This window comes from Pimephales promelas, chromosome 24, assembly GCF_988280905.1.
Source record: "Pimephales promelas chromosome 24, fPimPro1.hap1.1, whole genome shotgun sequence".
NCBI lineage: Eukaryota > Metazoa > Chordata > Actinopteri > Cypriniformes > Leuciscidae > Pimephales > Pimephales promelas.
In genome coordinates, this window is record NC_142792.1 from 29,335,847 (window position 1) to 29,449,567 (window position 113,721).

General features: G+C 42.6%; 4 protein-coding genes across 4 annotated transcripts; 2 read left to right on the forward strand and 2 right to left on the reverse strand.

Moving 5' to 3' along the window:
- Window positions 1–42: 42 nt before the first annotated feature.
- On the reverse strand, window positions 43–14,368 carry LOC120481481 (E3 ubiquitin-protein ligase TRIM16). Its single transcript, XM_039675167.2, has 5 exons — window positions 14,103–14,368; window positions 2,804–3,079; window positions 2,041–2,088; window positions 1,431–1,478; window positions 43–1,250 (listed from the first exon to the last, which is right to left on the reverse strand). The coding sequence occupies exons 2-5, from the start codon at window positions 3,057–3,059 to the stop codon at window positions 706–708; spliced, it is 897 nt and encodes a 298-aa protein (XP_039531101.2). The 5' UTR covers window positions 3,060–3,079; window positions 14,103–14,368; the 3' UTR covers window positions 43–705.
- Window positions 14,369–20,467: 6,099 nt separating this feature from the next.
- Window positions 20,468–39,788, forward strand: LOC120477443 (uncharacterized). Its single transcript, XM_089127143.1, has 3 exons — window positions 20,468–20,506; window positions 21,016–21,133; window positions 36,476–39,788. Exons 2-3 carry the CDS (start codon window positions 21,049–21,051, stop codon window positions 38,917–38,919), a joined length of 2,529 nt encoding a protein of 842 aa, XP_088983269.1. The 5' UTR covers window positions 20,468–20,506; window positions 21,016–21,048; the 3' UTR covers window positions 38,920–39,788.
- Window positions 31,249–32,531, reverse strand: LOC148969352 (uncharacterized). Its single transcript, XM_089127305.1, is given in 2 exon segments — window positions 31,249–32,309; window positions 32,484–32,531. Coding segments are annotated over 2 exon segments (669 nt in total). The 3' UTR covers window positions 31,249–31,688.
- A 7,458-nt stretch (window positions 39,789–47,246) lies between the features above and the next one.
- Window positions 47,247–89,924, forward strand: kdm5a (lysine demethylase 5A). Its single transcript, XM_039669027.2, has 27 exons — window positions 47,247–47,834; window positions 54,574–54,651; window positions 54,721–54,843; window positions 56,895–57,065; window positions 57,136–57,276; window positions 66,292–66,355; window positions 66,440–66,534; window positions 66,964–67,122; window positions 67,208–67,327; window positions 67,401–67,559; window positions 74,836–75,017; window positions 77,516–77,678; window positions 77,762–77,881; window positions 77,974–78,168; window positions 78,935–79,116; window positions 79,194–79,318; window positions 81,795–81,948; window positions 82,064–82,187; window positions 82,266–82,621; window positions 83,603–83,741; window positions 83,826–84,005; window positions 84,550–85,254; window positions 85,340–85,468; window positions 85,687–85,831; window positions 85,914–86,134; window positions 86,584–86,985; window positions 89,289–89,924. Exons 1-27 carry the CDS (start codon window positions 47,685–47,687, stop codon window positions 89,475–89,477), a joined length of 4,971 nt encoding a protein of 1,656 aa, XP_039524961.2. The 5' UTR covers window positions 47,247–47,684; the 3' UTR covers window positions 89,478–89,924.
- The last annotated feature ends 23,797 nt before the right edge of the window (window positions 89,925–113,721 follow it).

The following is a 113,721-nucleotide window of genomic DNA, read 5'->3' on the forward strand; positions in this document are numbered from 1 at the left end:
ATATTTTTTATGACATCTTGACATAAACCAATACATCATAACCAAGACAACACAACCTGTCATAAATATGTCATAAACATGACATAGGTGATTAATTATCAATCTTAAGAGAGCACTTTGTGCAATTTTTCTTGACCTCAACTACAGTGGGCCAAATTGAATTTGTCACTAAAATGTTGTAATATATTTTCTTATCATTTAGATCTTTATCTAATTGTTCAGAAGAGAACACTCTATTTCTGTTGACAACACGTAGAATGTGAAAATTAACCACACTTAACATAGACATGAACTGACAAAATAAACAGAATATAAAATATAAAAACGGGATATAAGTACACAAGGGAAAAACAAGGGAACTAAACGAGACACAGGTACCAATAATCAGTAAAGGAAACTAAGAGGGAGTAATAAAGGTCAAACTCGAGGTACATACACATTTTTTAACAAAAACACACTGAAATTTAACATAATCTTCACAATGTTTAATGTTTAATGAAAAATTTCATTTGTATTTATTTGTTTACATGTTTTTTCTTGAAAGTGTTTGTACAATTTCTTGCATCTTGCAAGTTTAAATAGATACTTTTCTTATAATGAGAAGGATGTTTGTCAAAATGAAGATGTATTACACACATTAATTCTGACAGTAGTTCAGCTGTAGTAATAATGTAATTAAGAGACTCAATAATCTAATTCTGATTATCAACACAGTTTCACTGATCCTTTATAAACAGTAAACCCAGGATAGAGTGTGTGTGTGAATGTGGTCTGGACTGTGTGTATGAGGATCATCGTGTCTCTGTCGACGCTGTAGAAGGACAGAGTTCCTGCACTGTGATCCACACACACTCCTATTCTCCTGGGATCCACACACACTCCTATTCTCCTGCTGATGGACTTTACAGGGAGTTCAGTCTCTATGTTATTGTGTCTAAATGAGTAACTGAAGAGAGAGCAATACAAACTCCAGGACTGATCATTACATCCAAACACACACTCAACACCACGTCCCTTCCTGCTGATGCTCTTATATGACACTGATATATACACACGTCCACTCCACTCAATCTCCCAGTAACAGTGTCCACACACACTCTCTCTACACAACACCTGCTCATAATGATCAAATCTGTCTGGATGATCAGGATACGGCTGGAGTGTGTCAGTGTGTGTAATCACTCTGTTCCTCTCAGACAGACGGAGGCGTTTATTCACTGTGTTCGGATCCAGAGTGAACTGTTGGGAATCTGATGGAGATAAAACACATAATGAACATGAAGAAATTCATAATTCCTGAATGTGATATCAGCATATCTCAGTAGTGTTTAATCATCATGTACAACTCTAAAACTCTTCTGGCATGTTTTCTCTCAGCTTCTACAGGAAGAACATGAACTCAGAGTTTCTCTGCTTGTTTTCTGACTTACATTGAAGGAAGTCGCTCCTGGTCTTGGGAACAATGTTGGTGAAAGTGACTGTGGAAATCAACAGACATGAAGAGTGTGATTATCATCTTAAGAAAAAATGATCCCTGAATCAATGCCTAACACATTATTAATATGATATTAGATGGAGAAAATGAGAGGACGTACCCAGATAGCAAACTGACATTGAATCAATGTGGAAACATGACATCGAAACAACGTTGATCTGACATTGTTTTGCTCATCAAATTAACGTTGAACCAACGTCAGACGCGTCATTCTTTCAAAACTAACGGAAAATCAACTTGAAATCAACGTTGTTTCAACGTTATGAAAGCAAACCAATTTTCGATTTTCATTTAGCTTTGAAGAATGCTGCGTCTGACGTTGGTTCAACGTTAATTTGATGAGCAAAATCAACGTTGTTTCGATGTCATGAGAGACGTCGTTTCCACGTTGATTCAATGTCAGTTTGCTGTCTGGGTAATATTTTTATACCCTTTTTGCAAAAATCCTCACTTGAAAAGACAAGACTTAGTTAAAATGATTACTTGCATAACCAGTTTCAGACTGTATAAAAATAACCATAAAAGATAGCGATATTAATATTTACCCTCCACTGAACGGGCGGCAGGATCCTCCACACTGGCCTCGGCCGGAGCTGGGCGACAGAGAAAGAGATCGGAGCGACGTTAAACCACACAAACAGAAAAAATACAAATATATTTCAATTACATTTAGAAAACGTATTCTTTAGTTTTGCTTTTATTTTTTTAAATAGCACATTTCATTTTAATCTTAACCCAGTGGTTCTAAAACAAATTGTCCTCCAAAATATGCTTTTCTTACACAGTACTGTAGTCTTGTTTCCAGTACAAATATCTAAAAATAATTAAACAAAGAAGCATTTACTAGATAGGTAAAATTACATTAGAAATTACATCTTGTTTTCTGTCAATCAAAAAGTTTTTTTTTTTTGCTGAATTATCTGCCAATGGGGTAAGGAAAAAAACTTAATTCAAATGGAAAACAAGAAAAATTATCTTAATTAAAATGGAAAACATGATAATTTTTTTAGTGTAGTCACACCCTCCCTTTTAAGCAAAATCTGCCGTTTTCAAATGTAAATATTTTTTATCAACAGTATATAATCAGTGGATGCAGTGAGCTCTCACAAGCTCTGCATCTTGAAAAGGTGCTTTTCATTGGCTAAGAAACTTCTATATCTGGCTTGTTCAGACGGTGATAAGCCAATGGCCTGGAGAAGAAAGATTGAGTGGAATTGGCTTTCGGTGCCGCTTTACAAAGGAAGAGACCCAACAGCTATGCACCTGAATGCCACCCCTTTATGCTGAACCACTGCTTTACCCAGTTACCTTGCTTGTGTCTGTTCTCTAACTGGTCAGCCACATGGTTCTGGTTCATCTTCCTCAGGATCTCCACCATGATCTTCACAGCTTCTTCCGGTCCGAAACGCTTCATCATCAGATCCACTGTGTCAGGGGGGTCTGCCTTATCCAGAGTAGCTTTCGAAAAGCCCTTGCGATTTTTTAAGCGCCACTTAAACCTCTTGAATTCATCTGCGTCTAGATCATCCAGTGCATCCAGAAGCTGTTCTGAAACAGACGCCATCGTCCTTCACTGATTCACTTCTGCAGGACAAGAAGATGTTTTGTGTTGAACAGCTATAATTACTTTTAAATGATTAAATTATTGCTTTTTAGTTTTATTAAAGAACACAAAATGATTGTGATTCACAATGTCTTAACACTTTCCCCACCAGCATTAAAAAAAAAAAACTCTTTGTATTTGTATTCGAATTCAAAATAGGCATAATTTTTTTTTCTGCGTTCCACTTATGGTTACACTTCAAATTTACGTTATAGTGTAAGGATTCTTTAATTATATCCATTATAATAATTATGGATATGCAATATTTAGGGCCCGAGCACTAACAGTGCGAGGTCCCTATTGAAACTGTTAGGATTATTTTTTAGGGCCCGAGCACTAACAGTGCGAGGACCCTATTGAAACTGTTAGGGTTATTTTTAGGGCCCGAGCACTAACAGTGCGAGGACCCTATTGAAACTGTTAGGGTTATTTTTTTTTTTTTTTTTTTTTTTTTCTTTTTTCTGCAAAGTAAGTGCCATTTTCGGGGCCGCAACATGCTCAAAAACTCACCAAATTTGGCACGCATGTCAGGACTGGTGAAAAATTTCGTATTTTGTGGGTTTCGCGGATGGGCGGGGCAAAATGGCACGATAGCGCCACCTAGAAAATTGGAAAAAATTAGCCCCTCGTCCACGTTCAACCTACATGCACGAAATTTGGTGGGGACGTGTATCATATCAAGACGCACAAAAAAGCCTCAAGAACCCATACCCTAAACTCGACAGGAGGTCCGCCATTTTGAATTTGGCGGCCATTTTTGGACGATTTACAGACTCCGTACTTTAACGAACTCCTCCTAGGGATTTAGTCGGATCGACTTAAAATTTCTGCTGTGCCTTCTAAAGGCATTGACGATGTAAAGTTGTGCTATCTGCGCGTTTTCGTCGATGGGCGTGTCCGTGGCGTCGAAGTTTCGCCATGAAACAGGAAGTTGTACTAACTTGGCTGTAAATGCCCAGATCTGCACGAAATTTTACACATTTGACAAGAGTCACGCCCTGAACAAATCTACATGCCGACATTCACCCACAGTAAATGCACCACCTGCTGGCAACAGGAAGTGACCTTTAACGAAGCAGCCCCCGCCGCTTGTTTGAGCGACATGTACGAAATTTCTGTGGTACATCTACCATGACCAGACGTACAAAAAAGCCTCAAGAACCCATCCCCTAAACTTGACAGGAAGTCCGCCATTTTGAATTTGGCGACCGATTTGGGATGATTTACACACTCCATACTTTAACGAACTCCTCCTAGGGATTTAGTAGGATCAACTTCAAATTTCTGCTGTACCTTCTAAAGGCATTGACGATGTAAAGTTGTGCTATCTGCGCGTTTTCGTCGATGGGCGTGTCCGTGGCGTCGATGATTCGCCATGAAACAGGAAGTTGTAGTAACTTGGCTGTAAATGCCCAGATCTGCACGAAATTTTACACATTTGACAAGAGTCCTGCCCTGAACAAATCTACATGCCGACATTCACCCACAGTCATAGCGCCACCTAGTGGCAACAGGAAGTGTCCTTTAACAAAGCAGCGAAAAATTTCACAGCTGCACCGGCTGAGCCGCAGAATATGCAACGCGGCCGCCTCACACCCCAACGCGCTACAGGTGCGAGGGCCCGCCCATCGCTGCTTGCAGCTTTAATTTTAATTTTTTTTTATTTTTTCTGCAAAGTAAGTGCCATTTTCGGGGCCGCAACATGCTCAAAAACTCACCAAATTTGGCACGCATGTCAGGACTGGTGAAAAATTTAGCATTTTGTGGGTTTCGCGGATGGGCGGGACAAAATGGCTCGCTAGCGCCACCTAGAAAATTGGAAAAAATTAGCCCCTCGTCCACGTTCAACCTACATGCACGAAATTTGGTGGGGACGTGAATCATATCAAGACGCACAAAAAAGCCTCAAGAACCCATACCCTAAACTCGACAGGAGGTCCGCCATTTTGAATTTGGCGGCCATTTTTGGACGATTTACAGACTCCGTACTTTAACGAACTCCTCCTAGGGATTTAGTCGGATCGACTTAATATTTCTGCTGTGCCTTCTAAAGGCATTGACGATGTAAAGTTGTGCTATCTGCGCGTTTTCGTCGATGGGCGTGTCCGTGGTGTCGAAGATTCGCCATGAAACAGGAAGTTGTAGTAACTTGGCTGTAAATGCCCAGATCTGCACGAAATTTTACACATTTGACAAGAGTCCCGCCCTGAACAAATCTACATGCCGACATTCACCCACAGTCATAGCGCCACCTGCTGGCAACAGGAAGTGACCTTTAACGAAGCATCCCCCGCCGCTTGTTTGACCGACATGTACGAAATTTCTGTGGTACATCTACCATGACCAGACGCACAAAAAAGCCTCAAGAACCCATACCCTAAACTCGACAGGAAGTCCGCCATTTTGAATTTGGCGACCGATTTGGGACGATTTACACACTCCGTACTTTAACGAACTCCTACTAGGGATTTAGTCGGATCAACTTCAAATTTCTGCTGTACCTTCTAAAGGCATTGACGATGTAAAGTTGTGCTATCTGCGCGTTTTCGTCGATGGGCGTGTCCGTGGCGTCGAAGATTCGCCATGAAACAGGAAGTTGTAGTAACTTGGCTGTAAATGCCCAGATCTGCACGAAATTTTACACATTTGACAAGAGTCCCGTCCTGAACAAATCTACATGCCGACATTCACCCACAGTCATAGCGCCACCTGCTGGCAACAGGAAGTGAACTTTAACGAAGCAGCCCCCGCCGCTTGTTTGACCGATATGTACGAAATTTCTGTGGTACATCTACCATGACCAGACGCACAAAAAAGCCTCAAGAACCCATACCCTAAACTCGACAGGAAGTCCGCCATTTTGAATTTGGCGACCGATTTGGGACGATTTACACACTCCGTACTTTAACGAACTCCTCCTAGGGATTTAGTGGGATCAACTTCAAATTTCTGCTGTACCTTCTAAAGGCATTGACGATGTAAAGTTGTGCTATCTGCGCGTTTTCGTCGATGGGTGTGACCGTGGCGTCGATGATTCGCCATGAAACAGGAAGTTGTAGTAACTTGGCTGTAAATGCTCAGATCTGCACGAAATTTTACACATTTGACAAGAGTCCCGCCCTGAACAAATCTACATGCCGATATTCACCCACAGTCATAGCGCCATCTGCTGGCAACAGGAAGTGACCTTTAATGAAGCAGCCCCCGCCGCTTGTTTGACCGACATGTATGAAATTTCTGTGGTGCATCTACCATGACCAGACGCACAAAAAAGCCTCAAGAACCCATACCCTAAACTCGACAGGAAGTCCGCCATTTTGAATTTGGCCACCCATTTGGGAAGATTTACACACTCCGTACTTTAACGAACTCCTCCTAGGGATTTAGTCGGATCAACTTCAAATTTCTGCTGTACCTTCTAAAGGCATTGACGATGTAAAGTTGTGCTATCTGCGCGTTTTCGTCGATGGGTGTGTCCGTGGCGTCGATGATTCGCCATGAAACAGGAAGTTGTAGTAACTTGGCTGTAAATGCCCAGATCTGCACGAAATTTAACACGTTTGACAAGAGTCCCGCCCTGAACAAATCTACATGCCGACATTCACCCACAGTCATAGCGCCACCTCCTGGCAACAGGAAGTGACCTTTAACGAAGCAGCGTAGCAAATGCACATCCGCACTGGCTGAGCTGCAGAAAATGCAACACGGCTGCCTCAGACCCCGACGTGCTACAGGTGCGAGGGCCCGCCCATCGCTGCTTGCAGCTTTAATTAGGGCCCGAGCACTAACAGTGCGAGGACCCTATTGAAACTGTTAGGGTTATTTATTTTTAGGGCCCGAGCACTAACAGTGCGAGGTCCCTATTGAAACTGTTAGGATTATTAGGGCCCGAGCACTAACAGTGCGAGGTCCCTATTGAAACTGTTAGGATTATTTTTTTTTTTTTCTTTTTTCTGCAAAGTAAGTGCCATTTTCGGGGCCGCAACATGCTCAAAAACTCACCAAATTTGGCACGCATGTCAGGACTGGTGAAAAATTTCGTATTTTGTGGGTTTCACAGATGGGCGGGGCAAAATGGCACGCTAGCGCCACCTAGAAAATTGGAAAAAATTAGCCCCTCGTCCACGTTCAACCTACGTGCATGAAATTTGGTGGGGACGTGTATCATATCAAGACGCACAAAAAAGCCTCAAGAACCCATACCCTAAACTCGACAGGAGGTCCGCCATTTTGAATTTGGCGGCCATTTTTGGACGATTTACAGACTCCGTACTTTAACGAACTCCTCCTAGGGATTTAGTCGGATCGACTTAAAATTTCTGCTGTGCCTTCTAAAGGCATTGACGATGTAAAGTTGTGCTATCTGCGCGTTTTCGTCGATGGGCGTGTCCGTGGCGTCGAAGATTCGCCATGAAACAGGAAGTTGTAGTAACTTGGCTGTAAATGCCCAGATCTGCACGAAATTTTACACATTTGACAAGAGTCACGCCCTGAACAAATCTACATGCCGACATTCACCCACAGTCATAGCGCCACCTGCTGGCAACAGGAAGTGACCTTTAACGAAGCAGCCCCCGCCGCTTGTTTGACCGACATGTACGAAATTTCTGTGGTACATCTACCATGACCAGACGCACAAAAAAGCCTCAAGAACCCATACCCTAAACTCGACAGGAAGTCCACCATTTTGAATTTGGCGACCGATTTGGGACGATTTACACACTCTGTACTTTAACGAACTCCTCCTAGGGATTTAGTCGGATCAACTTAAAATTTCTGCTGTACCTTCTAAAGGCATTGACGATGTAAAGTTGTGCTATCTGCGCGTTTTCGTCGATGGGCGTGTCCGTGGCGTCGATGATTCGCAATGAAACAGGAAGTTGTAGTAACTTGGCTGTAAATGCCCAGATCTTCACTAAATTTTACACATTTGACAAGAGTCGCGCCCTGAACAAATCTACATGCCGACATTCACCCACATTCATAGCGCCACCTAGTGGCAAGAGGAAGTGACTTTTAACGAAGCAGCCCCCGTCGCATGTTTGACCGACATGTACGAAATTTTTGTGGTACAACTAACATATCCAGACGCACAGAAAAGTCTCTTGGAGCGATGCCCTAAACTCAACAGGAAATCGGCCATTTCTAATTTTACCGACATTTTTGGATGATTTACTCATTACGTACTTTAACTAACTCCTCCTAGGGACTTAGTCGGATCGACTTCACATTTCTGCTGTGCCTTCTAAAGGCATTGACGATGTAAAGTTGTGCTATCTGCGCGTTTTCGTCGACGGGTGTGTCCGTGGCGTCAATGATTCGCCATTAAACAGGAAGTTGTAGTAACTTGGCTGTAAATGCCCAGATCTGCATGAAATTTTACACATTTGACAAGAGTCCTGCCCTGAACAAATCTACATGCAGACATTCACCCACAGTCATAGCGCCACCTGCTGGCAACAGGAAGTGACCTTTAACGAAGCAGAGCAAATGCACAGCGGCACTGGCTGAGCTGCAGAATATGCAATGCGGCTGCCTCACACCCCGACGTGCTACAGGTGCGAGGGCCCGCCCATCGCTGCTTGCAGCTTTAATTTTTTTTTTTTTTTTTTTTTTCTTTTTTCTGCAAAGTAAGTGCCATTTTCGGGGCCGCAACATGCTCAAAAACTCACCAAATTTGGAACGCATGTCAGGACTGGTGAAAAATTTCGTATTTTGTGGGTTTCACAGATGGGCGGGGCAAAATGGCACGCTAGCGCCACCTAGAAAATTGGAAAAAATTAGCCCCTCGTCCACGTTCAACCTACGTGCATGAAATTTGGTGGGGACGTGTATCATATCAAGACGCACAAAAAAGCCTCAAGAACCCATACCCTAAACTCGACAGGAGGTCCGCCATTTTGAATTTGGCGGCCATTTTTGGACGATTTACAGACTCCGTACTTTAACGAACTCCTCCTAGGGATTTAGTCGGATCGACTTAAAATTTCTGCTGTGCCTTCTAAAGGCATTGACGATGTAAAGTTGTGCTATCTGCGCGTTTTCGTCGATGGGCGTGTCCGTGGCGTCGAAGATTCGCCATGAAACAGGAAGTTGTAGTAACTTGGCTGTAAATGCCCAGATCTGCACGAAATTTTACACATTTGACAAGAGTCACGCCCTGAACAAATCTACATGCCGACATTCACCCACAGTCATAGCGCCACCTGCTGGCAACAGGAAGTGACCTTTAACGAAGCAGCCCCCGCCGCTTGTTTGACCGACATGTACGAAATTTCTGTGGTACATCTACCATGACCAGACGCACAAAAAAGCCTCAAGAACCCATACCCTAAACTCGACAGGAAGTCCGCCATTTTGAATTCGGCGACCGATTTGGGACGATTTACACACTCCGTACTTTAACGAACTCCTCCTAGGGATTTAGTCGGATCAACTTCAAATTTCTGCTGTACCTTCTAAAGGCATTGACGATGTAAAGTTGTGCTATCTGCGCGTTTTCGTCGATGGGCGTGTCCGTGGCGTCGATGATTCGCCATGAAACAGGAAGTTGTAGTAACTTGGCTGTAAATGCCCAGATCTACACGAAATTTTACACATTTGACAAGAGTCCCGCCCTGATCAAATCTACATGCTGACATTCACCCACATTCATAGCGCCACCTAGTGGCAAGAGGAAGTGATATTTAACGAAGCAGCCCCCGTCGCATGTTTGACCGACATGTACAAAATTTCTGTGGTACATCTACCATGTCCAGACGCACAGAAAAGTCTCTTGGAGCAATGCCCTAAACTCAACAGGAAGTCAGCCATTTCTAATTTTACCGCCATTTTTGGATGATTTACTCATTACGTACTTTAACTAACTCCTCCTAGGGCTTTAGTCGGATCGCCTTCAAATTTCTGCTGTGCCTTCTAAAGGCATTGACGATGAAAAGTTGTGCTATCTGCGCGTTTTCGTCGATGGGCGTGTCCGTGGCGTCGATGATTCGCCATGAAACAGGAAGTTGTAGTAACTTGGCTGTAAATGCCCAGATCTGCACGAAATTTAACACATTTGACAAGAGTCCCGCCCTGATCAAATCTACATGCCGAAATTCACCCACAGTCATAGCGCCACCTGCTGGCAACAGGAAGTGGCCTTTAACGAAGCAGTGTGGCAAATGCACAGCCGCACTGGCTGAGCTGCAGAAAATGAAACGCGGCCGCCTCAGACCCCGACGTGCTACAGGTGCGAGGGCCCGCCCATCGCTGCTTGCAGCTTTAATTATTATTTTTTTTTTTTTTTTTTTTTTTTTTTCTGCAAAGTAAGTGCCATTTTCGGGGCCGCAACATGCTCAAAAACTCACCAAATTTGGCACGCATGTCAGGACTGGTGAAAAATTTTGTATTTTGTTGGTTTCGCGGATGGGCGGGGCAAAATGGCTCGCTAGCGCCACCTAGAAAATTGGAAAAAATTAGCCCCTCGTCCACGTTCAACCTACATGCACGAAATTTGGTGGGGACGTGTATCATATCAAGACGCACAAAAAAGCCTCAAGAACCCATACCCTAAACTCGACAGGAGGTCCGCCATTTTGAATTTGCCGGCCATTTTTGGACGATTTACAGACTCCGTACTTTAACGAACTCCTCCTAGGGATTTAGTCGGATCGACTTAAAATTTCTGCTGTGCCTTCTAAAGGCATTGACGATGTAAAGTTGTGCTATCTGCGCATTTTCGTCGATGGGCGTGTCCGTGGCGTCGAAGATTCGCCATGAAACAGGAAGTTGTAGTAACTTGTATGTACATGCCCAGATCTGCACGAAATTTTACACATTTGACAAGAGTCCCGCCCTGAACAAATCTACATGCCGACATTCACCCACAGTCATAGCGCCACCTGCTGGCAACAGGAAGTGTCCTTTAACGAAGCAGCCCCCGCCGCTTGTTTGACCGACATGTACGAAATTTCTGTGGTACTTCTACCATGACCAGACGCACAAAAAAGCCTCAAGAACCCATACCCTAAACTCGACAAGAAGTCCGCCATTTTGAATTTGGCGACCGATTTGGGACGATTTACACACTCCGTACTTTAACTAACTCCTCCTAGGGATTTAGTCGGATCAACTTCAAATTTCTGCTGTACCTTCTAAAGGCATTGACGATGTAAAGTTGTGCTATCTGCGCGTTTTCGTCGATGGGCGTGTCCGTGGCGTCGATGATTCGCCATGAAACAGGAAGTTGTAGTAACTTGGCTGTAAATGCCCAGATCTACACGAAATTTTACACATTTGACAAGAGTCCCGCCCTGAACAAATCTACATGCCGACATTCACCCACATTCATAGCGCCACCTAGTGGCAAGAGGAAGTGACTTTTAACGAAGCAGCCCCCGTCGCATGTTTGACCGACATGTACGAAATTTCTGTGGTACATCTACCATGTCCAGACGCACAGAAAAGTCTCTTGGAGCGATGCCCTAAACTCAACAGGAAGTCAGCCATTTCTAATTTTACCGCCATTTTTGGATGATTTACTCATTACGTACTTTAACTAACTCCTCCTAGGGCTTTAGTCGGATCGACATCGAATTTCTGCTGTGCCTTCTAAAGCCATTGACGATGTAAAGTTGTGCTATCTGTGCGTTTTCCTCCATGGGCGTGTCCGTGGCGTCGATGATTCGCCATGAAACAGGAAGTTGTTGTAACTTGGCTGTAAATGCCCAGATCTGCACGAAATTTTACATATTTGACAAGAGTCGCGTCCTGAACAAATCTACATGCCGACATTCACCCACAGTCATAGCGCCACCTAGTGGCAACAGGAAGTGACCTTTAACGAAGCAGCGTAGCAAATTCACAGCCGCACCGGATGAGCTGCAAAATATGCAACGCGGCCGCCTCACACCCCGACGCGCTACAGGTGCGAGGGCCCGCCCATCGCTGCTTGCAGCTTTAATGGTTGATGTTTTTCTTAAAATCCAGCAATGAACATGTAACAAGGAATGTCATTGAAATGAAAATAACATAACAGTCATTACCTTATCCATGATTAAACCAACAACTAATAAAATGCAATTGTGAACATTATGAACCCCACCACCACCTGTCCTTGTTGGAGGCCGCTGAACAGACAGAATAAGTAAGGGATAATGTATAGCGAGGCGGATGATTATGAGCCGAGTTGAAGCGGAGGGGTCTTGAATCAGCCTGAATCTGAAGGGTTTGTATTCGCTATAGCAACCGCCTATACATCATCCCGATTATTACATGGCTACCTACCAAATAAATCTATAATTTGACTCAAAATATTGATTTAAAAATTAGTTTATTGATTTAAAAACGATTGTATTGCTTCCGCTAAAAAAATAGTCCATTCCGTCTCTACGTTTAGAATCCATGTGTCTGGTCTGGTCCTGAGATGGTATCTCCGCACTGGCCGCCCGAGGGGTCTTCACCGCCCTGGCCGCCCGAGGGGTCTTCACCGTCCTGGCCGCCCGAGGGGTCTTCACCGTCCTGGCCGCCCGAGGGGTCTTCTCCGCCCTGGCCGCCCGAGGGGTCTTCACCGCCCTGGCCGCCCGAGGGGTCTTCACCGCCCTGGCCGCCCGAGGGGTCTTCACCGCCCTGGCCGCCCGAGGGGTCTTCACCGTCCTGGCCGCCCGAGGGGTCTTCACCGCCCTGGCCGCCCGAGGGGTCTTCACCGCCCTGGCCGCCCGAGGGGTCTTCTCCGCCCTGGCCGCCCGAGGGGTCTTCTCCGCCCTGACCGCCCGAGGGGTCTTCTCCGCCCTGGCCGCCCGAGGGGTCTTCACTGCTCTGGGCGCCCGAGGGGTCTTCACCGCCCTGGCCGCCCGAAGGGTCTTCACCGCCCTGGCCGTCTGAGGGGTCTTCACCGCCCTGGCCGCCCGAGGGGTCTTCAGCGCCCTGGCCGCCCGAGGGGTCTTCACCGCCCTGGCCGCCCGAGGGGTCTTCACCGCCCTGGCCGCCCGAGGGGTCTTCACCGTCCTGGCCGCCCGAGGGGTCTTCACCGCCCTGGCCGCCCGAGGGGTCTTCACCGGCCTGGCCGCCCGAGGGGTTTTCACCGCCCTAACCGTCCCAGGGGTCGTCACTGCCCCGGCCCACAGATCACCCGATGAACTGTATGCTTTGCCCTGGCCTCTTAGGAATAAGCGCTCTGTCCCTCCTGTCCCACCCTGCTTTTTCCCTCCCCTCCCGTCGCGCCCTGGTCTTATGGAGCGTCTGGTAGCCGCTCTGTAGGGAGGGGGTAATGTCACATGCCTGTCCTGTCTTGTGTTGCACATGGGTGTTTTGTTATTTTGGGCCATGTGCTCTCATCATTGTCTGATCCCTCCCCCTCGTTACCTGATTAGTGTTTGAGTTCTTCCTGTCCCCTCTTGATTTGTTCCCTTCTTAAGTCTCCTCTTGTTTGCAGTCTATGTCGGATCATTGTCCAATGTCTCCCGTTCCCTGTGATCCTCTACATGTTCAGGTTTAGTTGTTGTTTTATTTTTATTCATTGTGTTTTTTTCCCCTTGTGGGTTTTTGCTTTGTGTTTGTTTTGTTTTTGTAAGAAATTATCATTTTTCACCTGCACTTGAGTCCTCACGCCTTTTTTCCTCACCCGTTCCGTGACAAGATTACAAGACAAAAATTCAGATAGGCTTCTCAGAGGTTACTCAACATGTTTTATTATATTTATATCTTTAGTTTTCTTCCTCTTTATCCTGTTATTCTTCCTCATTCTCCTTGTTTGCCCATCTATATTTTGCTGTAGAGCTGATCTTTCCCAGCAGTTTTTTCAAAACAGTTTTTTCAAACAGGCAGGATGGCCAGGACAGGATGTGAAAACAGGACACGTGGCATGTTCAGATATTCAATACAACAAAATATTCTGTTCTGAGGACCATGAAAAATTTGGCTGGCTGACAACTTAAAAAAAAAAAATCAAAAACACTTGCCATTACACAAATCATTAGCACAATCACATAGATATATATGATGATCTCAGAGTTCAACACTCACCAAGATTTGATAAATGTTGATCTCTCGTTCCTGCAGTCAGCCAAAATAATTCTCCTGCACATCAGACTGATACATCTATGCTTCTTTTCAACTTCTTAACTCAGTTTTCCTCAGTTTATACAGCTTGAATCCTACAATGCTCTGAATCACCATCTTGCATCCTGTTCTGCTTGCATTCACAACCAACCTGAGCAAATAGCCTAAAACTTTTCCTTCATAAATAATTTTCTGTTCACATATGATCAACAGTTGCTAGGCAGATTTGTTAGATTTAAGTTTTACTCTGAGTTCAGATTGGACCATGTAAATAAACCACTAAATGGACAAAAATGTTTGAAGAACCATATTATTACAAGGATACGCTATGGTTACATTTAAATAGGTAAGAATTGAACCATATGAAGAGCCATTTACTTACTGTGAAAAACTAGGAGATTGGTAGGCTTCTTATACCACCTCTGAACTGGAAAAAGCTCTGAAACTTATCTCTGTGAAAACAAGGGAAACCAGTTTTTCTACAGAGAAACTGGGGAGAGAACTCTGTCAAGACATGCATCTGATCATATCTGATCATGTATACAGTAGATGGAATGAGATAGTTTGAGAGATTGCAGGTACAGTAAGAGACAGGTTTACTTATTTAGCAGACACTTTTATTTGAAGTGACTTACATATAAGAAACATTGCCATGAATATAATAGTGTTTATAGATGTGAATTAGTAAAGTGTTAGTAGAAGAAGTGTGTCTTCAGCTGTTTCTTAAATGCTTTGAGGGTCTCAGCAGATGGGCTGGATAATGACCGCTCATTCCAACCATTAGGACCAGTGTGTAGAAGAGGCACATTGACTCCATGCCACAAGAGGTTAGTGTAATCTTGGTTAAATCCCGACTGCAATGAAAACAATAGGCAGCAACACAACATGCTCACTCCACCCAAACGACACATTCCACATACTGGCGCCACCTCATTTTTCCTTAAGAACATAAACCCTTTTCTCCAGTGACTGCTGAACTGTGAATAAGCACTAATATGTTGATTAGCATATATGATAAGCAAGATATGTTGGATATTTGATTTTCATTTTATAGTTCATTGGGAATTGTAATGCAGCCTGAATCCCAGGCTAGAGGAGAACTGAGAGACAGCCTGGTTTCTGTCAAGTCAAGAAGTCACATTTATTTATATAGCGCTTTTCTGTCCCTGATGGAGTTTTGGTTCCTTGCCACTGTCGCCTTACACCGTGTCATAACTACACGCGACACGACGCGACGCCGCGACACGCAATAAAAGGTATCTTTTCCATGTTAATCAGAGTTTTTGTCCTAACCAGACGCGACAGCGACACGCGAAGTTTCTAATTTAGAAACGGTTCCTATTTCTGCGACGTCGCGGCTGACAGAATGAAAAAATTACACTGGTTATGAATACACATTATTTATTTTTAGTTAAAAATAGGTCACTGTGCCACAAGCGATTACGGATAATTTACCTCAGATTTTGAAAGCATGTAATATAGCGTTCAAAATGAATTCTATGCAAACATACGACTGTACTTCATAACAAAATTAGTCAATGAGTATATTTTGTTAATGTTTTGATTTTTAATAATGTTATTTCTTGATTTGATTATGTCCTTACCCATATTCAATGCGAGTGCGGGGCAACAGTGCGCTTTCACAGAGAGACTCCGCCCACACGCTGTGCTGAATGTGTGGCATCACATTCGCGTCGCGTCTAGTGTGGACAGACACACTTGCTGTCGCTGGAATTTTATTGCGTCGCGTGTAGTTAGGACACGGTGTTAAGGCCTGTTCACACCGGGACGAATTTCGCACGCGATATTCGTCGACGTTTAACGCCTCGTGACTAAACAATGGGCGCCAATGTGAGTGTTCACACCGACGCGAAAAACGCCACGCGTAAAAGCGTCATTTTTAAAAAAACGCCTCGGGTTCGTTTTCTTGGTTTGACGCGCCGCGTCTAAACCTATCCGACCAACGAGATTGGCGGGTTTGCTCACGTGTCTGGTACTTCTGAAGTTACAGTAAAACACAATTTGGGGGCGCTCAAACACAAAACGGTCTTGCCGAGCACACATACGGCGAAGAAGAGATAAGATACCTATGGGCAAGATGATGAGCTGCTGTTCTCGGAGCATAAAGAGCTACATATGATAATATTTATACTAGTATTTCTGTAATAATAGTATAGGGTGACCAACAGTCCTGTTTTCCCAGGACATGTGTAAAACGGTCACTTTGTGCTTTATAGAAATCTGAGTTGAGATGAGAACTGCGCATATAGTGTGCGTAATGTCAGTTAGATTTTGACAAGTGAGGAGAGGAGAACCGCTCTGCCGACTCTTTGTATTCTTTCTTTTATTTTATTTTTCTATTGTGACCAGATGTTTGTTTGTTTGTTTTCTCTCACTCGATCCCCATGTGTGAGGACGAGTGTAACGTTTGAGTGATTTTATTAAACGCGGGGAAATACGACAACTCTCGTCTCTCGTGCATCTGTTCATCCGACAGCTAGTGCTATGCAACATCTCAACTTTGCGTTACACACGTCCTGTTTCCACGTCCTGTCCTGACTGTTTTTAAGTGATGAAAATGTCCTGGTTTTGAAAAAAACTGCTGGGAAAGATCAGTTCTACAGCAAAATATAGATGGACAAACAAGGTGGACGAGGAAGAAAAACAAGATAAAGAGAATAAAAACTAAAGATATAAATAGATTTTGTTAGTTCGTTTTTGTAAGTTTGTGAGAGCTATTTTTTGTTACATTTGGAGGCATTTCTTTTAGTTATTTATTATTTATATATTTATTTTTCTAATACAGAAGACATTATTTCTATCATTATTTCATTCGTTTTTTTTCTATCTGTCATAATAAAACATTGAGACATGAATATGATCACCCTAGTATAGTATTCTATTATTATTTCTGTTTTACATTAAGCGCCATCTAATGTCAGGGAATGAATTTGCATGTTCACTCGGCTCATCGTCAGCGAGAAACGCTTGGGTGTGAACACAAAAAACGCGTTGAAAAACGCTGACGAATAACGCGCGCTGATATTCGTCCCGGTGTGTACGGGCCTTTAGGCTTTTGGCTTAGTTGAGGACACAATAATATTCAACAATATTATTGATCTGCCCTCTTTGACACCGTTATATGAGAACCGAACTGAGGTGCACGATGACATCACTGTTTTCTCTAGAGCGGCTATATAATGAACTCGATTAATAACTTTTTTACAACAAAAGTGGACCATTACTGAACTTATTTTAGCTGGACTATGACACTGTTTTCTTCTTGATCTGCTTTACAGCCAACATTATATCATGACTTTTGCGTAAACATACACGCCACTTTCGAGTCAAGTGGCGTGTTATCTCTACGCATTTTGAGCTATCTGCGTGTATCCGCGTATGTCTACGCCATTGATTATGCGATAAAAAAAATGGCATCTGATCGTTCGCCAGGTCCAGACGGTATTACATCTAACTTCTATAAACACTTTTGGGAAGATTTAAAACACCTACTATTTCAGGCTATAAATGAATGTATTAATCAAAAAGAACTAATGAAAACTATGAAACAAGGAATAATAAAATTGATTCCAAAACCTGGAAAAGATAAAAGAATATTAAGCAATCTAAGACCTATTACCCTGTTGAATACAGACTACAAGATTCTAACAACTGTTTTGGCAGCAAGATTAAAGACGGGTATATCTAAATTAATCAGCCCAACACAATCTGGTTTTCTTAAAGGAAGATCCATCCATAATAACATCCGCCTGGTCCTGGATCTTATTGATTATAATTATTTAATTAAGGAAGATGGTTTTATCTTTTTCTTGGATTTCCAGAAAGCATTCGATTCAGTGGAACATTTATTTATTGTTCACACACTGAGACACTTTGGCTTTGGAAATAAGTTTCTTGATATGATCATTATGTTACACACAGATATTAATAGCTGTGTTTCCCTCTCGGAAGGTACATGTCCTAGATTTAAGGTTGAACGAGGAATAAGACAGGGCTGTAGTATCTCTCCTCTTTTATTCATTGCCGTGACTGAACTGCTAGCAATTGCGGTTAAAAATTCAAATATTAAAGGTTTAGAGATAAACAACCATAAATGACTCATAAGTCAGCTCGCTGATGATACGACTCTGTTTTTACAAAATAAGGAACAAATACCAGTAGCTGTAAAAGTAATAGAGCGGTTTTCACTAGCATCGGGTTTATATCTAAATTTGAGTAAATGTGAATTGATGAGCATTCATAATTGTTCTGAACTCTCACTTTATAATATACCAGTCAAAAATGACATTAGATATCTAGGTATTTGGATTTCCAAAGCATCAGATACTAGTGAAAAAAAGAATATCCAAGATAATATTGATAAATGTCAAAAAACATTAAACAGTTGGTTACAAAGAGATTTAACATTATTTGGTAGAACGATGTTGACTAAGATTGAATCTATATATCCATCCTGCTCTCTTGCTATTTCTCCTAAGTTAATTAAAGAAATTAATAGAATCAATTTTAATTTAATTTGGAAAAATAAACATCACTACATTAGAAAAGGAGATCTGTTGAAAGATTATGAGGAAGGTGGCATAAAAGCAATTGACTTTGAAATTATGAATGGAATATTGAAAGTTAAATGGCTCCAATCTTTTTTGAGGAACGGTGAAGAGATATGGTTCTCCTTACCGGCATATATATTTGATAAAGTGGGAGGTATTGCATTTTTAATAACATGTGACTTTGAAATATCCAAATTGCCTATAAAACTTTCAATGTTTCATCAGCAGGTTTTGTTACAGTGGAAACTGATGTTCAAACATAACTTCAGTCCCCACAATGTTCCATTATGGAATAACAGAGTTATATTGTGTAGAAGGAAATCTATGTTTCTGAAAGACTGGTGGGGAAAGGAAATATGGTCAATTGTTCATAAATTGGATGAAAATGGTAATATTCTTGAACTGGAGGAATTTAACTCTAAATATAATATTAATTGCTCATTTGTGGATTACAACAAAGTAACACAAAACATACCAAAGGTCCTTATTCAAGCAATAAAGAATAATATTATGAACATTGCATCTCCAGAACTACACAAAATTAAAATCGATTATGTGGACCTGGTAGACAAAAAATGTAATAATAAATTCCTCATGAAAACTCTTGTTAACTGTTTGTATCCGGGTAGAACAAGGAGTACTCTATTCTTTTTTGGTTTTAACAAATATGAAATTACTTCAATTAGAACAAAATTCCTAAGATATCCAATTCCTCCCAAATTTAAGGAAGTACATTTTAAAACAATAAATAACATATATCCCTCTAATGAGTTTATAAAGAAAAGATTTAAATTGGAAGTAGAAAATTGTCATATCTGCAATATTTATGTTGAAACAACTGAACACCTGTTTTATGAATGTTAAATGGTTCAAAATTTATGGAAATCTCTTCACACCATGTTGTCCTCCAGTTCCATAAACATAGATTTCCTTTCATATCAAAATATTGAGATGGGTGTAATTCTACAAAATAAAAATGACGAATTTTTGGTCAATAATCTAATTATAGCTACAAAATATTATATTCATAAATGTCGATTTGCTAAGTCCTCCCCCTCATGGTCTGCATTTAAAAACGAACTTTTGCTGTTTCAAAACTGTCTCATTAAGGTTGAGAATGCCCAAGCTAAGAAATTGTATAACCGTTTAGTGACACTTCAAATGAGTTGAGTCCCACTATTTTCTTTTTATTTATTTATTTATTTATTTTAGTGTTTTGAGCTCCTTAAGTGTATTTGTTCTCCCTTGTCATGTGATCAGTGCAGAGGATGTCTTTTTGGATGATGTGCGGGAGGTGTGAATCTTGGTTTGTAATACATTAGTATTTGTATTGTACATTTTGAGATTGTCATACGCTCTTTCTTTGTTGGATTTCTTTATTGTTTGTTGTAATAAGTAAAAGTTCAATAAAAAAAAAAAAAAAAAAAAAAAAAAACAAGGACCCAAAAGCTAAACATATTGAAAAATAAAAAAATAACAACTTGACAGTATTTTGATTTAGAAAATCCCAAATATAAAAGTTAATAAATAAAATAAATACATTTAACCAAAAGGTACTAAAAATAAATAAATAAATGTATACATAAATCAAGAGCTTAGCTCGTTACAATGGCGACTGTAATAGCGCTTTTCATTTGAGAGAGTACAGAGAGATGATCAGGAGTTTTAAGTTCATGTATAACGCACGGAAAGTGGAGGGTTAAAAGTCCTACATTTATGGAAGAGAAGAAGAAGACTTTTATTTTGCTATGCTGTGTGTGACGTCATTAGGCTGCGCCTCATCTCAGAGTGCAGAAGGTTTGTGTTTTTTCCTTCTTGTTTGCCGTGTTTTAGTCGAGACGAAGCGTTCTCTGTGTGTAATAGTGTTCTGAAACGGTGTAATATGCATTACTGGATGTAACACTGCAGTGCTTTACCTAAGGTTAATGCTTGTGATTTTATGATTGTGTAAATAATAACTTGCACGTGTCGAGGCGGGAATCAGTTTACGGTAAACAATAACAGTTATGGAGAAACTGAAGCAGATTATTCACTGAAAACACACAAACACAAACGTGGAATGACTGACACTGGCTTTCACAAACACTTTCATTCGCTTTTAATCGATTTACTGAGCATTAAACACATGCTACACATAACGTTGCATGTTAATTGTTCAGTATAAATAAATATAACCTTATAAATAAATACTTGTAGTTTTTGACTAATCAGGCCATTATTGTTGTGACTACTGAACTATGGAGACGCACGGTTCTGAGATGTAGTTCTTTGATTGAGTTTATATTATATTTATTTTGTCCACACAGAGAGAAGCGACAGAGATCCACACTGTTAAACCGATGGCGTTTATTAAAGAGGAGAGGGAAGAAGTGAGGATCTCAGAAGTGTTCCAACTCCAGGTCAAGCTGGAAGACCCCGAGACCGGTCAGTTTCACTCTTTCTGTTCACATGTTCCTCACTGGGATCGGCCAGGGTTAGTGTGAGCAGAGTAACTTACACACACACACACAACAGGGGCACTGCTTCACATCAACCGGTTTCTCTCTTTATTTAAACATTCATTCAGTCACTAATTAGGTCACATGACATACACTCTGCAATATGATTGCTTGGTTCCAAAATAAAATAAACAAATCAAATATAAATGAGAGCACAATATTTATAAATCTCAACACCCCGACTTGCTCTCACATTTCATCATTTCCAGTTCATCACTTCAATTTAGACCCTTTTCAGTTGGTAAACATGGTGACGTTTTTTTGTGGGCGGAGCTTAGGTGGAGGCAGAAAGATCCGTCTGGCCGCTTCACTAACGCTAGTTAGCAAGGATTGTTAGCTTGTTTTTTTAACAATGGCTGGAGAAAATCAGATATTATCTTGATGTGTAATGTCACTCAGTGTCCAGGACCGCGATTGTTATTTCTAAAAGTTATTTTTAACGGACAGAACCAGATTGGCCGACCCGTAGCCGCCTACACGCTCACTCAATGCACGGATGATCTGACAGGATTAACGTACGTTACCTCGGGTGAGTGGCCTGACTTCTACACCTACCTTATAGAGAAACGGATCGTAAAGAGAAACTGAGGGCATAAATCTTTAGATGCCTATATGGTCCTGTACAAGACTTGTGTGTACGATCCGCAGTTCTGCCGAGTCAGCGCCGAGAACATAAAGAGTGACATTACAGTGCGATTTTAGTGATGTGAATATTTTCTAGAAATAAAAGTTCCAGATACAGCATATTCATTTTTCATCAATTCTTGCACCAAACAACACAACAAGATGACGTTTAATAATAGTAACAATTATTTAAGCTCCTTATTATGTAGCCGAATCTGTGCTGGTTTGTATTGGCTGCCTCCAGTTTTCACTTTGTTTTGCCTCCAGCTAGCGCCGTGACGTAACTGTGACGTCGGCGCAAAAGGGGTCTGTAAGTACTAAATTCACAGACCAAACATAAAGGAGTTAAATTTCATTTACTTGAACTTTGTTGCTGGTTTTGTAAACACATCCGCAACCATATCATCAGTCGGACAGTATTCCAGATTAATTCCTCCCTCCTTTATTACAGATCTCGCTAAATGAGATTGAACGTCCACACGTTTACATCGTTGTCTATACACAGGAGCTAAAGCAGTGGCTCCCTGATTGTCCTCATACACTATATTCCTGACCATCGATGTTTTCTGACCCGTGCTGTAGAGTAAACACTCCTTAAAGACATGTACTCTGCTTCACAAGGCGAACCTGTAACCTTTGTGTAAACACAATGATCGGCAACAAACTTCATTTCACACAGATACTCATTTCACACAGATACTCATTTCACACAGATACTCATGCAACATTTGGTTCCAGTTTCTGCCCGACTGTTTAAGTCCATTCAGTGACTTTTCCCAGTTATACAGCAGTTTCGTATTACCTTGAGATGTTGTCTCGTAACCCTCTGGCTGATTCATATAAATGTAAATATGCAGTGGCCATGACCAGTCCTGTACTTCTGTATCTGGTGACACTGGAGAAACAGTCTCATGATAGTCCACACCTCTCTCTCGACTGTAATCTACAGATCGTGCTGTGTACTGGTCCGTTCCATCACTACTTATCTTAATGGTGTAGACCCATTTACCCCCCACTAAATCTGCTGGTTAGGGTAAAGGTTGCACTTTCCTTTAGTGACTTCATCTCTTCACTCGTGGCCTTAACCCCTTCATCTGCAGTCACTGATTCCTCTTTGTATGTCTGGGGTACATTACATACAATAATCAATGTCAGCTTGCCTGTGAACATGAAGTAATCAGTCTGTTTAGTCTGAAAACACAGTGCAAAATCCCTTTAAGGGTGTTTTAAGGACATGTTTGTGCCGGTCTGAAGAGGTCAGAGGTTATTCTAAAAGAGTCGAGACCCATCGTCAAACTGTCTGTGTCACCAAAACAAACTACACAATAGACTTAAATCCCCTAATCCTCCTTTTAGGACACCCCCCCCCCATCTTAGGGGTATTATTGAAGGAATTAATACTTCCTAACACTTAACTGGGAACATTGATCCTCATGAACTCATAAAGCAGTGCTTTCCAGTGAGTGGGAGAGTTAGATTTCCAACAGGGTTCAGGGTTTATATAAGACTTAAAACAGAACTTATAGGTTTAAATGGGACAGATTGATTTTATATTTTATAGATTCATAAATCTGCGCTACATTGACAGACAGCACTATAGTCATGCTGTTTTGAAAATGCGCAATGCGGTTTATAAAATGTAAATAAGTTGTTTGTAATTTCGGTTTATCTGATGGAACGGCACCAAACAAGCGCTAGTTGCTTACTGTATATAAACAATATTACATCCAGCGGCTTCTCCTCCATCTGTTGGTGATGTTTAGTGCCAGTTCATTAGGAAGTGACCATTGTGAGCATTATCGTTGCTGCTTTATTCGCACATGTTTAATGTAATATCGCCATTTTGTGCGTAACGTAAATTCACATCTTTGAATGTGGCGTACAATGATATTCAAAAAGAGATAGCTTTGTCTTTTTTATTTTATTACAAGATCATCTGTAATGTTGTTTATTGCAACATTTGTACCAATGTTCAATATGCGATACATTACATATTGCCTGGAATATCTTTAATATTTTTAAATTTAAACTAAAAGTGATACTTTTATAATGTTTTTTATATATGCTTTTATAATGCTAATAGCTTGTGAACCGTAAGGCCCATCAACAAAATCATTTGACGGTTTGTCCGATTTTCACTATCTTCAGGCAGTGCCGAAAAAACGTATGGAATTCAAGTTGATTCGCTTAACCGGTTTTCGATAAACGTTGATGAACTGTCATCACAAGCATGACCCGATGCTACATCCTGCGTTTAGATGCAGCGCCACCTACTGGTCTGGAGTTATGAAAAATGCTTATTTTTGCTTATAACTTCTGAGCGGGTTGTCCAAAAATCATAAAACTGTTCTCGTTAGATTCAGGGCGATAATTGTTATCCAATTTTCCCAGCTCGGCCATTTTGAATTCGGTACTAAAATGTTGTATTTTTTGAACACATGAACGAATTATTACGAAACTCGGTATGGATCATCGGTACGGTGCCCTGAATGAGCCTGAGAAGTTTCGAAACAGCGCCACCTAGTGGTAAAATGTAACTTCCAAATGCTAATAATTCTGTGTGTGGTTGACTTATTTTCACGGGAGTCATCTCGTTGGGTTCCTGAATTTTTGCGGAGATACCTAACACAATAAGTTTCTTCTTACGGTTTGTGTACGGTTTGATATCTTCAAAACTAAGGGGTAGTAAAATTCAAAGTCATGTGTCAGTCATTTTTAACATGTTTTTTCATATTTATGTCTATAACTTGTAACGTTTTTCCACACTCTTTGTTTGGGCTTTTTTATATGCTGGGGTGCCAGACAGGATTTCTGTCATTAATTTAAGTTCAGTTTAGAAAACGTACAAATATCTTGTGCAGTCTGATTTCTCTTTCACAAAACCTGTCCCTTAACCTCTTAACCGTTGCCGGAGCGTAAAGAGTTGTGTGTTTGTGACTCTAATTTATTTGAGATTTATCCTATCTTTGTAACCGTTTTCATCAGTTATATTGGTGAAATGGATAGACCTTTTGTAAAACTAAATGTCTTTAAATGCAAAATCCATTTAGTCTACTGGTGTATGAGATGGATCTGAAGTAAAATAATCTAGGGTAAAACACCGGTATATATCATATATCCCAAGCTTTGGAGAATTGCTATTTTCTACAATTGTACCTTATATTTTGCACATTTAACTTAAATGCTTATTCATCTCAATCTTTCTCTCTTGTACTTTCTCCACAACATATTTTATGTGCAGTAAATCACTAAAACAATTTCCTTTACTTTATCTGTTTACTGTTTACTTACAGTTGACTAGCTGCATCTGACACCTGGGGCTCGTTCTTCGTACGTTGCTTAAAACATCCGAGATCAAATGAGACATCTAAGATAATATCATCGTGCTAATCATGATCCGGCTAATTGGGTTCTTCGAACACACCTGTTTATGATTAGTATCGCTGGATTGAGTTATCTGAGATAACTGCGCGTTCTCGCGTTGGTTTAAAAGGGGACATGTATCGATAGCAGAACCAGTGATCAGCAGCGCTGCTATTGGCTGTTCAGCTTGGCCAAAGAACACGCCCAGTTTTTCTCCCAAGCAGAGCAAGCGCTTTTAATGCAAGGTTATGCCGAATTTCAGTCTTTAATTAAAACGCCAGGGAACACCTCAAAGTGTGCAAAAGCCAGGAGAGAGTGCTGGCAAAACTAGAAGACAAATTAAATGCGTTTGTGGTGGCCATAGATGTTTTAATAACTTATTATTATTTTATTTTTATTTTCATAATTTCATAATTACTTGTTCATTGTAATGTCGAGTCACCACACTATAATAATGGACATGGTGAAAGTGAAGTACAAAAATATTCTACTTAGGCCTAATGGTAATTTTACTAGGCCTTATAGACCATTTTGCAAGATGTAAACAACACTGGTCCAGAAGCACTTCCTGTTTCAGTTTGTAACTGTTTTCTTTATTTCACATGTAAAGAAAACATCTTAAAGATGTTGTTTAACTTTTTGATTCAGTTTTAAATGTTCTGTTGGTTGTATTTTATCCCAGCTTTTATGTAGAGTTAAAAAACTGAAACAGGAAGTGCTTCTGGACCGGTGTTGTTTACATCTTGTGAAATGGTCTATAGGCCTACTAGTCTCTTTTAAAAGGCACTGTTAAAAATTTGGCAACTTTTTAAAAGTAAACTTTCCATTCAGAATGTTAGGGCATACATTTCGGCGTCTCGCGCTCGTCATCCACTCAAAACGTAATGTTACTATTTGGCCGGCTCGCAAGCCGAAACGAGTGTGTGTGCGGCACAAAACGTCCTCGTGCTGCGTTCTGAAACCCATTCATTTCAATGGCTTGCGCCGCGCGAGGACGTTTTGTTGCTTTTTCGACCAAAGCGCAAGCGGATCTAGAACGGAAACAAAACAACAGGCACGCCGCACACACACGTTTGGGCTTGCGAGCCGGCTTTGAGTGGATGACGAGCGCGAGATGCTGAAATGGATCGGACGCATGCCGCGTTCTGTTGCAAAAGCATGTGAAAAAACTACAAAGTTTGCTTGGACAAAAAGACCGTTAATCGCGCGATAAAAAAATTAACGCCGTTAAAATGGGTTTGCGTTAACGCCGTTAATAACGCGTTAAACTGACAGCCCTAATATATATATGTACATGTGTGTGTGTGTATTTGGATCACAGAATAATAATACAATTAATTTAAATATAAGAAAATCACATTGTGTCAGCATCAGTCAATCACAAAGTAAGAAGACAAAGTATGATTAAAATCCGATCTAATATCGGAAGGAAAATTATTCCAGTCTAAAGTGACTTTAAACATAAAAGCTCTTTTGCCAACTGTCTTCTTGGCTCAGGACAAAATAATAAAGCTGAACAGAGTGCCTCAAATGATAATTTGAAGTAATAAGCTCAAATAAGAAGGGTAATTGAAATTTGAATATTAGCTGAAGCCAGTGGATTTGTTTTCTTATATTTAAAGATGGCCAATTAAGGGCAGAATACATTGTGCAATGATGCGTGAGAAATGGGCATCCAAGGACAAATCTGCACAGTCTGTTATAGGCTGGTTTAAGACGGGAAAGGTCTGATTTTACAGTTTTGATAAACATCACAATAGTCAAAAATCGGAAGTATAAGTTGAGAGGCTTCAGATGTCTAGCAAAAAATGCCAAAAACTGGAGTTTATAAACCTATAATTTTTATTACAATACTTTTAATAAAGAAAGACATTTTGTACTGTTCTGGGCACAATCTTTAAATGTTTTTTTGCCCTCCACTTGGCGTCGACAGTCTGCAAAACACAAACACACACGTGTTCAGCAGGTCTACTGATAGATTGGCTAAAAACACCTCCCAAAACTTTATTTTTCTTTTTTCACGTAGACTTCGGCTCGAATGTTTCCGCAGTGAAAGTAACCTTGCGCATAACGGTTCTCATTTACCAAAAGCTGCCAGGTCCGCGCACACACTCACACACACACACACACAGTTTACCGTATTGAAACCCAACTGCAGCGAATGGGGAACGGGGTACAGAGAATAAGGCAGAGCGATTGAGTAGAGCGGTGCGGGGAATCAGCCCGATATTACCCGTTGAATGCAGCTGAAATCAGACATTCATGCGCAAAATGTTTAACCCGTTTGCGTTCATCCAGGATGGGAACCTTCTTTTCTCTTCTGCTGCTTCTGTTCTCTCTCTTCTTTGTATTCGTATTAAGCGTGTTCAGGGTTCGAAATGACTTAGGACTAGGCCTGCACGATTCTGGGAAAAATATGAATCACGATTTTTTAGCTTAGAATTGATATCACAATTTTTTTTTCTCAGAAGTGTAATCAGAGTTCGTACAGATTCTGTAAAATGAAATTCCAGGACTTTCCAGGACTTTTCAAGCTCTACTTTTTTGGATTTCAAGGACTTCAATAACCGATCCCTGAGTTGTCACTGCATTTGTAATTTTTAAATGTATTTAAAACAAAATAACAATAAATAATGGAATTACAAATAGGACAACTAAAATACAAAAATAGAACAAAGAAAAGCTGCAAATTTAATAAACAGTGTTTTTAGAGTAGATGCATTTGAATAAAGTAATCAAATGTGAAAAAATTGCATATTCATTACTGTATAAATTAAATATAGATGGATATTTTTTAAAAGGGTTAGTCTAGAGCAGAGTAATTTCGTTGTCCTTTGATTAATATGAAAACAGCAGCAGCAGTTTTATTAAGGGTTATTAAGGGTTCTGCAGAAGTCCTAAAGCCTGGAAGTCCTCGCTCATTGTACCAGTACCCAAGGTAGCAAGACTGATTTAAATGATTATCGTCCCGTTGCCCTTACATCAACAGTGATGAAGAGCCTAGAAAAAATTGTTCTGAGACATATTCTAAATGATGTGCAATGTAATATCGACCCTTTACAGTTTGCCTATAGGAATAAGTGTAGTACAGATGACGCACTTCTGTATATGCTCCATAATATCTATTGCCATCTGGATAAGCCCAAACGATATGAGTGGCTGGGGCAGTTAGGGGTAAATCCTAATATAATCAGGTGGGTTGAGTCCTTTCTGACGGAGAGAACACAGTGTGTCAGGGTAAATGAAGTTGTGTCCTCTCAGATTATGACCAACACAGGATCCCCACAAGGCAGTGTCCTCTCACCAGTATTGTTCACTCTTTACACCAACGAGTGTAGAAGTAATACATCTGAGCATCTCACAATTAAATTTGCAGACGATACTGCAATAGTGGGGTAAATATAGAATTGTGATGAGACCAATTATAGGGCCTGGGTGAATTGATTCGCAGACCGGTGCAGGTCCAGCTGTCTTCCTCTAAACATAAAGAAAACAAAGGACATTATAATAGATTATAGAACTGGGAGCCAGCCACACCAGTGCTTGGTTATAGATGGAGAGGATGTGGCTATTGTTGCAGAGCACAAGTACTTAGGCACAATAATAGATAATAAGTTGCAGTGGAATAGTAATAGCGACACCCTCTATAAAAAGGGGCTGCAGAGACTGTACTTTATGCGGAGACTGAGACAGTTTAGAGTGGACAGAGATATGATGTTGCTTTTTTTTCACTCATCTGTGGAGAGCATGCTACTTTTCTGTTGCGTTGCATGGTATTTCTCTTTGACCAACAAAAATAGATTGAGCAAGATAGTTAACCTGGCCAGTAAGGTTGCGGGGCATAAACAAGACAGTATGGCTATTACCTGTGAAAGAAGAGTGTTGAAGAAAGGTATAGCTATTAATAAAGATACGTCACATCCCTTACACCGGGCATACGAGCTGTTGCCATCAGGGAGAAGGTTTAGGTTACCTTATTTCCAGACAAATCGAGCCAGTAAATCATTTATTCCAACTAGCATCACTTTGATGAACAAGAAGTTACAGTAGGACTGCACTTTAATAGCACTAATAGCACTTTAATTAGGTCTCTTTGAGTCTTCTGCCCTGATGCTGTGTATGTGTAGGGGTGGTTGGGGTGAGGGAATGTTGTATTCTGTCATGTAAAGTTGTCTTTGTATATATGTATCAGACGTACTGTAGGTGCAGAACAATTTTCCGCAAGGATAATTAAACCTAATCTTAATCTTCACTTGTCTTGAGATATAACCGACTTTGTTTACTGGTAAACTATTTTTTACTATAAACGACTTTATTTTTTACATAATTTTGTGTAAATTCGTCCGTACAAGCGCAAGACGTGAAAGACAATTTAATTCAGTATTCTTGGATGTTTGCGTTCATTGAACGTCTTGACCTGCAAACGCCCAGTAATGATGTACGTAGACTCACGGTGTTCCGGACGGCTGTAAATTTCTACTCGCTGTGTTTCGGACGGGTAGAAAGAGTCATTTCTAATATACAACGCATACATCTCAACAACTATAAGCTGGGTCAGTCGGAAGCGAAAGAGGACGAGGCAAAGATGACACGGATATATATATATATAGATGCAATGACCGTTAAGCATTTATTTAAAGAATTTGCGGAAAACGGTCTAGTGTCCGAATACAGCGAGTCTACGTTAGAGAACCACTCGTTATACATAAATCAGGTAACAGGTCATGTTTTACTTTACTTACATATACAATTTAGTTTTTCATCCAAATAACACGTGACGTGAACGACCAGCAGCATTCAACAGAAGTGCACTCTCTCGTCAGTTAACGACGTTAAAGGGTTAGTTCACCCAAAAATGAAAATTCTGTCAGTATTTACTCACCCTCATGTTGTTCCAACCCCGTAAGACCTTCGTTTATCTTCGGAAAACGAATTAAGATATTTAAGATATTAAAATCGCTCCTGCATACTAGTCCATAGGCTTCTTGAGGGACTGGCTCTTGCCGTCCCCGAAAAGTCATAAAAGACATCGTTAAAATAGTCCAAGTGACTACAGGGGCTCAATCTTAAGTTTATCAAACGACGAGAACACTTTTGTGCGCAAAAAAACAACAAAAATAACGACTTTATTTCAACTATTCGTTTATTTCTCCCTCTGCGCGAGTCAGCTAACTAGTTTAATAGCGTAAGCTTCTGTTATTGTACGTCACACGCATCACACACACATGACCAGCGTCGACCAATAGTGAGCCTACGTGTGACGTAGCTCTACGCAATCACACTACGTTAACGGACTATAGGCTTATGGAGAAGGAAGTGAATAGTTGTAATAAAGTCGTTATTTTTGTTGTTTTTTTGCGCACAAAAGTGTTCTCGTCGTTTGATAAACTTAAGATTGAGCCCCTGTAGTCACTTGGACTATTTTAACGATGTCTTTAATGACTTTTCGGGGACAGCAAGAGCCAGTCCCTCAAGAAGCCTATGGACTGTATGCAGGAGCGATTTTAATATCCTAAATATCTTAATTTGTGTTCCGAAGATGAACGAAGGTCTTACGGGGTTGGAACAACATGAGGGTGAGTAAATACTGACAGAATTTTCATTTTTGGGTGAACTAACCCTTTAACAATAAGCTAGACTACTCGTTTTAATTTTCTTTGCCATTGACATCCGACTGAACTACAAACTTTCCACTGATGTCTGTTTAAAGGGATGTGCTCGACCAGCTCGCGCGTCAGTGCCGTTGCGTGTTTCTAGTGCTCGCGCACCACAGTTTCCACTAATAAGACACATTTACTACATAGACAGCCTTCTCTTTTATCCCCATTCTACTTTCTGTTATGAGTGTTTCTTTGTCTGGACACACACACTGTAGTAGGCTATACATGCTTTAAAATAAAGGCCGATTTTTTATTTTATTTTTAAATCGAAGTTATTTAAAAATTAAATCGTGAACAGGGTGAATCGAGATCGCGATTTTATAATGATTTATCTTGCTAAAATGTAAGTAAATAGTAAATAATTCCAACATGACATCATGACTGCATCCGCGTGTATGCGTATATGTCTACGCCATTAACGTCCACGTCATTCCGCGTGTCTAAACACGCAGTCAAATCTCCAGTCATAAATGCCATTGACCCCAGTGACGGTTAAGTTTAGGGACGGGGTTGAGGTAAGTCATATCTTTTTTTTACCTATGATGGTAAGGGAACAGTCATAAATGCCATTAACCCCAGTGACTGTTAGGTTTAGGGACGGGGTTGAGGTAAGTCATATATTTATATAACGTTAAGTCAACGGCGTTCATAAACACGCTGAAAGGCGATTATGCGTCTTGATAGGACGCCAAAAATGGAAATACGAATTGGCGTGTCATACACACGCTACTTCATGAGATCAGTCTGAAAAATTTTGAAGACTACCTTGCTACACAGGCACATATTTTGTTTATTTTGAAGCAGTATTTACCTTTAAAGCAGTATTGTCTTACATCAACACATAATGGACCACAGTGGTCTGTCTTCTCTCTTATTCTTTGCTGCCTTCTTTGCAGTAGGTGGACAGTGCCCCTCTTTAAGCCAGGACAGGTCGAACATCTCCAATGGGGCTGCATTAATGTTGATGAACAAGACAGCTGAGAGACTTCTGACTCTTAGGCGATTTCTTGTCTTACTGGCTGTATCATTCATGGCGGAAAACCCTCGTTTACGCTCTGCTGAAGTTGCTAGATATGTTTGGCTTGCAACTATCAACCTTCTTAAGGTCTTCCCACTTTGATCCTCTTGCAGTTTCCAGGAACAGAAATCTTCAACAGTCTCTCTGGTTGGTTCACCCAGATTCCTTGCAAGTTCATGTATCTCCTTCTCCCCATACAAGATCAGTTCATCCCTTGTTTTGGGCCAGTTGTGAGGGTCTAATGTGAGTTCAGAATCTGGAAGACGACTTGACAGGTTGTCGCTAATTGACCTTCTCTTTGCTTTCCTTCAGGGCAACTCCATCTAAGATTATTTTGCTTCTCTCATTGACATACCCCCATGTGTCTTCATGTCATCCAAAACCTCCATTGTCAGTCTAATGTCCCGCCTGGCATCTGTTAGGGAGGTGCTCCTCTTCTGAAATGTGTGTGTATATATATATATATATATATATATATATATATATATATATATATATACTGTATATAAGGAGATTGTTAGATTTGTGTGACATGAAATATCAGTCTAACCATAAATGCACACTACAATCTATTGCATGTTCTACAATATGAAATATGAATAGGTACTCACTTGCAGTTTCAGTGAAAGGCTTTTAAGTTCCTGAAGCACATCTCTCATGGTGGCTATGTCCGTAACAAAGCCTGTACTGGTCAGTCTGTTCAGCATCCCAGTGTACTACTTTCGTGCAGCGTCAGTATATGTGCTGCTCTCATCTGCTGTGCAAGAGCTGGGAAATCCTTCCAGACTGCCTGCACCGTGCTGTAACTGCAGGCAACCCAGTGGATGGTTAATATTTTCAGCAGGCTGATATGGACTGCAGATGCAGCTTCAGACAGGAGCCGTACATTCTTGGTAGATTGGTGATGCATTGTGTACAACTTTGATATAAAATGTTTAAAGTGGTTACATCCTGTCACACATTTTAGGGAATCGTGAACTGCCAGCTAGTTTATGTGCAAGGCAATGCACACTCTTAAGGGTTAGGGAAATCTTTCTTTAACCTTATAATGTCTTACACTGTCTTTTTCTTTTACTAACAACAGATGAGCCCCTTCCTGGAGAACTTTTTCCAGAACTCCCAGGGCATTGATATCGGGGGAAATGCATACATGCTCCTTAGAAATGCTCCTTAGTGGCACGGAGCGCTTGATCTGTCGCAAATTGCGTCAGCGCTCACTTCCTCGTGTTCATCTATTTCCCTTAGCAGGTCAGCCTGGTATGCTTGCAGTATGGTCATTGTGTGCAAGCATGACGCAGCCTGACCTGCTGCCGAGCATGCTTTACCTACTAGAGAGGATGTAGATTTTAATGGTCTGGTGGGTAACGTCGGGGCTTTTAATGATGACGATGACTCTGGAGAGAGAGGGCTCGCAAGCGTCTCTTCAGCACGAGGCATTGTCGCATAACCATGATCAGCAGCACCTAATACATTACTATAATTAGATGTCTGCGGGTTAAACACTCTAAATGAGACAGGTTTATTCCACGATCTCGCCACCTCAGTGTGAAGATCGGGACAGATTGGTAAACCCCGACGTGGAGGCAGTGTTTTAGACAAAAATCTTTCATCAAGTAAACTTCTTTTATTAGAAACACTTTCATCAGCTGGCCAGTCGATATTTAATCTAGCTACAGCCAGTGATAACACCTCCAAAAGCTCCTCATCACCGGGGGTATGAGCTGGCGAAACATCATGATCCCCCACATCAATGCTGATGTAACCCCTCACACCCGGGTCCAACTCGACCCGCTCCGAGCGGGCTTTGAACCCGGGTCTCCGGCATGAGAGTCAGGCCCGCTAACAAGGAGGCTAAAGACTGCAGCCTCTAGCGTCTGTCGCTAGAGCGCCTATTGAGATCGGGGAGTGAGGTTTACTCGCACAGCAACTACTAGCTGGCCTCCGTTACACTCACCCCCCTAAACCTCACTCTCATCCGGGTCACGGCACCAATGTAACCCCTCCACCCGGGTCCTACTCGCCCCGCTCCGAGCGGGCCTCGAACCCGGGTCTCCGGCGTGAGAGTCGGGCACTCTAACAAGGAGGCTAACGACTGCAGCCTCTAGCGTCTGTCGCTAGAGCGCCTATTGAGATCGGGGAGTGAGGTTTACTCGCACAGCAACTACTAGCTGGCCTCCGTTACACTCACAACATCCATTTCCTCAGAAATGGTGCCTCAGCCCGGGAAGGAGAATCTGCAGAGTGGGCTCCTCCCTGGGCAGAGGCACTGGATCCAGCAGGTAAGGGCTGAGATAGGGCGGTGCCCGTCTCGAGCCCCGCTACCAGATCCATTTGCAAACCCCAAGATGAAAGTCGATGCTGTGCCTCGGCGACAGTGTGACCCGCACCTCGGGGAACGCGGACTGAACCGTCCTTCTCAAAGAACGCCCGGCGGGAGCGGAGCGTTCTCATAGTAAGCTTCACATAATGCTCGCAGTCAGCTCCCTCGAGAACTGACTGGGCATGCTCCACTCCCAGACAAGCCGCACAAAGCTGATGTGTGTCCCCACCCGTGATGAAATGAGTTCAAGGAACAACACAATGCTTGAGTTCTTGATTCGCCATTGATGGTGTGCTTGACAGACAACAGTAAATAGACAGAGACAGAGATCGCTTGCTGAAGGCAACAGAAGCTGTCGCGGTCTGACTTCAGGGATGCTTTATAGTTTCCTGCTCAATGACGTCACCTGACGTCCTACTCTCTCATTGGACTGATTGTACAGACGCTTCATGATACAATCACGCAGAGCGTTCCCATCACGTTTGACAACGCAGCTCGAAGTTCCCTTGAAAGGGAACTTGAACTCCTGATATTGAACTCCTCCTACGCTCCGAGCGGGCCTCGAACCCGGGTCTCCGGCGTGAGAGTCGGGCACTCTAACAAGGAGGCTAACGACTGCAGCCTCTAGCGTCTGTCGCTAGAGCGCCTATTGAGATCGGGGAGTGAGGTTTACTCGCACAGCAACTACTAGCTGGCCTCCGTTACACTGACAACATCCATTTCCTCAGAAATGGTGCCTCAGCCCGGGAAGGAGAATCTGCAGAGTGGGCTCCTCCCTGGGCAGAGGCACTGGATCCAGCAGGTAAGGGCTGAGATAGGGCGGTGCCCGTCTCGAGCCCCGCTACCAGATCCATTTGCGAACCCCAAGATGAAAGTCGATGCTGTGCCTCGGCGACAGTGTGACCCGCACCTCGGGGAACGCGGACTGAACCGTCCTTCTCAAAGAACGCCCGGCGGGAGCGGAGCGTTCTCATAGAAAGCTTCACATAATGCTCGCAGTCAGCTCCCTCGAGAACTGACTGGGCATGCTCCACTCCCAGACAAGCCGCACAAAGCTGATGTGTGTCCCCACCCGTGATGAAATGAGTTCAAGGAACAACACAATGCTTGAGTTCTTGATTCGCCATTGATGGTGTGCTTGACAGACAACAGTAAATAGACAGAGACAGAGATCGCTTGCTGAAGGCAACAGAAGCTGTCGCGGTCTGACTTCAGGGATGCTTTATAGTTTCCTGCTCAATGACGTCACCTGACGTCCTACTCTCTCATTGGACTGATTGTACAGACGCTTCACGATACAATCACGCAGAGCGTTCCCATTGCGTTTGACAACGCAGCTCGAAGTTCCCTTGAAAGGGAACTTGAACTCCTGATATTTTACTATAAGCAGTTATTATGGAGATATAAACATATTCAAAGCACTTACAGGATTTTCATTCGGGAGGTTTCGTTTTGCCGCGTTCAGCTACAGTGTCACATGTGTCTGCGTGAGCACCTATGGTGAGCACCACATCAACTAAATTTGACTGATAATATTTGATGCGGTAGGAATCAAACAATATTTGATGTGGCAGGAATCACTCGGCTAATAGTTGCCCTGATTGCTGCCTCATGCTAGGGAATAAATTAGTTACTTTTATAAATATAAAACATCACTAAAATTTCTCATGTAAAAATATATTTGTTGGGGACCCCCCAAAATCCAAAAATAAATTCTAATAGGGGGTACCTAATGTCTTATGGGGGGTCCAGGACCCCCCCAGACCCCCTCATTTCGAACCTTGACCGTGTTCCTCTGAATCGCTGGCTTGTTAACATTCTTTTCACTGACTGATAATATTTCTACACATTTAGATATTTTGAGAAATTATTGCAATGCCATGTGTGTGCTAGTCCAGTATAGAGATCAGCCAAAAAAAACCCCATCTGGTTCTGATTTTTTAGCCAGTCAACCAGTGCATCTTCATTTCAAAGCATAGTAGGTATAGAACAGGGTTGTCCAATCCTGTCCTGCAGAGTTTATCTCTAACCCCAGTTAAACGCACCTGAACCAGCTGATCAATGTCTTCTGGCAACTTTAGAAACTTCCAGGCAGGTGTATTGGGCCAAGTTGGAGCTAAACATTGTAGGACATCGGGCCTCCAGAGACGGTTTGGACACCCCTGGTATATAGGATCTAGAATAGACATTTTTATTTTGATGCATTACATATATGTTTTGATGTCTATTGCCATTAATTAAACTGGGGTTAACATTTTGTTTTTCTTTCTTTTTTCACCTTAGACCTAATGGCACTGAAGGAGGAGAGGGAAGTATGCAATGAAATTGAAGAGAAAGATCAGAATGAGAATCTTCTTGATTTCCTAACTGGAGAAAAATCTTTCAGTTGTTCACAGCCTGAAAAGACTTTATTGCGAAAAAACACTCAAAATACAAGAACAAGAAATGATTTAACTTGTTTTAAGTTAGGTACGAAATTTAATCGACATGGAGAACCTAAAGTCATTATAACTGGAAAGAAGCAATTCACCTGCCACCAATGTGGAATGAGTTTTGCTCTACATAGAAACCTTAACATTCACATGAGAATTCACACTGGAGAGAAGCCCTATTCATGCTTTCAGTGTGGAAAGAGTTTCAATAAGAATAACCACCTTAAAGTCCACATGAGAATTCACACTGGAGAGAAACCTTACTCCTGCCTTCAGTGTGGAAAGAGTTTCAGTAATCGGGGAAGACTTAAAGTCCACATGAGAATTCACACTGGAGAGAAACCTTACACATGCTCTCAGTGTGGAAAGAGTTTCGCTCAAAAAGTACGCTTTGAAGCCCACATAAGAATTCACACTGGAGAGAAGCCGTTTACCTGCCAACATTGTGGAAAGGGTTTTAATTATCGTCGGACCTGGACAGACCACATGAGAGTTCACACCGGAGAGAAGCCTTTCACCTGCCAACAGTGTGGAAGAAGTTTCACACAAAAAGGAACGTTTAACAGGCATCTGAGAGTCCACACCGGAGAGAAGCCTTACACCTGCCAACAGTGTGGAAAGAGTTTCTGTCAACTTAGATCCATAAAGAACCACATGAGAGTTCACACCGGAGATAAGCCTTTCACCTGCCAACAATGTGGAAGAAGTTTCACACAAAAAGGAATCTTTAACAGGCATCTGAGAGTCCACACCGGAGAGAAGCCTTACACCTGCCAACAGTGTGGAAAGAGTTTCTGTCAACTTAGATCCATAAAGAACCACATGAGACTTCACACCGGGGAAAAGCCTTTCACCTGCCAAACGTGTGGAAAGAGTTTCAATCAACATCGAACCTTAAAAAACCACATGAGATTTCACACTGGAGAGAAGCCTTACACCTGCCAACAGTGTGGAAAGAGTTTCAGCAGAAAAGTAAACCTTAATGTCCACATGAGAAATCACACTGGAGAGAAACCATACACATGCCCTCAGTGTGGACAGAGTTTCACTCAAAAAACACGCTTTGAAGCCCACATAAGAATTCACACAGGAGAGAAGCCGTTCACCTGCCAACAGTGTGGAAAGAGTTACAGTCAACATCAAACTTTGAAAGAACACATGAGGGTTCACACTGGAGAGAGGCCTTTCACCTGCCAACAGTGTGGAAAGAGTTTCATTCAACATCAAACTTTGAAAGAACACATGAGAATTCACAACGGAGAGAAGCCTTACACCTGCCAACAGTGTGGAAGAAGTTTCACACAAAAAGGAACCTTAAACAGGCATATGAGAGTCCACACCGGAGAGAAGCCTTACACCTGCCAACAGTGTGGAAAGAGTTTCAGTCAACTTAGATCCATAAAGAACCACATAAGAATTCACACCGGAGAAAAGCCTTTCACCTGCCAAACGTGTGGAAAGAGTTTCTATCAACATCGAACCTTAAAAAACCACCACGTGAGAGTTCACAGTGGAGAAAAGCCTTTCATCTGCCAGCTGTGTGGAAAGAGTTTTGCTCAAAAAGTACAATTTGAAGAACACGTAAGATTTCACACTAGGGAGAAGCTGTTCACGTGCAAACAGTGTGGAAAGAGTTTCAGTCAACGTCAAACCTTAGCAGACCATGCAAGAATTCACACTGGTGAGAAGCCATTCACCTGCCAACAATGTGGAAAAAGTTTTATTCAAAAAGGATCCTTTAACAGGCATATGAGAGTTCACACCGAAGAAAGGCCTGACACCTGCCAACAGTGTGGAAAGAGTTTCTGTGAACATCAAACCACAAAAGACCACATGAGAATTCACACCGGAGAGAAGCCTTACACCTGCCTTGTGTGTGGAAGGAGTTTCACTCAAAAAGGAATCTTTAACAGGCATCTGAGAGTCCACACCAGAAAGAAGCCTTACACCTGCCAACAGTGTGGAAAGAGTTTCAGTCAACTTAGATCCATAAAGAACCACATGAGACTTCACACTGTAGACAATCGTCACACCTGCCAACAGTGTGGAAAGAGTTTCAGTTGTCAGAGAAACCTAGAAGACCACATGAGAATTCACACTGGGGAGAAGCCTTACACCTGCCTTGTGTGTGGAAAGAGTTTCACTCAAAAAGGAACCTTTAACAGGCATCTGAGAGTCCACACCGGAGAGAAGCCTTACACCTGCCAACAGTGTGCAAAGAGTTTCAGTCAACTTAAATCCTTAAAGAACCACATGAGACTTCACATCGGGGAGAAGCCGTTCATCTACCAGTAGTGTTCAAAATCAATTTCGAACAATGTAAAAACCTTATAAATCCACATGAGAGTTCACACCGGAGAGAAGCCTTACACCAGCCAACAGTGTAGAAGAAGTTTAACACCAAAGGGAACCTTTAACAGGCATAAGAGTTCACATCGAAGAGAAGGTGTTCACCTGCCAATAGTGTACAAAAAGAGTTTTGATCAATGTTAAACCTTATAAGACCATACAAAAATTCATACAGGAGAGAGGGCATTAACATGAGAATTCACACCGGAGAAAAGCCTTAAGACCTGTTAAAAGTGTTTATGAGAGGTTTGCTCAACATGGAAACCTTCGTGGAAAACTAACTTTAGCTGGACAATAACTTTATTCTAGAACTGTTGTAAAACCAAAACAGTCTCTGTTACTTTGATTTCGAGTCTCTTCACATGTCAACAATGTACAAAACATTTCAACCAAAAAGGTCTCTGGGTTTCAGTGTTTGCCACCATTTCTTTTTGCCGTTGAAGGTACACATCACTAAGGTCCAAGCCCCAAAGGGGCTGTATCCGCTATTGTATACATTAATTCTCTTTGGAAAGAGTTTGGGTTATAGGTCTGAGAACAGGGAACAAGACACTGTGTCTGACTCTTTGGGGAATACCTCTGTGTTAACCCTCTGGGGTTAATGCCCTGACTTTTGTCCTTTTTTCAGTTGCATATAAACATATTAATGGCACAGCTGAAATTACAACCTATTTAGCTCAAACAGGGCGACCATAATATGTGAGCAAGATTGTATGTACATGTTTGTATTTTTGAGATAATAATGTTTATGCATGCTTATGGAAAAAAGTTTCTGATTTAAGACCACAAAACATACTAAATATGTGCCTACAAGACTTGTGACTAATGGATGTTGTCGTCTAGAGTTTTTGCTTCAAAATGATCTGAAAATCATCCTGCCTAATCATTCACATGACACATTAGATTGTGAGAATGGGGTGGTGATGGCGCAGTGGGTAAGACACATGCCTTTGGTGTGAGAGACCCAGGTTCGAATCAACTGAGACACCAATGTGTCCCTGAGCAAGACACTTAACCCCTAGTTGCTCCTGAGGCGTTCGACCTCTTGACATATATAGCAATTTTAAGTCGCTTTGGTTAAAAGCGTCAGCTAAATGAATGTAAATGTCTAGCCAAGTCAAGTCAAGTCTAGCCTAGCCTAGTCAAGTCTAGCCTAGTCTATTCTAGTCAAGTCAAGGGGTGGTGAGGGGGTGGTGGTGGCGCAGTGGATCAGACACATGCCTTTGGTGTGAGAGACCCAGGTTCGAATCCACTGTGAGACACCAATGTGTCCCTGAGCAAGACACTTAACCCCTAGTTGCTCCAAAGGTGTGCGACCTCTGACATATAGCAATTCGCCTTTGGCTAAGCCACGCCCTAGAATGTAGATTGACCAACCACAGCGCAGCCAAGAATGAGCTCCCACAGAGGTCCGACACTTTTTCACTGCTCTCCATTGACTTTCTCGTGTTATCTTTATGCATTTTGAGCTATCCGCGTGTATGTCTACGCCGTTAACGTCCGCGTCATTCCGCGTGTCCGTACACACAGTCAAATCTCCAGTCATAAATGCCATTAACCCCAGTGACGGTTAGGTTTAGGGACGGGGTTGAGGTAAGTCATATATTTATATAACGTTAAGTCAATGGCGTTCATAAACACGCTGAAAGGCGATTATGCGTCTTGATAGGACGCCAAAAATGGAAATACAAATTGGCGTGTCATACACAAGCTACTTCATGAGATCAGTCTGAAAATATGGTTAAACGATGTGCCTGGGGCATTTGTAAGATACGCGTTTCCCAGAGAGGTTGGAGGGGGTGTCCGTTTTTTCCCTTCCCAAAACCGAAGTCTGTCGTCTTTGTATTAAACTGTATGGACGTCCTCAGTCAGCTAAACCCCTCAAAGATCAACAAGCGCATCTTTCTTGCTTCTAATGCCTTGTTCACACTACATGATTTTAAAACGTTGGGCTGAACTGTGCGGTTCACACTACATGACTTGCTCTCAGTGAAATCAGGAGTGTTCAAGTTGTTGAGCTGTTCACACCACACAACACAGCGTGATTGATCCACAACAGGAGGTGACGCACTACACGAGTTGACAACGCACTACATAGAGATACAAACACGATCGAATGATAACAGCAAATCATTTTTGACTCTAATGAGAGCTGTTTCAGTACTATAGTACAGTCTAAATCCTGAAAATAATCAAACAAATAACGAGTTGACAACAACTCTGTCCCCCAACCAACGATTCTATCTTGTCTACACACCACATTTTGTCAAGAAAAACCAGCAATAAAACGAACCAGAAATGACGCGAAACAGCACGTGCGCCAATACCAGCGAAGAAGAAAACACAACACGTGAATATGGACGTCAGACAGAAACTAGTGCTGCACACCGTTTGCGTGACGATCTGCTCTGAGGAAAAAAATGCAAAAAAAAAAGTAAGATTTACCTGGTGTCCTCAACCCATGCGTTGCTATGATTGGCTGTACTCATGACATCACTGAGTTTGAGTCGCGCGGCGGCTCTGGATACCTAGCAGGCTAGATATTTTTCTGGGCTCGGCGACGCGTCTGCGAGCGTTTTCGCTGCGTTGTTGGCTCTTTCATACTAACAGACTGGCAAGCGTTCATCGTCTGCTAATCCCCCGTGATTTGCACGCGATAACACCCTGACCTGTCGGCGACTCAACGATTTGCAAATTGGGCTTAAAATCCTGTAGTGTGAACTTGGCTTAACCTTACTGTGCAGTTATGGTAGTTAGACCGTTTTATAATGTTTTAGGTTATGATTTTGGTTCTCATACCGGTTGTTGATACGCTAGCACACGCTGCTAATAAATACAACGTTATACTCGTGTAGTCTGTTTTGTAAGAAATTATAGTCTGCCTCATCCAACTTCCACTCCAATATAGATATATTGAAACGTTCCTTCACTTAAATTAGCTTATTTATCATAGAATCAATTACTTACAATCAGTAATAATGTCACAGAGTCACGGTTATCATCTATAACGTGGGAGCGACTGGGTATTCGAGAACCATCTTGATTAGGGGGCTTCAAATAGATGTTTTTACCTTAAACATTTGGGCCATTCTTAATTGAAAGAAGATCAAAGATGTAGGCACAGAGGGACCACTTTTGTTGTTATCCTCAATTTACATTTAAGACAGAGCTTCAGCTCCATGCTAAGAGAGAAGAGGAATTTAACACAGCTGTTACAACAGAAGCAACTTCATTTACATGAAGAGGACAGTAACAGGATAAAAGGTGGACGATTTGAATGTTCTGGGTTCATTCTGACGCCGTTGAACCCAAGGTGAGTCGTGTGCCTTGCCACTGCTATGCTGTAATAAACTTCATTTTTGAGATGTTTGACCTCCACTTCATTTTTTCTTACAGTTTGCTTGGTAATAACGATTATAGAAGTGAATAGAGACCTACCCAGCTTTGCATGAACAGTGTTGCTCCCTGATATTGTTAGTTCCAGCCTCCGTCTCCATTAGCAGGAAATGCGGTTGTTCATTTTTTGACTGTGACCGGTAACGTTATGCTTTTGTCTCTATTTGGATGCCTTGTTGTTTCTTGTCTTGAATATAGACTTCGAACGCATATTGCAGCCCCTTTTGCCTACTTCTATCGGACTCTTTATTTGCTGCTTTATAAAAGTTTGATAACATGTCAGCAGGAAGAGCTGTCACAGCATAAGCCATGTTGATACCAAACCAGAGCCCAGATGAAGTTTGACGGACGTAGCAACAGTAACTAAGCGGGGCGTGGCTTAGCCAAAGGTGAATTGTAAGTCAATGTAGATTGATTTAAACTTTGTAGATTGATTTAAACTTTGTAAGACACTTTTGATTGGAAAAGCGATGTGCATGGGGGTATGAATAATCATGAATAATTCACAACTGAGAAGAAAATTAGCTGGTACCACAAGAAAGAATGTGAGGAATTTTGTATGTATGCAAATAGTAAAATATCCAAGATAAACATTTCTAATAACTATGCAGTTAATTCTCACACTGTATTTTCAGAAAGTTTTGGAATATATATACATCTCCCCAAATGTGTCACTAATAAAAAACAATAATAGAAAATGTCATGAGAAGGCTTGGTAACACTTTATTTGAAGGGATGTGCATAAGACTGACATGACACTGTCATAAACATGACATAACACCTGTCATGAACATGAAGGAGTCTTTATGAATGTTTATGACTGTTGTCATTAAGTGTCATTCGGTAAATTTTAATGCAAAGTTGACATTGTTTAAAATGTCTTTGTTATGAAAACTTGACATTAAAGCTATGGTATACGATGTTAAAAATCGGTCGAGACGGTAGGGAAGTTTTAAAAAACTCATCCCGCCCCTCCACACACACCCCCCTCCCCTCTGCGCTACCTGATCCCTGACGTATGTCACGTTTGAGTTCACGTCAACGCAAGATTAGCAACACATGAAATGTTCTAAACTCCCCACCACCATTATAATACTACTAGTATTGCTAAGGTTTTCAGTAATTGTTATTGCAGCACGCAGCGCATCTTGTTCAAACTCCGATCGGCTCGAACAGAAACCTCGAACAAGAAATATAATTACTTTGAACCGCGATCGGCGATGCACACGGCTAACACTGCGCCAGGCGGAGTTTCAAGTGGAGCTGGTGATTGGATGAGAGCAGTTGACCAATATAACCTGTGCGGCCGCACAGCTTACATTGGTCAACTTTTCTGCGGCTGTACAGCCAATAGAGTGAATGGATTTTTTTCGTTCTTTTTTCTATTCATATTGTTAGGATTGTAATTATTGGATTGGATTGGATTATAATCTATCCAAAACTAATCAACATTCATATTTCATCTGTAACCTATTGTTTTATGATATATTAGCATATAAATGTTAATTTGGAGATTTATAAGTTGCTTATACGGCACAGATGCAAGCTGTTCTAGTAAAAACAGCACACGCGCAGTTCATTCATTCACACACAGACACGCGATTCACTTATTAAGCACTTAAGAATAAGACTCAGACAAGCATAGATCTTCTGTTCAGCAATAAGCCAAACCGAATTATTACGACTTTTAACTTTTTTACTGGTTTATCAGACCACAATATGATTTTATTTTCGAGGAAGCTTTCAAAAAAGAGGTATCTAAAAACAAACATTGCTCTTCATTCCTCTGATATTAAATTACCTAAGAATCAAACAAAGAATCTTAATACAGCCTTGAAAATGATTGATTGGGAGGAAACATTTCGCTCAAATGATATAGAAAGCAGTTGTAATTCTTTTAAACTATTAATATTCCTGTATTCCTTCTTGACTGAGTATTCGCTGACTTGCAGCTCATTTTCGGACGCGTTTCACATCGGACTTCACTGACAGGACGGTAGAACGTGCATCATGTTTATTTTTTTTTATTTGTTGAAAAGCACAACACTTTGTTTTTATACACAAAAAAGACACTTAACAGGATGGACTGATGAATAACACTTATGTAAGATCAAAATCAACAGAGTATTTTGAAAGGGGGGGGGGGGGGGGTATTGACCGGCGACAGCCTATGATCTCCCTACTAATGTGACCCAGATACTAGGGGCGCCTAGAGAAGGTGTCTTCCTTTTTTTGTCTCCACGGACTGTTTTGTCTGTACGTTTCAATCTGAAATCTTCAAAACTTCCCATGGCGTGTGAAAAACACTTCAGGAAGTGTGTGGATCCGTGTTTAAGAAATTGACACTTGATGGCACATGCAACTTATTTCCTGTACTATTTGGAACAAGGTTGGGGTCTTTCCCCTGACACAGTGGAAACGAGCGCGCTGCAAAACAGATTTAGCTCTCGTCAAACAAACGCGATCAGGACGCTCGATGTCGGAGAAAAGCCTTTCTTCTCGTTGCACCAGTGTCGCCTTCTGAATGTTTTCGGCTCCTCCAGTGAGGCTGTGATGGGAAAGTTCAGAGAGGTGTAGGGACGCTCGGCTGCATTTAAATCTTGCATAACACTGCGCTCTGAATCTGCACACTCCCTACGGCCCAGGCCCTTCTTGCATCAGCCCTAAAGCTGAGGCTCTCCCCTTATTAGGCCCCTTTGAGAGTGTCTCCCATAAACCTACTCGCATCCCATTTGCCCCCTACTACCATCATCAAAAACAGGTCAATAAACCATCTTCGAAAAATGAAAATACAGATATGGATATTCTTACAAACATCCATAAACCCATACAGATATCTAAATAGAATTAAAAAAAATATAAAAAAAAAATGAATCAAAAACAAGAACATAATGTTTGAAGATTCGTAAAAGAGATGATTTGAAAATAAAAAGAGGCTATAGATCGGAGCGAGCAGGGAAGATCGTTCCAATCTGATGGAGCTTTAATGAAATGCACAACGTCCTATTACTTTATTAATTCGGTGTATGATTAATTAACTGTTCCGTGTGCCTTAAATTTTACTGAGTGTTAGAAGGATTTAGGTAATATTTCAGATATGAAGGGAAATTAAAATGAGTTAATTTTGTTATATCTACGTTATTCAGCACATTTTTATTCTCCATAACATCTTTATCATTAGAAATAGTAATCCCCAAATATGTAACGGCCCTTTTAATTTGTATATTAGATAATGACTGCGAAGGAAACTCATGCAATGTTAGCGCATTACACATTTGTTTAGGTTTACATGTAGCCCTGAAGCTTTAGAAAACTGGTTAATATGTAAGCTAGTGGAATTTGATATTCACTTTTAAGAAACAATCGTCAGCAAACTGACTTATAATTATATGTAGAGAATAATGATAATATTGCAGATGATACAACTATCCTTGGCCTCATCAGAGAGGATGACGAGTCATCATACAGGGACATGGTCCATAAGGTCACCCTCTATGGGGAGGACAATGATCTTGTCCTCAACATCGACAAAACAAAGGAAGTTATTCTGGATTTTAGGAGGAGAGCCCCCTCTCCACAGCAGCCTTAAGGGCATTGAGGTAGAGCGGACTGACAGCTATAAGTTCTTAGGACTCCATATCTCAGAAAATCTCAGCTGGGCAACGGTGAAAAGAGCTCAGCAGAGACTGCATTTCATCAGAGTATTAAAGAAGGCCGGACTACAACGCCAACCCCTAACCCATGTTTACAGAGGTCTTGTTCAAAGTATCCTAACCAGTGGTATCACAGTATGGTATGGTAACACCACCCTGACTGAAAGGAAATCACTGCAACAGGTCATAAAAACTGCAGAGAGGGTTATCGGCTCCAGCCTCTCCTCTTTGGACACTATATATATCCAGCGCTGCAGACGGAGAGCACAGGGCATCCTTAAGGGCAAACATCACCCAGCTTGCACCTTGTTCAAATGGGTGGACACAGGCTATAACCTGAGACATCATAGGCCTGTGAGCATCAGTACCCACAATGCCCGTCTGTTTAATAGCTTTTTTCCAGCCACTGTTAGGCTAGTGGCACAGGACATTAAGGAGGGCAAAAAGTACCCTATTCCATGTTTTTAAATTTTGTAATGATCAGTGCAATAGTATATATATATATATATATTTACAGTTTCTATTTTGTTGTACATGCTACATTATTATTATTTACTATAATGTGTATTTATTCAGTTAAGATTATTCTTACAGTCCTCTGTACTAGTTTAAATGTGAGATTTATAGTTTTATGTTACTTTACTCTATTTAAAACCTGACTCTGAGATACGCACAAGAATTTCAATGTACCTATACTGAACTGTAAGTGCAAATGGCAATAAACTTTGAACTTGAACTTTTGAACTATGTCTATCCAACACTGTAAGACCTTCAATACCATTATTTTTAATCAAGATAATAACTCTGCAACCATTATAAATAATTACGGAGAGCTACATCCCTGACAAAACCCTCTTTTAACTGGAAGACTTGAACAGGTTCCATGCCCTAGAGCTACAGAGCTATGTCCATTATTTCTATTAAATATACATAAGGTTTTCAAAATAAAAGAATGCTCAACAGCATCAAAAGTTTTGTAAAAATCTGGCCAGATGTACGTTCAATGTGCTGAAATCTATTTTAAGTATTAGTGGAATATTTTTGTGCACTGCTGATGTAGAAATATACTTTTAATAAGTGTATTTATAGTTTAATACATGTATTTATAGTGTATAACTTTTACAACTGTTCCGGCTTGTATTTAGTGCGATTCGGTATACTTTATTTTGACCCGGGTCGCGCTCACCCTCAGAGTGAAGCGGAAGTAGAGCCGTGGTGAGGTGAAAGGTGACACTTCCGGAAACACTTGAGCAGCAGGGGCTAGGCTAGCGGAAGAAGCTAACCGTGTTTGTGTGGCTGTGGGTCTGTTATTGCTGGAGTAAACCCGATCGGTCTCTCGCAGGGCTCACGGGTAAGATCGCTGAAGGCTGAAGGGGGACGGGTGTGAACCGGGCAGGAATGCGCGCGGAGACGCGGTGAAGGGACCCGGAAGCGACGGAGGCTTTTGTTCGACCCGAGGACAATACACTCTTCAGCTCCAGCATCGAGCTAACGTGTCCCCGGGCTCTTGTTCGTGTGTTCCCGCAGCTTCTGGGGGACAGCCGTCAGAGATGAGGAGCTGACGGGGACCAACGCATGAAGATCGCTTCGTCGATGTAAACACGGTCTGATGATGCGTGTAGCGTAGCGATCGGTGTGTGTGTGTGTGTGTGTGTGTATCAGATGATGTCTCAGCTCGGTGAGTTCGTGGCTCCTCCGGAGTGTCCGGTGTTCGAGCCCAGCTGGCAGGACTTCAGCGACCCGTTCGGGTTTATCCACAAGATCCGAGACATCGCAGAAAACACGGGCATCTGCAAGATCAGACCCCCGACGGTAAACATAATCACACACTGATAACTCACAATACACAAAAATAACATATATCAGATCAGACACACAATACTGTATCATCAAGGAGAACACAAGCATTATAGATGCTTGAGATACTGATAAACACTATAATAATAACAGATCAGAGTAAACACTAAAATAATAACAGATCAGACGTTCAATACTGTAAACAAACACTATAATAACAGATCAGACGCTCACTACTGTAAACAAACGCTATAATAACAGATCAGACGTTCAATACTGTAAACAAACACTATAATAACAGATCAGACGCTCACTACTGTAAACATAAACACTAAAATAACAGATCAGACGCTCAATACTGTAAACAAACGCTATAATAACAGATCAGACGTTCAATACTGTAAACAAACACTATAATAACAGATCAGACGCTCACTACTGTAAACATAAACACTAAAATAACAGATCAGACGCTCACTACTGTAAACAAACACTATAATAACAGATCAGACGCTCACTACTGTAAACAAACACTAAAATAACAGATCAGACGCTCAATACTGTAAACAAACACTATAATAACAGATCAGACGCTCAATACTGTGAACAAACACTATAATAACAGATCAGACGCTCACTACTGTAAACATAAACACTAAAATAACAGATCAGACGCTCAATACTGTAAACAAACGCTGTAATAACAGATCAGACGCTCACTACTGTAAACATAATAGGGATGGGACGATAACCGGTTTCACGATAAACCGTGATAAAATGTACTGGCGGTTAGTATTATCGTTTAAAATTTAATTATCATTAAAACCGTGTTTGATTATCGCAATTTTAATAACTCACTGAATCCTGTGGCGCGCAGCACGCAATATTTTTTTAAATTACTATTCGAGAAGGAATGGTGGAAGGCAGTGACCGTGCTCAGGAGATTTTTTAGCCTTTTAAAATGACCAAATCTGAGGTGTGGTCATATTTTGGGTTTTACAAAAGTCCTGAGTGAAACTTGATCGAGGATGGTCACCCTGTCTGCCGAACAAAAAGTCACTGCAATAGAAACACTTCAAATCTGCCGAGTCGTCTTGTGTGATCATCACCCGAACGCAAGGCAAGTTAACTTTGACCTCAATACCAAAACTACGTCTGGGAAACAATTGGGCACGAAATGTTGTTTTGAGTTGAAACATTTTATGTCACTCACTTGAAATAGACGTGAAGCTTCCGCGAAGAAAAGTTCGTAGCAAGTGGATTTGAGCTAAAGACGAACGAACAACTTCAAACAAGACTATTATTAAGAGTGATATTTTAAGGGATAGTAAAGTATAGATACATCACGTATTAAACCGATTTTATTTTTACCACATAATTACGGGGACATATTGAATTGATAATGAGATTAGCTAATGTTTTAAATCTTACCTATTTATGAATTCATTTTGTAAAACAATCATCCAGACAAGATATATCACACCAATATTATCAAACTCTGTAAGCAATAAATCAACTCTGATTTCATTTTTGCAATACAATCAAAAACCGGAGACGCAAGACGGCAAGTTGTATTTGAATGAAACAAGAGCGCGCGTCCGTTGTGATATGAAAGTGCGCTGTGTAATAATGCGTTGCTATTGACGACGGGCATTATAAAGAAGCAAATGCCATAGAATAGAAACTTGCTTAAAAAAAATGCGTAGAGAGGCTTGTTTTATTTGTTGTTTGTTGATTTTCAATTATAAAACTTGTTGAAATGTTTCAGTGTGAGCATCAGTTCTTTTTGAGCACTTTCATAAATTTTTAACAAAACCGTGATAATATTGATAATCACGATTATTTTGGACACTATAATCGTGATATGAAATTTTCATACCGTCCCATCCCTAAAACATAAACACTAAAATAACAGATCAGACGCTCAATACTGTAAACAAACACTATAATAACAGATCAGACGCTCAATACTGTAAACAAACACTATAATAACAGATCAGACGCTCAATACTGTAAACAAACACTATAATAACAGATCAGACGCTCAATACTGTAAACAAACGCTATAATAACAGATCAGATGCTCACTACTGTAAACAAACGCTATAATAACAGATCAGATGCTCAATACTGTAAACAAACACTAAAATAACAGATCAGACGCTCAATACTGTAAACAAACACTATAATAACAGATCAGACGCTCAATACTGTAAACAAACACTATAATAACAGATCAGACGCTCAATACTGTAAACAAACGCTATAATAACAGATCAGATGCTCAATACTGTAAACAAACACTATAATAACAGATCAGACGCTCAATACTGTAAACAAACGCTATAATAACAGATCAGACGTTCAATACTGTAAACAAATACTATAATAACAGATCAGATGCTCACTACTGTAAACAAACACTATAATAACAGATCAGACGCTCAATACTGTAAACAAACGCTATAATAACAGATCAGATGCTCAATACTGTAAACAAACACTATAATAACAGATCAGACGCTCAATACTGTAAACAAACGCTATAATAACAGATCAGACACTCAATACTGTAAACAAACACTATAATAACAGATCAGACGCTCAATACTGTAAACAAATACTATAATAACAGATCAGACGCTCAATACTGTAAACAAATACTATAATAACAGATCAGATGCTCACTACTGTAAACAAACACTATAATAACAGATCAGACGCTCAATACTGTAAACAAACACTATAATAACAGATCAGACGCTCACTACTGTAAACAAACACTATAATAACAGATCAGACGCTCAATACTGTAAACAAATACTATAATAACAGATCAGACGCTCAATACTGTAAACAAATACTATAATAACAGATCAGATGCTCACTACTGTAAACAAACGCTATAATAACAGATCAGACGCTCAATACTGTAAACATAAACACTATAATAACAGATCAGACGCTCAATACTGTAAACAAACGCTATAATAACAGATCAGATGCTCACTACTGTAAACAAACAATATAATAACAGATCAGACGCTCAATACTGTAAACATAAACACTAAAATAACAGATCAGACGCTCACTACTGTAAACAAACACTATAATAACAGATCAGACGCTCAATACTGTAAACAAACGCTATAATAACAGATCAGACGCTCAATACTGTAAACATAAACGCTATAATAACAGATCAGATGCTCACTACTGTAAACAAACACTATAATAACAGATCAGACGCTCAATACTGTAAACAAATACTATAATAACAGATCAGATGCTCACTACTGTAAACAAACGCTATAATAACAGATCAGACGCTCAATACTGTAAACATAAACGCTATAATAACAGATCAGACGCTCACTACTGTAAACATAAACGCTATAATAACAGATCAGATGCTCAATACTGTAAACATAAACACTATAATAACAGATCAGACGCTCAATACTGTAAACAAACGCTATAATAACAGATCAGATGCTCACTACTGTAAACAAACACTATAATAACAGATCAGACGCTCAATACTGTAAACAAACGCTATAATAACAGATCAGACGCTCAATACTGTAAACATAAACACTATAATAACAGATCAGATGCTCAATACTGTAAACAAATACTATAATAACAGATCAGATGCTCACTACTGTAAACAAACGCTATAATAACAGATCAGACGCTCAATACTGTAAACATAAACACTAAAATAACAGATCAGACGCTCAATACTGTAAACATAAACACTATAATAACAGATCAGGGGCTCGTTCTTCGTACGTTGCTTAAAACATCCGAGATCAAATGAGACATCTAAGATGATATCATCGTGCTAATCATGATCCGGCTAATTGGGTTCTTCGAACACACCTGTTTATGATTAGTATCGCTGGATTGAGTTATCTGAGATAACTGCGCGTTCTCGCGTTGGTTTAAAAGGGGACATGTATCGATAGCAGAACCAGTGATCAGCAACGCTGCTATTGGCTGTTCAGCATGGCCAAAGAACACGCCCAGTTTTTCTCCCAAGCAGAGCAAGCGCTTTTAATGGAAGGTTATGCCGAATTTCAGTCTTTAATTAAAACGCCAGGGACACCTCAAAGTGTGCAAAAGCCAGGAGAGAGTGCTGGCAAAACTAGAAGACAAATTAAATGCGTTTGTGGTGGCCATAGATGTTTTAATAACTTATTATTATTTTATTTTTATTTTTATTTTCATAATTTCATAATTACTTTGTTCATTGTAATGTCGAGTCACCACACTATAATAATAAACATGGTGAAAGTGAAGTACAAAAATATTCTACTTAATGGTAATTTTAGGCCTTATAGGCCTACTAGTCTCTTTTAAAAAGGCACTGTTAAATAAATGATTGTCTGTTTATAAAAGCAAACAGGAAAAATGCTGAGAAAAAAATAATAATGATGCTCCTGACCCTGGCAGAAGAGCTGACCCTTGGGTTGAATGTGAATTGCCCTGTTGTGAAGGGCATCCCTGGGTTCAGCTCTTCCAGACCCACATCAGGGACCAGTAGCAACACCTACATCACTGGGAAATGAGATTTAAATTATCGTTGTACACTGTGAAATAATTTGTTGCTCCATTAAATGAAGTAGACCTATAATCCAAATTGGCTGGTTTAGTCATTTCAACTGTTAAATCTTGAGTAATGATAAATTGCTTTGTCTTGTGAAAGTAAAAACTGATAAACTTATGTTAATGTAAAAAATATTTTGCCATGAGTTATCAATCACATTGCACTGGAGAGTGAAGAAAACTTCTCAGATGACTGTCCTTTGGAGGAAGTACTTTAATTTAATTGATGGCTTTAATTGATTTCTACTTGTGCCTATGCCTGTTATTTCTGACAGGAGTCCACATGTACAGAAAGGCCTACAGAAGAGTCTGCACACAGCAGTGATACAGGGGTGGGCAGTGTAGACAACTTTTGCTTGTTATTTGTTGCATTTGTTCCCTATATGAGTCTTCAACAGAGTATTTTGAAAAAACAAAAATCAGGGGGAGAAACAGAACTTGACTAAGAAAAAATTGCACTAGAAATAGAGTTGCTTCAAAATAAACTTCAGAGTAAAATCACACAGAGTACTATTACTGACCTTAATATCTTTTAAAAAGATGACTATGAACTATTGAAATAAAACTCTAAGCAAACAGAGTTTTGCAAATTTGTCTTGTCTTTTATTTTAGGCTTAATTAAACTTTTTTTTTTCTTTTTCTGATGTTGGCAGTGTTGTGTAATATGGCACATGCAATGTCACAGGCCCTGTCAGGTGCAACCGTCAGGCTTTTTAGACATTGAAATCTTCCCTTTATTGGCCAAAGCTCATGTCATTGTGTGCCCTTGTCCTAGAGCTGCATTGTAACTGGTCTGGGGTTTGGGTCAGGGAATGGGGTCATAAAACACCTGTCTCCATGCAGGATCCTGTTGTAATCACCTGTTTAATGCAAAAATGCAGTTCTCAGCATAAGTGTATGTAATACTGTGAGTTTGATATTTATAATTTTCCTTACCATGTTCAAATAATGTTCATAAATGTGAATCTCTTAAAATTCTTGAGTCATGCACAGATCCTGGCCATTTTGCTTTCACACTGATTTGTGATATAGAACATGGTCACACACCATCTAAAAGATTTTACTCAGTCAAATGCCTTTTAAAAAAGTGATATAATATTCCAAATCTGGAATATTAAAAATTGTAATAGTAATTTGGCTGCACTGTATAAGCCCCCTTTCTGCTCACAAAATCCCTTCATTGAGGCCTTGATGGGAACATGTGTGTAGTCTACAGTGTATGGCACCAATCACGTAAGTTAAGCCTGAGGGACTGTAAGTCATAATGGTCATCATGATTGCATTATCTTCATTAAAAATTATAATATACCCTAAGTTGGCAAAAAAAAAAAAAACTAAGAGCACTACTTTGTGAATGGCACGACAGAAAGCTTATCAAGTTCTCCGCATCTCCAATAGTGTAAAGGAAGCCACTCGCAAATAATTTTAGGGCAATGCAAACATTTTGTGCTGTTGTTGAAGCCCGATATCGAATCGAACATTAATGTGCATTTCCAACAAAATAATAATGTATTTAAACGACACCCTCACGACGATCGTTTCACGAGAAAACAAAAATAAATCTCAGAAATTAAGCTACACTATCGCGCTGCGCTGAAGGACTTCCGTATCAGCCGCGATCTAATCCTGTTTACATGAAATAAGCCTGCTCGCGAGCAGGTTCAAGCTGACGGACCTGTTGCTATGACAGCAAGTCCAGGATGAGCGTCGAAGAACCAAACGATCCAAGATCATGGCAAATCGCCAACAATCAAATCCAGCTAACTGAGTTAGCGACGTACGAAGAACGAGCCCTAGATGCTCAATACTGTAGACATAAACACTATAATAACAGATCAGACGCTCACTACTGTAAACATAAACACTATAATAACAGATCAGACGTTCAATACTGTAAACAAACACTATAATAACAGATCAGACGCTCAATACTGTAAACATAAGCACAATAACTGTAAACATAAATGTTATAATAACAGGTCAGTACTACTCATTATACTCACCAACTACCCATCAGCTCTGTTGTGTGTGATGCTGGTACTGTGGTGACCGTGTGTGATGCTGATGCTGGTTACCGTGGTGACTGTGTGTGATGCTGATGCTGGTTACCATGGTGACCGTGTGTGTGTTTTGTGCGTTTCAGGGCTGGCAGCCTCCATTTGCCTGTGACGTGCGCAGTTTCCGCTTCACTCCACGCATCCAGCGGCTCAATGAGCTGGAGGTCAGTCTCATCATCTCACCACGAATGAGTGTGTGTGTGTGTGTTCCTCACCTTCTGTCCTGCCTTCAGGCCCTCACCAGAGTCAAGCTCAACTTCCTGGACCAGATCTCCAAGTTCTGGGAGCTTCAGGGCTGCAAGCTGCGCTTTCCTCACGTGGAGAGAAGAGTGCTGGACCTGTACCTGCTGAGCAAGGTGTGTGTGTTTGTGTGTGTGTGTGTGTGTGTGAGTGCTGGACCTGTACCTGCTGAGCAAGGTGTGTGTGTTTGTGTGTGTGTGTGTGTGTGTGAGTGCTGGACCTGTACCTGCTGAGCAAGGTGTGTGTGTTTGTGTGTGTGTGTGTGTGTGTGCTGGACCTGTACCTGCTGAGCAAGGTGTGTGTGTTTGTGTGTGTGTGTGTGTGTGTGCTGGACCTGTACCTGCTGAGCAAGGTGTGTGTGTTTGCGTGTGTGTGTGTGTGTGTGTGCTGGACCTGTACCTGCTGAGCAAGGTGTGTGTGTTTGCGTGTGTGTGTGTGTGTGTGCTGGACCTGTACCTGCTGAGCAAGGTGTGTGTGTTTGTGTGTGTGTGTGTGTGTGTGTGTGTGTGTGTGCTGGACCTGTACCTGCTGAGCAAGGTGTGTGTGTTTGTGTGTGTGTGTGTGTGTGTGTGTGCTGGACCTGTACCTGCTGAGCAAGGTGTGTGTGTTTGTGTGTGTGTGTGTGTGTGTGCTGGACCTGTACCTGCTGAGCAAGGTGTGTGTGTTTGCGTGTGTGTGTGTGTGTGTGCTGGACCTGTACCTGCTGAGCAAGGTGTGTGTGTTTGCGTGTGTGTGTGTGCTGGACCTGTACCTGCTGAGCAAGGTGTGTGTTTGCGTGTGTGTGTGTGTGTGTGTGCTGGACCTGTACCTGCTGAGCAAGGTGTGTGTGTTTGTGTGTGTGTGTGTGCTGGACCTGTACCTGCTGAGTAAGGTGTGTGTGTGTGTGTGTGTGCGTGAGTGAGTGCTGGACCTGTAGCTGCTGAGCAAGGTGTGTGTGTGTGTGTGTGTGTGTGTGTGTGTGTGTGTGTGTGTGAGTGAGTGCTGGACCTGTACCTGCTGAGCAAGGTGTGTGTGTGTGTGTGTGTGTGTGTGTGTGTGTGTGTGTGTGTGCGTGCGTGTGTGTGAGTGAGTGCTGGACCTGTAGCTGCTGAGCAAGGTGTGTGTGTGTGTGTGTGTGTGTGTGCTGGACCTGTACCTGCTGAGCAAGGTGTGTGTGTGTGTGTGTGTGTGTGTGCTGGACCTGTACCTGCTGAGCAAGGTGTGTGTGTTTGCGTGTGTGTGTGTGCTGGACCTGTACCTGCTGAGCAAGGTGTGTGTTTGCGTGTGTGTGTGTGTGTGTGTGCTGGACCTGTACCTGCTGAGCAAGGTGTGTGTGTTTGTGTGTGTGTGTGTGCTGGACCTGTACCTGCTGAGTAAGGTGTGTGTGTGTGTGTGTGTGCGTGAGTGAGTGCTGGACCTGTAGCTGCTGAGCAAGGTGTGTGTGTGTGTGTGTGTGTGTGTGTGTGTGTGTGTGTGTGTGCGTGCGTGTGTGTGAGTGAGTGCTGGACCTGTAGCTGCTGAGCAAGGTGTGTGTGTGTGTGTGTGTGTGAGTGAGTGCTGGACCTGTACCTGCTGAGCAAGGTGTGTGTGTGTGTGTGTGTGTGTGTGTGTGTGTGTGTGTGTGTGTGTGTGTGTGTGTGCGTGCGTGTGTGTGTGTGTGTGAGTGAGTGCTGGACCTGTACCTGCTGAGCAAGGTGTGTGTGTGTGTGCGTGTGTGTGTGTGTGTGAGTGAGTGCTGGACCTGTACCTGCTGAGCAAGGTGTGTGTGTTTGCGTGTGTGTGTGTGTGTGTGTGTGCTGGACCTGTACCTGCTGAGCAAGGTGTGTGTGTTTGCGTGTGTGTGTGTGTGTGTGTGTGCTGGACCTGTACCTGCTGAGCAAGGTGTGTGTGTTTGCGTGTGTGTGTGTGTGTGCTGGACCTGTACCTGCTGAGCAAGGTGTGTGTTTGCGTGTGTGTGTGTGTGTGTGTGCTGGACCTGTACCTGCTGAGCAAGGTGTGTGTGTTTGCGTGTGTGTGTGTGCTGGACCTGTACCTGCTGAGCAAGGTGTGTGTTTGTGAGTGTTATGTTGAAGCCACGAGCCGCTAGAGCTTGTGTTTATATACACTGCTGTTTCTAGCTTGTGTCTGCAGGAGGAGGTTTCAAGGTGGTCTGTGTGTGTATTTGACGCTTGACTCTGTGTGTCTCCAGCTGGTGTGTGCAGAGGGAGGGTTCGAGCGGGTGTGTAAGGAGAAGCGCTGGTCCAGGATCAGCAGTCGGATGGGTTTTCCGGCTGGGAAAGGTGTGGGATCGTTGCTGCGCTCTCACTTCGAGCGGATCCTGTATCCTTACGAGGTCTTCCAGTCCGGAGCGTCTCTGACGGTGAGTGCGACTCCTCCATGTGACGAGTGTATGCCTCGCTCCGCTGCTGACGGTGTGTTTGTGTGTGTAGGGCGTCGTCCACAGGCTTTACCCAGAAGCCTCTGATGCTGAGGATGAAGGGATAGGAGGAACAGAGGAAGAGGCTGTAGAGGAGAATGACGAGAAGGAGAGACGGCCGGAGCGACGTTCCCCTCGACAGCTGAAGGACGAGGTGTGTGTGATGCTGTAGGAGGATCTGATCTGGGGCTCGTTCTTCGTACGTTGCTTAAAACATCCGAGATCAAATGAGACATCTAAGATGATATCATCGTGCTAATCATGATCCGGCTAATTGGGTTCTTCGAACACACCTGTTTATGATTAGTATCGCTGGATTGAGTTATCTGAGATAACTGCGCGTTCTCGCGTTGGTTTAAAAGGGGACATGTATCGATAGCAGAACCAGTGATCAGCAGCGCTGCTATTGGCTGTTCAGCATGGCCAAAGAACACGCCCAGTTTTTCTCCCAAGCAGAGCAAGCGCTTTTAATGGAAGGTTATGCCGAATTTCAGTCTTTAATTAAAACGCCAGGAACACCTCAAAGTGTGCAAAAGCCAGGAGAGAGTGCTGGCAAAACTAGAAGACAAATTAAATGCGTTTGTGGTGGCCATGTTAGATGTTTTAATAACTTATTATTATTATTATTATTTTATTTTTATTTTCATAATTTCATAATTACTTTGTTCATTGTAATGTCGAGTCACCACACTATAATAATGGACATGGTGAAAGTGAAGTACAAAAATATTCTACTTAGGCCTAATGGTAATTTTAGGCCTTATAGGCCTACTAGTCTCTTTTAAAAAGGCACTGTTAAATAAATGATTGTCTGTTTATAAAAGCAAACAGGAAAAAGGCTAAGAAAAAATAATAATGATGCTCCTGACCCTGGCAGAAGAGCTGACCCTTGGGTTGAATGTGAATTGCCCTGTTGTGAAGGGCATCCCTGGGTTCAGCTCTTCCAGACCCACATCAGGGACCAGTAGCAACACCTACATCACTGGGAAATGAGATTTAAATTATCGTTGTACACTGTGAAATAATTTGCTGCTGCATTAAATGAAGTAGACCCATAATGCAAATTGGCTGGTTTAGTCATTTCAACTGTTAAATCTTGAGTAATGATAAATTGCTTTGTCTTGTGAAAGTAAAAACTGATAAACTTATGTTAATGTAAAAATATTTTGCCATGAGTTATCAATCACATTGCACTGGAGAGTGAAGAAAACTTCTCAGATGACTGTCCTTTGGAGGAAGTACTTTAATTTAATTGATGGCTTTAATTGATTTCTACTTGTGCCTATTATTTCTGACAGGAGTCCACATGTACAGAAAGGCCTACAGAAGAGTCTGCACACAGCAGTGATACAGGGGTGGGCAGTGTAGACAACTTTTGCTTTTTATTTGTTGCATTAGGCATGTGTGACACAAACGACACAGGGTGAAATTCGTTCCCCATTTGAGTCTTCAACAGAAAATAGAATATTTTGAAAAAATAAAAATCAGGGGGAGAAATAACTTGACTAAGTTGCACTAGAAATAGAGTTGCTTCAAAATAAACTTCAGACTTAAATACACTATTTCACACAGAGTACTATTGCTGACCTTAATATCTCTTAATATCTCTTGACCTTAAAATATGACTGAATAACTGGCTTTTCTTTACAAAGAACTATTGAAATAAAACTCTAAGCAAATAGAGTTTTGCAAATTTGTCTTGTCTTTTATTTTAGGCTTAATTAATTTTTTTTTCTATGTTTCTGATGTTGGCAATGTTGTATAATATGACTGGTCTGGGGTTTGGGTCAGGGAATGGGGTCATAAAACACCTGTCTCCATGCAGGATCCTGTTGTTATCACCTGTATAATGGAAAAATGCATTTCTCATCGAATCGAACATTAATGTGCATTTCCCACAAAATAAAGTATAAACGACACCCTCACGACGATCGTTTCACGAGAAAAAAAAATAATCTCAGAAATTAGGCTACACTATCGTGCTGCGCTAAAGGACTTCCCGTATCAGCCGCGATCTAATCCTGTTTACATGAAATAAGCCTGCTCGCAAGCAGGTTCAAGCTGACGGACCTGTTGCAAGTCCAGGATGAGCGTCGAAGAACCAAACGATCCAAGATCATGCCAAATCGACAACAATCAAATCCAGCTAACTGAGTTAGCGACGTACGAAGAACGAGCCCCTGATCTGTTATTTTATGTTTGTGATGCTCCTCCCTGTGTCTTGAGTGTCTGATCTGATCTGGTGTTATTGTGATTATTGTGTCCGTCCCTTCAAGCTTTCCCAGTCACTGAGAGTGCTTAAGTCCTGCCCCTTCTAAATTCCCCAGTCACTGAGAGTGCTTAAGTCCTGCCCCTTCTAAATTCCTCAGTCACTGAGAGTGCTTAAGTCCTGCCCCTTCTAAATTCCCCAGTCACTGAGAGTGCTTAAGTCCTGCCCTTCTAACTTCCCCAGTCACTGAGAGTGTTTATGTCCTGCCCCTTTTAACTTCCTCAGTCACTGAGAGTGCTTAAGTCCTGCCCCTTCTAAATTCCTCAGTCACTGAGAGTGCTTAAGTCCTGCCCCTTCTAAATTCCTCAGTCACTGAGAGTGCTTAAGTCCTGCCCCTTCTAAATTCCCCAGTCACTGAGAGTGCTTAAGTCCTGCCCTTCTAACTTCCCCAGTCACTGAGAGTGTTTATGTCCTGCCCCTTTTAACTTCCTCAGTCACTGAGAGTGCTTAAGTCCTGCCCCTTCTAAATTCCTCAGTCACTGAGAGTGCTTAAGTCCTGCCCTTCTAACTTCCCCAGTCACTGAGAGTGCTTAAGTCCTGCCCCTTCTAACTTCCCCAGTCACTGAGAGTGTTTATGTCCTGCCCCTTCTAACTTCCTCAGTCACTGAGAGTGCTTAAGTCCTGCCCCTTCTAAATTCCCCAGTCACTGAGAGTGCTTAAGTCCTGCCCCTTCTAACTTCCTCAGTCACTGAGAGTGCTTAAGTCCTGCCCCTTCTAACTTCCTCAGTCACTGAGAGTGCTTAAGTCCTGCCCCTTCTAAATTCCCCAGTCACTGAGAGTGTTTATGTCCTGCCCCTTCTAAATTCCCCAGTCACTGAGAGTGCTTAAGTCCTGCCCCTTCTAACTTCCTCAGTCACTGAGAGTGCTTAAGTCCTGCCCCTTCTAACTTCCTCAGTCACTGAGAGTGCTTAAGTCCTGCCCCTTCTAAATTCCCCAGTCACTGAGAGTGCTTAAGTCCTGCCCCTTCTAACTTCCTCAGTCACTGAGAGTGCTTAAGTCCTGCCCCTTCTAACTTCCTCAGTCACTGAGAGTGCTTAAGTCCTGCCCCTTCTAAATTCCCCAGTCACTGAGAGTGCTTAAGTCCTGCCCCTTCTAAATTCCTCAGTCACTGAGAGTGCTTAAGTCCTGCCCCTTCTAAATTCCTCAGTCACTGAGAGTGCTTAAGTCCTGCCCCTTCTAAATTCCCCAGTCACTGAGAGTGCTTAAGTCCTGCCCCTTTTAACTTCCTCAGTCACTGAGAGTGCTTAAGTCCTGCCCCTTTTAACTTCCTCAGTCACTGAGAGTGCTTAAGTCCTGCCCCTTCTAACTTCCACAGTCACTGAGAGTGCTTAAGTCCTGCCCCTTCTAAATTCCCCAGTCACTGAGAGTGCTTAAGTCCTGCCCCTTTTAACTTCCTCAGTCACTGAGAGTGCTTAAGTCCTGCCCCTTCTAACTTCCTCAGTCACTGAGAGTGCTTAAGTCCTGCCCCTTCTAACTTCCACAGTCACTGAGAGTAGGGTTGTGCCGATAGACGATAGTATCGTGTATCGACGATAGTCTGACATATCGCCGATGGCAGATGCCTTTGACGATATCAATACGATAATTGGCTCGTTTTACCATAATGTATTAAATTATTATTATTAGGCCTATTATTATTATTATAAAGCTAGTATTGTTATTAAATGAATATTAGGAACTACAGGCATCACCTCATAACAATTGCAACACACGCACTAATGAGGACTCCTCTAAGAGAATGTTTTTAAAACAGACTAAAAAACATCTAACATTTAATTGCAAGGTGATCCATTCACAAATTATCAAGTGTGCTCGTTTTAACAGACGCAAAATTAAAATAAAAAATTAATAAAAAACAATACAATTACTAAATAGTATTAATAATAATATCACTAAAATAGTATTATAGTTACCGTTATCATCGTCCTCTCTGAGTGAACGCGGCGTTAAAGCAGATGCCGAAAGCAGTCCATTTTTACTTTCACTTTCAGAGATTGAGCGCGTTTACATGCGACGACGTTCTTAACCTGATTATATTGAATAAACTTGACAATGCATGTGGTCATGTAAACGTTTCCTTTATCAGAGTAAAGTCATAAGTATAAGAATAAATCGATCGACTCAGCTAGACGTTTGGCCCTTGCTCTTGTTTCTCCCGGCATTTAAAACACATTAACCCGCGTACTTCGTGCTTACTGAAGTGCGCATGTGAAGTGCGCAGAGAGCGCACTGGTAGGGGGACACATATCGCAAACTCCGACTCTTTCTGACCCAAGAAATTATTAAAACGTGTTTTCATCTCGTGCAGAAATAGGCCCTAGTCAAAATGCTGCATGTAACGGCATGAGGATAGGCTAATGTGTCCGTAAATTTCCCGTTGACAAACAAAAGGATTAGGATCTCTTTTTTTTTACCTCACTATACCAGGAAATAACCTGATCCTATTAATAAACACTCCACCTTGGCTAGCAAAATAGAAAAAAAGATTCTCGTTTATAAAACGAAGTAGGCTAATAAAACAAGCAAATTAATGAGTAGGCTAAATAATCAAGTTAATAATCAAATGTTAGCCCCGCCCCCTCAAGATACTATCGTGTATCGCCGATCTCACAGGCTGACGATAGGACGATATGAAAATGGAGCATATCGCCCAACACTAACTGAGAGTGTTTAAGTCCTGCCCCTTCTAACTTCCTCAGTCACTGAGAGTGCTTAAGTCCTGCCCCTTCTAACTTCCACAGTCACTGAGAGTGCTTAAGTCCTGCCCCTTCTAACTTCCTCAGTCACTGAGAGTGCTTAAGTCCTGCCCCTTCTAACTTCCTCAGTCACTGAGAGTGCTTAAGTCCTGCCCCTTCTAACTTCCTCAGTCACTGAGAGTGCTTAAGTCCTGCCCCTTCTAACTTCCTCAGTCACTGAGAGTGCTTAAGTCCTGCCCCTTCTAACTTCCTCAGTCACTGAGAGTGCTTAAGTCCTGCCCCTTCTAACTTCCTCAGTCACTGAGAGTGCTAAAGTTCTGCCCCTTCAAGCTTCTCCAGTCATTGAGAGTGCTTAAGTCCTGCCCCTTCTAACTTCCTCAGTCACTGAGAGTGCTTAAGTCCTGCCCCTTTTAACTTCCTCAGTCACTGAGAGTGCTTAAGTCCTGCCCCTTTTAACTTCCTCAGTCACTGAGAGTGCTTAAGTCCTGCCCCTTCTAACTTCCTCAGTCACTGAGAGTGCTTAAGTCCTGCCCCTTTTAACTTCTTCAGTCACTGAGAGTGCTTAAGTCCTGCCCCTTCTAACTTCCTCAGTCACTGAGAGTGCTTAAGTCCTGCCCCTTTTAACTTCCTCAGTCACTGAGAGTGCTTAAGTCCTGCCCCTTCTAAATTCCTCAGTCACTGAGAGTGCTTAAGTCCTGCCCCTTTTAACTTCCTCAGTCACTGAGAGTGCTTAAGTCCTGCCCCTTTTAACTTCCTCAGTCACTGAGAGTGCTTAAGTCCTGCCCCTTCTAACTTCCTCAGTCACTGAGAGTGCTTAAGTCCTGCCCCTTCTAACTTCCACAGTCACTGAGAGTAGGGTTGTGCCGATAGACGATAGTATCGTGTATCGACGAAAGTCTGACATATCGCCGATGGCAGATGCCTTTGACGATATCAATACGATAATTGGCTCGTTTTACCATAATGTATTAAATTATTATTATTAGGCCTATTATTATTATTATAAAGCTAGTATTGTTATTAAATGAATATTAGGAACTACAGGCATCACCTCATAACAATTGCAACACACGCACTAATGAGGACTCCTCTAAGAGAATGTTTTTAAAACAGACTAAAAAACATCTAACATTTAATTGCAAGGTGATCCATTCACAAATTATCAAGTGTGCTCGTTTTAACAGACGCAAAATTAAAATAAAAAATTAATAAAAAACAATACAATTACTAAATAGTATTAATAATAATATCACTAAAATAGTATTATAGTTACCGTTATCATCGTCCTCTCTGAGTGAACGCGGCGTTAAAGCAGATGCCGAAAGCAGTCCATTTTTACTTTCACTTTCAGAGATTGAGCGCGTTTACATGCGACGACGTTCTTAACCTGATTATGTTGAATAAACTTGACAATGCATGTGGTCATGTAAACGTTTCCTTTATCAGAGTCAAGTCATAAGTATAAGAATAAATCGATCGACTCAGCTAGACGTTTGGCCCTTGCTCTTGTTTCTCCCGGCATTTAAAACACATTAACCCGCGTACTTCGTGCTTACTGAAGTGCGCATGTGAAGTGCGCAGAGAGCGCACTGGTAGGGGGACACATATCGCAAACTCCGACTCTTTCTGACCCAAGAAATTATTAAAACGTGTTTTCATCTCGTGCAGAAATAGGCCCTAGTCAAAATGCTGCATGTAACGGCATGAGGATAGGCTAATGTGTCCGTAAATTTCCCGTTGACGAACAAAAGGATTAGGATCTCTTTTTTTTTTACCTCACTATACCAGGAAATAACCTGATCCTATTAATAAACACTCCACCTTGGCTAGCAAAATAGAAAAAAAGATTCTCGTTTATAAAACGAAGTAGGCTAATAAAACAAGCAAATTAATGAGTAGGCTAAATAATCAAGTTAATAATCAAATGTTAGCCCCGCCCCCTCAAGATACTATCGTGTATCGCCGATCTCACAGGCTGACGATAGGACGATATGAAAATGGAGCATATCGCCCAACACTAACTGAGAGTGTTTAAGTCCTGCCCCTTCTAACTTCCACAGTCACTGAGAGTGCTTAAGTCCTGCCCCTTCTAACTTCCTCAGTCACTGAGAGTGCTTAAGTCCTGCCCCTTCTAACTTCCACAGTCACTGAGAGTGCTTAAGTCCTGCCCCTTCTAACTTCCTCAGTCACTGAGAGTGCTTAAGTCCTGCCCCTTCTAACTTCCTCAGTCACTGAGAGTGCTAAAGTTCTGCCCCTTCAAGCTTCTCCAGTCACTGAGAGTGCTTAAGTCCTGCCCCTTCTAACTTCCTCAGTCACTGAGAGTGCTTAAGTCCTGCCCCTTCTAACTTCCTCAGTCACTGAGAGTGCTTAAGTCCTGCCCCTTTTAACTTCCTCAGTCACTGAGAGTGCTTAAGTCCTGCCCCTTCTAAATTCCTCAGTCACTGAGAGTGCTTAAGTCCTGCCCCTTTTAACTTCCTCAGTCACTGAGAGTGCTTAAGTCCTGCCCCTTTTAACTTCCTCAGTCACTGAGAGTGCTTAAGTCCTGCCCCTTCTAACTTCCTCAGTCACTGAGAGTGCTTAAGTCCTGCCCCTTCTAAATTCCTCAGTCACTGAGAGTGCTTAAGTCCTGCCCCTTCTAAATTCCTCAGTCACTGAGAGTGCTTAAGTCCTGCCCCTTTTAACTTCCTCAGTCACTGAGAGTGCTTAAGTCCTGCCCCTTCTAACTTCCTCAGTCACTGAGAGTGCTTAAGTCCTGCCCCTTCTAACTTCCTCAGTCACTGAGAGTGCTTAAGTCCTGCCCCTTCTAACTTCCTCAGTCACTGAGAGTGCTTAAGTCCTGCCCCTTCTAACTTCCTCAGTCACTGAGAGTGCTAAAGTTCTGCCCCTTCAAGCTTCTCCAGTCACTGAGAGTGCTTAAGTCCTGCCCCTTCTAACTTCCTCAGTCACTGAGAGTGCTTAAGTCCTGCCCCTTCTAACTTCCTCAGTCACTGAGAGTGCTTAAGTCCTGCCCCTTTTAACTTCCTCAGTCACTGAGAGTGCTTAAGTCCTGCCCCTTCTAAATTCCTCAGTCACTGAGAGTGCTTAAGTCCTGCCCCTTTTAACTTCCTCAGTCACTGAGAGTGCTTAAGTCCTGCCCCTTTTAACTTCCTCAGTCACTGAGAGTGCTTAAGTCCTGCCCCTTCTAACTTCCTCAGTCACTGAGAGTGCTTAAGTCCTGCCCCTTCTAAATTCCTCAGTCACTGAGAGTGTTTATGTCCTGCCCCTTTTAACCTTCTCAGTCCCTGAGAGTGCTTAAGTCCTGCCCCTTCTAACTTCCTCAGTCACTGAGAGTGCTAAAGTTCTGCCCCTTCAAACTTCATTGAAAGTCATTGAGAGTGCTTAAGTCCTGCCCCTTCTAACTTCCTCAGTCACTGAGAGTGCTTAAGTCCTGCCCCTTCTAACTTCCTCAGTCACTGAGAGTGCTTAAGTCCTGCCCCTTCTAACTTCCCCAGTCACTGAGAGTGCTTAAGTCCTGCCCCTTCTAACTTCTTCAGTCACTGAGAGTGTTTATGTCCTGCCCCTTCTAACTTCCTCAGTCTTTGAGAGTGCTAAAGTTCTGCCCCTTCTAACTTCCTCAGTCACTGAGAGTGCTTAAGTCCTGCCCCTTCTAACTTCCTCAGTCACTGAGAGTGCTTAAGTCCTGCCCCTTCTAACTTCCTCAGTCACTGAGAGTGCTTAAGTCCTGCCCCTTCTAACTTCCTCAGTCTTTGAGAGTGCTTAAGTCCTGCCCCTTCTAACTTCTTCAGTCACTGAGAGTGTTTATGTCCTGCCCCTTCTAACTTCCTCAGTCTTTGAGAGTGCTTAAGTCCTGCCCCTTCTAACTTCCTCAGTCACTGAGAGTGCTTAAGTCCTGCCCTTCTAAATTCCTCAGTCACTGAGAGTGCTTAAGTCCTGCCCCTTCTAACTTCCTCAGTCTTTGAGAGTGTTAAAGTTCTGCCCCTTCAAGCTTCTCCAGTCATTGAGAGTGCTTAAGTCCTGCCCCTTCTAACTTCCTCAGTCTTTGAGAGTGCTTAAGTTCTGCCCCTTCAAGCTTCTCCAGTCATTGAGAGTGCTTCCACCAAAGACTCTCTCTGACCCAGGAAAATTGGTTAATTTGTCATACTGTGCTTGCGTGTATACTGGTGTGATATCATACCTAACCTCTGACCCTTGTGTTGTGTCTTAGAGGGAAAACACAGAGCCCAAAGCCATACAGGTGTTTGGCGGGTGCCTGGACATAATGGCAGCGGGTGAGACTTTCATCGGCTCGTTATCACACAGAGACATTAGTTTTGGTCATCAAACGTGTACAGACTGTGTGTGTGTGTGTCCAGATGACGATGGCTTCCTCAGGAAACAGAAGCACATGAAGGCTCAGGCTTTCGCTTTTAAAATGCGTCCACGCAAGGAGGTGCTGGAGGTTAATTATGTGAGTATGAGTTGTGATGCATTGGATATTGTTTCATTGGTTGTAATTTTTTGACTTATTTCAGCAGCAGAAGTGCTTTAAAAGGAATGAATGTACAGGAAACTAGTGATGTGACTTCTGACTTGTTTCCACAGATGGTTCTTTCAGACTATTTGTTTCAATGAACAAAGATATTTATATAATTTTATTCTATCAACACATGCGATTAAATCGACATGTGGGTGCTGTTTGCTGGTTGTTTACTTGTTTACTTGGCTAAAACTTCTGCTGAATAGATCAATGTGAGTGTAATAATGGATCCTCTTGAAAGCAGCAGGTCTCATTGGTCGGAGCAGCTCTTCTGTGAAACATGCAACTGCTCAGGCTTCTTCAGGCCCCAGTGCTTGTGTTTTTGTGAAACTGTGTTTTCTCATGTGTGTGTGTCCGCAGATCGACCTGTACATGTGCATGGCGTGTGGGCGGGGTGACGAGGAGGACCGCCTCCTGCTGTGTGATGGCTGCGACGACAGCTACCACACCTTCTGCCTCATCCCGCCGCTGCAGGACGTGCCCAAAGGAGACTGGCGCTGCCCCAAGTGTGTGGCGGAGGTACTGTACACTCACACACCTATATTCACACACACACACACACTTAGTGATGATGATGACGATGATGATGTGCTCACACACTCAGGAGTGCAGCAAGCCTCGGGAGGCGTTCGGCTTCGAGCAGGCCGTGCGCGAGTACACACTCCAGAGCTTCGGTGAGATGGCCGACCACTTCAAGTCCGACTACTTCAACATGCCCGTTCACGTAAGAGTCGTTCACTTCTTTCCGCCTCAGACTCCACAGCCGTCTCAGACTCGTGTGTGTGTGTGTGTGTCAGATGGTGCCGACAGAGCTGGTGGAGAAGGAGTTCTGGCGTCTGGTCAGCAGCATCGAGGAGGACGTGATCGTGGAGTATGGCGCTGACATCAGCTCCAAGGACGTGGGCAGTGGATTCCCAGTGCGGGACGGCAAGAGGAAGCTCATCGGCGACGAGGACGTAAGACTCTATTCTCATTAATCTTTCACTTTATTACAAGTAAATGTCTGTTATTTGTCATTTGTATTTATTTACAATATAATGTCTTTTAATGTGGTGTGAGCAGTGTTGAGGAATTTTACGCTTTACAATACTGCGTAACTGCGGTACACCCTTAGAGGATGAAGATTCACGCTCTGTCTGCTCTTGTGCTAAGTAATACTCGTGGTCCTCCATTTGTTCCAATTTCACTTCTTTTATAACAAAGAATGGTCTCTGCTTCTAATAAACCAGACGACTACTACTACTTCATGTGTATTCAACTTAGTGACGTTGCAAGCTGCCTCTAAAAACATCAACGAAGAAGCTGATGATTATTTGGGGACACTAAATTTTCAACAAAATAAATGATTAACTTTTTACAATAGAAATGAACCATCACTGAACGTTTCAGCTTACTTGCGTAACCCTGGTTCCCTGAAGAGGAAACTCGAGCTGCGTTGAGATGCCGTGGGAATGCCCCTGCGTGGGTCGTGAATAGGGTTGGGTATCGTTTGGGTTTTATCCGATACCAGTACCTACTCGGTATTTTTTAAACGGTTCCGGTGCCTAAACGGTTCTTGAAACGGTACTTAAGAAAACGAAACCGCACACACTTTGTCAAAAAAATAATACGCCTTTATTTACAGGGCCAAACTGGACACAATATTAACTTACAATATAAATACAAGTAACATATGGTAATAATAAATAAACCAATATAAAATAAAAGTTCATATTTGCATAGTATCAAATAAAACAATATTATATCAAACAATGTAATTATACTGGAGATAGAGATTACTACCAGGGTAATATAATATCGACATGGCTACAGGTTCCCATGTTTTGTCTGCTTTAACTAGTCATGTAAGTTATCTTGTCATTTACTAGTTAAACTCTTAGCCAGTTTGATATTTCGTTTCCACTGCGTCTTATACACAGCTTTGAGTAAACATATGAAAGAGAACGTCTCTGTGTAACCCATGTTCTCTCAATAGGGAACGAGACGCTGCGTTCGCTGTCAAATATCTCGCGCTGCTGACAAGCTTCCTTTTTCGACAGAACTCTGAGGAGCAGATGATGCGCGCGCTAATATAATATGACAACGTGAGCGTCAAGGCGGCGCGAATGGTGATTCTATATCCATAGACAATCGTTATTCTGACGCGTAATTTTACACGTGAAAGGCAGCCAAACATTTCACGTGTGTTTAATCTCCTCGCTATCAGCAGACGTTCGGTGAGTCTCCCGCATATTGATAACGGCTCCCGGATGATCGCAAATTAGTTCAAATCTCCCGGAATCTAGAGCAAGCGAGCAAGAGCGCGTGTGCGAGACAGATCAGACAGTGCTTCAATAAACCGTATAGTGCGCGCACGTCGGAGAGGGAGACAGCGAGAGACTGCGTGTGTGCGCCTCATGCCACAGACTCAGCAATCGAAATCAAGCACTGAAGTTTTCATTCTTATTCGGTCTGGTTACTACCGTTTACGTCAGAACCGGTTCCCTATTGGCACCGAGTTTCGGTACCCAACCCTAGTCATGAAGCACATGTGAAATTGAACTAATGGCCAGACAGAACGCCATAGGCAGGTGACGTCATCGACCAGAAAACTATAAAGCATACCCAGAAACAGACCGCGCTAGCTTCTGATAGGCTAAAGCAAGTTGATCCCAGGCATGCAGAGAGACAGTGTCTCGTTCCCTCTTCAGGGAACCAGGGTTATAGTCTTCACCTGAGAAGTTCCCTTTCAAGGGAACTCGAGCTGCGTCAAGACGCTGTGGGAACATTATACCCACAAGGCCATAATAATAAAATGCCTGTCTGTGTGAAATCATTACGCATTACGTTAAATCATTACGTTAAATCATTATCATTACGTGATCATTAATCACTACGACACAAGCACCATAGACCCCGGAGTGGAGCCTAGATCCAAGTTATAAAATCTGACAACGGTGTGCGGAGAGGACTAGCCTGTCACATCACAAATGTCCTGAAGGGAGACACCCGACAATAAAGCTTTTGAGGCAGCCATACTCCAGGGAGAATGGGCTCGGATTCTCGAAGGCTGACCCGCCGCTTCAGATAGTCTTGGCAACCCACTTTCTTATCCTCTGCTTGGATGCAGGGTGACCCGAAACAGACAAACAGTTGATCCAACTTTCGCCACAGGGCAGCTCTGTGGACATAAGCATCCAAATCCCTCACAGGGCATTGCAGATTGTTTTTCCTGATCTGATGATAAGAAAGCTGGAGGACAGAAGGCCTGCAGCACAATGGGACCCGCATCATTATTTGGGAACTTGGGAACAAACCCCATCCTAGGGTAAAAGAAGGCTTTCACCATAACAGGTGCACATTCTAGGCACGAAGGAGCAACAACAAAGCTTGCAAGTCTCTAATACTCGTGATAGAAGAGATGGCAAGGAGAGATAATGTTTTTAGTGTGAGGAAATTTTCTAAAACATCTTCAATAGGCTCGAAGGAAGCCAAAGCCAGGCCTTACAATACAACGGCCAAATCCCAAGCCGGCGCTCTTGTGCGTAGTGCAGGCCTCAGCCTCGGAGTGCCGTAATTAGAGGATCACTCCCTAAAGATGCACCACCCTGAGGAGCGTGGTAAGCAGATATGGCTAACACATACACTTTCAAGTTGGAAGGAAATAATCCAGCAGAGAAATGTTCCTGCAAAAATTCCAGCACTGAACCCATAATACAGTTGACTGGGTCCAACTGACACTATATGGGTTTTATATATCAAAAAGAGAATAGTCTAAATTTCAGTTCATACAGTCTTCTCAGGGAGCTCCCTCAGGGGCCAAGCCCACCGTTTCCACAACTCCGGGCAAGGGTGATAAATCGTGTGTACAATTGGTCCCTCCTGATTGGAATCTCCATCGGAGAGCCGTCGAGAAGGGACACCAGGTCTGAAAACTACACTCGGGCCGGCCAGAATGGGGCAACTAGGAACAGACGGGAGCTGGATACGTGAGGGAGAACCACATGGGACAGTGGGTTGTCTCTGAAGAGGCAAATACTGTAGGTCGACTTGTGCTTGACCGAATTTCTCCCATAGGAGGTTCACCAACTTGAGGTCTAAGCCCTTGTCTCGACAGGATATCCGCTCCCTGATTTTGATGCCCAGGAACATATACTGCCCTGAGAGTAATTTCCATAGGAGGATCGGAAACCATTTATTCCTCATCATTGTCCCCTATTACTAAAATATAGATCACTTAGCTGGGAAAACATGGTCAAATATTCAAATCTATGTCTTCTCTATAAAATTATAGATGGTTTCTCATCCCCTCCTCTCCACCAGTTTGTCCAAACCCAAACAGCTGAACACAGCAGACCCAGAGGTGCAGCGAGGGGAGACTGCATCATTACCTTTAGGAAAAGTGTGTTTGGTCAGACCGCTTTCTCTGCTCAAGCTACTACTGAGTGGAACCTCACCCCCATAACCATCAGAAACACATACAGTTTGTTTAAAGCAGGGGTGCCCAAACTTTTTCCTACGAAGGGCCAAAAATCAAACTTGATTGTGGGCCGTGGGCCAAAAGTACATTTTGCATCAAACGCAGTTATGTAGTGGTGCCTGGAGAAGTGGGTATACTCTTAATGTATGCCCCCAATATTTTTTAAGCGTCCCAGCAAAGGATGAGCGCTCTGTGTTATAAACAGTGACATGTAAGACTACTAGTCTTCATTAGTATTCAATATGCAAGACTATAGAATAGAGTGTAATGAATACAATACATAGAATCAGTATTCTTGCGTATCAGGGCCGCTCATATGGTTTTCTAAATACCCAGGTGCCAGGTCCCATAAATGATATTGTTAGGGGGGTTCGGGGGCATGCCCAAGGGAAATTTAGATTTTCCTGATCTCAAAATGAGCTTTTTAAGGTGTTTTGATGGCCAAAAAAATTGACAACAGTAGCTTTAAAAGCATGACGTAGCCTATTTGATCAGATTCTTAAACATGAGAATCAGTTCCAGTTTCAGCTACTTTTCTTTCCTAAATTAATCAATGTTTTTGGACTAATATGTTAATTTAATTAATGGTTCAACTGCTCACTCAAAAAGACAGTCACTTGTCGCCACCCTCTGGCTTAATGATGCAAGTGGCGCAAACACAGACAAGCGGAGTTATACAAACCCTCTGATACCTCCCCATAGTCTGATAAAAACAGTGAAAAGTCAAACACATTAGAAAAAACGTTATACAAATATATTTATACAATAATAATGGCAATATATTTAATAGGGTGCTTGTGTTGTTAAATTGAGCTTATACTTTCCACTGTCTTTAATAAAACTGATTATTTCTGTCGGTCATTTAAAACGTCTATTGAAAAACAGCCGTAAATTTGAGCTACTTGCATCTTATCTCGCACTGTATGATCGTTAACTGAAGTGAAGCGTCGCGTTGGGATTCGCGCTCGGCTCGCGCTTCTGCAAACAAAAATAATGCATTCTTTGATTGGTCTCACGAACATTTTAACATTGACGAGCAGGTGTTTGAGTGCTGAAGCAGACCAGATGAGAAGGTCAGTTATCGTAGCGATGGGAGAATCATTGCAGCAACAAATTAGAGTTAATATTACGGGTACGATCTAACTGGGTGTTTTTTTTATTCACGAAATTGGATTAGCAACTAAATGATGCGCATCAGAGGGGATTTAGAAGTGGGTATAGCCTATGCAATGCCGACTGAAAAGGAAGTTGTAAAGTTTTGCATTTTAAAGAAATCCCCTCTCCCCGGACGGTATGGCGGGCCAAATCAAAGGATACCACGGGCCAACTTTGGCCCGCGGGCCCTAGTTTGGGCATCTCTGGTTTAAAGGGTTAGTTCACCCAAAAATGAAAATTCTGTCAGTATTTACTCGCCCTCATGTTGTTCCAAAGGTAGTCAATGGGGAATGAGATCTGTTTGATTAAAACATTCTTCCAAATATCTTCCTTTGTGTTCAGCAGAACAAATAAACAAATTAAGGTTTGGAACAACATGAGGGCGAGTAAATACTGACAGAATTATCATTTTTAGGTGAACTAACCCTTTAAAGGTGCATTGCGCAACATTTCATGTTAAAAATAGCCGTTTTCTAACCCATACATGCTTAAACAATCGCCTGATGGGCTGAATGAGCCCTTCTCTGATCACTGTGATCGCCTCTATAATCCTGTACAGTGAAATATATTAGAGGGATTCGGGCTCGAATCTGAGACTGGGCGTGATGTCATGGCCGTTCACGCTCGCCTGGCTATGTCTGGCAGGTTCGTGTAGCTATTCACAGCCGTTCTCCGTATCAGAGAAGACAACTCGAGCGACACAACTCTAGTCAGCTTTCCACAAAAGTAGACGATGGATTCAAAGGGGCTGTTTACACCTGGTCACTTCATGTGTTTTCTGCGATCGGATAGCTATTCGATCGTGAAAAGACCAGGGTGTAAATGCCCTCCGAAACGCATTCGAGACGGATTTGAATCCGATCGCTCATGAGGACGTGGTCTGGGCCGCAATCCAGACGAAACTGGACAAGTGTAAATGCATCTGGTTGTTGAAACCAGGCTATATGTCATGTTATTTTAGTCATATATGACGATGCGCATCACCTCAGATGAGCAGCTGAGCCCCTTCATCAAGCCAGCGCGCCGCAATCTATCGCAACTCAAAGTGAAAGTAAGTCGCAGACGCTTAACACTACCATCTTCATTAAAAACAAAGAAATGAAATGATCTTACCAGGCCTGTTGCCGATCTCTCTTATTGCTGTCTTTGCTGATTTTGAAATTAGCCGATGATTAATAAAATCCAGCTCATATCTGTTGCTTTCGGTGACGTGCACTTCATTAGATCTGTATATGGCGCGGAAAGAGACCGGCTTGTGGTTCGTTCCAAACCCCAACGCAAACTCCACGTGAGACAAAGAAAATAAAACTTCTGTCTGTCCAGTGCCAGGCGTCGGAATAAGACGAGAGTCAACATCGGGAAGCTTTCAACAAACGGAGAGATCTCCGGTCTGCTCTAGGGCTCAAACGGGTCCTATACAAAGTGACAACTGAACGTGTTTCCATAATAATTCAATCAGAAGTGGATACAGTAAGCACATGGAGATAGATGGAAACAAAAACCGAAGATTTCTACTACCCCCGTTTCCCCCTCTCACACACATTAGTGTGTAATTTACTCGAATGCCTTTCCTTTCATATATATTTTAAATCACTTGCAGATTTATTACTGTATTACCTCATTATGACTGTAACAAAAGATGTGTGCCGCACAGTGTGCAGCTCATGCAAACGTGCGTGTGTGTGTGTTCCTCCATGAACACGCACAGCTCTGGTTGCAGTTTCGCTGGTCGCCAGAGGGGGCGTAGTTCTGCAAAAACTCAGATACTTGCGTTTAGCTCCCTTAAAGTCCCCGTGAAATCAAAATTGAACCTATTCACTTTGTTAGCGCATATTACTAGTCTTGTGGTGAACAATTAATCCGTGCAAGTAAAAATATATTTAAAAAATATTTTACCTTGGTAATCTTTAATCAAAATCTGAAAAGTTACTTCCGGTCTGGAACGGTTTCTTTTTCTGATGACGTAGGTTTCACAGTTTGGGTGGGGAAACGCTTAACCACTCCCCTCAAACCGAGAGGAGGAGCGCTAGAGTAAAACCCTGCCCTCTGTTCAATATTCCGTTTCACTTGGAAATACGTCACAGCACTGGAGAAAAATCGTTTGCAACTTCCGGTTCACGGGGACTTTAAGATCCAGTTAAAGAAATGGCTCATTGATTGTCAGAGCTGTCAGCATTAACGTACTTCTAGTTCTGCTCTTGCTGCCCACTGCTGGCTTCTGTCCTTGTGTGTGTGTGTGTGTGTGTGTTATTTTTTTGTCTGATGTTGGTTTGATTGTAGGCTTGCTGTGTTTTCGATCGTATATTTTAACATAATGGAAATTCTTGCTAAATGTATTGTAATTTTTATTTTGTTATGCAAATATTTAATTGTTTAGGGTGACGTTTTACCATCGGTCTAGGGACTACAGATGAAAAACAGTCTTTTGGCTAATTCTGGCATATTTACAGAAAGGTTTATTAATATGCACTGTCCCGTAATAAAATAAAATAAAAAATTAGTTTTATTTAACATATTTACTTGTAACATAGTTACTTGAGTGTTCGTGTAGTATTCTGATTTAGCATTTCACTGATTTCTTCAATCTTTTTTGTTCCTCTTCGTATGAATGTGTGCAGGAATATGCGAACTCGGGCTGGAACCTGAACAACCTGCCGGTGCTGGAGCAATCGGTGCTGACGCACATCAGCGGAGACATCAGCGGCATGAAGCTGCCCTGGCTCTACGTGGGCATGTGCTTCTCCTCCTTCTGCTGGCACATCGAGGACCACTGGAGCTACTCCATCAACTTCCTACACTGGTGAGTGTGTGTGTGTGTGTGTGTGTGTGTGTGTGTGTGTGGGCACATCGAGGACCACTGGAGCTACTCCATCAACTTCCTACACTGGTGAGTGTGTGTGTGTGTGTGTGTGTGTGTGGGCGGGCACATCGAGGACCACTGGAGCTACTCCATCAACTTAACTACTCCATCCTCGATCCTCGACTCCTCTCTCCTTGATCCTCGACCCCTCACTCCTCTATCCTCAACTCCTCGATCCTCGACTCTTCACTCCTCGATCCTCGACTCCTTGATCCTCGACTCCTCGACTCTTCACTCCTTGACTCCTTGATCCTCGCCTCCTCGATCCTCGACTCCTCACTCCTTGATCCTCGCCTCCTCACTCCTCGATCCTCGACTCCTCGATCCTCGACTCCTCACTCCTCGATCCTCGACTCCTCGACTCTTCACTCCTCTATCCTCGACTCCTCGATCCTCGACTCCTCGACTCTTCACTCCTCACTCCTCGACTCCTCGATCCTCACCTCCTCGATCCTCGACTCCTCGACTCCTCACTCCTCGATCCTCGCCTCCTCACTCCTCGATCCTCGCCTCCTCGATCCTCGACTCCTCGACTCTTCACTCCTCGATCCTCGACTCCTCGATCCTTGACTCCTCACTCCTTGATCCTCGCCTCCTCGATCCTCGCCTCCTCGATCCTCGACTCCTCACTCCTCGATCCTCGCCTCCTCGATCCTCGCCTCCTCACTCCTCGATCCTCGACTCCTCACTCCTTGATCCTCGCCTCCTCACTCCTCGATCCTCGACTCCTCACTCCTGGACTCCTCGATCATCGACTCCTCACTCCTCGATACTCGACTCCTCACTCCTGGACTCCTTGATCCTCGACTCCTCACTCCTCGATCCTCGCCTCCTCACTCCTCGATCCTCGCCTCCTCACTCCTCGCCTCCTCACTCCTCGATCCTCGACTCCTCGATCCTCGCCTCCTCACTCCTCGATCCTCGCCTCCTCGATCCTCGCCTCCTCAATCCTCGACTCCTCACTCCTCGACTCCTCGATCCTTGACTCCTCGATCCTTGACTCCTCACTCCTTGATCCTCGCCTCCTCACTCCTCGACTTCTCGATCCTCGCCTCCTCGATCCTCGCCTCCTCACTCCTCGATCCTCGCCTCCTCACTCCTCGATCCTCGACTCCTCACTCCTCGATCCTCGCCTCCTCACTCCTCGACTCCTCACTCCTGGACTCCTCGATCATCGACTCCTCACTCCTCGATACTCGACTCCTCACTCCTGGACTCCTTGATCATCGACTCCTCACTCCTCGATCCTCGCCTCCTCACTCCTCGATCTTCGCCTCCTCACTCCTCGATCCTCGCCTCCTCACTCCTGGACTCCTCAATCATCGACTCCTCACTCCTCGATACTCGACTCCTCACTCCTGGACTCCTCGATCATCGACTCCTCACTTCTCGACTCCTCACTCCTCGAGCCTCGCCTCCTCACTCCTCGACTCGACTCCTCACTCTTGATCCTCGACTCCTCACTCCTGGACTCCTCGATCATTGACTCCTCACTCCTCGATCCTCGCCTCCTCGATCCTCGCCTCCTCACTTCTCTACTCGACTCCTCACTCCTCGATCCTAGACTCCTCGATCCTCACTCCTCTACTCGACTCCTCACTCCTCGATCCTCGACTCCTCACTCCCGGACTCCTCGATCAATGACTCCTCACTCCTCGATCCTCGCCTCCTCACTCCTCGATCCTGGACTCCTCACTCCTCGATCCTCGACTCCTCACTCCCGGACTCCTCGATCAATGACTCCTCACTCCTCGATCCTCGCCTCCTCACTCCTCGATCCTGGACTCCTCACTCCTCGATCCTCGACTCCTCACTCCTGGACTCCTCAAATCGATACTCGACTCCTCACTCCTCGATACTCGCCTCCTCGCATCCTCACTCCTCTACTCGACTCCTCACTCCTCGATCCTCGACTCCTCACGGTGCAATTAGAGATGTCCTTCAAGATGGCTGAGCTCGATCGGTTTCCGGATCATAGGAGGGAGGACGGAGGAGTGAGGAGACGAGGAGGGATACTGAGAAGCACCCTTGAACAGGTGGAACCGGGGATTGAACCACCATCCCTCCGGTTTGTAGACAATCTACATGAACCACTGAGCCAGTGCCGCCCAATTTATATACTGCTATTAACAACAGCTTCACCGCAGCTTTACACTGATAACAGGAGATTACAGTCACAGAGAGTGTTTTACAGCAGCTCTAGAATAGAGTTATCGTCCAGGTGAAGTTAGTTTAGATTGATTCACTTCTGTTGCAGAGATCATTAGTGATTAACTATGGGGCCGCTAACACGACAGCGCTGTACAGAAACTCGTAACGTGTTCCGGCCGTTCATTTGCACAACAGCAGTGTTTGGTGACTCGAGAATGCAAACTTTGAAATAGGTTCCAAGATGTTATCTCCGTATAACTAGTGGCACATTAATGTGTGTGTTTCAGGGGCGAGCCCAAGACGTGGTACGGGGTCCCAGCACACGCCGCAGAGCAGCTGGAGACGGTCATGAAGACGGTGGCTCCGGAGCTGTTCGACTCGCAGCCGGATCTCCTGCACCAGCTCGTCACCCTGATGAACCCCAACCTCCTGATGGAGCACGGCGTCCCGGTACTCCTCCACCCGTCCGTCCCGCTCTAACAGAGCAGCTGCTGAGTCTGCGGGTGTGTCATCTCCATCTCTCTGTCACACAGGTGTACCGGACCAACCAGTGCGCGGGGGAGTTCGTGGTCACCTTCCCCAGAGCCTATCACAGCGGCTTCAACCAGGGCTACAACTTTGCTGAAGCCGTGAACTTCTGCACTGCAGACTGGGTACGTCTTACACACCCGCTTACTCACTCGCCGTGGAGCCTTGCCTGTGTGTGTGTGTGTGTGTGTGTGTGATGACCTGTGTGTGTGTGCAGCTGCCCATCGGGAGGCAGTGTGTGGCGCATTACCGGCGCCTGCAGCGCTACTGCGTGTTCTCGCACGAGGAGCTGGTGTGCAAGATGGCCGCCGACCCCGAGAGCCTGGACGTGGAGCTGGCGGCGGCCGTGGTGCGAGAGCTCAGCGACATGATGGAGGAGGAGAGCCGGCTGAGAGACGCCGTGCAGGAGATGGTGAGCAACACACACACCACCACAATCAGGACCATTGACAATGTGTGGAGTCACCATACAGTACTAGCCTCCAGTTCCCTTATTGCTTTTAGAAAACGGTTTCCACAATACTAATATTAAAGCCCCAAAATATGCATCAATGCAATGTTTCTGAGGTAAAATCACTGAAAGCCGTCATCCTTCCGCTGGTAAAAATAGTCCCTGACCGTGAACAGGAACAGAAGGTACATTAATTCTCCATTAGATGGCGATAAATACTCTCTTTATGAGTGAGTCAGTCAGTAGAGAAGACTTTTTATATCGAAAGGACTTGTTGTGACACGGAGAAGCAACGCAACTGATAAATGACTAGCGTGTCACCTTAACTGTTAAAAGGACATGATATCGCAGATGACATTCACAAATGTATTATGAATATAGGACTGAGCTGAAGGAAATGCACTATAAATGCAGGTACACTCACTCACTCCACCTCATACTCACTCGATAAGTGTCAGTGACCAATATCAATGAGAACATGTGTTTGCTAGAGGTGTTGTGTAGTGATTCACCGTTGGGTGAAGTGGTTTATCGTGACTACCAGAGTCAAGGACTGGAACTAAGCATATTTTAATGCTGAATAACTGCTACTTTAATGATTGCATTATATTACTGTAGGTGTAAAAGAAGCTGTGTGACATGATCATTAATCAGGTAATCATCACAGTTATGAGCTGAATGCTGCTGGTAATGTGGTGTGTGACGCTGATCTCCTCGGGTCCTGCAGGGGGTGCTGTCCTCGGAGCAGGAGGTGTTTGAGCTGGTGCCGGACGACGAGCGACAGTGCTGGAAGTGTAAGACCACCTGCTTCCTGTCAGCGCTCACCTGTGTGTGCAGCCCTCAGCGCCTGGTGTGTCTGCGTCACGCCACTCACCTGTGCAGCTGCTCCGCCCGAGACAAGTGCCTGCGGTGAGAGCCCGGCCCACCTCCGGCCCGCACACGCCCCTCGCTCCCGCTGATGCTGACCTGTGTGTGTGTGTGTGCAGGTTCAGGTACCACCAGGACGAGTTCCCTGCGATGCTGTACGGGGTGAAGTCACGAGCGCAGTCCTACGACACCTGGGCCAGGAGGGTCTCCGAGGCGCTGGCGGCCGATAGCAGGAGCAAGAAAGGTCAGACACCACACGGACATGTCAATGACTCAATGACTCGCTCAGAAATAACTGCCTCATTCTTTAATTAATCAGCCGTTCGAATCAATCATTTGAGTAAATGACTCAGTAACTCGCTCAGAAAAAACTGCCTTATTCTGTAATTAATCAGCCGTTCGAATCAATCATTTGAGTAAATGACTCAATGACTCGCTCAGAAATAACTGCCTCATTCTTTAATTAATCAGCCGTTCGAATCAATCATTTGAGTAAATGACTCAATGACTCGCTCAGAAATAACTGCCTCATTCTTTAATTAATCAGCCGTTCGAATCAATCATTTGAGTAAATGACTCAATGACTCGCTCAGAAATAACTGCCTCATTCTGTAATTAATCAGCCGTTCGAACCAATCATTTGAATAAATGACTCAATGACTCGCTCAGAAATAACTGCCTCATTCTGTAATTAATCAGCCGTTCGAACCAATCATTTGAGTAAATGACTCAATGACTCGCTCAGAAATAACTGCCTCATTCTGTAATTAATCAGCCGTTCGAACCAATCATTTGAGTAAATGACTCAATGACTCGCTCAGAAATAACTGCCTCATTCTGTGATTAATCAGCCGTTCGAATCAATCATTTGAGTAAATGACTCAATGACTCGCTCAGAAATAACTGCCTCATTCTTTAATTAATCAGCCGTTCGAATCAATCATTTGAGTAAATGACTCAATGACTCGCTCAGAAATAACTGCCTCATTCTTTAATTAATCAGCCGTTCGAATCAATCATTTGAGTAAATGACTCAATGACTCGCTCAGAAATAACTGCCTCATTCTTTAATTAATCAGCCGTTCGAATCAATCATTTGAGTAAATGACTCAATGTTTTGCTCAGAAATAACTGCCTCATTCTGTAATTAATCAGCCGTTCGAACCAATCATTTGAATAAATGACTCAATGACTCGCTCAGAAATAACTGCCTCATTCTTTAATTAATCAGCCGTTCGAATCAATCATTTGAGTAAATGACTCAATGACTCGCTCAGAAATAACTGCCTCATTCTGTAATTAATCAGCCGTTCGAACCAATCATTTGAATAAATGACTCAATGACTCGCTCAGAAATAACTGCCTCATTCTTTAATTAATCAGCCGTTCGAACCAATCATTTGAGTAAATGACTCAATGACTCGCTCAGAAATAACTGCCTCATTCTTTAATTAATCAGCCGTTCGAATCAATCATTTGAGTAAATGACTCAATGACTCACTCAGAAATAACTGCCTCATTCTGTAATTAATCAGCCGTTCGGATCAATCATTTGAGTAAATGACTCAATGACTCACTCAGAAATAACTGCCTCATTCTTTAATTAATCAGCCGTTCGAATCAATCATTTGTGTAAATGACTCAATGACTCGCTCAGAAATAACTGCCTCATTCTGTAATTAATCAGCCGTTCGGATCAATCATTTGAGTAAATGACTCAATGACTCACTCAGAAATAACTGCCTCATTCTTTAATTAATCAGCCGTTCGAATCAATCATTTGAGTAAATGACTCAATGACTCGCTCAGAAATAACTGCCTCATTCTTTAATTAATCAGCCGTTCGAACCAATCATTTGAGTAAATGACTCAATGACTCGCTCAGAAATAACTGCCTCATTCTTTAATTAATCAGCCGTTTGAACCAATCATTTGAATAAATGACTCAATGACTCGCTCAGAAATAACTGCCTCATTCTTTAATTAATCAGCCGTTCGAATCAATCATTTGAGTAAATGACTCAATGACTCGCTCAGAAATAACTGCCTCATTCTTTAATTAATCAGCCGTTCGAACCAATCATTTGAGTAAATGACTCAATGACTCGCTCAGAAATAACTGCCTCATTCTTTAATTAATCAGCCGTTTGAACCAATCATTTGAATAAATGACTCAATGACTCGCTCAGAAATAACTGCCTCATTCTGTGATTAATCAGCCGTTCGAACCAATCATTTGAGTAAATGACTCAATGACTCGCTCAGAAATAACTGCCTCATTCTGTGATTAATCAGCCGTTCGAACCAATCATTTGAGTAAATGACTCAGTGACTCGCTCAGAAATAACTGCCTTATTCTGTAATTAATCAGCTGTTCGAACCAATCATTTGAGTAAATGACTCAATGACTCGTTCATTAAGACGGTCGCCTGCCGCCACCTACTGGCGGTTAAGTGTCATTCTTTCCAGCATTTAACCTAGTTGTCATTTTTCAGTGTCATTTACTTAATTTGATTGGTATCACCCTTATAGTGTGTCTGAAAAGAAAGATGAAGCATATATTTAACAAGACTAGGGGGGTTGCCCTCTAAATTATCTTTACAACACAAAAATAAGGAATTCAGGATAGGCAAGTTTTTCCCTCGTACGAGGGACTGCCAGATGAACGATCAGATGACGAGCTTGCTGTGGGTCACACACACGTCTCTGGTGCTCCACAGATCTGATCGAGCTGAAGGTGCTGATGGAGGACGCGGAGGACAGGAAGTACCCGGAGAACAACTTCCTGTTCCGCAGCCTGAGGGACACGGTGAAGGAGGCAGAGACTTGCTCGTCTGTGGCTCAGCTGCTGCTCAGCAACAAGCACAGGCACAGGTGTGTGTGTGTGTGTGGTTTAGCAACAAGCACAGGTGTGTGTAGCTGTCTGGTGTGATATACACATGTGTGGCCACCCCATCATGAGTGTGTGTGTGTGTGTGTGTGTGTTCAGGAAGGAGCGTCCTGACAGCAGTGCACAGAAGGCACGCAGCAAGCTGACGGTGGAGGAGCTGAAGGTGTTTGTGGAGCAGCTGTACCGCCTGCCCTGCGTCATCAGCCAGGCCCGACAGGTCAAGGTGAGTCTGACCCCTGACCCCTGCACCGCCTGACCCGCAGCGAGTCCTCACGTGATGAGTGTGTGTGTGTCCTCTCAGGATCTGCTGGAGAGCGTGCAGGGCTTCCACGAGCGGGCGCAGGCGGCGCTGGCGGACCGCACGCCGGACTCCGGGAAGCTGGCGGCTCTGCTGGCCCTGGGCTCGGGGCTGGACCTGGAGCTGCCGGAGCTGCCGCGGCTGGAGCAGGAGCTGACGCAGGCGCGCTGGCTGGACGAGGTACGGCTGACGCTAGCGGAGCCGTCGCGCCTCACGCTGGAGCTGATGAAGCGGCTCATCGACTCCGGAGTGGGCCTGGCGCCGCACCACGCCGTGGAGAAGGCCATGGCCGAGCTGCAGGAGCTGCTGACGGTGTCCGAGCACTGGGAGGAGCGGGCGCGCGCCTGTCTGCAGGCCAGGTGACTCTCACACACACACACACACACACCAGGGCTTCTTTACTCAGGGGTCACTGCTCAAACAGTCGTCTTCAGGGTTCACACAAGCTGCTTCAATTCGACTTTTTGAAATTTAAAGGTGACATATTATGCCCCTTATCTCAGGATATATATGTATGGCGTCCCCAAAAAGGTTAATTGTGGATATTGTAAGTCAGAAACACACCTGTCCTCCGGTCATGCGTTTCGAATCAGTGCTTCTCCCGGGAGACTAGCGCTACATCAATCTGCCCGGACACTTTTGTGAAAAAATCGAGCCGAGAGATCTCACAATCAAAACAGACATGTTTGTATTCACTAGATTTGGTATTTGTTCAAAGGTTACATACAATTTGTTGGATGGTTTGTAATTTTGTGAAATATTATCCATGCTCATTTATTTATGTTTTTTAAACACAATATATATTTGCTACTCCACTGCATTTTCGCTCAAATTGACCTTTGTACTTGTACTTATAATAACTTGTAGTACCGGATCAAGTGCTGCTGAAAAAGATCCGTCTTCAGCAGTTTCTTGAAAGTGGCCGCTGACTCCGCAGCTCGGGTTGAGTTAGGCAGATCATTCCACCAGAGATAGAGACTTGTGCCTCTTTGAGATGATGGTACCCCAGGAGCGCGAGTTTCTGGATGGCACATAAGTCTGGGGTAGTGAGTTTAGGTGAGAGGGAGCAGTGCCAGTGGTTGTTCTGTAGGCAAACGTCAGTGACTTGAATTTAATGTGAGCGGCAACTGGCAACCAGTGCAATATTGCAAGGAGAGAGATGTTTTTTTAGACGTAGAGAACATATTGTGTTCCCTGCAATTTATTGCCTTTATTTGGTCTTAAAGTCCTGAATATAGCCTGATAATCCTGCAGAAGCCCTGACCTGTACCATGGTCCTTCTCTGTCGAGTGTGTGTCGTTCCCCTGTGTGACGGGAGGGGGGTCTCTGCTCTTCTGTAGGCCTCGCCACAGCCTGCAGACGCTGGAGAGCATCGTGACGGAGGCCAGGAACATCCCAGCGCACCTGCCCAACGTCCTGGCCCTCAGAGACGCCCTGCTCAGAGCCAAGGAGTGGACGGCCCGAGTGGAGGCCATTCAGGTGACCCGGACACGCTAGTTTACTCACACATGCTGACTCCGCTGTAGTGTAAGCCCGTCATGTGACCCGTGTCTCTGTGAACAGAATGGCAGCAGCTATGCCTACCTGGAGCAGCTGGAGGGTCTTCTGGCTCGAGGTCGCTCCATCCCGGTGAGGCTGGAGGCGCTACCCCAGGTGGAGGCACAGGTCGGGTCAGCCCGAGCCTGGAGAGAGAGGACCGCTCGCACCTTCCTGAAGAAGAACTCTACACACACCCTACTGCAGGTGACACACTCACACACACCCACACACACCTTACTGAGAGAGAGGACTGCTCGCACCTTCCTGAAGAAGAACTCCACACACACCCTACTGCAGGTGACACACTCATGTTTTGACTATTACTAATCACGGCTCAGGGTTAGGCCCAGCCTCCACTGACTTTCTTCACTGTGTGTGAGAAACCCAGACTGATCTCAGAAACTCAGACCGATCTCGGAAACCCAGACCGATCTCGGAAACCCAGACCGATCTCGGAAACCCAGAACGATCTCGGAAACCCAGACTGATCTCAGTTGCTTTATAATTCTTTATAAATCATGCCAATTTGACCAGCATTCAGCACTCCCTGAGAAACGCACACTTTCATGCTTACTTTCTGAGGAACACAGAAAGTGAAAGTGTTTCACTTTTTGAACACAGCATTTTGAAAAGGTGTGTATTGTGAAGAGCACTATAGAAATGAATGCGAGTTTTCTTCAGAAGTAGCTGCATGTTGATACAGTGTTGTGGTATTGATCTGCACTCACCTGCGCTCGAACTCTTCCAGGTACTCAGCCCGCGAGTGGACGTCGGCGTGTACGGCTCCAGCAAGAGCAAGCGCAAGCGTGTGAAGGAACTGCTGGAGAAGGAGCGCGCGGGCCTGGATCTGGAGGGGGCGAGCGACCCGGAGGAGGGCCTGGAGGAGGTGCGCGATCCCGCCGCCGTCGTGGCCGCCTTCAAGGCCCGCGAGCAGCAGGAGGTGCAGGCCATCCACTCGCTGCGCGCCGCTAACCTGGCCAAGATGGCCCTGCTGGAGCGCACGGAGGAGGCCAAGTTCTGCCTGTGCCGCAAGCCGGCCGGCGGCTTCATGCTGCAGTGTGAGCTGTGCAAGGACTGGTTCCACGGCGCCTGCGTGCCCCTGCCCAAAGCTGGCTCGCAGAAGAGGCTGGCGGCCAGCAAGGAGGCAAAGTTCTTGTGCCCGCTGTGCCAGCGTTCGCGCCGGCCCCGGCTGGAGACCATCCTGGCGCTGCTGGTGTCTCTGCAGAAGCTGCCAGTGCGGCTGCCGGAGGGCGAGGCGCTGCAGTGCCTGACGGAGAGAGCCATGGGCTGGCAGGACCGCGCTCGACAGGCCCTGGCCACAGAAGAGCTGTCCTCCGCCCTGGCCAAGCTCTCGGTGCTCAGCCAGCGCATGGTGGAGCTGGCCGCGCGCGAGAAGACTGAGAAGATCATCACGGCTGAGCTGCAGAAGGCGGCCGCCAACCCCGACCTGCAGGCATGTGCCGTCTCACACACACATACACACACCTCGTCTAAATGTACGAGTGAGCCTTGTTTGACTAACTCTGTTTCGCTTACAGGGCCACATTCAGACCTTCCAGCAGGCCGGCTTCAGCAGGGCCACGTCTCCACGGCCCTCGGGGGACTACGACGACGAGGAGACCGACTCCGACGAGGACATCAGAGAGACCTACGGCTATGACGTCAAGGTACGCCATGACGCTCGCATCGCTAGTGGGTTCAGAGTGGGATGAGTCCAGAATTGAATGGTTCCCCTAAACGAGTGTCTTGTTGAGAACGTTCACATGCAGTTGAGCCGGAATAGCATAGAGACGTGTGCATGAGTGCTCTGATGTAGTGCTGCTGTCAGGATGTTTATGGTGAACGTGGTGCAGTTCCTCTGTCATCTCAGTGTTTCCCACCTCAGGACTCGGGAGAGGTGAAGCCGTACTTGTTCTGCGATGAGGAGATCCCAGTAAAGTCTGAGGAGGTGGTGAGCCACATGTGGCCGACGACCCCGTCATTCTGTGCCGAGCACGCATACTCCTCCGCCTCGAAGTCTGTTCCTCAGAGTGAGACTCCAGCGAGCACACACACACACACACACACACACACACATCTCCTGTTCTCCTGATCTCCTGTTGTCCTCCTCAGACCCAGCCGGCTCCCGCAAGCAGCCGAGGAAGACCCCGCTTGTTCCCCGTAGCCTGGAGCCCCCGGTGCTGGAGCTGTCCCCGCCGGCCACGCTGCAGCTGGAGGAGCTGATGATGGAGGGCGACCTGCTGGAGGTGTCGCTCGACGAGACCCAGCACATCTGGAGGATCCTGCAGGCCACGCACCCGCCCGCAGAGGACCGGTTCCTGCAGGCCATGGAGGTCAGAGACACCGCCTCCTCTCCTAGTGGACTTTACACTCACACTGACACTGATTTAATGATTTCATTTGATTGGTTAAAGCACTATTCTCTAATGAGTGTTTTTGAAATGCCCTTATATAGGTAACAAAGCCCCTGTAAATCAATTTAAGGTAGCAAATATCACTCCTTAATGACACAGGTAATTTCTGTCAGTGCTGTGAACTGACCACTGCATAGAATATGAATAAGTCTTAATGAGTCAACGGTCTAAACCAGCAATGCACTCAGCAAAATAACATCTAATTAGTATCAGCAAAGCTTTGAAAATATTGAGATATCATTTTTTTGTCAGTTTTATTTCTTCAGTTGTTAAAAGCCTTCATTTTGTCTTTAGAAAGTGTGTGTGCAGCAGCCCTGTCCTGATGACAGATTGAGGTGTTTAACCTGTGGTTCTCCTCCCTCCCGCAGCCCGAGGACTCGGTGCTGGACAAGCCCGTGAAGCTGAAGCTGAAGGACGTGGAGAAGAAGAGGAAGAGGAAGCTGGAGCGAGCGGAGCAGCAGCTGCTGATGGAGGCCCGGCCCAAACCCAGGGTCCTGGAGCTCAAGCCCAGGAAGAAGAGGCTGAAGCTGAGCCCGGACCGGTCCCGCGAGCTGAAGGCACTGGCCAAGCGGATCGCCAAGCAGGAGAAGGAGCGCAAGAGGAAGGAGAAGGCGGCCGCTCGGGAGGAGGCGCTGGAGAAGAAGACCCAGACCCAGACTCGCAAGATCCTGGACATTCCCTCCAAGTACGACTGGTCAGGAGCCGAGGACTCCAACGACGAGAATGCCGTGTGCTCCGCCAGCAGCTGCCAGAGGCCCTGTAGGGACAAGGTGAGTCTCCTACACCGTTCTCCACCTTTATTCGCTCTGAGCCACAGCGTTCTCCAGAGGCGTTCTCCCTGCAGGGACAAGGTGAGTTACCGAACCAACAGCACGAACTTACAAAGAAATTAAGGGTCTATAATTTTTATGGTAGGTTTATTTTAATGCATAGAGACAGAATATCAACCGAAAAATCACGCAAAATCATTATATAAAGGTTTTAAATTGATTTCTATTTCAGTAATTGAAATAGGTATTTGATTCCCAAGTAAAACATTTTGAAGTTTTTGGTGGAGAAACCCTTGTTGGGTCTGGGTTGGGAACAGAGGTAAGATGTTTCTTGTAGTTCATCACCAGGTTTGCACTCATCTCAGGAGGGATTCTGGTCCACTCCTCTTTACACATCTTCTCTAAATCCTTGAGGTTTCTTGGCTGTCACTTTGCAACTCAAAGTTTTGGCTCCCTCCTCGGATTTTCAGTAGGATTCAGTTCTGGACACTGGCTAGGCCACTCCATTGTTGCCTGCGCGGTGTGTTCTGGGTCAGAGTCATGCTGAAAGACCCATCCACGACCCATCTTCAGTCTTCTGGCTGAAGGATGGAGGTTACGGTACATGGCCCCGTCCATCGGCCCCAGAGTCGTCCTGTACCCTTAGCAGAGAAACGGCCCCAGAGCATGATGTTTGCACCGAGCATTTCTCTTCCTCCAAACACGGCTTGTTTGAGTCGAGTTGATGATTTGAGTTGAGCTGATGCCAAAGAGTAGCCTGGCAAGCCAGACCCACATCAAGATGTTGGGTCTGGGAACTCACCATTGGCAGAGCTCAATCCTAGGGGCGGGATAAACGGTTGTCTTTCAAATTCACTCTGCACGCAATAGGATAGCGCCACAACCAACCAGAGCGTTTTCCCACCAGAGAGATAGTTGATGGATTAAACTTTTGCCGTATCTGGCAAAACGACGAACACACCTTCCTTTTTTGAGAATGACTTAAGTGCCTTTTCTTGTTCTTTTCTCAAAGAAAGCTTAACTCCACGTCCTCCAGAGTCACGGCCAAAGCCGATTCGAAAGACCGCTGTTCGCCAGCAGCGGCCATTCTTTGTTTTCAATTAGCAGGGAACCGTCGCAACTCTGCCGTCTTTATGTTAAGCCCACCCGGCAACTCTACACACGATGTGATTGGCCTGACTAGGGTTTGGTTTTTCCAGCCAGAAAGTCTATGTAGAGTTGTTAGACCACCCTGACTGCAAAATAAAAATTGTTGCTGCTATGGGGTGTCTAGATTTCTAGGCTAGACAAAGAGCTCAATTTTTCCCCATACCTCATTAGATGTTCATTGGCAAACCTCAGATGGGCTTCTACATGTGCCTTCTTGAGCTGGGCCTTGCGGGCACTGCAGGACTTTAATCCATTGTGGCATAGTGTGTTACCAATGGTTTGCTTACACTTGCTGTTACTCACTGCCTTGAGATCATTAACAAGCTCCTTCTGGGCTGATCCCTCACCTTTCTCATGATCATCCGTACCTCATGAGGTGGGATCCACATGGGCACATGACCAATCTGTGGGAGGCAGAATTCTTGCTGGTTGGTTGGGGATCAAATACTTATTTCACTCGATCAAATCCTAATCAGTTCATAACCTTTATATAATGTGTTTTTGGATTTTAGGGTTGATTTTTATTTTTTTTTGGTTGGTCTCTATCCATTAAAATAAATCTACCATAAAAATGAGAGACTAATTTTTTCATACCATAAAAATGAGAGAGGCAAACTTAAAAAATCAGCAGGGGATCAAATAATTTCCCCCGCTCTAATATCGTTTTTATATCAGCCATGATTTGAGATGTGCTTCAGAAGATTCAGTGAATGATGACTGTTTCTCACACAGATCATCATATGAGGAGTGACACTTTATTTTGATAGTATTCTTAAGATCAGGGTTCCCCAATCTCGGGCCTGGAGGGCCACTGTCCAACCCTGATCAAACACACCTGAGCAAGCTAATCAAGGTCTTCAGGATCAGTAGAAACTCACAGATAGGTGTGTTTGATCAGGGCTGGAGCTAAACTCTGCAGGGACAGATTGGGGAACCCTGCTTTAGATATTACTATGTGACTTTGTAACTCCATGTCAACTAGCCGTCGTTCGAGTATTAGTAGACTGATGCGTAATATCTGCTAACTCTTAACTGTGACGCTCCTTTACATGTCCACACACTCCTAACACCAGTCTTCTAATGCTGTGATGAGAGTTAGCAGAAAGGCTAAAGTGGCGTAACTCATGTCCACTGGTGTGTGTGTGTGTGTTCAGGTGGACTGGGTCCAGTGTGACGGCGGCTGTGACGAGTGGTTTCATCAGGTGTGTGTGGGAGTGACGTGTGAGATGGCGGAGAACGAGGACTACATCTGCTCGACCTGCTCGTTTAAAGCCTCCGGTGGTGCCGTGACCCTAGTGATGTCATCAGCAGTCCCCCAAAGCGACCCTCAGGAGGCCAGTTAACCACACACACATTACACAGAAGCCCGCTAACCCCCCACACACTCTCACACACACAGAAGAACATTACTTCGTGTCTCTGCTAGGTTTAGCTGGTTGTTATTGTAGTGCTAGAGGATCAAGACTCTACTGAATAAACAAGGCTTGGGGAATCGTGTTCTTAAGCCTCAGTCACAGTAGGCATAGTGGACTTCCTGTTTGACCAGACCACACACACACACACACACGGTGTGGAGGATCAAGACTACAGAATAAACATGTGCTTTCCGAGTCCTGACCCGATTCCAGTGGACTCCTGTTCGACCGGGTTTTATGACTGAGGACGGGATTTATAATGGTTGTATTTCCTCTATTTATTCTTAAAATGGATTTTAAGCAGTTCATGATGGGAAGGTGGATGGTGGTTTCTCAGATTCTGTCAAATAAAGAAAGATGATTGATTGATGATGATACATGGCAAGTCTGTGTCACTGCTATAAAAGAGCAAAAATAAATGTTTATATAATTTGAGTTTATCGATTCCTATGGGGCAATTCCATGCAAAGGTCATCTTTACCATGAAAAAATAACCAAAAGAACAAAACCCTTTTTAAGTTGTCCATTTAGGTCTGTAATATACTGGATTAAAGGTGCAATGTGTAAAAATGTTGAGTATCTATTAACAGAAATGCATTATGACATCCATAACTATGTTTTCAGTAGTGTATAAATAAACCGTAATGTTTTTATTACCTTAGAATGAGACATTTACAGTGGGGCCAAAACGTATTTAGTCAGCCACTGATTGAGCAAGTTCTCCTACTTAGAATAATGAGAGAGGTCTGTAATGTTCATCATAGGTACACTTCAACTATGAGAGACAAAATGAGAAAAAAAATCCAGGAAATCACATTGTAGGATTTTTAAAGAATTTATTTGTAAATTATGGTGGAAAATAAGTATTTGGTCACCCTCAAACCAGCAAGATTTCTGTCTCACATACCTGTAACTTCTTCTTTAAGAAGCTCTTCTGTCCTCCATTCGTTCTCTGTATTATTGGCACCTGTTTGAACCCGTTATCTGTATAAAAGACACCTGTCCACAGCCTCAAAACTCAACCATGGCCAAGACCAAAGAGCTGTCGAAGGACACCAGGAAGAACATTGTAGACCTGCACCAGGCTGGGAAGATTGAATCTACAATAGGCGAGCAGCACGGTGTGAATATATCAACTGTGGGAGCAATTGGAAGACAATGGAAGACAGACAAGACCACTGATAATCTCCCTCGATCTGGGGCTCCACACAAGATCTCATCCCGTGGGGTCAAAATAATCATGAGAACGGTGAGCAAAAACCCCAGAACTACACGGAGGGACCTGATGAATGACCTGCAGAGAGCTGGACCAAAGTAACACAGCCTACCGTGAGTAACACACTACACCGAGAGCCGTGGCCGAGCTGCAGGAGCTGCTGACGGTGTCCGAGCACTGGGAGGAGTGGGTGCGCGCCTGTCTGCAGGCCAGGTGACTCTCACACACACACACACACACACACCAGGGCTTCTGCACGCTCTTCTTTACTGCATAAACATTCATCTTCCTGCGTCGCCCGACAGGTCAAGGTGAGTCTGACCCCTGCACTGCCTGAGCCCGCAGCGAGTCCTCACGTGATGAGTCTGAGTGTGTGTAGAAGATAGTGTGTGTAACAAAGGCTACCATAAGTAACACACTACCAGAGAGCATATGGATGATCCAGAAGAGGATTGGGAGAATATCATGTGGTCAGATGAAACCAGAATAGAACTTTTTGGTTAAAACTCGTTGTGTTTGGAGGAAGAAGAATGCAGAGTTGCGTCCCAAGAACACCACACCTACTGTGAAGCATGCGTGAGGAACCATCATGCTTTGGGGCTGTTTTTCTGCAAAGGGGACAGGAAAACTGATCCGTGTTGAGGGAAGAATGAACGGGGTCATGTATCGTGAGATTTTAAGCCAAAACCTCCTTCCATCAGTGAGAGCCTTGAAGATGAAATGTGGCTGGATTAGGGCTGGGCGATATATCGCACGATATTGTTATGCGCATCTAATCAGTAAAGCCGGTTCCTTGATTAGTAGTAAATCTCCTTCACCTGCTTTCAGATGGAGCGGCATTTACTACAAAGAGCCGTAGATCACTGACAAGCTGAGCCAAATCGCGTTAATATCGAGGACATATCGATAGCGATATTTAATGCGATATGGCTCAGCTGGTCAGTGAACTACGGCTCTTCGTCACGACGAAATCTCCCGTGTTAAACTAATGAGTCCACACTCAAGAGTGTTAAAGTTATAATTAAGTGATTAAATGAGTGATGATTGAGCATTATTGAAGACATCTAAAGCACAAGAAAAAAATCAAAAATTTTAAGCCACCGTTATGGAGATGAGTGTTTGCTTTTGTTGGGCTCTTGACCCTTATAATATAAATTTTACATTTTAATTTGCATCTGAGTTATATCTGTCAGATGAACAAAAATATATAATAATAAAATGATGTTGATCATAGTGACATTCATCATTCGATATTTATAGCTATAATTTATTCTGTTGGTTAGTGTAAAACTGAGATTCTGCATAAATGTCCAGAATGTTAAATATAATTGATGGATTTCTCAAAAGTTGTTTAAAAAAAAAAAACCTTTCCTTTAGGCACACACAGACCTCAAGATTCAGTCAATGCTTCTCAACAACGGTGACGAGTAGAATATTCAAGTAGGAAACGTAAATTACATAGACAATTCAGATCATAATTTATTCAAACCGCAATGCATGATGGGAGCCATTAATGAGTTGTGATTGGTGGCAACAAGGATTAATTTTGTCACCACAATTGAGATACACAGGCTGATTATTGATATCTGTGTTTCTAAATAATGATGACAGTGATTTGATCAGAATATTAAACATTTTAAGTTATAAGAAATATACAGATATGCAATACAACCACAAAACTGTTGCTAACAAAATAAAAGCAAATCATCAGAATAGAATTCATTTTTCAGATCAAGCATGATTATGTCATAACATAATCAACACTATCAGACCACAGATGTCTTATTTGACTGCTATAAATCAATAGCAGCAGACACACAAAGTTTAAAGTGAAAGTAAAAGTGTCAAGAGCCCAACTAAAGCAAACACTGATCTCCATAACGGTGGCTTACAATTTGTGATTTTCTCCTTCAGCGATTCTGCTTGTGATCATCAGGTGTCTTCAATAATGCTCAATCATCACTAAATTAATCACTTAATTATCTCATTAACTTTAACACTCTTGAGGGTTAATTTAACACTCATATCGTCAATTTGAAAGCAGGTGAAGATGATTTACTACTAATCAAGGAACCGGCTTTACTGATTAGACGCGCATAACAATATCGTGCGATATATCGCCCAGCCCTAGGCTGGATCTTCCAGAATGACAATGATCCCTAACACACCGCCCGGGCAATGAAGGAGTGGCTCCGTAAAAAGCATTTCAAGGTCCTGGAGTGGCCTAGCCAGTCTCCAGACCTCAACCCCATAGGACATTTGTGGAGGGATCTGTCTTGCCCCGAAACATCACCGCTCTAGAGGAGATCTGCATGGGGGAATGGGCCAAAACACCAGCTACACTGTGTGCAAACCGGCTGAAGACTTACAGGACACGTTTGACCTCTGACACGGTTTCTCATTTTGTAGTTAAAGTGTACCTAAAATTACAGAAAATGTTTGGCCTCACTGTATATATATCATAGAGAACGTTTAAATACTCTGATATCAGCTTATGAGGGAAGCCGACGGGCTTTGGGGAAACGCAGGGGGTGTTAGTGGTGCTTCGGAGGCTGAGTGCAGGAGATGATTGGGAGAGGTCAGTGCACCTTTACCGATCAGAGTGTGCGCTGACACGGAGTAAAGCCTTTATACTCGACGCGTCCGCACGAGCGTGACGACTAAAAATGACAAGTTGGGTCATTTCGCATGGCTGTGTACTAGGGGTGTAACGGTATTCGTATTGAACCGTTTCGGTTCGAGGCTTCCGGTTCGGACGCATACAAACCGAACCATTGCTTGGACCATTTTTCCTGCCGGCAAAATTCGTGCTGACGCGGCCAACACAACGTTGCGCAAAATCAAATGGCAAGCGTAATGAAAGCAGAACGAAACTGCGCTGCCCAGATAGCAAACTGACATTGAATCAGCGTGGAAACGACGTCTCTCATGACATTGAAACAACGTTGATTTTGCTCATCGAATTAACGTTGAACCAACGTCAGACGCGGCATTCTTCAAAGCTAAATGACAATCGAAAATTGGTTTGCTTTCATAACGTTGAAACAACGCGTTGATTTCAAGTTGATTTTCCGTTAGTTTTGAAAGAATGACGCGTCTGACGTTGGTTCAACGTTAATTCGATGAGCAAAACAATGTCAGATCAACGTTGTTTCGATGTCATATTTCCACGTTGATTCAATGTCAGTTTGCTATCTGGGTGCTCGTTATGTGCTTCATGGATCGTTTATCAGTTCGGACCAGCAAATCTGTGCAGCGCGAGCCGATCTCGATCAAGCAACACTGTTACCACACCGCGCTCCGGTAAAGAAAACATTTGAATTCGCCACTGAGGTAATAACTAGAGTTGAGCCGGATACTCGGCTGAAACGAGTATCCGGTACGGATAAAGCACTTTTGTCGAGTACGAATATTATACGAGTAATACGAGTCAATATCTGTGCTCGGATAAAAAAAAAAAAAAAGTTATGTTGAGATTAAGGCTGAGCGATATATCAATATAAAAAATATATATATTTTTAAATGTGATATGTAATTAAACCATATTGCATATCGATATAGGCTATTCAGGTTTGCGCTGTGATCCTTGCTCCAAGCAAGCTGCTGAGTGCTGACCCAGAGCTCTCTGCACTGCTCCCCGCGCCCCAGCCACTCCTTTTCCACTTTGCGTGCTTGATTAAAGCATGTTATGTTATGAAATAAAGTCTTTCACCTCAGCAAAACGGACAATAACATCGCTGCGAGATCTAGTGAGATGCATTCACATTTCTCCGTTATTAACCGTAGATCTCTATTAGATCAAAGAGCGCTGACGTGGTAACCAGGAGAAACATTGTGCCGTGAATGAACTAGTAATACTTTCGTCCACAGACCAGCAACATTCACCATGGATTTAATATAGTAACACTAACTGGAACCAGTTTGGCTGGAATGGTGAAATGCTTTCAAGTACTTCACACATCTTTTTCCAGCACTTCAAAACTCAAATATTATATAAATAAATATATATTTAAATGTTATTTTTAATGTGATGACCAAAACATTATTTGTTCATCCTTCAAAGATGAGCCCCATTTATAAACCTGAAAGTTTCAAGATCTAGGAAAACTCACACTTATTTAAAAATATTTTTTCTTTTAACAAATAGGAAATTTCTCTGGCATTTCTTTCTTTTTGCTGTATCGAAAACGTACCGAACCGTGACTTTAAAACCGAGGTACGTACCGAACCGTGATTTTTGTGTGCCGTTACACCCCTACTGTGTCCAGCTTTTTTGTGACAGCGCGTGCGGCGCCGCATCCGAGGATGAATGAGGGAGGGTTGACAGCTATGCTTGTCTGTTCTTGAAAAAAAATCCCGAGTCCTCAATGTCCAAGACCGAGACCAAAAGCGGTTGGTCAGATATTTTGATGTTAGGCCATCAACTTGCGTGGCTTGAGTCCTATCAGCGAGGTAGTTGATAAACCAGCCCACAAAGTGCTGAGAAATACCTAGTGATCAGTCTCTGAACTAGTATGCTATGGTCAACAGTGTCAAATGCTTTGGACAGATCAATGAACAGAGATGCACAGTGTTTCTCATCATCAAGTGCTTTCTTATCATCAAGTGGTTTGACTATATCGTTAATTACTTTTAGAGCAGCAGTGGTAGTGCTGAGTCTTTTCCTGAAACCAGATTGATGCTTAGATAAGATTGAGCATTTAAATACTCTTTTACTTGTTCACTAACCAAAGATTCCAACACTTTGGCCAATGCTGGAAGTTTAGAAATGGGTCTGTAATTATTAGGCAAGGTAGGGTCATCTCCTTTCAAAAGTGGTAAAACATGACTTCCATAATTTGGGAATTTTGTTTGTGATCAGTGAAAGATTAAAAATATGAGTAAGAGGTTCAGCTAGGATATCTGCAGCTAATTTCAAAAAGAAAGGTTTTAAGTGATCGGGGCCCGCAGGTTTTCAAGGATTCAGTTGCTTCAGGGCTTTATGAACATCAGCAACAGAGAAAGAGCTAAAACTGAAAGTTTTATCTGCAGTAATAATGGTGTCGTTTACAGGCTTCCACACTATAGGGGCAACAAAATCAAACAAGAACCCTGATGATATGAAATGCTCATTAAAACAATTTAACATTTCTACTTTATCAGATATAGAAACACCATTCTTAACTAGAGACAGTGGAAAACCTGTTGGTTTAGTTGATGCAGATAATGACTTAATAGTTTTCCAGAATTTTCAGATTCTCTGTGGTTTCAGATAAGTAAAGTTCAGCTTTAGCTTTTCTGAAAAGTGAAGTGAATCTGTTTCGCAACCGTCTGAAAACAAACCAGTCAGCATCAGTATCTGATCTCCTTGCTTTTGCCCAGGCTACATTTCTCTCATGGAGCAAATTTGACATCTCAGAAGTAAACCAGGGATTGTCCCGCCCCTTAACCCTAAATTTACGGATAGGTGCATGTCTGTTAAGAATATCAAGAAAACAGTTTTGAAAGAAAGTCAGGGCTAATTCCACATCATCAATCAGGGCAATTCTACTCCAGTCAAAATAGAATAAATCATATAAAAAACCCTGCTCAACAAACATTTTCATATTTCGGCTTTCAACAATACGAGGTGCAGACTTGGGCACCTTAGTATCTCTTACAGCAGCAATCACACAGTGATCACTCACATCATTCGCAAAAACACCTATAGCAGAGTACTCAAAAGGGGCATTGGTCAGGATTAAATCAATGAGTGATGATTTGTCCGAGTACTAGGAGTGTTAATTAAATGAGTCAAATTTAAAATGGGTGGATGAAACAGAATTTTCTCCAACTAAACAGTTCCAAAACTGAAGCAATTCTCATTGGCACCTCACACCAAATTCAGTCATCCTCACTCTCTGGTATAACTATCTCTGGCCAAGACATCCCCCTTTCCACAACAGTTTTTTAGTTTTTTTAATTAGGTTTTTTAATAAAATGTAAAGTGCTTTTACAAATAAAATGTATTATTATTATTATTATTAAAATGTCACACTGCTCTTTAAATGCATCTGATATCGGCCTTAGCCAGTCCCAGTTCAGGTCACCAACAACAATAGTGTCATCATTACAAATAACTTGACTTAACAAATTTCTCTTATAGACGTTCTTTCCTAACACAATACAAATAGTCAAATAATCAAAGTCTCAAAGCAGCTGATCAAATCCAATTTGATTTCCTCATTCGGGAAAGCATCTGTATCTAAAATTAAATTTGCATTTGATTTTTATTTTTCCATTTTCAACCCAGTATAAACCTGTCATAATTAAATATCTAATTCAATGCTCAAATCCTAAATCAAATGCTCAAACCAACATCGAAAATGGAAAATCAAATGCTCAAACGCAAACCCCAAACGGCAAACAATAAATCAAATGCAAATGAGGAGTGTCAGTCAGGTAGCGTGGGCACGGCCGGAAGAGATCTGTGACAATGAGCACTACGGTGGTTCAAGCCCAGGTGTAATTGTACTTTTGCATGCCATCTCCCAATATGTGTTCTTGGGCAGATTTAATGAAACGGAACGAATGCGAACCTCAGCCACTGTCAAGTGTTTGCCTATCGACAGCACTGAGTTTTATGTACATAAAATGGACAAAAAATTGATAAAACTTTTAAGGGATGCAGCAGAAACCCTGGAGTAGAACTTGCTACTGATAACCGGCCCTCCTCCTCCACGTATTTAATTTTATTTGATTTATGATTTGAGCATTGAATTATATATTTAATTAAGACAGTTTTATACTGGGTTGATAAAATACAATTGAGTTTTAATGTGATTTTGATACAGTTCAGGCTTTCCTGAATGAGGAAATAAAATTGCATGAGATTTATCATTTGGGCAGCCATTTTGAGAGTTTGATTTATTTAATAATATGAGCATTTGATTTATCATTTGAGCAGCTGTTTTGAGACTTTGATTTATTATTTGTAGACATATGCAAAGTTTCAGAAACGGGCGTGGTGCAGGGACTAAATAGCGCCACCTTTTGACAAAAGTGGGGTTGTTAGTTTTATCTACAGTTACAAAAATCGGTATATACATTGTACTCCTCAAGCCGGACAACTTTCTAATTCATAGTCATTAGCTCGGACCAAGAGGAAGTCAGATATTTTGGTTTGAATGTGGAGAAAATCTCAGAATTTGGCCAGTCTCTGTGTCTCTCTGTAGCCCCTTTTCCACCAAAGCATTTTGAGAGCCGGTTTGGACCCGGTGCCTGCGCGTGAACCAGTTCGTTGTGTTTCGACAGCCAAAGAACCGGTTCGCGGCCGGGAAAACTGGTTCCAAAGCGGCACCAACTCTTTGCTGGACTAGAACCGTTCTTTTACCACGTAATGTTTACGTCGGGGGCTGGGGCGGGTTTAGATGTGTCCTAAACCAACACGACATCATGACTTTTGCGTAAACATATACGCCACTTTCGAGTCAGGTGGCGTGTTATCTCCACGCATTTTGTGCTATCCGCGTGTGTCCGCGTGTATGCGTATATGTCTACGCCATTAACGTCCGCGTCATTCCGCGTGTCCGAACACGCAGTCAAATCTCCAGTCATAAATGCCATTAACCCCAGTGACGGTTAAGTTTAGGGATGGGGTTGAGGTAAGTCATATATTTATATAACGTTAAGTCAACGGCGTTCATAAACACGCTGAAAGGCGATTATGCGTCTTGATAGGACGCCAAAAATGGAAATACGAATTGGCGTGTCATACACACGCTACTTCATGAGATCAGTCTGCCTAAACATATTTTCTGACCATCGCAAAGCCAGGAGAAACTGCAGAAACACGCAAGCGTTTTTATTTATTTATTTATTTATTTTGACACATAAGCAAAGAAGAAAAAAGTCACGATATAGAACAAATAAATGGAAAGAAAAAAAGACACAAGACAGGGGTACATAACTTATCAGAAAAGATTACATATCAAACGAAAAGATTAAAAGACTTAAATATTTCAATTGTTTTTAAAGTTTTCTTGGTACACGAGTTAGAGATAATCCCAAAGCAATGTACTTGCAAGCATTTCTAGCGACGTACACAGTGACGTAACGACGTCATTCCCTGGGCGCTCTAGTCTGTGGAAAAGCAAACAGGTTCTGAACGGGTTTGCAAGTTGAACCAGCTCCGAACCAACTTTGAACCAGCACCAGTTCCGAACCAGTTCTTTTTTCGGTGGAAAAGGGGTATGTGTGAGTGAGAGGAGGGGGGCCTGTCAGGTTCATTTTAACCCTTTATTTGCTGTGTGCGATTTCTCTGGCATTTTGGGGGGCCTTAACATCCTCTAAAACTCTTGAAACATTGCAAACAGGTCAGAACCCACGGCCATCAGGGCCGGGCTGAATCTGGTACCCGGGCGTGGCAGGGTGGCTCGACACTTGTCCGTAAATCAAACACACTTGCATGAATTAATATGAAACTCGGTACACTTATAGGTCTTATCAGGCCAAACAACTTTCGTGCTCTAAGTTTTACGACAGCTCAAATGGAAGTCGGCTATTATGGGTTGTTAGGGAAATGCATGCATTGTAATTTGCACTTTTCCTAGGACATTTATTCAATCACCACCAAACTCGGTGTGCATGAAGTCAAGACATTGAGGATGCTCAATTCCGGATGGATTTTTGATATCTCGAACGGTTTGGCCGTGGCAAGGAAATGAATTTTATGACTAAAAAGGACACATAAAGTGTGTTATAACTTTGCTCGTTTTACCTACAGTTACAAAACTTGCCACGTATATTGTTCTCGTCAAGCCGATCAACTTTCTAATTTAAAGTCATTCGCTCTGAGCAACAGAAAGTCAGATATTGTAGTTAAAATGGATTTACTTCTTGGTTCTGGTAAGAACTCGAGCGGCTGCGTTTTGGACTATCTGAAGTTTGTTTATTAAGTGTGCAGGGCAACCACTCAATTGTTCTGTAAATAACTTTTTTGCAAAGATTTTTGATGCCAATGGACTATGTGCACGTTAGCATATGCTAGTTCCGGCTGCAAAACCGATATGGGGTGTCTAGTTTCCGGTAGCCTGATGGACGACGTAGAGGATGTATGTTTCTCCAGATGTCTTGAACATTTGCCGAATATTACAGTCGATTATGTTCATCGACTGGCTAATGATTTTTCTCCAGCTCCCCAGAGCAAGAGAGAAGGGGTTTAAATATTACATTTCTCAGTATTTGCATCATTTTGAAGGGAACGTTAAGTCACAACAACATCCGTGCTCAGACTGATCTCATGAAATTGCGTATGTATGACACGTATCACGTATTTTTGGCATGCTATCAACACGCATAATCTCTTTTCAGCGTGTTTATGAATACCGTTGACTTAACGTTATTACTGTATATACGTATATATATATAGCATATGACCTACCTCAACCCCATCCCTAAACCTACCCGTCACTCCTACTATCCTAGGAAGAAATTTCGCTCCCCAGATGTATATCTACATTTTGTTTTGTTTCGCTCGGACATTTGACGGCGTGTACATACGCGGTACACGTGGAATCACTCGGACATTAATGTTGCCATGCTACGTGCTCAAGCTATGCGATTTGGTAACTGTTATATCTCTCTATACATTATAAAAGTCAAAATCATGCGTTAGAAAGTGCATTTTCCAGAACAGTTTGTGTTGGCCATTGTTTTGTTTATGATGTTCAGAGGCTATGTTGTTGACAACCACTATCTATGTAGAATGTCATTATATAGATCAGTGTTGACAACCACTATACATGTCATACAGGGAGTAACGGTATCAGACGTTGGTTCGTTCGTTATCAAGTTAGGCTGTTTAACACATATTAGGCTGTTCACACATATTTCTAAACAGGTCTCCCTTGCAAAATAGGTTCTAAACCCAGGGGCTTCTCCTGGTTAAAGGGTATAATATAATAAATAATTAGTAGCCTAAAAACTTCCTTCTAGTTGTCATGGATACGCAACGCTCCACTCTGTGAAGCGACTGCTTGGGTGCGGTGACAAAATGTGAAATATCGTTTACTTTTCACAATGCAGCAGCGCCTGGCTCCACCCAAATATGAGTGAAAACTGTGTTGGTTGACTTGACAATGAACAAACGAACATAGTTTTAGACAAATATATTTAGATAGCTAAGCTTTAGATAGCCGGTCCACTGATGTAGGATGTAAACAACGGCAACCGGAACCGAAGTACCCAACATCCGCCCTCAAGGCGGAAGTTAGCATTTTTCTCGTGCACAAAGTCAATAATTAGACTTTATTTTCGAACACTGTTCCTTTCCATAGAACGGTGCTCTAACGCTCTGGCCATCCCGCCCTTTGGCGCTCCTGAGTCATTTTGGGTTCAGAGTTATATACATACATCTTCTTCCATAGAAGGTAACACTTATAGATAGTTTTGGGTGAAGGTCTTGTACCATGTGACTTCTCAGAATAGAATTTTCTGCTGCCTCAACATTAAAAGTCTTTTTACAGGCTTCCAGTCACACACAGAGGACATCCAAAGTCACACACAGAGGAAATAATTGTGTATTCTTATATGGCTGAATTACTTTCTATTTTCTAAATAATAAAATCTTCAACACCACCCAGCAGAGCATTAATAAGCATAAGTCTACTGTCTTGTACTTTGAGAGACACTCTCAGCACTGCTCTCCAAACTAAGAAATTATGGATTTGGTCAACTGGTCTCTCAAAGCAATTGCCACCATCTTCTCGACGAGAAGCTTGGGTTCGGGTGAACCTGACTGCCCTGCCGGAACGTTCGCAGCTGGCTACACGATGGACGCGTGGGATAGGTGGCGGGTCGTGTGTCTGGCGGCTCTTTCCGTGGAGGACATTGAAGATATCTACCTATTCGGAACCATGATAACAGGTCTTCTGCTGATTGGATTAGGCATCGCCCTGGTTTATCGAGGAATTAAAAAGACGGTGACAGCTGTCCAAAGCCTCACAAGGCTGCCCGTCATGAATGAAGCGGTGGGCAGAGCATTCAGCACTGGGACTCTGTCTATGAACCAGAATATGGATAACATCATGGAGAAGTTTACAGCTTTGCAGAAGGATTTGGATCGTTTCAGAGACCAGAGACTATGAGAATTAGCTGTGTAAATTGAATGCGGCTTTTCGCCCCAAGACCAAACAACCCCAATCTTATCTGTTTTCGGCCGCCCCGAACTAGCACTGGCCTTGGCCAAGGCCGCTGTTGGGACAACAACTCCCCCGTAAGAGCACTGCAGTGAGCCGCTCTCGCCTCCCTTCCCCGACTCCCCAGGACACCTGGTGATTGTTGACTTTGTCTGGGGGACATGATCAAGGTTTTCTACATGGCAACTTGCTGTTTATCACTATGACATCTGCGGACTTGAGGCACCTATTATGATGCCAGGCATAGCGACACTCCAGGCCTACACATACACGAACTCTTACACATACATACAGAAATGCAATCACATGCCCCACACCCCATCCCTCGCCTTCGCCGCTTTGTACCCTCCAGTCTGACAGGGCGCCGAGAATGGCTGCAGGACCGGATGGCTGCTTGTGTGTGTTGGGTTTCCTCCACCCCCCACTCCCGTACCCTGTTGCAAGTCTTGTCTGTTCATGTTGTAGAGTGTACTGATTATGTGCCAATGTTGCTGAGGTGTTTTTTTTTACTGTACTCCTCACAGGAGCATAGTCTGGGGGTTAAAAGGGTTGCCTTTTTTTCTCCTCACCTCTCCTCATGTTATGCTGTATTTCTTCCTCAATGCTCTGTCTTCCTGTCCTGTCTACCCGCTTGTCTTATCGTATGTATGTCTGTATGGACAGGTTGATGGATAATTTCGCTGGTACTTGTGACTAAGTGACAATAAAGGCTACTACTACTACTACATACTCTAGCCTTGAGGTCATGAACGCATTAACTAATTGTTCCGCATTTGTCACTGAAAGCATATGTCGTAATTTAGAAATATTTTTAAGATGGAAGAATGCGGTTTTACAGATACTATTCACGTGGCTCTCAAATGAAAGATTGGTATCAAAGAACACACACACACACAGGTTCTGATGACAGTATTTTAGGTTATAACGTGAGGAAGTTTTTTTTGTCCAATAATTCGAATTTTTTCAGAATTAAGTTTTCACTACATTTCACCACATTGTTTCACTACATTAATACCTGTCATCATATGGGTGGGATGGGTCCGACAGCTGGATTGTTTGGCATCGTAGTCTGTTTCCCCCATCTTACACAATGAAGTTCAAATATGTATCAAATTGATGCTGGTTAGTTGACACCGATAGCCTCGTACGCAGCGTGCCAACACATAGCGCCGTTGTGCTTCGGGTGACCCGAGGCCAAGTCCTGGCTTTTCCTGATCATGTCCCCATCTCTGTCTCCCAATTAGCTTCCTCTAGATGTCTCCTAAGGGTAGCATGTACTGAGTGAAGAGCAGCGGTCCTAGTACTGAGCCTTGTGGTCCGCCATACTGAACTTAGTGAACCTACTGAAGCTACAAACTGATAACGCTCAGATAAGTGTGATGTTGTTGTCAATAGTGTCAAATGCAGCACTAAGATCGAATAACAATAATAAAAGAGAGATACCAGCACGATCAGATGATAAGAGCAAATCATTTATATTTGTACTGTACTCAGTACTGTGATACGGTACTGGAAATCCTGACTGGAAACCCTAGCAGATATCATTTATTTCTAAAAAGGAACATAGTTGTGAGGATACTGCTTTTCCAGTATTTTTGAGAGGAAAGGCAGATCCCAGATCAGTCTGTAATTAATTCTCTAGGATCAAGTTGTGTTTTTTTTAAATAAGAGTTTTTAATATAAGCCAGCTTAACATTTTTTGGAATGTATCCTAATGAAAATGATGAATTATTAATAATATTAAGGCTCAATCTAGAAACATTTCTAAAATGTTTTGTCAGTTTTAATGTTTCTAGTGATACATGTTTAAATAAAGGCTTTTTAACCAGAAGTGCCTCAGATCTTTTTTTCTGTAAATACAAGTTTGATACCCAACAAAAGAGCACCTTCTGGGATTACTAAACACGGGTCCTTCCAGCAAGCAGCGCTCCGAGATGTTTTGCTTGATCTAATAATATTAAGGATCTATCACAACTGGAAGCATCTAACATACTAGGGTCTAACATACATGGGTCTAACACACATGTTGCGATTGCGTGGTTGTAATTTTCTCTATTATAGTATCAATCTTACAAGTAAAGAACTTTATGAATGATGGCTGTTTGGAAACATCTAAAGTTTAATTTCTCGTTAATTTAGCCACTGTATCAGATAAATACCTAGGGTTGTGTCTCTTCTCTTATAAGAGAGTCAAAAAGAAAGCTGATGTTGCCGTTTTAAAGGTCTTTCTGCACCAGAAAGATACACCGCCCTTTTTCCTGTTAGGAACCCAGATAGCAAACTGACATTGAATCAACGTGGAAATATGACATCGAAACAACGTTGATCTGACATTGTTTTGCTCATCGAATTAACGTTGAACCAACGTCAGACGCGTCATTCTTTCAAAACTAACGGAAAATCAACTTGAAATCAACGCGTTGTTTCAACGTTATGAAAGCAAACCAATTTTCGATTTTCATTTAGCTTTGAAGAATGCCGCGTCTGACGTTGGTTCAACGTTAATTCGATGAGCAAAATCAACGTTGTTTCGATGTCATGAGAGACGTCGTTTCCACGTTGATTCATTGTCAGTTTGCTGTCTGGGAAACCTGTGGACTCAATGTCCTGACAGTCTGGAGTTTCTGCAACCTCCACAAACACAATAATTTACCATGATGATGATCAATTAAAATACAAAAACTACCGAAAACACTGACTCACGACCGCTCTTACTGAAGAAACGCTTACATTATCTACTAAATTGGTGCTCTCATGTCATTTTAAATTTAAATTAACATTTTAAATCCTGCATTAACTTTTCATATGGTATTTTCATACAAGGTTATGTATTAATTTAGATGTTTCTTTACCTGCAAAATGCCCTTTAAGTTCTGTATCTATCAAACTAGCTGCAATTTTACAAACTGTTGCATTCCTCCAGTTTGTGTTGCACAACGGATAAACAATATTCCACACGTCTTCTAAGCCATGTGTACATATTCACCAGTGCCTCTTTTATTCACTAGTGCTTGATTATTCATTTACTTCTTTCAACTTTTAATCTTCACTTTATTTGCTTTATTTATTTATGTTTTATTTACTTAATTGTATTATCATGGGAAATGTGAACCATTATCCATCATTTGTATTGATGATGAAGAAAAACGATGAAGTCGCAATGGAGGTTTTTTACATTTCACACAAGCAATGTGCAAACGCTGCACGACAGTTATGCTGGTGAAGAAGTCTCGAACCCCGCCAATTAACCACAATACAGAGGGTGAAAGTAAAAACCGACAAGCTATAATTCATTGTATAATCTACTTAAGTGTTTTAAAATCTTTGTAATGAGGAGTAAGCTAATCTATCTAATCTTTTATTATCCTCGCAGTGCGTTATGCTGTGATGCGCTATGAAATTATTGCAGGACAAATATCAATTTAATAGGCCTTACCTAATAATAATAGACCCTTTTACTGTTTGTACACAATGATGACGGCTACGTATGCGCGCGCATATTGGCAACGGAAGTATGGCGAGAATCAGCAGTGTGTCGAGCTACGTGAGCGGATTAAGCAACACAAACAGAGAAAGTTATTTCAAAAAGTTAACTTTATCAAATGTTATCGGGCTGCCAAATCCGTGTACTGTAGTGGAGTGGATAAAAGACGTTAGCAGATGGACAAATATACAGTGGCGAGATATGAATGTGTATTTATTTGAGAACAAGACAACGATGTATGAGGCTTATAATCAACCATATTACCCAGACCTACATTTGTTTTCCTTCATTTTCCCGACATTCATTCTTTTCCATCATTCTTTCCTACATTTATTCTTATTCTTCACCCAGACCTACATTTATCCTTGTCCTTACATTTTATGTTGTTATTGATTGCTGTGTTGACGCACTTTTGTTTAAAGTTTTATTTTGTAATGCTATTAATAGTAACTATGTTGCTTGCATACATTGCAATTAAACTACTAATAACAATTACAAATGAAGTTGAAAAGCACTGTGAATGTAGACGTGAGCATTTTTTTTATCATGTCCTCGCTCCAATCAACACATTTAATCGCCTGCAGCTAGAGGCGCCGCCGGTTCGTCTGAAACGGCCGTGATCCTGCCGGATTCCTATAAAGCCTTGGGGGAATATCGATTAGTGCAACCGTAAACGCAACAACCAGACATTTTGATGCTGGGAAACCGCTTTGAAAAACTTTCAGAGTTGCTAACACGTTAGAGCCAGTGGGAAACAACACCACTTCCGTTGCCAAAATGCGCACGCAACTATTTGATCACGTGAACTGTAAAAGGGTTTATAATAGAATACATAAATTGGAAATGCTAAATCCTCTGGATATCAATCTCTGGATACACGATATCATGGTCTATTGGGGCAAACCCCGCACAGGGATTCATCGCTCATATTTCACACATTAATGTGAGCAGACAAATCGCAGCTCGACGATTGGACCGTCACACAGATATATCACACAGTGAATGCCAGCCTTAAGGGAAACCTTGGGGGAAATTGTTGAATGGATTGTTTTTAAGCCCCTGAAGGATTTAAAGTTCTGCTCTTTCAAACACACTTCATGTGTTTGTCACTGTCCAGACACTGTGCAAAAAATCTCACTTTTCATAGATTTGTTCACAGTCTGAACAAATCTTACAAAACTTCCCCATTTCACCGACTTTAACCAGAAAACTTTGGAAAAGAAGGAGCTGATTACTCTAGGCTCCTCCCACTCGTCGTCCTCCACCAATCAGAATGCTGGAAGACTCATTGATCACAGCTGTAATGGAGGACAGAAGCTTTTAAAAGCTCTTGTGGAGAATCAGTGTCTGTCTGACACTCAGATCGCTCTCTATCTCTGTCATTTTCCTCCTGCGGTATGGTAATATAATGTTTCCTCCTGTCAGCTCCAGTCTCTTCTGGGCCGTTTGCTTTTTTAAGACCAGTTTGGGTCTCTGTTTTGCTCATTATGGGAGAGGCGTTTGACAAAAAAAAAATAACAAACATTTTATGTTAGGGTCCAGCTAACAATCTACATGAAGGAAAGTTTGGCCTCAGATTATTTAAGACACAGAAGAGAAATGGATATTTTTCAGCATTTATAATGTTTGAAAGATATTAGTTAATCAGTGATTCCTGAAAGCTGAAGCGGTATGGCAGTTTCCACACTTCATAAAGCAGTACAGCCTTTTTCAGCTGTGATTTAATAACAAAGGTTTCTTCAGCATCTTGGCAGAGTTTCTGAAGGATCAGAGTTGGTTTGAAGTGAACAAAAGGACATATTAATAAAATGGTATATATTGTGTTCTTATGACCCAAAGGTTTACCCAACCCAACCCTTTCTTTCTTTCTGTAGAATAAAACCAATCATCTCCAGAATAAGAGAAATTAGTTCTGATCTCCGATTAAAGCTGAGGCTGAATGTGGGTTTGGGAACGCAAACTTTAAAGCTGCCAGTTTGCAGAGTTGCATTAAAGTGTCTCTTATGTTTGTTTAATTTATATTTTCAAAAAGACTCCAAGCGTACAATCAACATTCCTCATGCAGGTTTAAAACAACATAAAACTGGGCAAAAAATGAAACATCCCTTTTTCAAGATATTGTATTTGAACTTTTTACCCATTGAACACTGAATTTTCCGTTGTTCGTGAGAACACTTTCCCAACATGCTTTTCGAATACTGAGATTACCAGACTTGTGTGTTTTTGCTTTATACGGTAGGAGTGCTATTACACATCTTACACAAAACTGCCTAATGTTTCAGAAAGACAGACTCGAGATTTTTCAGATGCTCCATGTTTCAGACTCGTTCTACTCAAGCTGTGTTTTGAACATCTTTCTGAATCCCATCTGGATTTAGTCTTTTACAAAAATGTTTTTGCATTTTTTATTTTTTTAAGATACGTTTTTTTATTTTTATATGACAATATATGATGAAAATGCATTATGAATGTGTAACGGAGGCCAGCTAGTAGTTGCTGTGCGAGTAAATTTGTATATTTTTGCTATGTATATTTTCACTTTCTCATTCACCTCACAACCTCTCTTAGAAAATAGTACTCATTTTTAGATCTCAAAAATTAGTGGACCCTTAATAAAAATTGTTTTGACCCTAATATTGAGTATAGACCTGATTTTTTAGAGTAAGAAGAGGGCTATTTTTGCCCTGGCTCTCCAGTATAGGGCTAATTGACCTGGGGTTAATTGCCCCAGGGTTCTAGATGTCAGGGTTAGCACTGAAGGCAGCGGGGTCATACACTAAGGGCTTTACAACACTGTGTAATGTAGGGCTGGGTAAAAATATCGATTCATCAATGCATTGCAATTTTTTGCTTCTCAATTCAATATCGATTCATCAAATCCTATGAATCGATTCAGCCATCCAGGCCAGTGGCGGCGCTGTGGGCTACACTCTAGTGAGAGCGCTCAGCATTGTACAAGTCGCGCTTTAGCCCTTAGCAAAACAGCACGATGACGGACAGCAGCTGCACTCCGTTCAAGCCTGATTCAAGACATTAAAAGCCGACGTTTGGGCTCATTTTGGATTCCACTGTAAGCCGGGAACTATGGAAGCTTGTTTCCGCCACAGAATGGAAAATAAAAAAGGTAATTGCGACTTTTTATCTCACAATTCTGACTTTTTTTTTTTTTTCTCACAATTGGGAGTTTACCTCTCGCAATTCTGACTTTATTTCTCAGAATTGCAAGATATAAAGTCAGAATTGCGAGATATAAAGTCAGAATTGCGTGATATAAAGTCAGAAATGCATGATATAAAGTCTATGAGATATAAACTTCTGAGAGGGAAAAAGGTTAGTATTTTTTCCCCCTTAGAATTGGCCTGATAAATCGCAATTGCTGTTAACTGTGATCAGCTATTAAGTGTTTTTGTTTACAAAATTATAATTAGAATATAATATTGCACTTTTTTGAGTATGCACATTTTGTGCTTCTGTTTACATTTCTTTTATAACTTGAATGTATAGGAAGAAAAAAATATACTTTCTACTACTTAGTTACTTGCACTTTAGAGGTGTTGTTAAAGCACTGTACAGTGCTTGTCACAGTTGTGTTTGAATTCAACACAGACAATATTGTACATTTTTATTCTGCTGAATAAACCATGACTGGGATCAATTTGTTCTTAAACATTAATAAAACTGCGCACATTACTTAAAAATATACTTAGGCACTTAATAACTTGTGTATTTACTTATTATTGAATCGATATCGAAGCTAATAAGTCAATATTGAATCGAATCGAAATCGAATCGAATCGAAGCCTCAAGAATTGAAATCGAATCGAATTGTGAAATACCTAACAATACCCAGCCCTAGTGTAATGCGCCAGAGGGTTAGTGATGGTTAGTTGTTAGGGAAAGTGTAGAGTAAAGATAGTCTATATAGTTGCTCAAAATAGAGTTTTAGTAAAAGACAATGGGTAGCCATTTAGAAGAGAGGAAAGTTATTTAAGTGAAGAATAGAAAAAACATGACAGTCTATAATGTGTTTCTAAGTCTCATTGAGGCCTCTCGGGTACAGTGTGTCCAGACGCTTAATCCGGGCCCTCTCATTACCACAATCTTTCACCAAGGGACTATCCTAGATTGCTCTAGAGACCTGTAACTCTGAAGGGCTCAAGGCCATGAATCAAAAAATATCTGACCAAATGTCTGCGTTTTTCTTTCTTGTGCACAATGTTATGTGCATGTTGATAAGCTCTAACACGCAGTTCATTTTTTGTTTGGCCAACATATTGCTTGCGGCATTTGAGACAGAACACAACATACACACAATTAGTACACTCATGGGACAATGGACGAGACAACCGAAAAACCTGGCCATTAAAGGTGTTCTTGACCCACTTGAGTAACACAAAGTACTTGCATTTGCCAATGCGGCCCTTAGGCGGAGGTGTAGGTAGTTTGCTCTGTACTAATACGTCAAGGATGTTCTCGTTTCTCCTATAGGCTGCAATTGGCTTATGATGTTGCAAGTAATGTGTGGAAGTGAGGAACGATGAAAAGTTCTCTTTAATGGCCTGGTTAAGTTGCTGACTCAAACTTGAAAAATGTGACACCAGAGGAATAATTTTGTCTTTGCTGAGCATGTCAAGTGTAGCTTGGGGTTTGGGTTTATCAAAGGTTTTGAATGATTTTCTGAGAAACGTGCGAGAGTAACCACGTTCTCTCAGAGCTGTGAACAGAGTTTTTGTAGCAGAATAGAAAGAAGACTCAGAGCAAATTCTCTTAAAGCGAAGTAACTGTGACTTTATGATGCCATGAAAGGTGTGGCGTCTAGTTTTCCTGTAGAAGGAAACTGAGACCCCTTATAAGACACAAAATCAAGAAAGTTCACCTCTGTGTCGTGAACAGTGAACTTAATCTTGATGGACTAATGGTGCATGTTCAAGTGGTCAGAAAAAATAGTGAACTCCTCACGAGAGTGAGTCCAGACACCCCAGATATTATTGAGGAACCTATAGTATGCAAAAGGCTTTTTTTTGTGCAGAGACTCATGCTGACTCTTCCCAATCTGCCATGAAAATGTTTGCATAAGAGGGTGCAAATTTTTTGTCCATGGCGGTACCTTTATCTTGCAAGTAGAATTTGGAGTCGAATTCAAAATCATTTTTGGTTAAATTGATCTCTAATAATTTCAAAATATATTCATCTGGTCTTTTAGAATCTGGATACTTCTCCATGAATTTTTTTGACAGCCTTCAAGCCGTTAACAGTATAAATATTAGTATACAAACTGTCAATGTCTATTGTGAAAAGGCGGGCATTGGAGGGTCAAGTGTCCTTCAAATTACTGGGGTGTCTGATAGAGAGACGATTTAAAAAGTGCTCAATGTATTCCGCAGTGAAGTATGTTTCACTATTACAATCTGACACTATTGGTCCACCTGGCGGAATCTGAAAAATGGAATGCTCCATTTTTCTGGTTCTTTGTGAATTTTTGGGAGCAAATAGAACCTTCTAGGTCTCGGTGAACAGTCTCCCAATAAATAATTTTTCTGAGCAAAATTGATAACTTTTTTTGAGCACATTTGACTCAAGTGTCTGAGTGCAAATCGGTTCACTCAAAGGCCGATAATGTTCCCTGACTGCTAGTTTTCTTTCCTTCCCAAATATGCTGGTCTCTGTCAAGAATGACTGCTGCATTTCCCTTATCCGCAGGTTTAATGACAATATTTCTATTTCTCTGTAGCTCTTTTAAAGCTCTTTTTTTCACACTCAGATAGGTTTTCTTTCTCTTTGAGTCCCCAATGCAAATGTTTATATGCGTACTTGTCAGCTCCTATTAATTTGGAGATGACTTTCGGTAAACTGGAGAGGGCAGGTGTCCTATCCGAGGTAAAAGGAAGTTTTGAGTGAGTAAAAAAGTTTTCTTTTTGAACTTTTCTTCCCTTCAAAAAAGTTTCTAATTTCACTCTACGATGGTATGCCTGTAAGTCTGTTAATAGCTCAATTTTCTGAGTTTTGTTGTGCGGAGTAGGGATAAATGAGAGACCTTTAAGCATGAGGTCTGGTCATCATTAAGGACCAGTGAACGCGAAAGGTTGACAATATATTGTCAACCCGTTTAGTGAAACTGACGCCCATAATCTAACGGCAGATGAACCGTATATCTTCATGAGTAGGCTAATAAATACAGTGCACGTTCTCAATAACAGTTTAAATAAATGAAATAACGATTTAAACAGTTTTACTTCTGAAATAAACATTTAGATTAAATATGCCATTCTCGTTAATGGAGTTAAACACTTAAAGTACATGAAATCATTACTGTGAAGTTACAAAAAATATATATTCAATAAATACAAATATATATTTGTTGTGGATGCAATGCTTTTGAACACTTTCCCTCTGGCATGCAGTGTTTTAATGGTTTATCTAGAGATAATTGCTAATCATGATAATAGCAGATTGTCTTGAGAAAATAATTCCATGCAAATAATGCACAACCATGTCTATCTGTTTCCATTAAAAATATAAAGTTATTAAAAATAGCCTACTATTTGGCCAGTGGAAAAGATTGAGAAAATCTTTCTCTGAAATGTATTTGATTTATTCATTGAAAAACAAGGCAGATATAGGAAATAATTTATTGTGACACAGCACATCTGTATTTCATATTTTCCTAACGTCTTGTACGTTAACATGGTATCACGCAGATGAATAATCACATGCAAATGATATGCAGATGAGGATCTACATATTTAAACTAGGCGTTGTAAGGAGACGCATGTGCGCACATTCTTCCGCTGACTGGGATTTATAAAGGGAATTCTGCGCAGGTTCTGGCATAAATCTGAATATTTTTTGCCGTACGCCATGTTTGGCTTTCGGGCGCATGTACACTTTTAGTAAGGATCCTACGCACTGACAAATGTCATTCAGAAAACGAGACAATGGAGAGGATGTTGCAACATGTGTCTCTTAATGGTCTGAGAAGTGATTCACTGCCCTGAAGAGAAGCTGCTGTCTGATACGGACATGGACCAGAATCAGCCTCGCTTACTGGAGCCACAGGAGACTCCACTATCTGCTCCGGAGTACCCAGATTTATTTCGGGTTCCGCAGCAGCAGAGGGTTGAGCCTCCGTGGGTTCCAATGGTGGGGGTTTGCAACTGGTGGGGCTTGGACGCTGTTCAAGAGGACTAAGCTCAAAAGCCTGTATGGGCCGGAGCGTGGGTTGGAGACCAACAGGAGGGGCCTCTTCCTCAAAGGACCAATCCTCTCTTCTTGGAGGAGAAACGGATGTGGTCTCATGTCCTCTAAGTAAGCTCGGCGAGGTCTGTATTTCAATAGTTTGACACAATATACTACCCGGCACAGTAGGGGTGACCTGTGGTGGTGTGGTGTGCGCCACTGGTGCAGTGGTGGAAGTGGTAGTAGTAGTGGTTACACTGGTGGTGGTCTGGGATGTGTGTCCCCCTTGTGCTACTATCTCCGTATACAGGCATGTACTGGCCATCGGGACTACCGGGACATTCCCGGTGGGCCGCGGTCTGGTTGGGCCGGCGGCCCGGCGCGTTATGTATTTTGTTTTTAAATCATTATTAATTGTAAATATAGCCTATTCTATCGTAAGTATATTGTTATATTGTCCAATTCCGGGCATGTGTCTCTCTCATGAAGCCGCATGAAGCTGACGCGAGCTGCGAGACTAACAGGTCTGATGGCCAATCGGAATCAAGTTCAAATCTAGACTTGAAAAGCGGCCGCTTTACAACAACTGCAGTGATGCGATGTGATGATGTGCAACGAAATTCATGTCAAAAGAGTAACATCTCTAAACGTAAAGGGGGACCGAGAAGTCGAGAGAGAAAAAACGACAAGACAACGACAATAACTTGAGGCAGATGCCACCAAATGTGTTAAAATAAATGAATTATTTGCTGGACTTTAGTGAAGATGCCAGCAGGGCGCGCCTGGCTGCTGAGGTGAGACATTTAGAATGATATACGTAGCCTTCTGCATTGTTTTGTTTAAGCATGCTACGATATTCCAGCTGTAATAGGCCTCCACTCACTGATCGATATAAATGACATTTAAAATTCTCAGCTCTCTGGTTCTGTCCATTTTATTACGAAATTCAGACAATACCGTTTTGCCGCTAGAAAATAACGTGACAGGTTGCTTTAGCGCCTCAGTTCAAGTAAACCGATCATCTGTTACTTTTTATTTAAAGATAAGATACAATAGCCTACAACTTATCAAACGGTATATGCCTCATAAATAATATCAATCAGTGCTTTTCAACAACGGAAAGAGATTAATAAAACAGCA

Bases quoted from the DNA above. Each gene is read 5' to 3' on its own strand.
- LOC120477443 (XM_089127143.1), top strand. From the start codon at position 21,049: ATGGCGTTTATTAAAGAGGAGAGGGAAGAAGTGAGGATCTCAGAAGTG. The intron at 21,134-36,475 runs GTCAGTTTCACT...TTTTCACCTTAG, and splicing joins GCTGGAAGACCCCGAGACCG to ACCTAATGGCACTGAAGGAG.
- kdm5a (XM_039669027.2), top strand. From the start codon at position 47,685: ATGATGTCTCAGCTCGGTGAGTTCGTGGCTCCTCCGGAGTGTCCGGTG. The intron at 47,835-54,573 runs GTAAACATAATC...TGTGCGTTTCAG, and splicing joins GCAAGATCAGACCCCCGACG to GGCTGGCAGCCTCCATTTGC. The intron at 57,277-66,291 runs GTGTGTGTGATG...GTTGTGTCTTAG, and splicing joins CTCGACAGCTGAAGGACGAG to AGGGAAAACACAGAGCCCAA.
- LOC120481481 (XM_039675167.2), bottom strand. From the start codon at position 3,059: ATGGCGTCTGTTTCAGAACAGCTTCTGGATGCACTGGATGATCTAGAC. The intron at 1,479-2,040 runs GTAAATATTAAT...TGATTTCCACAG, and splicing joins TGCCGCCCGTTCAGTGGAGG to TCACTTTCACCAACATTGTT. The intron at 1,251-1,430 runs GTAAGTCAGAAA...TATCTCCATCAG, and splicing joins CAGGAGCGACTTCCTTCAAT to ATTCCCAACAGTTCACTCTG.